The following is a 110,000-nucleotide window of genomic DNA, read 5'->3' on the forward strand; positions in this document are numbered from 1 at the left end:
TTACAACTGTTAGCAGTTGGCTTTACAGCACATTTTTCTCTGCTAATGTCAATCTGCCTTCTCTGCCATAATTTGCTTTTGCTGAGGTCATCCCATTGTTTGAAATCAGTGCGAATTGGGCGTGAACCGTTTCCTGGAGCTGCTGACCGACGTCAAGGAGCTCAAGCCGTGTAGGAAGTTACCTCTCTCTCTTGGTGAGACACGAACTCTGACCTTGTCATCTCTTTTGCTCTCTCTCTCCTCAGAACAAAGAGAAGGAGCGCATGAAGGAGCGTGAGAAGGAGGCGCGCGAGAGGGAGGCGCGCTACAGCAATGGCCACCTCTTCACCTCCCTCACCGTGTCGGCCACCACGCTCTGCTCCGCCTGCAACAAGAGCATCACCGCCAAGGAGGCGCTCAGCTGTCCCAGTGAGTACATGTGACCACGCGCGTGTTGCGCACACACACACACACACACACAAGCACCTACACATGCACACACACACACACACACACGCACACACCTACACACACTCACACACACACACACACACACACACACACACACACACACACACACATGCACCTACACGCACACACACACACACACACACACACACACACACACACACACACACACACAGCGAAAGTGTGAGATCTCTCTCAAACATCTCTGCACATTTTGTGGTGTGACAGTACAGTTTATGGACACCTTTTTTTAGCCTACGCTAAGGCGTATACCACCAGACTAGATATAAACATACTGAACATTGCAAAAAGGCAAATAAAAATGGCTTCATGCGCGTATGGATCCTTTTCCATATTCACAGTTAGTGTCATTAACACCAAAGCTCCCAGTCAGCACACATCTCAATCCATTTAAAATGTCCGCTCTCCTGTTTGTCCTCTGTAGTCCTCCACTGCAGCGTTGCGAGTGTTTTCCTGAACTGCAAGCCTCCAAGCAAGTCTTTCAGGAACAGCTGTAGTTCATAGCCAGCAGCTGCGGCGTAGGAGCCCCAGAAGAGTGCATGCCACACCTCACGGTGCTCTTTCATTGCCGTTCTAAAAACGTCTGTGTAGAACGCCCAACACACACACACACGACTAGTCTAGCACGCTTTACACTGCTGTCACGGCGACGTCCTGTCGTCTCATTGTAGTATTTTCAGAGTCGATACAAGACGGGTGTGCGTCGGCATCCATCTTGGTGAATTGCTCTTTCATTGCGCACCCTTTTTAAAGAAGTGAAGTGAATGATTGCTCACTCAGCGTTCTGCTTTGTCCTCAAAAGACAAAAATCCGCAGAAACGGGCTGCGCTGGAGCAGAGCACTCGCCCCACTCAGATGTAGCGCGGCAGGGCTTGTGGCTTAATGTCTGGCAACGCGTGGGGCGGGTGGCTTAATATCTGGCAACGTGTGGCTGCTGGCGGCACTGGGGGAATTTACGGCGCATATGGGAACTCGCCACGCCAGCAAGCTAGAGCAATTTGTCATCGTCCAACTCTACCCAGCAAAGCAGCTTTGGCTCCCTGAGGAAGTGCTCGATCAATGTGTGAAGGAAAGAGGGGGGGGGGGGCCTGGTATGAAAGAATGAGGGAAAGACTAAGAGAGTGCATGAAAGAGAGAGAGAGAGAGAGAGAGAGAGAGAGAGAGAGAGAGAGCGGGATGGTGGGTATGTGTTGAGGATTCAACCTTAGAAGATTAGGTAGGTTTGATGTTAGGGGAAACGAGGGAGTGTAAAGAAAGAGAGGGCCGGAGAGAGGTAGTGAGAGAGAGAGAGAGAGAAAGAGAGATAGAAGGAGAATCAAAAGAGATATGAGGGGAGGGGAGCGCGCAGGAGAGGGGAGCGAACAGGAGGGAAGGATTTCTCCCGCAGCCGCTCACTGCAGTCCTAACCCCCCCATGACCCCCCTCCACCTTTGAAAATCAATCAGCTGCTGACTCTCAGCTCCACCCCCACCCTCCGCCCAGACAATAGTGGCAGTGTGTGGGGAGGACAGATCTGAGGGCCTGCCTCTCTCTCTCTCTGTGCATCTCTCTCTCTCTATGCCCCTCTCTCTCTCTCTCTCTCTCTCTCTCTCTCTCTCTCAGTGCCTCTCTCTCTCTCTCTCTTTCTCTCTCTCTCTATGGGGCAGCAGGCAGAACAGCTGAGGGGAGGGGATAGAGAGGGAGGGCAGAGGTAGGAGAAGGAGGGAGAAAAATAAATAACAGGCGCAGAGATGGATGGACAGAAAAGAGATGGAACGAGTTTGGAAGATAAGAATGCTGGTGTGGTGGAGGTGTGAACGATAGCAGAGGGATGAGTGTGTAAACAGAGGGAGAAGAAGAGAAAGGAAAGAAAGATATTAAAAAAAAACGGTTAAAAGGTTACACAGGATTCGTGTTCCACTGTACAGGAAATCTGTGGACATTTACTGGTGGAAAAGCAAGGGCAGCAAAATAGTACAAAGGTTGAGATAGGAGTATTATAATTAAATATGTATAAAGAGTGTGAATAGTACAGGGTGATAACTGGAATTAATATGCAATCAGGAGAATGTGGAGGAGGAGTATGAGAGGGTGATGATGGAGTGAAGAGGATATGTGGGTGATACAGACAGAGAGAGAGAGAACAAGAATAGAGATAAAGATGTATGAGATATTGGAAGAACAGAGGGAAAGATGAGAAAGTAATGAAAGAGGGAGAGATGGATGGATCTTTGCCCTCACTGTCCTCCCCCTCTACTCCAAGGCTAGAGGAGGGCTTCCTCCCACCACACTCAACACCTCCGCATTGTCAAGCACATGCCACTTCAGCTAATGAGAGGAAGATACAGGGCGAGGGAGAGAGAGAAAGAATACAGTGAGGGAGGAGGCAAACAGATTGAGAGAGTGGGAAACAAGAGATTGAATTAGCGATGTGGAACACTAGGCGCCACCAGCTATGCATCGCAGACAGGGAGCCCTTTATCCCTTAAACAAATGAGCTAATTTGACACAAAGTAGGGGGAAAATAACAGATAAGCCCTTGGATTTTTTTTTTCTTTATTGTGGCATCACATACAATGGATTGGAACGATTCGTGGATTTGTACTAGCGGCCAAGCCGTAAGGCTTTCACCTTGACCCGACGACCTTGACCTGCAGTGCTTTTGATGTGCAGCGTTCAAACGGGCGAGCCAGCCAGGAGCGCCAGCATAGAGAGAGAGGGAGAGGAGGTGGAGGGGAGTGATGAGAGGAGAGGAAAAGAGAATAGAGGAGAGAGAGGGGATAAGAGAGTAGAGGGATGGGGGAGGGATTCGGCATTGGCCTCTAAATCGCACATGTCTGTTGCCAGAGGGTTTGGGGGGGGGGGGGGGGGGGTTTCCCATCCAACCATGAGCTGATCGGGGGTACCCCACAATTCGGAACAGAGAGAGAGAAAGAGAGAGCGAGAGTAAGTGGGCACTGACTCTGCTGCGGTGGGACTGTGTGGAAGAACAGCTGTAGCCTGAGGCGCGGGCGAGAGGGTATTGATTCAGAATGGAGGGGGTAATTAAATAGCAACAGAGGCATTGAGACCGACATGGGGCATGAATACATTATCATTGATGATGGCACTGGAGGTGAGAGGGAGAGGTAGAGAGGGAGGGCTGGATAGTGCTGGTGGAATGGAGAGGATGATAGAGAGGGGGAAAGCGAGGGGGTTTTCAGGACGGTGAAAAAGAAATCCTGTCTTTTATTCTCTACTGTACTGGACAAAGGTTGAACGCATTCTTTGTTCCCTGCTCTACGAACACGCCAGCCTTTTGCTCTTTGGTGTTCCATGGACCATACGATTGGCCTGTGCCCATTTTTTTTTCTTCCCCTGCATGCGTCTCCATTTGGAAATATCCTTTCCAGTAGTAGATTGATATAAATTGAGGATGCAATCCCTTGAAAACTGCTTACTGAGCACAGGCTGCTAACACACAGGGATTAAGCTAGAGTCTGGGCTAAAGGCTGCAGTCTTAGGTTGGCATGTGGCCCCTTTGTTTGCACTATCCATGAAGACCTCCCGTGCCCACCCCACAGCTGCTGTCTGTCCCCCAACCCCACATGCCCCCCATCCACTCAGCCATCCATTCTGCAGTCCCCCCCCCTCCCAACACACACACATACACACTACCTCCACTAACCCCTCCCAACTGTAATCTGGAATTAGTGCATCTGGGGATAGAGATGCGAGTGTGAGAGATTAACAAGCAGTCTGTCTCTCACACACATGCTCCAGGCAAATATACTGACCATGTGTGCGCGTGCACGCACACACACACACAAACACACACACACACACACACACACACACACACACACACACACACAGAATATAGTGCAGAGTGCAGACTCTAACTACATACACAAACCCACTTATATCCTGGGGCCCCATCCTAAATTCGCATGTACAGTGCACACACACACACACACACACACACACACACACACACACACACACTCAGGGGAAACACACAAATACACATGCACATATGTACACACACACACACACACACACACACACACACACACACACACACACATACATACATACACACACACCCACACAGGGCAGCTCTGAAAAATGTGAATAATAGATGAGTTATGCTTAACATTTTAACCTTCTCACGCTTGAATGGTTAAAAGCAAAGGGCCGTCTGTGTGGGCAGCTGACACTGAGGTGTTTTAATGGAAGTTCAGGACCCTGTGCTGAACCTGGGTGGATTCCCATGGAATACGATCCATGGATAATGCATAATGGATGATGGATAATGACTTAAGATAGGCCGGTTTAATGCTACACTGCGTATGTGGTAGAACACGAGATTGACTTATTTGAATTGCATTTCTCAGCTGTTTTGTTTTGTGATCATATCTATGGCATAATTTCTTCAAAACCTCAAAACATCAGTCCAGCGTGTGTAATTGTTGGAAGGCTATTGTTATTCTCATATGATTAAATGATTTCAGAACTTGACCTCAAGATACGCTCAGACAATCAATCTATCTAACATTAGTGTTATGGTGAGCAGCAGGTTATTTAATCCCATCGAGTCTGCTCTTCGTTAGACTGACAGCTCTCCGAGGTGAATAATAAACATGCATTAGCCCTGGCGAGACCTCATGTAGGGAGTGACACTGATTGGCCTTAATGTGATACGACACCTTCATCCATCAACTGAGCCTAGATCTGAGGATTAGCGTCTCCAACACCAGCTAGCGGCTGTGTGATCTGTAGATGGGAGATGTTGCGTATGTTCTTGCTCAAGATCAATCAGATCATAGCAGGCCCTGGAGGACCAAGGGCCCATGTGACTGAGAGCAAGTAAGTGTTTGACACCAGCAGCACATGGCCCCTGGGCAAGCGGTGCTAGAATATGAGAAAGATGTATTGATTCAGAGGTGTTAAGACCTCTCTCCATCTTTCCATCTCTCTCTTTGTGCATGTGTGTGTGTGTATGTGTGTGTGTGTGTGTGTGTGTGTGTGTGTCTGTGTGTCTGTGTGTGTCTGTGTGTGTCTGTGTGAGGGTGTGAATGTATGTGAAGGTGTATGTGTGTGTTGCACATGACTGTATGTATGCCTTAAGTTGTTTTTTGTGATTAACTTTTTATTGAAAGTTTCACAACAAAACAGTTGTACACACACAAACATTGACCGTCAACACAGTAAAAACAAAAGTCAAAACCAAGGAAAACAGTTGTACACTACTTAAGTAAAAAGTAAAATAAAAAGACAAAAGAGAAGATGAGCCCATAAAAATAGAAATGTACACAAATAAACAATCTTTTACAGACACATGTGTTATCTGCCCCTGAGGAGCAATGTATGCCTTAAGTTACAGATGTTGAGGCTAACATGGATGTGGTGGACATGAGCATTTTAACATTCACATATAGTGCTAATCATACAAGATGGTGCATATGCACAAGTAGTGCACTGCACATGTGAGAATGCATATATATATGTATGTGTGTGTGTGTGTGTATATGCATATATGCGCGTGTGCATACATATATGTGCGTGTACATCTACTGTATGTGTGTGAAGCACGGCAGGATCCACTGTGCTGTGTCAGTACATGTGAGATTATCTCCCAGACTGTGATTAACACTCAGATTATTTCCACTGTTTACCCCCCCTCTGACCTAATCTGAGGTTTTAGCTTCATATTAACATGCCGATTATACAGGTTATCCTATGCAATTCCACCATAACCTCATATAGCAGTGACGTGTTAATAAGGACAGAGCCATAGATGAGCTGCTGTTGAGTTTGGACACTGTTAAGTGAATGAGATTTATATTGTACTGACAGGTGTTTTTTTTCGTTTAAGACATTTTAGTGATGTTTGCCAATAAAAAACACAATTCTTAGCAACAAGTTCAAATCTTGGATGTACAAAAGTGTAGAATAAGTAATATAACATAGTAGTATACTGACAGGTGTTTTGCTGTCACATACTTTTAAGTGTTTATTTTCAGTTGGACACATACTGGTCTACTGAAGTATATATTGTAACAGCAATGACCCATGAATGTGCACTCATGATTAAAATGCTGTTGATGCATTCGCATGAAAACCTCTTGCTGATAGCAATAGCAGAATCACCCAAGTCTAGGCAGTGTTATTGGCCATTTGATTGATTGCATGCAGAACATCACCAATAAGCAAAGCATGTAACCAGCATGTAGTGACAGAAGAGCAAAGTTATAAAACACAAACAGGTATGGTGGTGCCGTATTATGTGCCATGAAGAGCAAGTGCAAGTCAATTTCCTGGCCGGCTCTTGAGGGAGAGATTGACGAGAGTGGCTTTTTGAGGAGTCCCCTGGGCTTTGGTGATGGCAGCGGCTCTGAATGGCCCGTCTTAATTCTGTCTCATTAACCATATGAGCCACTCTGGCTCCGTACATGGCAATAGGGCTCTAAGGCAGGGCTGCTCCAGCCTTTCCCCGCGCTGTGGAGTGGACTGCCCGAGCCACCTGCGTCATCACAACACCCCCGACGTGATTCAGCGAAGCTGAAGTGATGCCTAATGATGAATTAAGAAGCCCCGTCTTTCATCCAAGTGAACAGTGTCGATGCGCCTTGAAGTGGCGGCGTTAGGAGATCTGGTCCTGGTTTTGGAGAGCAGAGAGTCCTTATCTGAGATGAGCTGGGGGGGTTAATGAGGCCCAGAAGAAAGGGGGTGTTAGTGGCGTCTGGTTTCTGTGTTGTGTCCGAGTGGACAGCGGGCTCACAGTGAAGGCAGTACAGGGATTGTTTGAACGCTGGCTCAGTTGTGTTGATTTAGTGATTCAGGGCAAGGCCTCTGTTTGTTTAGTGCTGGAGGTGTTTTCAGTGTTTTCCACCACTCTCTCTCCCTCTCTCTGTGTCTCTGCATTGGAAAGACTCTCTCTATACTGTATATATATACATGTATATATGTATCTATGTGTGTGTGTGTATGTGTGTGTGTGTGAGTGTGTGTGTGTGTGTGTGCGCGCGTGTGCTTCTGTTCCTTCCTTTACTTCTCTCCCTCTCTCTCCAGCTGTCTTTTTCTCTTTGTCTCACTTTCTCTCTCTCTGTATGTGTTTGTTTGTTTGTTTGTGTTCCATCTTTGCAGTTCTCTCACTGACACTGTCTCTGTCCGTATTTGTGTCTTTGTGTGTGTGTTTGTGTTATATCTTTGAATTTCTCTCTCTCTCTCTCTCTCCCTCTCTCCCTACTTGTTTGTGAGTTCGGGGCCAAGAATAGGTCCCCAGTGTGTCTCTCATTATGTGTTCTTGAGAGAGCGCTGCTGAAGCCTCTTTTGTTCCTGATGTGGACGGAGTTCTCTGAGGTTTTGATGAAAGCTGGCCTAAGAGCACACATGCGTTCATTTCGGCTGGGTGTTCCCTCTTAAGTGCAGTGGAAATTCTATCTTTAGGAGGAAAATAAGCACCGCCAATGGTGTACTGCAGGCTTGTTTGTCCACTTATAGCTTGCGTTGGAAGCATGCGTGTAATTTAGCTCAAATAGCTGTGGTGTTGGACTTTTAAAACAGCAAAAATGTCTGAGTCTCTCCCTCTGTGTGTGTGTGTGTGTGTGTGTGTGTGTGTGTGTGTGTGTGTGTGTGTGTGTGTGTGTGTGTGTGTGTGTGTGTGTGTGTGTGTGTGTGTGTGTGTGTGTGTGTGTGTGTGTGTGTGTGTGTGTGTGTGTGTGTGTCTGTGTGTCGGCATGCACATGAGCTCACAAGTGCTGGCCCGGGGCTGCTGTGGAGGGAAACAAAGACACCCCTGTGTTGAGCAAAGTTGTGGACTGGTTCGCACTCACATTCAAACACACACACACACACACACACATGCACACAGACTCTGCACACAGCTTCTCATCACAACATCCACGTGAGCATTGACTAGGTTTGACATGGTCTCTGCTGTCAAATCACAGCTTTTGTGAATTGAACTGAAGCAGTCAGACAGAAACACAACAGACTCCCCATGGCCTGTAGCAATACTGAGATTAAAGCCATGGTTATGGCAAAGGGACTGAGTTGTATCAGCCCAGGCCTTGAGTCATTGTTGTTACTCAAATTGAGGCAAGTTGAAAGTTGTTTATGTGCTTCCTGTCATTTGACGTCATTGTGTTATCATTGCATCGCCCTGTTTTGCAGAAACTGAGCTCATGACAAATAGATAATGTTTATTTTCTCAGACGTGACTCTGCTCACAACCAGTCCTGGTGGTGATGGTCCGCTGGTATTGAAAGTCTGGTATTGAGAAATCATTGTGAGACATCCAAGGAGCGTCGTCTGGCACGGCCAACCCTATACACAAGCCAGTCCAGACTATTTTCATTTGTAGTTTTGTCGTTGGTTAAAAAACCTACCAAGTGCTACCAGAGCAGGGATGTCCCGCTCTAACTTTAAGACGTGCTCGAAGTCCGAACTCGAGAGTACCTCCTCTCCGAACACATTTAAATTCCACTACACCTAACATGCACTTACCATACACTTGCCTACCTCAACCTCCTCCTTCCACCACCATCTCCTTCGATACACTTGACTAGTACTTCCGCACTCCTATCCTCATATAGTATTTATTATTGTAGTATTTGTTACCTACAGTCTCCCCTCCAGTAGTATTCATTGTTGTACTGCAATTTCCCAACTATTAGCCGCAGCTTATACATTGATTTTGCAAAATGTCTTCAGCTATGAGGTTAATACACAGGGGTAGTTAATATGGTATTAATGTGGTTTTGTTTCTTTTTAACCTGCATAAAACAGTGTCCCGTGGCTTATACACAATGCTGCTAATAGACAAGAAATTACTGTAATTATTGCCACCATATTATTAGTCTTTACAACCCACAAATAGAAAAACAATATCCTGAGCGATATGCTGTTATTGTATATATAGCCGCGATGAAAGGCAAGGTCCATTCCCTCCACACACCCATCCCCATCTCCTACAGATCGCCTACCCTGACCCCCATCCCTCAGTTCCAGCAGGCATCAAACGCAGCCTCCCTACCCACCTCTCCCCCACCACCCTGCATATACACATATACTCACCTCCTGCCTACCCTTTGCCCTGTTTAAAGAGGACTTCCTGCCTCCCAAACAGTTCTCAGGAAGTGGGAGCCCGTCTAACAATGAGCAGAAATGAGAGTGGGGGGTCTGAGAGGATGGGGGTGGGGGGGAGGTGTTGGGGGGGTTATGACAGCCGAGAGGAGCGGGTTGGGGAGGGGGGGCGGGGATATGGAGAGAGAGAGCTAGACAGACGGAAAAAGAAGGCTGTCTCTGAAAGAGGAATGACAACGGCACCATGGGGGGTGGGGGGGGCGGGGGATCAGGGTACGCTCATGCCTGGGGTGTGTTTATGAAGTGTGTGTATGTGTGTGTGCAGGGGGGGGACTCGTTAGTGCAGATTGTTGGGAGGATACTGGCACAGCCACTTACAGGGGAATTAGCCCAGCTAGCAACTCATAAGGAACTCGTATAGGCAGGAAATTACCACAGGCCCCCACTCAACCCACTAGCACCAGTGTGGGGCATCTGCAGTCATTCATTCCATGCAGTTCATGCTAATTGCCTGTATTTGAGACCATACTGCTGAGGATTGGGGATTTTGAATGGGGAATTGTGGGACGGTGGAGGAGTGCATTTGCCTTTTTCTTCAATGCAATTCTGGTGTAATGTATCGCTCTGGATAAGATGCAGCTGTCTGTATGCACATGGGTCATATCATTTGCACAGAAGATTAGGAACCAGAGTAGAACAGAGCAGTATACGCATGTATTTATCAGCATGTATTTTCCCTGTCCTGCTTGTTCTGTTAGGATAACCCTGGACTGAGATGACTATCCTATTAGTCCAAGGAATGTCCCTTTTTGTATGTCTAAGGTCTCAAATAAACATGTTTTTGTGCTCAACATTTAATCCAACAGGGAGGATGTTGAATTAATTTCCTCTTTGAATGAAAAGTGCATAGGGCTTAAATTTGCATGGTTCCCTTCCCTTTTAACCAGTGTGACTGCATTTGCATACATTTGTGTGTGTGTTTGGGCTGGGCAGCTTTTGGGAACCGAAGTCTGCTAACTGACTGGCCCTGTCCTGTGCTTTTGTCTCTCTGCAGCCTGCAATGTCACCATCCATAACCGCTGCCGAGACACACTGCCCAACTGTGCCAAAATGAAACAAAAGGTAAGCCAAGTGTCATGGCAACGTGCTATACAAGGGCTCGAGTCCAGCACCTCTTAATATCAATAAAGCTGAAATATCTTTACAATGAAATATGGATGTGTTTGATTGAATATATGTTCGACACTATTTAAAACGAAGTCTAAATGTTTTTGAGATGAAGATGGAAGGATTTGGATTTTACTATTGTGAACAGGTTAACGTTTTGGTAACGGATAGATAGATAGATAGATAGATAGATAGATAGACAGACAGATAGATAGATAGATAGATAGATAGATAGATAGATAGATAGATACTTTATTGACCTCAAAGGGGAAATTCAAGAAAAGTGATGTATACGTTTTGTGATTGAAACTGACAATCGCTGCTGTCTCTCCTCCTGTGACTTACAGCAACAGAAGTTGGCCCTGGTGCGCAACAGCTCAGCCCTCCAGAACGTCGCCATGCGCTCTAAAAGTGAGTGTTCCTCCTTCGCTCCCTCGCTTGCTCGGAAGTGGACACTTATCTTGTCCAGTCCCTCCACTCGTATTTCTCTCTCTCCCAAGAGGTTTACGGAGTTCAGTAGTACAGTCTCTACACTGCCACCTGTGGGTTAGAAAAGTCCACTGCAGTCGGCTGGAGTCGGTCACTTTTACAGAATTCATGAGTAAATGTTACTACTTGTGATTTCACGTGATTGCATGTGGTTGTCATTGTTCTGTGCAACTGCTGGGAGTAGCTCGTGTGGTGACAGACAGAGGAGGGGTTTGTCCCCCAGCTCCACTGCATCAGTGAACAGGAAAAGCCGGTGTTGGCTATACTACCTGCTAAACAAATCAGCCAGTGTTTATTGCCAGTCGGCCTTTCCATGCTTATCTGCATGTGTCATCAGCAAACACTACTGGAGCCCTGTCTGGAGACTCCAGACAGTCACAATTATCCACTAGTACGCTGAGAATACCACCCGAGGCTGTCCAAAACGAAACGCTTGAAATGTGCGCGGCCTGATTGATCTATGTTGGTTGTAAGTTTGTTTGTTCTGTTTGTCCCTCTGCAGCACCCATGATGAAGGAGAGGCCCAACTCGGCCATCTACCCCTCAGACAGCCTGAGGCAGTCGCTGCTGGGAGCGCGGCGGGTCCGCTCCGGACTCTCCGGCCTCTCCAAGAGCGTCTCCACCACTAATATTGCAGGGTGAGTGCGTCCGTCAGCCACACTGCAGATGTGAATTAAGTAGTTATGAATCAGTAATGAGCAACACCGTGTCCTAACCAGATCCAAGCGAGCGACTGCGAATGTTGTTTACAATGAATCCATTAAATATGCCCTCTGTTGCGTCACGGGCTCCCATATTTCTCGTTCAAAATAGCAGAGCAAAGATAGCGACAAAAAGACAATAGTAGCTGCTCGCGTCGCTTCAGTCAGGACACTCCAATTGAAAACAATGTAATTAGACGGATTTTATCGCTGTAGTTCGCCCGCATCGCGTCCGGTTAGGACAAGGTGTAAGGTAGAATGAGGTAAGGAGTGGAGTGTTGCTATGACTACATGTGTGTCAGCATACTCTGATCATGTTGGATTTAATGTTTGTGTGTGTGTGTGTGTGTGTGTGTGTGTGTGTTTGTGTGTGTGTGTGTGTGTGTGTGTGTGTGTGTGTGTGTGTGTAGGAACTTGAACGATGACTCCCCTCTGGGTTTGCGGCGGATCCTGTCTCAGTCCACAGACTCTCTGAACTTCAGGAACAGAGCCATGTCCATGGAGTCTTTGAATGATGAGGGTAAGACACACACAGACAGAGAGAGGCAAGGATGAATTGGCATTAAAATCATGCCCATATAACACATAATTAATTATAGTAGAACGGATAGAGTATTTACTTTTATAGCGTAGCTTTTTATCCTGATTATCTCAATGTATATGTCATCTCTCTTGTATGTAAATCACTTTGAACTGCCCTGGTATGAATAGATAAATGTTGCCTTGCCTTGTTGCTTAGTGAAAGAGAAATGTAAAGTTTGCGACGTAGTGAAATGTGAAGAGGGAGATAGAATTGGAAATTAGAACAACATAATGAAAAAGATAATGATGTAGGCAGTGATCCATGCTACCCTTGCACCTTCTGACCCTCTCTTTCTCTCTCTGTCTCTCTTTCTCTCTCTCTGTCCTCTTCCAGGTGAGACGTACTACGCCTCTGTGCTGGAGGAGTTGGAGAAGGACGGGAAGGACTTTGAGGCCGACTCCTGGAGCATGGCCGTCGACTCCTCCTACCTGCAGACGCACCGCAAGGACATCATCAAGCGGCAAGACGTCATCTACGGTTAGTCCTGCCTGCGAGCTCTGCTTTCCCTGTGTCTATCCATCTTAAGTATAAGCATATACTCTTTTGATCCCGTGAGGGAAATTCGGTCTCTGCATTTATCCCAATCTGTGAATTAGTGAACACACATAACACACAGTGAGGTGAAGCACACACTAACCCTGAGCAGTGAGCTGCCTGCTCAACAGTGGCGCTTGAGGAGGTGCCTTGCTCAAGGGTTCTTCAGCCAACGTCATGTGGACGTGGGAGAGCAGTGCTCAACCACTCCCCCCGCCCACATTTTTCCTACTGGTCGGGGATTGAACCGGCAACCCTCCGGTTACAAGCTTGCCCTAACCAGTAGGCCACAGCTGCCCCAATCTTAATCTTATCCATGTGTTTTTATACACATGATCCTGGTCATTTTTGGCAACAGGGGATAGTTATGGGATGTGGAGCTATATTTATCTCTTTATCACTCTCTCTCTCTCTCTCTCTCTCTTCCTTTCTCTCTCTCTCCTCTCAGAGCTGATCCAGACGGAGCTGCACCACGTGCGGACGTTGCGGATCATGGAGGTGTTCCGGCGCGGCATGCTGGAGGAGCTGATGGTGGAGCCGGGCGTGGCGCACGCCATCTTCCCCTGCCTGGACCGGCTGCTGGAGCTGCACGCGCGCTTCCTGGGCCAGCTGCTCATGAGGAAGAACCACAGCCTGGCGCCCGGCAGCAGCACCAACTTCACCATCCACCAGCTGGGCGACGTGCTGGTGGAACAGGTACAGAGGGGGGAGAGTCAACACACACACACACACACACACACACACACACACACACACGCACACATGGAGACTCACACACATACATGGAGACTCACACACACACACACACATGGAGACACACACACATACATGGAGACACACACACTCACACACACATACATGGAGACACACACACACACACACATACATGGAGACACTCACACATGGGGACACACACATATACACACACATACGCATACATGCACACACAAAAATTCATACAAAGAAACAAAAACATCAGCAATTAGATTTGGGATGGGTGGAGATATTTTGGTGGATGGGCACGGCTGTGTGGGTGTGCACTCGAGGTGTGTAGTCATTTCTGGGATGGCATCTCTGTACCCACACACACACACACACACACACACACACACACCTAGGAATGCTACTAAATAGTTTTCAAACAGGGAGGAGCTGGCACATATGAAAAGAATAATAATGCTTACAAAGACAATTTATGATACTAACTGTCACAAACACACACACACACACACACACACACACACACACACACACACACACACACACACACACTCTTTCACACACTAATTTACACTGTTGTTTCTGTCTTCCTGTGTGCCACAGTTCTCAGGCCAGTATGCTGATGAAATGAGGAAGTGCTACGCAGAGTTCTGCAGCCGCCACCTAAAGGCCGTCAAGCTCTACAAGGAGCTCCTGGCCAGAGACAAGAGGTTCCAGCAGTTCATACGGGTGAGAAGAACAGCAGAGAGAGAGAGAGAGAGAGAAAGAGAGAGCAAGAGAGAGCAAGAGAGAGACCGTGAGAGAGATGAAGTAGTGAAACAGCAGTGTCAACTGGTCAAGAGGACAAAAAAAGCAGGTCCAAAGCACTCAATTAAAAAAGGAAGGAACGAATTAAAAAGCCTTTTTTTGTTCCTTCCTCTTTTGATTGAGTGCCTTGGACCTGCTTTTTGCTTCATTGGAATTTTCCCTACTCCAAGAGCACCGTTCATGAACTTTATATCCACCTGAGCAGCGGGCTGAATCTTTGCAGTTTAAGGTCAAGAGGACAGTAGGGTAGAGGCCAGAGCCAAACCATCCACTCGTGGCCAGAGATGGTATCTGATGTGTGCTTACTTCAGCAAGCATTGACGCAATCAGTAGTGACATTTATGGAATTCACACCATTCTAACACTGTTGCGTATGTTGTATCTACATGACAAACATGGAAACTTTATGATTTTCGCTTGAAGCTACAGAGGTCAGTGAATGTGTGTCTGGGTGAACCCTATGACATCATTGCTCATGGCTGGTCCACTGTGTTCCCTTTTCCTCCACAGCGGGTAAGCAGGGGACCCCTGCTGCGTCGCCATGGCGTCCAAGAATGTACCCTGCTGGTCACACAGCGCATCACCAAGTACCCAGTCCTCATTCAGCGTATCCTAGACAACACAAAAGGTAAATAAAGGTCTCGCTGAGCTCTTAGCAATTTAAGAAGCATGACGGATTGTGCATTTCAACGCCTCAAGTGCTTCTTGAGTTGATATAAATGTTTGCATGATCAAATGCCTTCTGTACCTCCCGCAGGCTGGGTGATTTGTCCTTTTCACTTTGTGTTTGTGTTAGTACACCCAAGGCATTTTCCGTACCTCCACACCTACAGCATCTATCTCTGTGTAGTGAAGTAAAGGTTACTCCTAATGGAAAAAATCTGGAAAACGCATCACCGTAATAATAAACAGAAAAAAGCAGTTGTGCTCAGTAAACCGTAAGAGACTCATGTGCTGTCCCTTGTCCTTAGACTGGTTTCCTGAAAAGAAGGTCATGTAGCATCCATAACCAGCAATAAACGACATATATTAGTAAACAGTAACCAACCCCTAAGTTGTCTCTTGTCTGCTAGAGGCCCCATTCCTCTAAGTATAGTATATATATGTTCTTCTGATCCTGTGAGGGAAATTCGGTCTTTGGAATCCGTGAATTAGTGAACACACAGCACACCGTGAACACATAGTGAGGTGAAGCACACTAACCCGGAGCAGTGAGCTGCCTGCTCAACAGCGACGCTCGGGGAGAAGTGAGGGGTTAGGTGCCTTGCTCAAGTGTGTGTGTGTGTGTGTGTGTGTGTGTGTGTGTGTGTGTGAGTGTGAGAGAGGAGTTAGGTGCCTTGCTCAAGGGCACTTCAGCCGTGGATGTGGACGCGTGAGAGAAGTGTTCAACCACTCCCCCCGCCCACATTTTTCCTACTAGTCGGGGACCTTTAGGTTACAAGCTCAAAGCCCTAACCAGTTGGCCACGGCTGCCCCAAGGTAGTGCTCTACAAGGTAGTGAAGAGAAGACTGAATCACGTGAAAGTCAAATCAATAAACTCTCTGCTAGAGTAAAGAGGAAGTAACTCCCGTGTTGTCCGTCTCCAGGCAGCGAGGAGGAGGCCGAGTCCATGGCCCAGGCGCTGACGCTGCTGCGGGAGCTGCTGAGCTCGGTGGACCACCAGGTGCAGGAGCTGGAGCACACGCAGCGGCTGCAGGAGATCCGCGCCCGGCTGGACCCGCGCTCCGAGGCCGAGGTGCGCGGCGGCGGCGTGTTCCGCGGCGGCGAGCTGCTCCGACGCAGGCTCGTGCACGAGGGGACGTTGCTGTGGAAGACGGCCAACTCGCGCCTCAAAGGTATCGCTTGCTTCCCCTGACTTAACCTCACTAGAACGCCTCAAAGGTATCGCCTGCTTCCCCTGACTTAACTTCAAGAGAACGCCCATTCGGTTCTACGCACTAACTTATCGGGTGCCTCTCAACATCTCTCCTCGATCCTCGATGCTCGATCCTCGAGGGGCGTTCCCACTGATCTATAACTAACACTGGATAGACTCTCCCATTGTTGCCGCCCAATCATTCTTTATGTAGATCAGTGAGGATCGAGGTCCGAGGAGCGAGGGAGGATGTATAAAAGCCCAAACGAGAGGCGAATTGTACCTTGATTGCTCCCTTTTTTGTCGCCTTGGATAAAAGTGTCAGCTGAATGACTAAATGTAATTGTAAATGTAGATAACGTAACATGCCTCAAAGAAACAGACTCGTGTAGAGACACTATTACAGAGATTTCAATAATACAACCGAAGTCTAAAAGAAAACACTGTCGGATATGTGCTCAGGGGATGAAGAGATGGTAGCATTGACAGAGTAAGTGTTATCAGTAAGGAGAGGGCACAGGAATGTATTGATATGTGCTGAACCATGCAGAACACAGGTACAGAAGGTAGTAACGTATATTCACACTTAGAATAGCTTGTGTTATCTGATACGAAGTGGTTAAGGGTGTCAGCCCACGATGAAAAGGCTTTAGCAAATGCGATCAGGAAGGGGAAGTGTGTGTTGTTGGCCATGTGTGTGTGTGTCTCCTGGCTTGAGCATTTTGGCAAACATCATATTTGGAGAAGAAAAGCATGAGTGCCTTCACTATATATCTTGACATTAATAACAGGAGTGTATTAATAAACCTGTTGTTGTTGACGTGTGTAACAGGAGTGTATTAATAAACCTGTTGTTGTTGCGTTGGTAGACGTTCAGGTCCTGTTGATGACGGACATCCTGGTGTTCATGCAAGAAAAAGACCAGAAGTACTTCTTCCCCTGTCTGGTGAGCCACATCCCCCCCTCCTCCACCTCTCTCTCTCTCTCTCTCTCTCTCTTTCTCTCTCTCTCCATCCATTTTGTTACAGTAGATAACTATGATAATAGTAACACGGATTACGACTAAAACAAATTAAACCTGTGTGTTCTCAGGATAAGCCTGCTGTGCTGTCACTGCAAAATCTGATCGTGAGGGACATAGCCAATCAGGAGCGAGGCATGTTTCTCATCAGCGACTCCACGCCGCCAGACATGTACGAGCTGCACGCTGCCTCCAAAGACGACAGGAAAAACTGGATGCGTATCATCCAGCAGACCGTCAGCTGGTGAGTCAGTGTTCTCTCTCTCTCTCTCTCTCTCTCTCTCTCTCTCTTTCACACACCCACATGCACAGACGGATGCTTGCATATCTGTGCATGTTGACAGACAAACGGAAACAGCTTCTGGATGTATCTCATATGACAGGCATGAGTTCTATCTCCCAACATCACCACCCACACAGTCTACACCTAAGATCATACACAATCAAACCCATATTTAAGCCCAGACTGTCCCAGTGTAACTCATGGTATTTTCTCTCTCTCTTTCTCTCTTTCTCAGCTGTCCATCCAGAGAGGACTTCCCCCTCATTGAGACGGAGGACAAGGCCTTACTCCGCCGGCTTAGAGGTTAGTGCCCTGGGGAATTCTTGTACCGTGTGCAGCTCATGTCAACTTTATTTTCTCTTTCTGTCTCTCTCAGTTCCTCCCCCCCCCCCCCCCCCCCCCCCCCATTTTGAGTTTATAATTCTCAGGCTCACACTCAAACACCATAACTGTATTGTTGATAGATGCAACACACACTGTATAGATGCAACACACACTAATTTATTCCTTGATAATGGAAACAGAATGCTGACAAAAGCTCATTCACTGGGGGTTAGTAGTATTATACTCAGACGAGGCATGATTTCCACCCAAAGCTAAACACATGATGATGTGTGACATGATGATCTGAATGATACTGAATGGGGAACAGTTAAAATAGATTAACTTTTAAAAGAGCTTGTGTTCCTCTTACTTTTTATACTCATGCTGAATTCCCCTTCTCTCTCTCTCTCTCTCCCTCTCTTCACACTCTATCCCTCTCTTTCTCTCTCTCCCCCCACTCTATCCCTCTCTCTCTCTATCTCTGTTACAGCCGACATCCAGCAGAAGGACCGCGAGGTCCTGGAGCTGCTGCAGGAGCGGGTGACCCTGTTTTCTGACCTGGCCGAGGTCACCAGCAGCCAAGAGGTCACGCTCCCCAACAACAGCAGGAATCTCTTCAGGGCGGACACGCCCCACGCGCCGCAGGCTGAGAAGATCCTCACCGAAGCCATCTCCGAAGGTGAGAGAGTGGAAAAGAGAGTGATAGAAAGGGATGAGAGACTGGAAAAGAGAGTGATAGAAAGGGGTGAGAGACTGGAAAGAGAGAGATAGAAAGGGGCGAGACATGAGAGATGGAGTGAGAGAGAGGGGGAGATAGAGAAGAGAACAGGGTTGAAAAGGGTTGAGATCACCTATCAAATGCCAGCGTGACAATATCCCTGTGCATCTGAAGGTACCTTGGTTACGTAGATATTAACGGCTTCTATTTAATATCCTGGTTAAAGTAAATATTTGACACCTTTTCAATACAGATGTCTATTGGTCTGAGCAAACTGTGGTCGTTTTATTTTCTATTTGTTTTAGGCTCACATCAAACTTAACATGGGCGAGCCCGTTTGTGTGCAAAGAACACACTGATCCACAATATCCACAAACGTAGTTGTCCTTTGAGTCTAAGATTAATGTTAAGGTCAATTCATGTTCAGGTAAAGATTAAAGCTGTTTTAGGAAGTGAAAAAAAATCCAACATGTTTGCTCTCTCATTGAATGCTGGTGTAGTAATATGAGATTATGTATTAAGTGGCATTTTCTTGACACCCCCTTTCTTTCCTCCCCTGTCGCTGTTTCCCCATCAGTGGATAGATTGAGTGAGTTGCTGCTAGGCTCTACCATTGAGCTCCCTCATTCAAGCAGTTCCAATGGTGACCAGAACCACACGGGGGCGCCAGTGAGCAGTAAGTCTCTGTCCTTGTCTCTGTATGAATATAGCCGAGTAAAGTGGATGCTCATATAACTAAATTAAAAAATGTGGTATTTTATTAACACGACTGTCCTTTGTTGTATTATTCAGATGGAGACACAATTTCAGTCAATGGCACACATGATGTGAACAGCGCACCATTGAAGGTATGACCATGTCATAGAGTTTACACTTCATTCAGAGACTCTTTCTGCACTGAGTAAACAGTACCTGGATAAACATTGCCTACGGGGTTTTAACATTGCCTTTGTCTGTTGATAGCAGCAGGACAGAAATGGCAACCAACTGCACAACAGGACAACCAATGAGGTAAGCCTAATCTGATGTCAAGCATATGGAGCCACCTTTGTATCACTGCATGACTACTTGAATCACCTGGAGCTACTGTACCATATAAATATCATAAATAAATGAACTTATTATTATTATAATAAAATTGCAGTGAAATGTCTAGTAATTGAACAGCAGCGTTCAGATAATCTGTGACTTAATCTGTGACTAATTTCAGAAGTATCAGCACCTTTTTGCATTAAAAAGCAGAGAGATTTCAGCTCACTTATCTGTGTCTGGGTTTCAGGAGGTTTGCCAAAGACTGGTCAACTTAAGCACTCAGCTTCATGCACTACAGGTAAGAGACTGACATTTGACCACTTCTCATACATCTGCCTGTAAATAGCAACAATATCCTATGTACAGTAATAGTAATCCTTAACACAAGTTTAGATAAGCCTATTTATTATCCAACCATTACAACTCAAAACTAATATATTATTGATATCTTTCTATAAGTGCTTTAAAAGTAAACAGTAGGCTACTATTCATCTCCAAATAATTTATTTCACCTTCCTTGTCCTTCTCACACCCCTTTCCTCCCTTCCCATCCCCGTCCCCTCCTCAGGCCGCAGTCGTCCGACAGGACTCCGTCTTGGAGCTCTGCTCTCGCGAAGGCTCCATGCCCGGCTCCACTCCGACCACGCCGGTGCCCCTGCCCGGTGGCCCGCCGTCGCGGCTCAGCCGCTCCATGTCTCGCGACACGGGCATGGACGCGGGCAGCCCCGGGTCCGTGTCGGGCTCCAGCAGCGGCGGTGGATCGGGCACCGACTTCACCCTGCTCCAGCGGCAGAACAGCCTGCTGCAGGAGGAGGTGTCCAGGCTGCGCTCGACCGAGGCCAGGCTGAAGGACAGCGAGAAGGCCCGCGCCGAGCTGGAGCTGAAGCTGCGCGACTCGCAGGGGGGGAGCGGGGACGCCGCCGCCGTCGTCACGCGACAGCAGGAGACGGAGGCCGCTACGCCACAGCTGGTGAGGCATGGGGGATACAGGAGTGCCACTGTGTGTGTGTTTGTGTGTGTGTGGAAAGATGTGTGGTGGATTTCTTTTTGTGTCTTTTTTCACCATTCACTTACAAAAGACTGAGTTTGTTAGTATCAGTGTTCTTGGGGGACTTGAAAGGTGCTTATAAATAAATTTAAATAGTAGTAGTAGTAGTAGTGTGTGTGAGAGAGTGTGTGTGAGTGTATGTGTGTGTGTGTGTGTGTGTGTGTGTGTGTTTGCCAGTATGTGATTGTGAGTGTCATTTAGGTCAATTTCCAATGGCATGGTTATAATCCATTTAATTAATTCCTAAAGATAGCTTAATCAAGCATAATTAACCAATAATCACCACCTTTAGGCATATCTGTGTGCAGTGGTTTAGATAACCGCATCAATCATCATTAGTAACCTTTGACCTTTTGACCTCGTGTCCTTCAAGGTTCCTGCCCAGAGGAGAGGCAGCAGTGAAGACGCCGCCCCCCTTGCTCCGCTTGCCTCCCAGGAACCTATTGATCAGCTAGACGGCGTTCAGGAGGGCAGTGAGGAAGACGAGAACTCCGACGACGAGGAAGAGGAGATACAGATCACGTCCCGGTCCGACAGTCCCAGAGGTCAGCAAAAAATGTCGACGTCTCTTCTCGCTGTGCTTAACGCTACGCTGTAACTCTTCCTCAGTTGAACCCAAACTATATCCACTATATTCTGTCCAAGAAGGAAAGGGCTTATGCTTCGTAATTATGGCCACACCACACATCATGAGGCAATATGTGGTACTTTGACTTAAGTGAAACAATACAATTCCCAGAAAACCCACCTCCACATTCCTTTCTTGGTTTGCATTCTGAATGTTCTTCTGCACCACCCACACAGCCAGTTTCTGTAAGCACAGTTGCCTACTATTCTTTTGACCTTTCTACCTTTCTACCACATATCACTGATTGTAGCTTAGGTGTGTCAGAGCACTGTCACTGTCCCCTGTGATAAGGTGGTGGGCTGGGCAACATCACTCGCCAATGTTTAACCCTGTTTCCGTTTCTTTTTCGTTAGATAGTCCATAGAAAACAAAGAAATCATCACGAGACACACTACAGCTAGTTGTGCATAGTGTAGACAGCCCCACATCTTGAAATACTAAAGCACCAGTGAAATACAATAGCAAGGGTGGGGTGGGCCTGACTGACTAATGTGTTAACACGTGTTTGATTAGAGAATTCTCTTATGTCACTTCACAGATCTTCAAGATATTCCCGAGGAGAGCGAATGCGGTCTAGAGGCACGGGAATCAGAAGAAAATCCTGAGGACTCTCAGAGTTAACGTTTGCCCCAGAGAGCCTCAAAAGCCATGGAGGAGATGCAAGGGCTGGACCTAGTCTCAACCGCCATACGAAATATCTAAAGGACTCTGTCAGTGTACCAATGGCTTTATGCATTCTGGAACTATGTATGTTATGTATCTTTCTATGATATTGAATAATTTAGTCAACATGTGTGTTGGTTTGTAATTAATTAACACCTTATTTCTAGTTGTCTAAAAGCAGATTGTTGTATCGTTGTATTCCATGACGTTATCTTTTTCTCCCTTAGTAAAGAAGGGCTAAATTTTACTTTGGGGAAAAGTTTGGGAAAAATGGCCCATCCACCTCTATCTGATGTAAATGTATACCTTACATATCAAAAAGAAAACATCATGCCTTTAAGGTCCTCCTTATGTCCGCATTTGAGTGTTTTCATGTGAACAGGCAACACCTCTTCCAGGGTGGGCTTTGACCTGTAAGTGGTGGACATAACAAGCATCATGGATGCAGGAATGAAGTGTAATGCTACAGCGGTCTGTATTTAAATGCCGAAGTCATGTGTGGGCCTCTTCTGGCACCAGCTTCTCTTAACCACAAACACTTGAAAACAATTCCTGTACTTTTTCAATGACCAAAATATTTCAGTTATTTTTTATCTGAAGAGAGGGTCATCGAAGGGACAATGACTTTTGGTTTTCACTGAAGGAAAGACTTGCTAAAGACAAACCAAAGTCGATTGCCATGTTTTCAACAGCGGAAAAAAAAACAATGGAGGAAAACTTGATATGACCAACTTGACTGAACCCAGTGTGTACAGTAGAACTGAAGCACTGTTATCAAACCTCTACATAGTGGAAAATAGTGTTGAATCAATGTAGCAAGTTGGCATTTTTTTAAACCGTATTTTTATCTGTTCATTTTTGATGTGAGAATCTGGTCTCTTCTACTAGAGAAACCAGCCTGCTGTCCTCCGTCTTAAAACCAGACCAAATTTGTTAGAGGATAAACAGACTGTCCCTAATTAAATGTTCTGTCAATTGTTGACATTGTTATACTGGAAATTTCTAGCTTAGAAATTATACAAAAGTAGTTTATTTGTGAGTTCCTTCCTATTACGGCACAAACACACAAAAAAAATGAGAAACTACAGTAGTGTTTCCCACTCTATATTATATTATATATACGTCTTTGTCTGTATAAACATTTGAATTGTCATGGGGGAAAAAAAGATTTTGTGGACTTTTTAAACTGTGATGTAATTTTGTTGTTTTTATTTTTGTTTTTATCTGACTTAAATAACTTTGCTCTTATGTCTTGTTCATAAATATTGCTTAAATTATTTGTCTTGTCTGGCATCTCCCTTGCATGCACCACTGCACCAAGTCAGTCTTAAAGTACTTTTATGTTGGAATATCAAAACTTTTATTTTAAGGGGTATATGTCAAAAGAACAAGACTACCTAAACGATGACTCACTCTTCGATTAAAAAAAACAATAAAGAAAATAGAATTCAACTCTTCAATGTGGCCATGCATGGAATTTCGTTTGTCCTTCTTTGGTCTTTGATCTAGATGAAGGTATTGAGCAAGCAGGGAAGTCGATGAGGGGAGGGGTGTGTAAGTGTGTGTTCAGTCCATCCTGTGGTTGAGATAAGTCCACAGGAATTGCCTGTTGGAATATTTAACTACAGGAATCCATAACACGCCCTTATGTCTGGGAGAAAACTGTTGTAACTGTTCAGAGTGACGGAGGTCTTGTCGCCTATAGGTACCTGCGTGTTTGATAGGAGCTGAAAACCGAGGTGAGTCGAGGGAAATAATATACAAGGGGGGAAAAATCGTTTTGGAAACCATGTTTGAAGTTTTTAGTTAGGACATCTTTCCCACAGAGGTGTAGGCTATGTCGAAATATGTGTGTTCATGCGATTCTTTTAATTCACTGTTGATCAGCCGGCCTACTCCTTAATGTACAAATACATTTTGCATTTGTATGATTGACACTAAAAAGTCGGCCTACCGCCAAACGCTTTGAAATTATATTATATATTTTTTAAATATATGTAGGCTACGCTATTTTGAGAGGAATAGACTTCAGATGATCTTGAGGAGTAGGCAGACGTCATACTTCTGACACCAGATATTTCAGGAATGAATATAAACTTCACAAGACTCGGTTCCACAAAACTCTGAGACAGTTTAAGATACAATATGTCAAGTGTTTTCAAGGCCGAGAGGAATTTGTTTGCTTTAGGCTAGTATTGACAAGTTATGTTGTAAGTCATGGTAGACGGTAGGGGGCAGCAACATGAAACATTCGGTTATTTCTTCATTCTGTGTTTACTGATGATGAAAATATGTTCCAAGTACTTTTCACATTTTTGGATTCAATAGCCTTGTTAACTCTCAAAGAAGATCATCTCTTTAAGAACACTCTTCAGTTTTTTAACTTTTACTTTTTAAGTATATATTGGTGGTGATCTTGCTTTCCTCCTTTATAACCCAGAAGAACACAAAGCTATCTGAAAATAATGGACATTGAAAGCATCAAAGGGAATGTAAGTAATACCATCATGTACACCTACTTTATTCATTAGAATTCATCCGTTCACTGCATCACTGTCATCTCCTGCTCAGCATTCGTCTATTCGAACAGCATACTTCATGTTTCTTCTGTGATGGCAGAAAATGTGGTGGGGGACTCTGGGTACAATCCGGCCTTTCCCTGGCTTTAACCCTGAGGTTGATGCCCGTGACATTCAAGCAGCCTTGGATAAAAAAGGTGCTTTTACACAACACACTATCCTCATATTATGCCGCAAATGTTTCCAGTGGGAATACAGGGTTTTGGCCATTGAATCTGTCTTTTTATTTATGTATTTTGTTTCAAGTTAAACAAATGCCTTTCCAACAGATGTGGGCACTTTGGTGAGAATCCTGACCAATCGAAATAATGCCCAGAGACAAAAAGTTGCAGAGGCCTTCCAGCAAGTCTCCCAGAAGGTACTAAAAGTGTATTTAGTGCACAAAAGTGTGTTCTACTTCTACCTTTTTCTGTTCGATCAAAAATCAAACCAGGGGATCCGCAAAGGCCATCCTTTAGCTTCCTCTCAAAGAGAGCAGTTCCTCCACAAACCCCCCATTTTGGTATGCTGGAGTGTAATTTCAATTTTTAAATTTAAATTAACAGCATGTTAAATCAATATTGCAATCACACCCTGCATGGAGTAAACCAGTTGTGCCCCTCTCTTGCCAGGACCTGAGCCCAGCTCTGAAAAAGATTCTTTCAGGACCCCTGGAAGACCTGATGCTGGCTCTGATGATGACCCCAGCTCAGTTTGATGCCCACCGCCTGCGTCAGGCAATGGAGGTAGGGAGGGACACACCAGGGGTGTGAGGGGAAAGCAGAGAAGTCAACTGAACTTATGCAGAATACTCCTCAACTTCGTTGGCTATGCCCCTGTGTTTCAGTGATGGATGGATGGATGTTATTTCATTTTCAAAAAGTGCCCTATAGCACTTATCAATGTTTTGGTAAAAACAACCTTCTTTGGAGGCAAAACATTCACCGATCTGTCAATATACTAGTTTAACTTCTAACTTAAGCTTAAGTAAAGAAGATTACAGAAAATGATATACTGTACTTCTCCTTGTCACTAAGAGCCTTTGCATTATTCATTCATAGCCATCTTTGTAATATCTAGATTAGCACAGATCCCTGCATCTTTTGCTTGAGCAGAGCATATCACAGCTGTAATGCATTCATTTGGGAAAAGTAACCGCTCTGAAACAGTTCGTTAGTTAAGTTAGTTAATCTTTCTCTAACCACAACAACTAATAATAGAAGCTAAAGACCTATGTATGAATAAATGTATCATTTACAGGATATAATAATAGAAATTGATTTGTGTTGATCTTGTGTACTTTATGATGCATGGATGTGGTCAGGAGGATCGAATGTAATTCTCCCTCCTTTGAGATCAATACTTTACTCAACGGTGCATCACACAAACAGAGATTCTGCAACCAAAATGATGACATGATTTACATTAAAACATTTTTTTTTTTTAAATGATGATTTACTTGCGTGTTGTTCATTTTGTTCCTCTGATGGCGTGCAGGGTATGGGCACTGACGAGGAGGGGTTATTGGCGGTCCTATGCACCCGGACAGGGCCACAGTTAAAGGACACCATGGTGGCTTACAAGAAAGGTGAGAGAAGGGAGATGGGGATGGATGACTGGGTGAGCAGCACACCATTTAGGAAATACACATTCAAATGTATAAGATAAAATGTATAGATATACTTTGGTGAATCTACAGTATAAGTGAATTAGAAAAGCACTCCGAGAGCGCAGACCTCCGCCAAAGGCCTCCTGGATCCAGATGGTGATCCGGATCACTCCCAAAATGTATACTAGTTTCATCCTTGGGTTATTGTCGACCTTTCCTGAAAATGTCATCGAAATCCATCCATAACTTTTTGAGTTATCTGGCTAACAAACTGACAGACAGACAGACAGACAAACAAACAAATCCCGATAAAAACATTAACCTCCTTGGCGGAGGTAATAATAATATTGTAGTAGGAGACAGAAATGGGGTGACAAGATAAGTTTACTTCAAAACATCACAATGACAGAGTTTAGACTCATCCCTGTAGAGTAAACTGAGCAGAAACATTTGAGAGATAATGATTTGTTCATTGCTTGTAACTGATTTGTTTAGCCTTTGGACGCTATCTGGAGAAAGACTTGGAGAGTGAGACCAGCAAAGATTTCACCAAGCTTGTCCTGGGCCTTGTGATGGTACTGTACTGCTTTATGTTTGCCAACATTTCATAGGTCAGTGCACTTTCTTTTGTTTTAGATTGTACCTTACAGGTGTTTGCTATTTTCTCTCATGCAGAAAGAGGAAAGAAACCCAACAGGACTAATCGACTATCACCTGATGGGTGAGGACGTAAAGGTATGCCTGACTTCTGACTTCCTCAAACCTATTATTCTTCTTTGCTGACAAAAAAGCCAGACAAATTGTATTTGTGTGTGTGTGTGTGTGTGTGTGTGTGTGTGTGTGTGTGTGTGTGTGTGTGTTTTTGTGTGTGTGTGTGTGTGTGTGTGTGTGTGTGTGTGTGTGTGTGTGTGTGTGTCTGGGTGCGTTTCTGTGTGTGTGTGTGTGTGTGTGTGTGTGTGTGTGTGTGTGTGTGTGTGTGTGTGTGTGTGTGTGTGTGTGTGTGTGTGTGTGTGTGTTTCTGTGTGTGTTGTTGTTGAAGGCTCTCGCTGCAGCAATAACTGGTAAGAAAACTGACACGGCCCCATGGATACAGATATTAACATCACGAGACCAAGATCATCTCAATAGAGGTACGCTATACTTGGCCAACCTTAAAGGGATATTCCGCCATTTTTGGAAATAAGCTCATTTTCCACCTCCCCTCGAGCAAAACAATCGATATTTACCTTGTTCCCGTTCATCCAGCCATTCTGTGAGTCTGGCGATACAACTTTTAGCTTCAGCCTAGCATAGATCATTGAATCGGATTAGACCGTTAGCTTCTCGCCTGCTAGCGTCATGCTTACAAGTGAATAAGATTTCTGGTAATTTTCCCATTAAAAACGTGTCTCTTCTCAAGTTAGAAAGTGCAATAAGACCAACTGAAAATGAAACCTGGCGTTTTTCTAGGCTGATTTGACATGGAACTACACTATCATCTGGCGTAATAATCAAGGCAAGTTGCAACCGTTACATGGGCGCAGTGATATCTGAAAACAGTCCCCATAGGCAACAAGCAGGAAGTAGTGCTTGATATCACTGCGCCCATGTTACGGTTGCAACTTGCCTTGATTATTACGCCAGATGAGAGTGTAGTTCCATGTCAAATCAGCCTAGAAAAACGCCAGGTTTCATTTTCAGTTGGTCTTATTGCACTTTCTAACTTGAGACGAGACACGTTTTAAATGGGAAAATTACCAGAAATCTTAGTCACTTGTAAGCATGATGCTAGCAGGCGAGAAGCTAACGGTCTAATCCGATTCAATGATCTATGCTAGGCTGAAGCTAAAAGTTGTATCGCCAGACTCACAGAATGGCTGGATGAACGGGAACAAGGTAAATATTGATTGTTTTGCTCGAGGGGAGGTGGAAAATTAGCTTATTTCCAAAAATGGTGGAATATCCCTTTAATGCATAAGCTTTTTTCCCTTTTGTGTTTACATATCTAGAACTGTCCATATGTGTGCTTTTCCTCAGACTCTCTCTATAATTGCTCTGCTTGTGTAATTTCACTCAGTGTTTGAAAGACTACAAATGTTAAAAGGAGAGACAATGGAGAAAATGGTCCAGAATCACTTCTCAGGAGATTTCAAACTTGGTCTGCGCATATTAGGTATGTCTATCAAACAGTGTGTGTGTGTGTGTGTGTGTGTGTGTGTGTGTGTGTGTGTGTGTGTGTGTGTGTGCAAGTGTGTCTGTGTGTGTGTGTGTGTGTGTGTGTGTGTGTTTGTGTGTGTGTGTGTGTGTTTGATTTAATTTAATCCCTCCTCATTCTGTTGTGTTTCGCCAGTGCAATGCATCCAGAACACTCCGCTGTATCTGGCTCAGCGCCTGCATGGTTCCATGAAGGTCAGTTAGTCTTGATAAAGGACACGCTGATCGATCTAATCTTGTTAACTGGCAAAAATCGGAGTGGTCTGAACCTGGTGTGGGTTTGTTTGGCTTTGTTTTTACAGAAAAGCAACATAGTTCGTGGAATAATGGTGGGCCGCAGTGAAGATGACTTACTTTGTGTGAGGAGAGAGTTCAAAAAACTTGCCAACACTTCTCTGTACTCCACAATTGAGGTGTGTGGGTCTCTCCATCTGTTTCTCTTGATCATCCATTTGCAGTGGTGCTCAAGTAAAAAATACTTACAGTGTAAACTGTCATACTGACAACACAATTTGATTATCTTGACATAAACAGTGGCATCATAACTTTGGCATAAATGTTTGCCTTTGAGGCAAAAACGCAGCATTTTGAGCAAGATACATTCTTTTTTATGTTATCACCTATGTGGTGCAGCATGCACTAACTGTTTTGAGAAATGTTGTGCAAATATGCATTATGATTTGAGACATGCACCAAAGCAACTGAGGAAAAACAGTTTTTAAGAGTGTATGGGTCACTCTCTGAAACCCACTTCAGAATATGTCAATAGAGACATTCACTGAAATGTTTTTGTTACACTGACTAGTATTGACTTGATTTCTGCTTTGCTTTGCAGAAAGAGTTTAAAGGGGATCTGCAAAAAGCTCTGTTGGCACTGTGTCGATCAGAGGACCTGTAGAGGAGGAAGGAGGAATATGAGAATCCTGTTTACAGCATATTTATTTTGTACATGTATTCTCCATAAATAAATGTACAGTTTGAGTCTGTGTCTGCATGGTGTGTCTTTTTGGTTCAGAGCAGTGAGCAGTTCAAATTGTTTGACAAGTGAAGGGAAAAGTAGCTGACGTTGTGATAGTGATGAGTTAAATAAAGATGTTTCTCTATCATTTTAATATCCAATACTAGGGGTGTATTGGTACAAATCGGTGTGTACCTCCGTTTAGAAGTCACAGTTTGGTTACAGTTTTTTACGATTGTTTACACACTAAAATCATTTTTTTCACACAATTAGCAAACTTTTACTCAAAGGAGCAAAACACCTCCACAGATTTGCACAATATTACACACAATGTCTGCTTCACCCTTTTTGCAAAACATTACACACAGTGATTTGTAAAACTCTACACACATTTCCACACCTTAGACACAGATAAGGATTGTGAGGTTACGTCCTTGTCATTACAAAGCCCCGGATTGCCAATGACTACACTAATGAACGAATTGGATAATCACATCCACCAGGTGTGTAAGCACAAATGTGCAAAATTGAAAACGCAGCACTCAGGTGTGCTATACAGTCTTGTTGCTTTTGCAGTAGTTGCTCTTCAGAGTCAAAGTGTGTGTACTTTATGCAGTAGTTTTTGTTTGTCTACAGATTTTATTTGTTCAATTGATTTCATTGTTGGTTGATGACTGTAACTGATTACGGTTAGAAATACTGTAAGTATTGAAAGAAATACTTAAAATATTCAGTCTACAGCAGTCTTCAGTGTTGTACAGTGCAAGTGCAAGTTTCTAGACCTATTTATGTACACTTTCCCTAAGTCGAACTAATCATGAAGAATGTTGTGGGTTTGTCACTATTTTTTGGACATCTAAATGATCCCTTACATAACAATGTCTGGGCAAAAATCTAGCACATGCTATTTCCTAATTTTTCTTTTTACAAATGCGTTTTGCATTTATCACTGCAGTATGAAACTGGCTGCAATAGTGTCTGATCATTGAGGACTGTGTTTGTTAAATGACAACTAATAGCATTTTTACAAATATGTGTATGTTTTGACTGAAGTGTGTTTGTTTTGACTGAAGTGTTTCATTTTGCAAAGAATCTAGGAATTATGCAAACTGAGTGTGGCGTTTGGATAGCTGTGCTTAAATTTTGTTAAAAAGAACTCGGTTTGAAAAATTGTGTGTAAGCAATTGAAAAAAAATGTAATCTCCAGTAGGATACAGTAAGCCTGTAGATACTGCTGACTGCTACTTCTTCTGTTCATTAGTTGTTGGTTTGGTGATTTATATTTAATGCATTACTGCCACCAACAGTTTGAGGTATGGAGTGCAAAAATCAACCAACCAACCATGCAACCATGACGCAAGCATCATGATGGGCGTGTCGCTAATGTTTTCTACAGCCCCTGTCTACTGTAAACTTCTGAACCAGCGTGAAAACAATACATTAGATCAATTGAACACACGGGAGAGTCTATCAAGCTTCTGTCATGTATGCTCTTGGTACATTGAAAGCGAAGATGAGAGATTTAGAGGAGAAGTTGGCCGAAGCCGAGAAGCAAGCTAATATCTGGAAGGGGAAGTTCGAAGAAGAAAAACGATTGCGTGAAAGGGTGAGAGGAAACATCAGCTAGGTCTCCATGTCTTCACATAATGCATGTCAAACATTATAGCCTATGGTTGACCACGGTGATGTGGATAGGGTGACCAGATGAGAATGGGTGAAACTCGGTAGGTGGAGTGATACGAACAAGATAGGCCTACAAGAATTTTCAAAACTGCACCAGAAATATTTTCAATTGGAAATCCAACTGTCTGTCATTTAGACAGGTCATTTGCTCAACTTTTTGGGCCTAGTTTTCTGTCAAAGTTTTCTCAATGGATTCCTGGTCAGAACCCCTATTGAAACAGATTAAGACTTGGGGCATGTTAAATTTTGTCCAAAAATTCAAGATGGCCGCCGTATGGGCAATTCCATATCAGTTGGAACAGGTCCGACACCATGGTCCTCAGTTTTTCCTGATTTTTGGTCAAAATGTTCCTCCATGTCTCATTAGAGGAAAACCAACATTTTAGCTTGGCATCTTGTTTAGTTTCTGAGATATGGCTCTTCAAATGTGGATAGACGTGTCCTAAAAAAAGGCTGAAAATGCTTGTATTTAATGAGCACCACTTTTTTTTTTAAAACCCCTCTCCTGTCTTAAGCCTACCATATTATTTTCTAAAAATTTGAACACTGGGGCAGTACCCTGTTTAGTTGTCCAATATCACAAAGGAATTATAGTCCTTCCCACCATTGAAGACTTATTCATCGAAACAAACCCATATTTCTTTTAAAGCAATGAAAAACAAAAAACCTGTTTTTGTTCTCTTATGGTCATGAATGGATAGCACTCACATTTTTAAAACTTTACATATATATAGTCCATGAGTATGAGAACATGTTGAAAAAAAATTGAGATGGTAAGTTTTCGTATCCATTCAATCCAGCGGTGATGACAAAGTCCCAGCTTGTGTCAGGTAGCATTACCCCACCCACAGTCTCTGGCCCCTGTGATGCCCTTCAGGGTGACAAGCTCTGAAGGGGGCAGCCGTGGCCTACTGGTTAGGGCTTCGGGCTTGTAACCTGAGGGTTGCCGGTTCAATCCCTGACCAGTCCCTTGAGCAATACTCCCCGAGCGCCGCTGGTTGGGCAGGCAGCTCACTGCTCTGGGTTGTGTGATTCACCTCACTGTGTATTCACTAATTCGGTTAAATTGGTTTAAATGCAGAGAACTGAATTTCCCTCACTGGATCAAAAAAGTATATATTCTATTCTATTCTAAGCCTCTCTGACCTCAACAGCACCTTGCTTGCATGCCATTCATTGCTTCTGCAGTTTTCCACCAGCATTGCACCCTTTTTCTCTCATTGGCCTCCTCGATGTGGTCATCCAATGGAACAGTGTGTTCTAAGAGGATAATCAGCTTCGAGGCTTCCTGCAGTGATCGAAGTGTTGTTATAGCAGAAGTTTCTGGGGACTTCAGTTGCTTCCCCAGGTCAGCCTGTACCTCTGTATCATCTGTTTCCAGGGTGAGGCACACCTGGAGCAGGTAGAGAAAGAGCTGAACGTGACCAAAGCAAAGCTGTCCTCTGCACTGCCGATGCTTCCAGAGATGGAGAGGAGACGAATAGAGGGAGAGGTGAGCGCCTCGGTATTCAATTCAAGTCAAGGTTATTTATATAGCGCATTTCATACACAGAGGCCATTTAGTGTAGTCTGGTTTTCACCATACTAAGCTCAATCTTTTAAGATTGCACATTAGTCTGGGGAGGCTGCGCTTTCTTTCTACGGCACTTCGCGTCGCTTAAGTTTCGTTATCGTCACGTCACCGGCCAATAGCGTGCCAGGATTAGAGTATGGCCATTTCTGATTGGAGCCAAAGGTTCTGGTAGTAAACAGAGGAAATAGATCTGCTGGTTTCCAGCCTGAGCTGCTGGGCGAAATTCAAATTCCCCGGAAGTTCAGGCAGGGTTCACCCAGCCTACATTCAGTGTGCTTTACGCAAAAACCAAACAGTAATAGCAGATAAGAGCATAGATGGGCAAAGAGTAATAACAATAATGAAAAAAAGATCATAATGAAACATAAAAAGAAAGCATAAATCAAGGTAAAACCGTTAACAATAAAGGATAATTAACAAGAAAGCATAAAAGACTTAAGGTGGAATAATTAAAAGACAGCTACAGGTCTGTTCTTAACAGACTTTGCTAGCAGCTAGAGTTTAATTTAGAAAACCAGCGATAGTGATCCTTCTCAAAACACCCAGAGCTGTTGCCACTCTTTGTAGATTCGGAGATTTGAATGTAGTGATGGTCTTTTACCTTTTTTGAAGGAGACTGCAGTTACATACTAGCCTGACTACGTCATCCTCAAATATTTCCTCCAGTTTTGACTCAGTGTTGGCAGTTATTTTTTGTTAGGATTGTGGTAACTGGATTGTGGACTGTGGATTGTGGCCACTGTTTTTTTTTTTAATGTCTATTGGGCATATCTGTTTGGCTGTCAATAAGCTGAACTTAAACACATCTAAGAGGCATTGTAGAATGTAGATAATAAGATACTGACTTAAGTTTAGTTGATCTCTCTTCTCCCAGCCAACAACATGTGTCAGTAGTCTGCAATACCCATTATAGAGGTGGACGAAGTACACCATTCCTTTACTTAAGTGACAGTATACACATTGCCAAATGTTACTCCAATACAAGTGTGTTAAGTCTGATTTTAGGCTGAAGTATATAAGTACTTGCTTTTAAAATACTACTACTAATAGTAGAACTGATAATAAAAAAATATTTCAATATAAAAATATTTTTCCTTTTTAATATATTATAATGTAATAATGAATGTAATAAATAATGAATAAAGTATACATCCTTTTCAAATGGATGCAGTTATATAATTTAAATCATTATTGGTAACACTTTACTTGACGGGTTCATTCATAACACATTCATAACAGCTGTCATGAACTGCATATGAAGCATTCATGACTGATTCATGAAACATGACTCAACATTCATACCAACACTTTCATGAATGTGGAAAACAAAACAAAGAAAACTTGTCAAACTTGTCAGTAATCCATATACAGGGTATTATGAATCCTCTCCAGCGTTTGTAAACATCTCATGAATATTTTATGAAGTCTACTTAAAATGTCACTTTACTATACGAGTTGTGAAGCATGTGACATGATCAGGTTGGCTAAAACAAAAAAGACAGCAATGCTGCTTTGCGATTGTTGGACTTTTATTTTGACAAATTTTTGATGCTTTGTCTTCCACATTCATGAAAGGGTTGGTATGAATGTTGAGTCATGTTTCATAAAACAGTCACGAATGCTTCATGTGCAGTTCATGACTGCTGTTATGAATGTGTTATGAACGAACCCGTCAAGTAAAGTGTTACCTCATTATTTATCCTCTGCTCACAAATCTAAAACATTTTCACCACCGAATACAAAACCAGATAACTCAATTATGAGTAGCTTATTTATCATAAATTTAATTAAATTAAATTAAATTTAAACTTAATTTCATTCCAACTTTATAATGGCCATGGAGGATAGCCTGGTTATGCCCAGACGCAGACCACTTCTCAAATCTCAGTTGTTAATAGGTTAGTCTGGGCTCTTCCAGGCTACATGGAGAATGTTCTGATGAATCTGCTCTCAGCATCATTACCACAGCCGGGTTGAAATTGAACTATGGAAAAAATAAACTTCATAATGGTCTATTGAAAGAATCTTAATTCTCATATTTCAAATGTAGTGGAGTAAAACCCACAAGTTTCCAAAAATATTTACGGCACTGAAGCACAGTAATCAAGTACATGTACTTAATTACTGTCCATCCCTGCTGGAGACCCAGCTAGGGAGACAATAGAATTACAGTCAGTCAAACAGGTCAAAGAACTCTAAAATCATATCAAGAGGGAACTTCCAGCCATAACCTGGAAGAGAGTGGCCTCTGACTTTTTTTGTTACCAGTATTTATGCCAATAGCTACCACTCAATTAAAATATATTAATGTAAGCATTGTAAATTACACTAATTATGTTTTATCTATGTGTTCCCTTTTCACAGCCATTCTAACTCTGGGATCAGAGAAAGTACCCGTCGGCCACTGCTGATGACGTGAGGTCCCTGCTCCAGTGTCCATTGTCAATTCTCACATTCTGAATTCTCACGTTCTCAATTCTCAATTGTCATGTTCAATCACTACACTTATTTACTATGTTCACTATGTTTACATTTGTTATGTTCTATCCTGTACCAGTCAAGCCAAGACACACACACACACACACACACACACACACACACAATAGCTGCTCCTCTTATTCCCAGGACAATGTCAGCCAAGAGACAAGTATTAATACCCCCAGGTGGCATTCAGGGGGTCCATCCCCCCCACCTCCCACCTGCTACCCACTCTTCTCCCCACCACCCAGCCAGTCAGACATGCCAGTTGTTTGGCCTTGACGATGCCAAGCCCAAAAAATGACATTACTCTCATACTCAGTATGAAGGTTATATAAAGATAGCCGCTCATGGACAATGGCCCAAAGATGGCTCACCTCCAGGTGCACCATGGGAGCTTGTGTAGTAGTCCACTGGTTAATGCTTTTTGTTTAACATATTATTTACTTTTCAATATTGGGCTGTGACATAATGTTACAGTAGGTTGTTACTGTTAGTAGGTTGTTGTCTGTAAAATCTACCTATATGTTGAATGTTTTAAGCTTTTTAATGACTGGGATTATTTTTTTTGTTTTACTTAACACATGGCTTCCTGCTTATACATACATTCATGTGTCACATTTATGTGTCATTCTCTGTGTTAGTCACTCTTTGATGGTATATGAAATTGTACATCCAATTGCAACTGACATTCTGGATACTATTTTTTAATGAGCTGTTGATGAGCTGTTGATGAACTGTTTACAATTTTTAATGAGCATTATTCATCAGTGATTCAATTACATCAACATTAAGATACATACTTCATTTACTCTTAAATGTCTAATATATCATAATGAAGTATTTGTTTACTTTACATTAAACATTTATAACAAATTGTTCTGTTCATGGGTTTTGTCTTATCAAATATGACGAATAATGTAGAACTTATTTCTGAGATTCTTCAGTAGCATCTTGCTTAAGTTTTTTGAGATGAAACATAATTTAATTCTTTAAATGTTTCTCTCTACAAAATAAACTACAGTGATAAAGATTTGTTTTCTGATCATGTTTGAAGTTGAAGTTAAAGTTGAAGTTATAAGCTATTCAAGAGCTCACCTCTTGTGAAATTGCCCTCCTTTTAAGTATAATGTTTGATGGCTCGGTCCGACCCACTATTGTCTGTTTCCCATTTGCAGAGCCAGGATTGTTGACAAACACCACGCACACAAAACGAACACACACACACACACACAGAGAACAAACAGCTCCCAGGTGGCGAGGAACAATTTGTCGGATTAGACAAGAGGCATATTGGATTAGAATTGCTGACGGCATCCCTGAACAGCATAACTAAGTATAATGCTCATAACCATTAGGAGATGATTGACACGACATACTGTAGGAAACAGACCAGTGGAGAATGAGATCAGGCACCAAAGAGGCTCTGGGAGTGGCCAAGCGCCCCTGTCAGATATAAAAACTTCTGTGGCATGCCAGTCTGAGTTTGGACTCTCTCCCTGTCCATTCGTCTCTGCCCTCTCCCTCTCGTTCCTCTCTCTCTCTCTGTGGGACCAGTGTACTGGCTTGTGTAGTGGTGTCCTTTCTTCTTTTCTCCGCTCCAGAAAGACCAACCCTAAGACGCCAAGATGGAGGCCATCAAGAAGAAGATGTTGATGCTCAAGCTTGACAAGGAGAATGCCTTAGTACAAGCTGACCAGGCAGATGTGGAGAAGAAAGAACACGAGGGGAGAACGAAGCAGGTGAGTCAGTGTACCAGGGCACCTGGAGGTGTATGGTAAAGGGGGTTCTGTTGTATGGCTATTCACATATATTTTGTTATCAGAAAAAAGTGTATTTTGCTGTAGTAGATGTTCCATGTTAATTTTATGGCAACTTGACAGGTGTGAATTTCATCAATGACGAGGCAAGCTGATAGGACTAATGTCCAGTGCCAGTTATTTTGTTTTCAGGATGACGGGCAGCTTAAAGGCGAATTAAAACACAATTATAGACTTAGTGAACATTAATCTAGGGCATGCGGGTTCTTACATTCATAGCCGAACTGATGCATTTCCAATACCAAATTATTTTCTCTTTAAAGGCTGTCTAAATATTTGTTTTATTTACACCCGATAGAAGAGGAGCTTGGTGAACCTGAGGCTGTATTTCACAGTGGCATGGAGCTCTCCTAGAGTGTGCCCTGTAAATCTATTATAAGCCCAAGCGCAGGCCTTATACAAAGGCAGCTGTCCGCAGGTTGTGGTCGTATCAGTGGTAAAACCGTCAGACACAAAGGCTATGAATTATTTTACACAGCAGGGCCTTGAGCTGCGCTAGGTTAGCAGAGTATTTATACCCTGGTCATCTGGTGATGACACAGAGTACTGTCATGGCTCTTCTGTGCAGGTGCTCTGTGTTGCCAAAATTGGTCTTACGGTCTTATATCAGACCATGTGTGCTTAATTGGCCACTTGCACAGGGGCACAGACTAATTGGTTTATGAGTATATGTGGTGTAGTTTCATAAAATTAAACTATGTATCTAAAAGTTAGATAGACGACTATGTAACTTTTCTTCCAGTGCCATTCTTTATTCCTCGTCCCTAATTTCATCGTTCTCTCTCATTCTTCCACTCTTTCCCTTTTTTTCCTCTGTGAATGTTTGCTGTGTCCCGTCCTTTGCTTTTGTTGTCCGCAGCATGACGATGAGATCATTCAGCATCAGAAGAAGCTGAAAGGCACAGAGGACGAGCTAGACAAGTACTCTGAGGCCCTGAAGGATGCAACTGAGAAGCTGGAGCTGGCAGAGAAGAAGGCTGCAGATGTGAGTAGCTTACTGTCATCAACTTTACCCTCTCTGTCTCACTCTCTCTCTCTCTCTCGCTCTCTCTGTCTGTCATACAAGAACACATACATAGGCCCACAGATTCCACTCTCTGACAAGTAATGCAATTATCAAGAAAACTGAAATATCACTCACATGTAATAGCTGCACTAAATGCACTTGTTGCACTTGTTGATTTGCCAACATAAACCTTTCACATAAACCAACTTGAACCAGCTTCCACCGTTGTGCCCTTGAGCAAGGCACCTTACCCCAAGTTGTCCTGGGGAGAATGGCCCTGGTAAAATAACTGACATATGTAAGTCGCTTTGAATAAAGTCGTCTGGTAAATTAATAAATGTAAAGTAAATATAAAAAAACTTTTAATAACAAATGACCCATTGTGGAGTGGAAAGCTTTTTCCATTAGGTATTATGTATAAGACTTTCAAGGTCGAAGAACAATGAAATGCCATTTCTATGATCACTAATATTATTACACAGACACACCAACTTCTCCACATGGAGAAGTCATTTTTACATTATTTGCAAATTAGGTTTCACAAACAAAGCCGCTCAACTACTTTAATCATTAATTGACAACTTCCCAGAGAGACTTTGTACCGAGTCTTCCTTTGTGGAATGTGGAGCCCAGGGCCTCCTTTTGAGGATGACAAGCCTGATAAATCAGACCGAGACAATACTGTTTCATGGGCTGTGACTCCCTACGACCCCCTTCTCATGTCTTTCTATGACAATGATTAAATGATTTTTGCCTCAACTGTGCTGGCTGGATATAGCAGCCACACCTGTTGCCGTAATAGTTTGCCTTGTTATGGAGAAGTCATGCAGAGTTTCCCCATGCCAAAATGCCTGGGACGTTTTGACCAAGAGAGTGAAACAGTGGCGTCAGAGACTGTAATGTGATGTTCACAGATGAGCAATGGGAATGAGGGCAGTTTAAAGCTCTGCTCCATATCTGTCCCAGGGCTGGGGTTAGCTCCTCTCCATTTGGAGACTTTAGAGCCCCAACATAGGCAGGAAATGTTTAGCTCAGTGGTTAGTTCAGAAAATCATAAAACTTTGCAGGGATTAAGCAAACGGTATGCTCCTCCGTGTACATTTGCGTGCGTCGAAGACGTGCGCCATTGACGCTTAGTGAATTGTTGGGAAGCACACGAAACCCCCGACATTTGCATTGAGGCCGGAATTCTCGTCACATGACGCGTGCCTGGAAACAAAGATGTGGGAGCATGTCACGGCCTTTAGGCTCGCCTTGGTTAAAATGTCAGAAGTGACAACTTTAGCACCAGTTTTATGCCCACGGTATGCAGAGGTGGAAGGGCAAAGTATAGAAAGTAAAAGTCCTGCTGCTGGGGTATTTATAACGGGTTACTTTGTGAGCATCACCCACCCAATAGAAACCCCTGTTGCTTTTCCCCCCAACACAACAGCAACTTCTTTTTTGTTTATTGTGGGGCGAGGTTATCTTTTAGAATGCAATTATGGGGGACACACACCACCATACAGATAGTTAGCGTGAATTCCATCTTGTAACACCTCAATCAGGACATTTGGATACTGTCCATCTGACATTAACAATATCTCCCTTAATTACTTAAAAGGTAAACATTTTCTCACTTTAACTTATTCATCAGTTGACACTCCTGACGACTTTTGTTCTATGGAGTGTCCACCCTTACACCACCAAGCATGATCCGGGCAGTCTAGTGACACACCAGAGACAGAAAGAGTTCTGCTCTGATGTGAACAGCAAGCCAGTCTGCCCAGCCATCTGCAACTTGATGCCTATGGGTTGTACAGAATCTGGATGCCTATGCGCTGTACTTGACAATGATGGCTATTAGTGGATCTGTCATGACATTGTCATGACATGCTATTGTCGCTGTTGTCACAGAAGTGTGACTTCTGTCCTGCCATTTTTGTAATGTACTCAATTGCCAACTACAGTGGTGAGAAGCAATGAATAAAAAACAATATTCTCCCAAAATATTGTTTTTACATTGCAGTGAAGTTACTAGCCTCACTAATGCCCATTGCAACTCCCAAATGTGAACAGTAGATGTCACTAGTGTTTTATTTTGTCTATACAAAATATTTTACCATTTCAATAATTTCCTACAAAATGTACCTATTTCATATTTTCTTCTTTTCTGTCAATGTGTTGGCTAATAATTGGTGAACCAATTCTTCTGACACCAGTATTAGCACAGGACCTGTGATCGATGTGTAATTGTATTGTGCCCTACTTTTCCAACTATCAAAACATGATACCTCCGTGTTACAATAGATATGGATAGATGGATAGATATATATATTCTTTATTGATCCCCAATAGCCTACAAGCCAGGCCAATTATCAATTGAAATGCCATTATATGATGTAGGCATAGCCTATAGACCTAGTTTAGTAGGCATATGCTACATCATAGGATCCCATTTTAGGCCTACAATGTACGTTACGATGGCGATGTGGGTGACGCACCAAATTAAAAGATTAATTTTGTGCTTTCAGAATCAAGTCAAAATCCATCTACCTAGTTAGTAGACTAATAGTTGTTTATAAATCATACAATACAATTTAAAAACATAGAATTTTAATCAAAATGTTTATTCTATAATTGAGCTGCTCTTGTGTGCTCTAGACTTAATCTGCATTCGCTTGAATTAAGTTGGCCTTGTGCGCAACGGTGGCCTCACTGTTTAAGATAAGCGGGACAGATGGCACAGTGAGGATCTGATCAATGTGAAGCTGTGAACGCACAAAGTGTAGCTAATCTAGCTAGTGTGCAGGGTAGGCTACATACCATAGGTACATACACTATATTGGCAAAAGTATTGGGTCACTTGCCTTGACTGGCATATGAATTTAAGTGACATCCCATTCCTAATCTATAGGGTTTAATATGATGTTGGTCCATCCTTCGCAGCTGCAACAGCTTCAACTCTTCTAGGAAGGCTTTCCACAAGGTTTATGAGTGTCTTTATGGGATTTTTCGACCATTCTGCCAGAAATGCATTTGTCAAGCCACACACTGATGTTGGACGAGGAGACTGGCTCTCAGTTTCCGCTCTCATTCATCCCTAAGGTGTTCTGTTGGGTTGAGTTCAGGACTCTGTGTAGGCCAGTCAAGTTCATCCACACCAAACTCTGTCATCAGACTCTGTCATCTGCCCAGCTCAGGGATGGCCCCTTCCTGTTCTAACATGACTGTGCACCAGTGCACAAAGCAAGGTCCATAAAGACATGGATGACAGGGTTTGGTGTGATGAACTTGACTGGCCTGCACAGAGTCCTGACCTCAACCAACAGACCACCTTTGGGATGAATAAGTGTGGATACTGAGAGCCAGTCTTCTCATCCAACATCATTGTGTGGCCTCACAAATGCGCTCCTGGATGAATGGTTGAAAAATCCCATAAAGACACTCCTAAACCTTGTAAGCAGAACAGTTTAAGCTGTTAGAGCTGCAAAGAGTGGACCGGCGTCATATTAAACCATATGGATTAACAATGGGATGTCACTTAAGTTTGTATGCAAGTCGAGGCAGGTGACCAATACTTAATATAGTGTACGTCTGACAAAAACCCAGCAAGCCCTTGCTCACTTGCTCATTTTATGCTACAAAGATGCAACAGGTTAACTGTAGGCCTACAGCTCCGCCTATCTTCAATCTTTGGTTAACATGCTGAATCAACATGACTGGAAACTCAGCAGGGGATGAGACGATCCGAGAAAATGTCCGCAAATATGGGTAGATCAAATGAATGAAGGTTTTTTTTAAGTATCATGGGGAACAAAAACACAAATTACATTTTTGACATAATCTTCGTGTGGCGGGAGTATACGTCCTTTCCTGTTTGAAACGGGGCGGAGTAGACCGGAAGTGGGTTGAATGAGGAAGACAAGAGGGCAAGGCGAGGGAGAAGCGAGAGGGAAAGAGAGAGAGACAGGGGGACAGAAACGCCGTTCTCATACCGGTTGCCTTCAGTTTGCTCTCATTCCAGCCTAAGGATTTTGACGAAGTTTGCCAGCATCATTTTTACAGGAGAATCATCGGATACTCGAGCCTGCAACATAGCAAGTAGTAAGGTTTATAGTTTCAACTCTGTTTGCATACTAGCTACCATTAGCATAGCCAGAAAGCTAAGTCATCGCCCGCTAGCCATAGATACCTGAACAAGTTCAGAAGGAATGCTAGTTTGCTTAACCGTTAGCTGATTGTTTCGCTGGGCGTTCATGAATGTGTGGTCTTAATTTGCGGCACATAGTTGACTGGAATATAATTATCCGCCTCTCCAGATGATGGTAGTTCGTAGTTTTGTAGTCGTATACTCGTAACATTAGTACTCAGCAGGTTAGCTAGCTAATGCAGAGATTGAAGACTCAAGAGACACAGCCTGATTTCTAGTTTGAGTTTAGTAAGCCTGAAGAATTATATTAGCTGTCTATTTTAACGACCTTATTAATCTGCCTGAATTTTACCGGTGTAGATCCGCACTGAAGAGCGCCAAGAAAGATACACCATCGCCCATTCCTTGGAATTGTTGAATTAAAAAAAAAAAAGTAAAATGGCCGGAATGAACAGCGTCGAGGCGGTGAAGCGCAAGATTAAAGTTTTGCAGCAACAGGCGGATGAGGCCGAAGAGAGAGCTGAGGTCTTGCAAAGACAAGTCGAAGAAGAGAAACGATCAAGAGAACAGGTAATAAAACGATATGGTGACGTAACCCAATTATCTAACTATCGCCCTTGAAAACGCAGTTATAAATGGGCGTCTTTTTGCCAAATGTGTCAGCTGGCTTGTTAATTTTACCCATCCAGATCATTGTTTTAGCGCTCGTCTTGAACCTTCTTTTCACACTGTTTAATAGGAAATGTGGCCTTTTTTGATGAACTGGTTACGTTAGATGGTAGTAAGGAACAAACGCGCACATAGTGAACAGTTTTGATTGTGCTAGCTTTGCTAATTACATCATCTTTTCACATCGGGCTTAGCGGTATACCGGTAATGTTGGTTTTGTAGGATGTGTGGTTGAGGGGCAATGATGTATTGCAAGCGAACGGCTCACCCATGATGTTACCGTTCAAAGTGATGAATGGTTTAACAGCTCTGCATAACTTTGCTGTGGCCCCATAAGTTCCATTCAGAAATGTCTGTTTTCCCCTAGCACAACTAGTCGAACTACTAGCAGTAAATTGCAGGTGTCCACTTGTACCAAGTTGGCCTTGAATGGTTACAGCCTTGTTTGTGGAGATGGCTTCAATGGAAAGGAGGGTCCTTGCATTTTTAAGACCATGTACGCCAAAAATCTAAGATTTGGTTAGAAAACTATTCCTGAAATATGTGGAAAAACTGAAACTGAATGGTGTAGGTCTTCCGTTAAGCAAAACAGGGCTGCAACTCATGATTATTTTAACTGGTTATTTTCTGGATTAATCGATTAGTTATTTAGTTGAGTCCCAAGAGCCGATTACTAAAGTTGTTAACGATTCATGTAATAGTTGACAATTTATTGATCTATTTTTGCAGTCCTATGGGGACACAATTTGTGTGCTCTGTTTCTTGGGGCAGAGAGTATGGATGAGTAAAGAGTATGGATGATGTGATGGACTGGGCTCCTCACTTACCCGTGCGCGTAACCCCTCCCCTTAAGGGTTCAGTGAGGGGATGGACAATCCCCAGGAAGTAAGTCCTGCTGCCATGTATTCCTTCTGTCTGTGCGCTTGGCACTGGTGATATCCACATTAGCTGATGTACTGGCCGAAGACGTGAGCTAATGAGCTTCAGCTGGTTTAGAGAATGGCTGGGACTGTGTGGCTGGACAGTTGAGAGAGGGGCAGCAGCACCTTTGTCTCAGTTGGGACATGACTTCAGCACAGTCAGCCAACCTGCCCATAGCACTTGAAAAGCAGAGTATTAGCTGTCACTTTCTTCATGGTTTTAAAGCCGAAAATAGCATGGTTTTCCTTTTCTTTGTGGTGTGACACATTCAGAGCTTTGGTTTACATGGTCAGAAACCCTGAAAAGAGTAGCTTATGGGGTGCCATCTGTGAGCACACGATTGTCTTTTGTCCCAAGGATGTTAAAAAGATCTGTTTCGCAGTGACTAAGGGGGCTGTTGCCATAGGCTATTGTTTTTGGAGTGATGGTCATTGAAGCTCCTGAGTCAACCCATGGACTTGTATACAAAAGGGTGGACTGGGACTGTTTGGAGAGACGCATGTGTCCCCTTGTCCCTTCAGTCGTGTTCTGCGAAAGTGTGCTTGTCAACTGATTGTGAGCACTTTGTGCATCCTGGAGAGAGTTTAAGAAAGGGACACGAAGCTGGTAATATATTGCAGATATTCTTAGTGGGATAGCGGAATATTTGAGCTCCATTGTGTTTCATAGGATAATGGATTCTCTTATGTCGTAATTGTCTTGTGGTACTCAGAATATGTGATGCAACTTGTCCTTGGAGCAATTAAATTCAGTTTAGCAGGCGAAGCTGATTAAGATGTTAGAAGGAAGGAATGCATTGTCTATACATCTTAAACCTTTGCACCTTCTACTGAAATGGTTGTACCACAATGGTTGCATCTACTGAACCATTGATGGGAGTCTCCTTCTTTAAGCAGATGCTTAAAGAAGTGTCAAAATGTCTGATCAACTGATGGATCACTTTACATTTTTTGGCGGGTTAGGGGAAGCGGTTGTCCAACACTGCGTTTGTGAAAGGCTGAAGAGAGAACAGGAAATGTGGAAATGACTGTTAGTCATGCTATGTGTGAGATTTCAAGAGCGCCAGCGATCTGGTGCTGCCTCACTGTGGGGGTGAGCATTTGCATATCTCTATGGTGATGGGAGCCCACCATTGCGCTGCTCGCTTTGTGGCTTCCCGTCCAGAGGATGGGTGACTCTTCCTCTCAGGTCACTGGCGCTGCAGCAATGGTGTCTCACCGACATCTCTGTAGCCTCAGGATTCTGCTTAGCCTCGTACAAGACCTGTTACACTTCGCTGTGCTTTTGGCGATATCCCCTGATTACCACACCGACACTTGTTCGTACGTGCCCTCGACCATTTTTCTGTTGTTGACCTACTTTCTGAGCACACTGAGCGACTTGGTCCATCTGCCTCTTGCACCAGTACTCTTTCCAAACTAACTCTCCCACATCCATCTGGCCGTAACTGCCAGGGCATTGTCAAAGCCTAGTGTTAGTGCAGTGCTCAGGCTCCCTCAGTCACCCACACTCTGTCTTTCATTCTCTCGTCCTTCCTCTCTTCCGTCCTCTCTCTTCCTTCCTCTCTCTTCCTCCCCCCCCCCCCCCCCCGCTGACACACTTTCCCCCCTCGTCCGGAGGCCTGTGGGAAAAGCGGAGATTCCATAACGCAAAAAAAACAAAAAACGTTTGTAGATGATTAGGCCCCGCCCTCTGCTCCCCTCCCCTGGTTATCCATGCACTGAGGAATCCGATTTGCTCTCGGAGATGTCAGCGCAGAGAAACACACATGCATAGCTGAAGTGTCCCCAATTAGTGCCAATCAGGCTGCGAGAGGGCGCAGGCATGTCTGGCGGCCCCCCTCTCTGATCGGTCTGGGGGGATTCACCAGTGCTAAGCCCTCGGTGAAGCCGGCTATGACATGGATGAGTTGTGACTGGTGTTGGTTACACCAGGACTTTGCGGTGCTTTCTTTGCACTCAATTTAGCCCTCTCGCGCACACACACAATCTCCTTTCTTCCTTTCTCTCTCTCGCTCACTCATTTATTCTCTCTTCCTCTCTCCCCAACCCCCCCCGCCCTCCCAATACTGTCCTGGTTCACACTGTCTCACTTCACTTCATTTTTGCTCTCTCTCTTTCTCTCTTGCTCTCTCTCCCTCTGGCCTGGCTCATGCTTTCTCTACTTCTCCTGCTGTTTCACCCTGTCTTTCCTTCCTGTACTATCTTTGTGCCTCTCCCCCCCCCCCACACACACTGCCTCCTGTTCACTCCCTCCCTCTCCCTCTTTCCCCTGCGCAGGCTGAGGCGGAGGTGGCCTCTCTGAACAGGCGTATCCAGCTGGTTGAGGAGGAGCTGGACAGAGCCCAGGAGAGGCTGGCCACTGCTCTGCAAAAGCTCGAGGAGGCAGAGAAGGCTGCAGATGAGAGCGAGAGGTGGGCTCACACACACACACACACACGCACACACACACACCTGCCTAGACATGCTGGCTTACAGCCAAACCTACTCCTGTATTCTTCCGAGCAAGGCTGTCCCCCACCCACTTCCTGAGATTCAACCACAACCAAATGCTGTTCTCCGCCATTCACTCTTGAAACACAGGGGCTGGTTCATGAATGTAGTAGATGTGTATCTAGACCAGATCTGTGACAAATGAGTGCCCTCAGGTTTGCTGTGTGTGCTTTTTTCAGCACTGTGGGAGCATGTCCTGCCCTTGAAATCTGTGCAGCCTTCCTCGTGGTGTGTATTTGCTCTAGTTAGGGTGATCTTGCAAGACTCCGCACTAGTATCTTGCCCCGGACTGGGACTATGATTGAGAAGTAGAGCCCCCCCCCCCAAACACACACACACAAAATCTGGTTCTCATTATACTCTGACGTAAGCAGTGATTCGGTTACAGAAAAAGCAGAGCTTGGAAGTGCTAGAGTTCTAAAGGCCCAATCTTTGCCAGTTGCTAAATCTGCTGGTAGAATCACATGAAATGCAGAGAAATGCCAAAAATGTGGCCTAATGACTTGTTTTCCTCACTGATTCAGATACTGTCAGCAAGAATTTACCTGTTTTTTATGTTTTTGGTTAAGCTTAGCTGTGCTCTAGTTACAGATTCCTAAATCAAGAATTCCATAGCTATGAAAGGGAGAAATAAAAACATAGAACCGTGTGTTTTGAGGGACAGAAAATGTCTATTTGTCACTTGCTGTGCCATGCCTCTCTCCACTTCCCCTGTGACCCAGGAGCCGGCGTGAGTTCACTTGGCTGTCAATGTGCCATGGTTTGATGGGTTGATCTCGGGGCTTTAGGCAGATTAGCTTTTGCGTAAGCACAGCGGAGCTTCATCAGACCGCAGGGGTACTGGACAGTCCTGGCAGGTGTGTGTCTGGTCGGGATCCTCTGTTGGGTCAACAGGGAGGGAGAGAGCACTAACTGCTTACAAAGAGGAAAATATGTTGTCAGATTCCTCTGGCGACCGTAGGGGTCACATCACTTGTCACATCAGATGACTTGCTTCCAAGTGCCGTCTGTAGGTTGGCCTCCTTTTTGCAAAAGAGGAAGTTCCTTTTTGCAGTCTACCGCCTGACCATCAAGTCAACAATTATAATGACTGTTCAGGCATGTCAGAAGATTTCATTTTACATTTCACTAAGGTTTTATTTACAGTGATGCATATCAAAAGATAGACCGCATGACTTCAAGATCCACCAGCTGGCTAACTAGAAATAGTCAGGGTTTAAAGGGACACTTCAACGGTTAGCATTAAGCTTTGTATCTTTAGAAAACCAGTCATGTTTCTGAATGGTCTTGCATCATTCCCTCAGTTTGCCTTGAAATGGGAGAAATACGGATTTCAATGAAACACATGAATAGGACTTCCTGCTTTCAATGATGTAAAATGATGATTTTCACATAATTGAAAGCAGGAAGTCCAACATTGAAATCCGTATTTCTCCCATCTCAAGGCAAACTGAGGGAATTATGCACGACCATTCATAAACATGACTGGTATCCTAAAGATACAAAGCTTAATGCTAATCGGTGAAGTGTCCCTTTAAGCATCAATCCACGCTGACGGGAGGGTGGCGTTGGGTATCCCATCTTACGTGGCCCACACTGGATCACTCTGATTAGTTCCAAACTGGCAATGCGGAGCAGCCATGCAGGACAGCGAAATGCTGCTGAGTCATGGTGTTCCCGCTTCTCTCTAAACAAGTCACGCACAGATACGCACACAGGGACGGTAGAGGAACGGAATGAAATGACAAGTCATCTCATGTGGAGGAACACTTAATAGAAACATCAGCACATAAACAGCTTATTAATATAAAAATCAAAAGTTCCAATTCCAGTACTCCTGGGTTTAATGATGTGGTGGTGGCCTGGTGTATACATACAGTACACTTTACACTGGCACAAGGGTTCTGCATAGGCTCTGAAAAGTAAGTCAAGGGCTCTTTATTCAACCTCTGTACTTACACCAAACTTCATTAGAATAAAGCGCCCAGCAGAGTTGCCGTTGGTGATGTCACTCTTAAGCCCTCAGTGTTCTGTTGACCGAGTTGTTGTGACTTTTGCTCAAACTGTGCTCTTCTCCTCCTCTTCCTCCTCTTCCTCTTCCTCCTCCAGAGGCATGAAGGTGATTGAGAACAGAGCCCTGAAGGATGAGGAGAAGATGGAGCTGCAGGAGATCCAGCTGAAGGAGGCCAAGCACATTGCTGAGGAGGCCGACCGCAAGTACGAGGAGGTGAGTTCCTTCCTCCCCACCCCCACCCCCACCCGGTGCTGCTGATCTGTCCCTGTCCCTGGCTGCCAGCCCTGGGGCAGATGGGAGATGGGCTGTTTTGGCCACAGCTAAGCTTGTACCTCAGCTGGCTCACTCAACTGCCCCCCTCTCTCTCCCTCTCTCTCTCTCTCTCTCTCTCTCTTACTCCCTCTGCCTCTCCTTCTGTTTCGTGTACTCCCACCCCCACCCCATACACACACAATACTCGCCACTTTCCTGTACACTCATACAGACAACACTATCTTTCATACACATGCGCACACACACACACACACACGTGCGCAAAAAACACACGCACAAAATGCTTACACACAGACACTGCTGTTTATCTCCTTGATCAAAGCTCTCAAGCCAACACGCATTGGTCCTTTCTCACCTTCTCACTGTGTGTTTATGTGCAGATGGCTCGTAAGCAGGTGATCATTGAGGGTGACCTGGAGCGTACAGAGGAGAGAGCAGAGCTGGCGGAGGCGTGAGTCAGCTTCCATGTCACACACACATGCACACACCCTCACTCAAGCACACAAAAGCACCAAAGTCACCTTTATGAAAACGACTATGTAAAAGGAATTTACCCTTTGAAATGTATGCTTTATTTTTTGGAATCGGGTTCTTCACACACAAGTCTATTCTTTCCGCCCTCAAGCATGTACATATCTGCTAGGGACTTCTACCTTGTAATTAAGTTTGCAGCACCACCACCATCATTTTTAACCGCACTTCAAAAAGCAAAGCACAGTGAAGCTCTTATGTGCAGCTCTCGGTCTGCAGTGGCTGTTGTAAGTGCATGTCTTGATACCTCACCCCTGACCTTCGCTCCCATCCCTCTATCTGCATGCGCTTCTGTCACATGATCTACTTCCTTCCTCCGACAACCCCTGCTCCTCCTCCTTCGCCGCTAACAGCACGAGACGGAGGCTGGATGAACAGCTGAGGAGTTACGACCAGGCGCTCAAGAGTCTACAGGCCGCAGAGGACAAGGTACCCTCCTCCAGACAGGGCCCAGGGCTGTAGCAAAGCCCCGCAGGGTCTGTTGAATCCGGCTCCACCCCGAGCCCACAGCACTGTGTTCCTCACGGCTCAAGCCTTGTATTGCCTTTGTTGGCCATCCCAGCATGCCTGATTCAGCTCCTCAACCAGGGGCTTCTTCTCAACCCCTCTCTGCTCGGTCCACAGGGCCCTCCGGCTGATTCCCACTGATCTATAAACAACGATGGGGCGGCAACAATGGAACAGTCTATCCGATGTCCTTTATAGATCAGTGGGAATGAGCCGGAGGACCGAGGAAGAGCCCAAGGAGTTTGTGTTCAGGTGATGTTGGAGCCGGTAGAGTCGTGAGTCACGCAGTGCTGTGGCTTCCACGGAGCTGGACTGAAAAAAAACGTTTGGCTAGAGAAAGCTGGTGCTGGATGGCGCACCATAAGGAGAGGCCCTCTCTTATCCCAGAGCTGGAAGAGCTGTGTTGCTGACGCGGGCAGATTCACTGATGGACAAGTCTGGGCCCTGTGTTTCCAAAGCCTTGTGGGCAGTGCTGTGGTCAGTCTGACTTGGCCTTTCTCTGTTGCAATGAATCAACCTGGACCTGCTCCAGATGTCTTTGAGAATTGCTCTTTTCTCTTGCTTTGTGAGGGGGTCGGAGGGTTCTAGGCATGTAGACCCTCCCCCTCTGCTCTTGCGATGCATGTGACGCAGGTTTTGCACTAAGAAACTGAAAGCTTCGATACGATTAGGGGAGGCTGTGTCAGTTCCACCACCACTCAGGGCTATCTGGCTGTTTGGCTGTTTGACCACCACTTGGGACTATCTGGCTGTTTGGCTGGCTGCCTGTACATTCTGCTTTTGCTTCGGCCCTCCTTTCCCTGTCCCCCAACCCACTCTCTTGCTCCATAACTTGAATCTCACTCTGACTTCCTAACCATCCATGTAGCATGTTTTTACATTTTTCATTTGGCTTTAAGAGCGTGCGTATCGCTAATTTAACTGTCTCATCACGTTCATACAGTCTACCATTCCAAACAACCCATTTTGTTTTGAATCATATATTATTTATTTGAGTCGATGTGTGTTTTGTTGATGTTCATGTCCGATGTGGATGGTTTTCTAGCATTTTCCAACAATGCACAGGGTCAAAGGTTATGCCTTTCTCTCCTGGTTTTTCTCATTGTAAATTTCTGTCTCTCTTTTTGTCTCCCTCCCTGACCCCAACCCCACCACGCCTTCCTCACTCTCCCCACCCCTCAATTCAATCATATATCTCCTGTCCCTTTTCTACCCTGCTCCTCTGTGTTTCTGTAACCCCCCCCCCCCCCCACACGCACACTCACACCCCAATATCTTACTCACCCCTCTCTTCTTTCACTTCTCCTCTCCCTTTCTTTTCTTTTCTTTCCATTGCTTTCTTAATTCCCTTTTGTCATTTCACTACTACCACCTCCATGATCAATCCCCTTCCCACCCACCCTGCTGAAATAACAACAAAAAATATATAAAAAAAAACAAATGCAAACAACAAACAAAATCAAATGCAGCAAATGTGCAGAGTTGGAGGAGGAGCTGAGAAATGTCACCAATAACTTAAAGTCTCTGGAGGCCCAGGCTGAGAAGGTAACTTGGGCCGGGGGGTGTGAACTGCATGCCGCCTTTGGTAGAGGGGTTGGTTCGGGACTGCCTCAGCCAGTTCTAAGGAGTCACAGGTGGATGTCTGCTAGATACGGGGCTTGTTCAACCGCACGTGGTGTCGCTGTGGATTTTGAGTCATTTGGTGACAGCGGGTGGCGTTTCGCTGTCGGAGTTTGTCATATGACCGATGACCCCAGACCTGTGTCTCCCTAGAACTGGCCATTCTTGATTACCAGAATCTCTCTGAATTCTGTATGACCGTTTAGTATATCCTGTTAGTTAATGCATGCTTTCTTGAATGGTAAGTTCTGAATTTTAAGTTTTATCTTCATATGCATGCGAGTTGTCATTGAAGTGTTGATGGTGCCCTTTCTGTAGAAATGTTTACCCGTGGTTGCTCCAGGCCCCAGACTGGCTCAGGGGAAGTTGGTCTCTGTGGCTCTGTGTGATTGTTTCCATAGGAGCTGTTGAATGACTGACTGCCTCTAGCCCTCTAAATTGGCGACAGCACAGTCTGCAGCGGTGGAAACCGTTTTTGTTTTTTCCATGAAATAATTAACAATGACGATCCAACAAACGACTAATCTGATTGATGAATGAAGCTGTGAAATATTTCTGTAAGCCACCTTGGGAATGCATTCCCGTGGTGTCACAATATTCAGATGCCATTCGCTCGAGCCAGTGGTATTCTGATGCTTTGTGAAAGGCTCCCAGCAGTTTCTCTGTGACTGCCTTTTAAGGAGCTAAACGTCCAAACATGCACCAGAACCTGTTTGCACCTGATGCCGGAACATTCCTTCATCAGCTTGTAGTTTGCTAGGACTGGCAAAGGAGGAAAAAAAAAAGAAAATAAAACATCTGTTTTTAGAGAAGGTGCTGATAAGGGTCAGATTAAAGGTCAACTGTTAAACAGAAGTCGACCTTCCATATGTTTGGGGGTAGTGGGGGAGATTAAGCAGACGAATTAGCGGAAATGGAATCGTGGGTTTTTTTAGGTTTATAGTCAAGTTCGGGGCATGGAAAACATGCTCGGACGAGCTCTGCTCTGAGCCCCACCCTCTTCCCCAAAAAGGCCCTGCCTTATCTCCTGTCCCACTTGGGTGTGGTAGCATGGCCTGCTGAGCGTGTGTGTGTGTGTGTGTGTGTACGTATACTAGAATGTTATACGCCTATTAGCTTTTTAGCATGAGTTGGGGAACGAGTGTCAATTCTTTGTGTCTGTCTGTGTGTGTGTGTGTGTGTGTGTGTGTGTGTGTGTCAGGGGGATTTTGTCCACAGCTGTAGGGGAGCGTAGGCCCCGGGTGACGTCAGCGCCAGTGTGCACCTCGGCTCCCCTCCGCTCTGCTGGCGGAGAGAAAGAGGCCCGTTCAGGCCTGCCGACTGATGTCACCCTGGCCCTCCAGCACCAGCCTCTTGCATTCTGAAGCTCCCCCCTCCCCCCTGCTGTTCACTTCCCCCCCACCCGCCCACCACCACTGCTGTAGAACAGGCAGCATCTCTGACAGCTGGGCGATCACGATTTACTGCCTTGTTTACTGGTGCATACCCCTCTGGTCGCAGCAAGTGTAGGGAGCGTCGGCTTTTGCATTACCGAAGATCACTTGCGCACATTCCTTTTACGTGTGGAAAGACTAGCCAAGTGGAGGCAGGCTGTGTGTTGGTCGGAGCCTGCAGAACGGTTAGATTTTTTGCTAGAATCACATTCATCCTTATTGGAATCAGCTGGAGCTGGTCGTTGGGTCATAGTACTGTTTATTTGAACAGCTCTAGTCCTTCCTCAATTTCTTTTTTTTTTCTCTCTTTTTGCTGCCTCCCTCTCTTCCCCATGTCCGCTCTGTTGTTGTGACTGGGTTTCTGTTCCTCATTTTGGGCACACATGTGCTGTTAATCATGGCGTGCGTGGCAGGGCCCACGGTTATTGAATAAAGAGGGAAATGTTCTGGCTGTTTGGGGGCCTTGCAAACAGCTGTGGGCGCGAGCCAGAAACTTTGCCGTATGACCAGCTTTCTCTAATCTCCTGCAGGTTTCTGCTACCGCAGTATTGCGCCACTTTACACCAATATTTTAGTCGTGTAGTGTACGTGTTTTTGTGCCGTCATTGCTGCTGTTTGCATTGAAACATGCCATTCTCTGATTGCCTGCATCTTGCTAATACCACCAACAGTACTCCCAGAAAGAGGACAAGTATGAGGAGGAGATCAAGATCCTGACGGACAAACTTAAGGAGGTGAGGATACTCGTCCCCGTCCCCCCCCCCCCCTTTTTTTTTGCCCATATCATCACCTGTGTCCAATTGCTCCACTAACACCCCCTCTGCCCTTAATGCACAGGCTGAGACTCGTGCTGAGTTTGCTGAGAGATCAGTGGCCAAGCTGGAGAAGACCATTGATGATCTGGAAGGTAGGTTCCTCCGTCTCCATTTCCTGCTCTCGCTCTCTCACTCATTGTGATGTCACAGCAGATCAGATCAGCTGTTGTCGATGACCTCTTCCCTCCATCCATCTCTTGTTCTACCCCACCCCACCCCACCCCAGCGAACATTCCTTCCTGATCTTAATGCTTTGTACACCCGCAGACGAGCTCTATGCCCAGAAACTGAAGTACAAGGCTGTTAGCGAGGAGCTGGACCATGCTCTGAATGACATGACCTCCATGTAAATACCCCAGTGGAGTGTGATCTCTTGTGTGTAGTGCAGTGCTGACCGTTGCAGTGTCTTGAATCTTGTGGTTTGAGAGGGCCTAATTCATTTTGACCCATGACTTGAGTGTGCTCATAGGTTGAATGAAGGTCAAAACCATCCCAGATCCTCTGCATGGTGTAGCATCATTGTTCTAATTCACCACGAGTTGTGGGTTTGTTTGCATGTGTGTGACCTAATTTTCCTATTCCCAAATTACTGTATACCTTTTGAATTGAAAATTCAGTTAAATTAAGGAACATGCTTGATAGGAACGTATTAAGAGTTCTCCATATCTAGTGGTTTATGTTCAAGCACACTTCTGCAAAAAAAAAAAAGTTGGCAGGCTGTTGGCATGACAACCCCATAACATGTGCAACAACACGAGCGCACTGGCCCCAGATATGATCGCTGAGAGCCAACCAAACGTGTAACACGGGTCCTCGTCCAGCGTACACACTCCCACTCGGCCTCTCACGACAACTCACGAGGAGCCACTCTGCTGCCTCCCTTTGTCACGAGTGTGAAAATAGTGTTCACGGCACACACCCACACACCATTTATTTATTTTTCCATCCTGGAGTGTGCTCCTGGTGATTTGTATGGTTGTTATGATGTCCTAGTTTTCTATCTCCTGTACGTGCTGTTAACCCACGTTACCTTTTTTAGGCAGAAATTACGCAGGTTGATTTGCGGGGGGGGGGGGGGGGGGCGTTTCTTTGAAGGCGAAGAGTTCCCAGTTTGCCTTATTGGCAGCATCAACTGTCTGGCAGCTTGTGCTGCGTTTTTATGTGCATCTGAAATGTGTCCCCGTAGGCATATTAATACGCACAGCAGTATGGGACTGTACATGATGTTTTCATTTAGCAAGGATGCCAATGTCCAAGTCACTTATGTTTCTATGTAACGTTAGGTCAATAGGTTAGAACCCATACCCCCATAGTGGAAGTTATGGCAGTGTTTTACTGAAAGCAGGAATTGATGAGCTAGATTTTATACATTCTGATGTCATTAGCCCAAAAACTTTTAACTGCATGGTTTTGGTTTTGCATGGATGTGCAAGGTTTGCTATGTGTTTTTTGGTCTGCTGATTCTAGTTGATCCTATTATTATTTTCAATAGGATGTTAATGTTGATGCTAAGAGTTCTGCATCTCTATTTCTCTATTTCAGATAAATTCGCACTTAAGTGTTTGGAACCCTGTATGCGCTCTGGCTATAAGACTTCAGTTTTGATCGGCCTGCACTTCTGCTGCAGTTTCTGTCCCTCTCTCGCTCTCTCTTTCCCTCTCTCGCTCTCTCGTCCCTCTCTTGCTCATTGTCTTGCCCTCAATTTCTCTCTTCCTCTCCGTTCTTGCCCTGGCTTTTTTTTTTTTCATTGTATCTTTTTCGTTAGCGACTGAACAAAATGTCTAGAGAGGAAGAGTAATTCTCCACTGCCCCCCCTCATCACCATTGCTTATCACCTCACCTTCATGGAATCTGTTCAAACCACTTTCTCTTCACCTCTCTCTCTCTCTCTCTCTCTCTCTCTCTCTCTCTCTCTCTCTCTCTCTCTCTCTCTCTCTCTCTCTCTCTCTCTCTCTCTCTCTCTCTCTCTCTCTCTCTCTCTCTCTCTCTCTCCCCATTGTCGATCAGCTTCCACAGAGGTAGCCGGTTGGCAGAGTTTCTGGGTCACCGTCTTGTCATTGTCCCATTTTTAGTCTGTACTGCCTGTGTCTCTGTGTTGTTGCTCTGCACTGCTCCATCCTCCCCTCCCCTCCCCTACACTCCATACGCTGTGTAACCACGACTGCCTCTCTGGATCATCTAATGAAGGGCACGGGAAAGAAGGCTTGGGCTGTGTCATTGTGTTCACTGTCTCATTTGTCTTCCTTTTCTTCTTCACAAAACATCTCATTCCACTCCACCATTGTGTCAATTATTCACTCGCACAGTTCACTCTCCATTGCTACATCCTGTTCACGAGTTCATTCACCTGGGTAGGCTGCACAAGTCCTAATCCAGCGAGTTTATCTGACTTAACCTTACAGTTCACATGAACCTTCTGGAAACAATCGGGGAAAAACCGTTCATGTTTCATTTGGTATGGTGTCCCTAGGCTGCCTAATAATGCATTTGTGAGCACCATTTTTTACTATATTTAAAAGTATGAGGCCGAGCAATATAACCACTCATGTGCATGGCCCTGGAATCTCCGGAGAGATTGCGGAGTCGTTCAAACTGCAGGTGCTCCTCCACCTCATTTACATGTTGCATGAAGAAGTTGATCTCTTCTGCAATATTAAGGCTAGTCCTAACATAGACCGTACCTGATCCAAAACCTGTATGGGTATCAATGAGGAGATTGTGGTATGCATCCTGCCGTTAGTGCTCATATATACCTATGCAAATTGACTGGTCATCCTGAACTTGACCAGAATGTGTTCGGAGGTGTTCGGAAGCGTGGGGCTCTTTCAGTTGACATGTCTTGAGTGATAAGCATTCCAAGCACATAACATACATTCCTGGTTTTTGGGCCTACATGTGCTGTGTTCTTTCAGAGGCAGGGGTGTGCCTTACAGTTGGGCGTCATAAGCTGTGGACACTACTTTGACAGCAAGATGCATATATGCCATATACAGTGTTGCCATGGAGACAGCAGTCTGATTTCACATAATAGGATGGAAGATAAGAATGTATATAGGAACTATAGATAACCATCTGAAGTGCATCCTGATTTTTATCTCCACAGAAGATTACTTGCGTTTAGAAAGTGAAGAAAGTGTAAAATCCTACACAAAAATACATTACATTTGGCTAATATAGCAAGATATTATTGGAAGTTCTTATAATTCCTATATAACCCTTGTCAGATTTTGGCATATGCATACCTGCATTTTCGCTCCTGCAATACCTTTACCTGCTGGACAGAATTTGAATGAATTTTTAAGATTATTTTAGATCGGTGTCCCTGCTTTGACAATCATCTGCTGACAGGTGTAAAAGCCTTCACGCAAGTCCTTGCAAAGTGAGTTATTTGCGTATTGAAGCATTTCAGTGGTTCATCAACTTGTAACAGGGTGAACGACACTTCTGCATTCATTTCGCGGCCCTCTGTTGGCTATAACCGCACTATGCAAGTTCACCAGATCGGCTAGCGGATCTGTATTTCGATGGAATGAGACATTAGAAACTACAAATTTGACTTGCTTCGATGTCGCAATGCAACATACTTTCATAAACTCATGCAACATACTCTACCTTGTCTGTGGACAACGTTATTTGCTGGATAAACAAATGGCGTGTGTGCGACAGAGGAGAAGTGCTTTAGTGTTGTTTTTAGGGGCCGATGTTTTACAATTCTCTCAGATGTAGACAACTGCAGATAGGGGGCCTCGTTTACCAACACTCATAACAAGGAAATTGTTATGAAAACTTGCAAAGACTCAGACATGCAACCAAATGACATTTTTGGGATGTGTACTTGGGTAAGAACCAAATCGATACACGTGGAAAATAAGTCCCGACTGGGCGAACAGGACCCCAAAGCAAAATGGGGAGTCTTGTTTCATCCTGAAGGGACTTATTTTCTGATAATGACAGGCAGACAATACATGCCCCTACTCCTGCTTTTTATACAGCTACTTGCCAAAAGGCAATTTTGTGGCTTCTATTGTAGTTCGCTACACGTATAACTGTAATGTTTCAGGTGTTACATGACCACTACTGGCAGAATGAGGTGAGGCGTGAATCAGAAGCACAAACCTGTTGACATTGATAGTGGTCATCTTATATTTTGCTGCGGTCATTATACGGATTTGACAGACCTTTAAACGTTGGGAATGTCCGTTTATGTAGATGGAATTTTCTGCAGCACTCTGAAGCTGTTTAAGTGCATTTGAGTGCTGGTCTGTTGTATGTTATGTAAGTTACAACAGTATTGTGGATGGTATTAAATTGAACACAACACCAACGTTTGGTCACACTTCAAAATAACATTGTTTCCTCACTCCCTGTATCACTCCCTGCATCAGTGCCTCCCCTTGATGTGTATGAGCAACATGCCGTGGCAATGGACTGTAGCCAAAGTTGTGAACGATTTGTCATGATTTTAGTTTTTTTTATTATTATCATTATTATTATTATTATTATTAGACAAAACTATGACTATATGGGTTAAATGAGGCCCATCAGAGATAGCCTGGAGCTGTTTGTAGTAATGACTTGGGATCGACTCATGAATAGTCCATGGCTTGAGTGGTGTGTGTGATTGGCTGTTTCTTGCGTTATATTTGGTGTCCTGATATTTTGTATGGCACCAAGCCTGTTCACGGTTGTCCGTCTATTTTCAGACAAGAATTTTGATTGGAGGTTGTTTACTGCCAGAAACCACTAGCAAAGATTCGGCAAGGGAAGTCGGTCATTGGAATCTTATTATGTAAATTAGATTGACCACGTTAAGGTTGCCGTGACTCTCTCTCCCTTCATTGAATTCCTCCTCGGAAGCATATAAGGCCAGCATAAAGTCTGGTTGCGTTGCACAGATCAACACAACGTTGTCAAACAGCAGAGATTCATTTCTACTTAAGTATGTGCTTCATGATTTATCAAAGTACATCAATGGACACACATCCATCCATGCCTTCTAAAGATCCATGGATTTGTTGAAGCCGCTGTCAGAATGATAGAGGCCCTTGTACAACTCGAGGCAGCCTTGACAATGTGGCAGAGTTTGTTCATAAATTCCTTTGTCCTAAATGCCATTGTGGCTTGCAGGCCTGAATGAATGCACAACCCTCCCTCTGGAGGATCCACCCCCATGCCGACTGTAGTGGCAGCTTTCATGTCATTGTTATTTGTTACAGTAAAACTCAAACAACAGTCTGGGGTGTATTTTGGGATAACGAGGGACCAAAACTATGTTAATCAGTGCAATTTTCAGTAAGACTGAATAGAAGAATATATTTTACATCTAACTAATTTTACAACTAAATGGCATATCAACATTTGCAACAGCAGTAACTCTTTTAAGTGATTTGCTCGGTCTGAATTGGTGTACTTCAGTTAGAACACTTTAATGCAGTGCACTGTGTGTACTGGCATAGTATGTATTTCCCTACACTTGACGGAAATGACTATTGCAACATGTAAATATAATGCTTCTAGTTTTCTCTATTCGACAGCGATATGGTTGTACTGTCTACTATCCTCACCATTAGAGATGCAGTGATGAATTAGACTCAAAAGATCATTACTCTTCTGTGATACTGTGGGAAGGACTCCAATGGACCTCTGAAGTTAGCCTACAATAAAGGACCCAAAGCTGGCGTCCATATAATTGGACCCCGAGTGTGCAAAAATGGTACACAAATCTACTTGTATGGCAGTTTTTTTGTGTGTAAAGTGTAAAGAAATGGTATTAAGACTGTTTATGCAGTCAGTGCATTACCCTATTGAGCCTAATTAACGGCTGAAGAGTGATTTGCTTTGACCTAGCGATAGGGATGCATGGTGGTATCAGTATGACATTGGTCATCAGGCAGATAAGCACATACAAATTGTCATCTGCAAATGGAATATCCCTGCCTGGCAGATAATCAGCAAGACTATATCGGCACAAACTACAGTATTAGGGTATCAGGGGAAACGTCTAGAGATGCACCGATATGGAATTTTAGGGCCGATAACGATATTAATCAGTTTGTCGTGGTTTGTCGTTGTCGTGGTTTAAATGGCTAGAAGCTGTGAAAAAGCTAGCAACCAAATCAGAGTTTTGTGGAAAACTGATGCATCGTCCCGTATAGTTTTAGCAAGATCGTTCACGAGAGGATTTTGGGCTGCATAGATTCAACACAGATCTTGTTAGAATGGTGAAATACATCCACATTATTTTGAGGAGTGTAAGTATAGTATGTATATATCCTTTTTTGATCCCGTGAGGGAAATTCGTTCTCTGCATTTAACCCAATTAAAGGAAGGATGAAGTAGCCAACCAAGCTCAAGTAGCATGCAGCCAGATGGGCCTTATGTAGTTGGGAAATTAGGGCTTTAAAAAATAACGCCGCAAGTTATCGGCCGAAGTTCTACTATCAGAACGATAATATTTTAAATGTTTCACTTATCGGCCGCCGATATATCGTGCATCTCTAGAAGCATCATGTAGATCTCTTCAGTTAGAGTCAAGTTCTATATTTTATATCAACATTAAAGAGGAACTATGCAGGATTGGCGATTTCATCTCTGGTTTCGGTTTCGTTTTTCGTTTTCGCTCGTTTTATGCTTGCATATTTCTCTGCAGAGCTTCCCCGACAGCTTTAGCGTGTATATTTATGTAGGCTATATATAAATATATAAGTTGCAAGCGTGGTTCTTCTTGTTCATTAAGCGTCTCAGACTTCCAGATGTAAACAAGGAGCGGTCGTCTCCTGCAGAAACTGCAAGGTTGCAATAGTGGATAGGGACACTGGGGGCGGGAGGAAATATTACTGTTTTCGATGAAACTGGTCAGCCAAGCAAAACAACGATTTCTGAGCGATTTTATGACCATGAAAAAGTTGCATAGGGTCTCTAAGTTGAAAGGATTTCCTTATCCATCACAAGTAAATGTCTAGATTTTTTTAAAGTCTATATTTAGGGTATAATGAAAGGAAATGTCTCTGCAGATCTGCAATAAATTGGTCATCACAGTGAGAGTAAATGGTTCATTCTAGTACAGGAGAGGAGAGACCCTTAAAGCGTTTTTTGAGAACGCCACTTCTAGAGCGTTTGAGCTATTGGTTGCTTGTTAATGTCTGATGGCTGCCGGTTGTCGTTTTTCCGGTATTCCCGTTTTTCGGTCCCATTGAAATGAATAGGGGAATTTTTTTTTTTTGGGTAGTTTTCCCAGCCTGTTTTTTTTCTAAGCATTGTTGACATAATAGAAGTCATTAGCTAAGTTAGGTAAGCAACCTGGTTAGCATAATTAGCATAATTAGCATTAGCATAGTTAGCATAATTAGCATTTTTAACAAATGCAAGAAATCATCAGCTAAGTTATCTAATCAACCTGGTTAGCATTGTTAGCTTAGTAAGCATTTTTTGCAAGCCCACTCTTGCAGGTCCTCGGACATGCACATTTCTAGTAGAGATGCACCGATTGCAATTTTTTGGCCGAATCCGATTTCCGATTTTTCATAGAATTTGACCTGCCTATACCGATTTTAGCCGATTCCGATTTGCATCTTCTAACCACTTTACAGCACACAAAAAGAGTTATTTTCTATCCTTTCTTTAATACAACATGTTAATATAGAAATGTAATCAACTTATCAATGGCTGGTAAAAAAAATGTGAATAGACAGATTCTTCTTCAAGTCTTCTTCAGCTGCAGTATTCCCAGTGTGGGACATTCATTTCACACACTACTAATAGAAATGCACTGTAGGACTACTATTTTTTTCTTCTCACATACAATATCCAACTGTAAATATCTTCAGAATACCGATAAGTGTATAACTGGAAAGTTTGGTGTATAGGTGCTACATAGGCTGAGATGTTGGAAAATTACAAAAAACGAATTTTGAGATAACAGCCTTGAAACACAGCCAATGGCATGCATACTCAGTCTACTACACTCTTCTTTGAACGTTCGCGATTGCTTGCGGATACAAAAGAAGTGTCCATATTTGGATGGCATAACGTCATGCAGGAGAAACACAGCTTTCCAACGACACCACACATGATATGTTTTGTATCACGGTCGCGGTAGTGTATGACATGTTAGAATGCTTACTTTTGGCGAATTTAGAAGAAACATACAGGCGTGAGTAGACAAAAGGTAATGAAATAAACCTCTAAATGTGTAAATCGGACTTTGTTGTTGTATTAGTGTGAAAGAATACATGCTAAGGTGGCAAACCGAAGCAAAACGATGTTTATTCCTGCCGTGGCTATGTTGCTGCTTGTTGACAGCGCTTGTGGTTCAGCTGTGAGCACGCAATTAGCGGCAAGGGCGGGCGGTGATGTGCGCTGTTTACGTAACCTGAAGTGACAGCTTAGTAAATTCCACGCAATATGGCAAAGCACAGCGTTCGCTGCATAGAAAAACTCAGCATTAGCGCTTTATCCAGCCCTGAGTGTTAGCCTTTGCTAGCTTCATCAAACTTTGCTAACTCAGCTGTGTGATGTTGTTCCAAGTAGGTGCGAGTGCATTTGACCGGCATAAAATCGGCATGTCTCAGACTGACCGGCCGGTCGCCGGTCGTGGCCGATCACGTGAAAATCGGCCGATTCTGATCGGCGGCCGATCGATCGGTGCATCTCTAATTTCTAGTTGATATTTATGCTTGGTGTTAATGTTTCAAGTGTGGTACCGACCTAAAAAGGTCATGATCTTACCTGACCTGTTGGAGACTTTGATAGTAATTGTGCAGTCTAAATGAGTTTGAAGTCTATATTTTTAAGGAGACAGAATTGTTGTTGTTTTAATGGAAATAATAATTAAATGTGTTTGTATTAGCACCGGCAATGGGCCAAAATTAGTGTAAAAATGTCAGCACATTGAATCTAATTTTGGAATAATGCAATATTGTGCGTCTATGTTGCCTTGTGTGTTCTATTTAGTTGTAAATATTGGTATGTTATCTTGGCAACATAATACAAAGACTCATTTCAAGATGTCAATTTCAATCTCTCAACTTCTCCTAAGCTTAAATCTTTGATTTGTTAGACTGTGGCCCAGTTGTTTTTTTTTTTTTTTTTTTTTTTACTGGGATACATTGATATTCAGCATTGCATTATGGAATGGTGCACTGCACTCCAACAGGTTATTCGAGGCAGACTGCCGAGAGGCATACTGTAAATTCCCAACTATTAGCCGTGGCGTATACATTGATTTTGAAGAAAAAAAAAATCGTCAGCTATGAGGTTAATTCACTGGGGCAGTTAATGGTATTAATATGGTTTTGTTTCTCTTAACTTGCATAAAACACTGTCCTGCGGCTTATACACAATGGGGCTAATACACAGCAATTACTGTACTACTTACTCAGCAGCTTCCATCAGGACTCCGCAATAGTGATGCAGCGGTGCTCTATTCTGACCTTGACTTATATCTTGGGTTCTTGTCCCTTCTATTTTGTGTTCCTTTTAAATGGAAAACATCTCATCTTTGGTGTTCTGTCTTTTTTTTAATTATTATTTTTTTTCACTTTTTAGAGCGGCTGGCCTCTGCCAAAGAGGAGAACGTCAAGATCCATGCCACCCTGGATCAGACCCTGCAGGACCTCAACAGCTTCTAAGCCCCTCTGTGCCGCCACTGGAGCCTCGGACCCTTGGTGCCGCCACTGGAGCTTATGACCTTTGCCCTCTACTCTACAACTCCCCTCTCCCCTTCCTCTATCTCTATCTGTCCTGGGTGACTTGTGTTAGAGTTTGTAAGAACCGGCTGGTATCGCATTTTGGTGACAGTAGCACTTGCTCTGGCCCTCTCACCTGGGCCCACATGTTTTTGTGTTCGAAGATCTCGATACAGTCCTCAGGCATGTGAAGTTTTCTTTTGCTTTGTGTTGCCTCCAGCTTTATTTGTATGTGTGTGCTTGAATCTAAATACATCTTATTTTTCCCCTTCCAAAAAGGGCAATATATTCATATATCCTGAAGCACCAGTGTCTTAAACATGTCTCACAACAGTGAGGCTTCTGAGTGTGATACATTCCAGCCGAAGCGTGCAATTTGCAGTCCATCAGGATTATGGCGTTACACAGTGGATCATCTCTCATATTGCCAGAGCATGGCTTCATTTTTTTTTCTAGTCTTAGATTGAGTTTGGAGGGTTTTTCTGCGTCTGAGCCTAAAATTGGAACGGCGAGCGAGTCCTTTGGGAAGGGAGACTTGCAGAGCAGTCAGCGTGGAGTCAACCGAAAGGGAGCGACCCACTTCTCTTATCTGTCCTCCACACCGGCTTTTCTGCGGGACCATTCGGGATCTTGGAACACAACCCTTATTGTCCCCCACCCCTTTCACTTTATCATCTCATTACGCAACTGTCGTTGAATTTCCTTTTGCTTTAAGTTCCTGTACCTGTTGTCCTTTAAAAAAAAAAAAAAAAAAAAAAAAAAGAAACATTTAATGCACCCCTACTTAAAGAAGCACCATTTTATTACCAATATTTTCTTAACTGTGCCAATTACAATGGGACCATAATTGTATTACTTTAGTTAAATGTTGTGTTAAAATAGAACATTAAGGGGTGGTATATATCATTTCTTGTATAAGGGAGAAGTCTCGTTTGGGTTTAAACTTTTATTAAGTATTGGGCAATGTCCCACCAAGGGTCACTTATGCAGCGTCAAAGCAGCATCGAACGGTTTCATCATATTCCCAGAACTGCTCAGAAGATCAGGAGAATATGCATGGTTCCATTGTAGTCTTAATATTTGGAAAATATATATCATTCTATCGGGGGAGTTCAAGGAGTGGTAAAGTGTTTCGTTTACCAGCCTTCAGCATCCGCTGTATTGGTTCAGTTGTTCGATTTTTTTTTTTTTATTATTATTTTTTTTATGTTTCTCTTTATTTTGGTGAAATCACTTGAGGGTGGGAGATAAGAAGGGGGTGATCAGCAAATCACATTCCACTGCCAAAATGGAAGCCGTGAGGCCACCTTGGAGGGAACGGGGAGATGAACAAACTTGGAGGGCGACTCAAACATCTCATGATGCCACTCTTGTTTTTTGTGTGTGTGTATTTGCAAGTCAACAGAACTGCAAACCTTTAAGATGAATTAAATGAGAAATAAATAAAGTTTATCAGTAATGTTTTAACTGGAACTTATCCTGGGGTTTCAAGATGTAAACATTTTGTTATCAAGTATTGATAATAAGTGTTATCAGTATTTCATTGTAACAATCATGATGCAAAACATGGATGGACATAAGATTTTTTTTTTTTTTTTTTTTTTAAAATAAAGGACCATGATTGAATTTGACTTTCCACTGTAGTCTTGTTCTATTGTGTTAAGTTGTCTTAAGGCTTCATGTTTGGACTTTTGACGTCATAGAAACCTCAACCTAACCTCAACAAACTGACATGACAAAGCCAGTCTGATGTCACCTTAACCCATTTTGCTCAAAGTTAACTGCAGCTCCTGTTCCGTAGAATAGTATAACTGGCTCCTTGTCCTTGTAATGGATTCCACAAGGTCCCTCTGTGTAATAGCAGGTTTTAAGGTTATCGCAAATAGATCCCACAGAAAGAGCCCGGATCTGGTGGCTGAGTGGACACCTAGTGGACTCTTCTGTAATTACAGGTTCTCTGGCTCAAAGGTGGACTGAAGTTGTCAAGAGAGACTTTGAAGCGCTTTGAAGAGGGACTTTGAAGCCCTGGTTGTCATTTTATTTGGACCACATATTCCTCATCCCTCCCTCCAACTGTAGTTCCATCAGTCACTTGTAAATTAGCAACATGGAATGCCGTAACGTCATTGTTCTAGTATTCTTGGTCCAACAGCTGCTTTCTTGTATTGTACATGCTCTTTGAAGCATTGAAACCGAGTTGTACTACTAATTTACAGCAAAAACAGTTTTAAGACACAAAGGCAATTCACTGTCTCCATGACCATCTGGCTGCGATAAATGGGGGCAATATAAGGAAGCTGAAATTACAAAGTTTTGTGTGCATAATACAACTTGAGTAAATCAATTATCAAAATAAATTTTACTGCATTTTCTGTTAGTAAAAATACATGTTTTAGGGTATTTACAATGATTAACCACACATTCTTGAGCTTTACCATTTTGTTAACATTAATGATTGTTAACTGTTAATACTTCTTTGCTGTCCATTATTGTGTGCAGATTTTTCCTTCGCTAGCACAAATAGTTCTTTCAGCTGTTCTTCCAAAAGTTCAGCTTCTCCATTGTTGTTAATTATCCAGTCAAACTTAACTCCCTGATCGAGACCACACTCTGACTCGGCATCGTCAATACCTGTGTAAAGAAAATGGATCAGTGCTGTTGCAATACCCATTTCATTCATACATGAGTATAATCAAAACATTGATGTGGTAAATTCATGACAATATTCACATTTACATCCACATTCCTTTAGCTGTCACTTTTATCCATAGGGCCCCCTTCTCTTCGGTCCTCTGGCTCGTTCCCACTGATCTAGAAAGAACACTGGATAGACTATCCCATTGTTGCCGCCCCATCATTCTTTATCTAGAGATCAACCTTCCAATTACTGAACGACTCTACCTCCTGAGCCCCCCCCCCCCTTTAGATACATGACAAGAAACAATACTCATTGACAACACAAATGCACTTGGTTGGGATTAGATCACCTGGAGTGAACTTCCATCCCCTCTGCAATCTGATCTGCTCCGAAGCCTCCACACGCACACAGCGACACTGCTGAGGAAACTCCCTCCAGAACCACTGCAGGTCCGACATGCGCCGCGCATCACTGATGATCTGGAGAACAGGGCAGACAGGTATAACTAAGGTACACTCTCTTTTTTCCCCCCAAAGCATTGACTTCACACAAGAACATGAAGAGGTTCAACACTATTCTTACTCCCACGTTACAAGTTTCACAGCAACTTTCAGATACAATAAAACCAACCTCAAAGCCCCCTTTGATAACAAAACAAGCTCTCATTGCCTATTATTGATGTTTTATCAGTACTGTTTTGGTTCACAAACACGGAACATACTGTAGCCTAGGGCTCTTACCCACACAGGCTGTTTTGCCTGTCTGATGGCCAGCCGGCAGAAGAATCCGGGATCCTGCTCCCTCATCCTCTCTCCCCACTGGATCATGTCGGCTCTGTATCGCTCCTTATACTGGCCCGCTCCCAGCAACTCGCCGAAGTCCAGCCCATGCTCCTAAAACACGAACAATCAAAGGAGTGGCTCTGAAATAGCTAGAATTTAATGGACCAGGAATGTGCAGGAACCAGCCTAATGCTTTCCACTACCTTAATGCACTGCTAGGTCTAATGCCAACATTGCACACTTCTCATAAACATAAACATACTCTGACTGACAATCTGTATAGCTATATGCCAACTGATATTATCCACATTCATTTTGGGTTGTTTTCATTCCACACTGAAAGGATCAGTTATGAAAACAATTCAAACATAAAGTAAGACTACAATATTTTAAATCAACTGCAAAATCACAGTTAATTCACACAAACACTGTTCAATAATAAAACTGCTTTGGCCTGTATTAGGTGATCTTTTAACTCACTTTTGCATACTGTTCTTTCAGGGGCCCAGACAGACGCAGGATGCAGCATGTATCATCACCCAACCTGTTGTAAAGGAAATTAAGGTAAACGTAGCTTTGAAAGAAGAAGTGTCATTTTCAAAATGCTTAAGTTAGCAAACGTTGATTTACATTATCTTAGCCTACTGTTCTAGCAGAATGCTATGGTTAGTCCAGAAAAGTGTCACATAAGCTGACAGGTTTATAAGATCAATATGCTAACAGTAGATCATACAGGGGAAAAACAGAGGAAGACTCACCCTTTATGAATCAAGTCGGTTACATAATCCTTGCCTGATTTGCGTTTACCACTAAATATCAGTATTAGTGGGGAGTTTGTAGTGGACATTACTACTGGCAGTCAGTGCTCGTTGCACTATTTTTCCGCATGTTCACTGGCCATTCTCATACAATGAATGACACCACTGTGAAATGTACCTTAATGTACGAAAACACGGCGCAAAACAAAATATGTAAAACTGAGCACTTTTTAAAGTAAGGGATTCATTAACATCACTGTCTGTTCTAAAAATGACCAAATATTTAATTTGGCATAACATTTTCCCAGCAGGTGATTACGTAAAGGTATGAAACTCCCGGATAATCTTTTAATATTATCTTGAGTTCCTTGTGTACATGTTTTACGGTATCATCGGCTGAGCGTCGGACCACAGCGTGAGTGAGCATATATTGATGAAACGGGGGTGGTTGATAGTGTGCTAAAAAACAAATGTGCTGAAATCACATATACTTCAGGATAAAGTAATTATGTTGAATGGTATGTTAATAACTGGTGGCAAAAGAAATGTAGAGGTTGATCAAACTAAAATAAATATGTTGGACAATGAATCCTACGAGCTATATATCCCCCGGACCTGTCTTGTAATAGTTGCGGCGTTTTAAAGCTGCAGTAGCACAATAGGCTTATTTGACTTCGTACAGCGCTGCGCAGACATGAATGAACTTGAGTCATGCGCAACGACATGAACTAGTCTGTTTGTAACGTTCAGCCAGGTCCGCGCAGGGTTGCATGAAATCGAATGAGCCTAATGTTGGGGAAACTTTTGCTATCGCACTAGCTGTTGCAAGTGCCTTGTGACACATGTTCTTTTAGTCTCTAATGTTTTGTATTAACAGCTATTAGGTCCAGTTGTTCCACACGTCTGCCTTGTCTAACGTTACTTAATTTACTGGGTGAAAGGTCACTCAGTTCAGCTTTGAAAATGGCAAGTTCATTGTTGGGGCGCGTAGCTGCATTCAAACGTGATATAACTCTACCAGTCAAAACATTCACACTTTTACGGGTAAGATTGCTTTGCGTCTGAAAGTGTAGTACTCGTGTCTAAGTAAGAACAAGTTGAACCAATCACTGGTAGTGTTCACCTTAAGATCATGTGTTGGTGGGTCCTTTGACATGTGAGAAGCTTGTTAGCCACTTGAAATTATTTTGAGGTCATGGGAAACACCAGCTAGTTATTAGCATCATTTGCAAAACACACCGTTTTGTTTGTGGATAAACTATTTCTAGGCTACTATTTTGTGTGAGGATTTCAATAAACATTATCGCAGCAATTATGAAGAAGACGAATGTGTTGTAGCCTACTGGTGGGGTAGGGGCGTCCATCCAGGAAGCTGTCCTAACCTTTCACCTACTCGCCTTATCATAACACACCTTGAGGCACTCTTAAAGTTCTACCCTGTTAGTGTAGGCCTACTGTATATTATGGAAAATATTTATCGGCTAAAATATTTCTAAAAACATGTTAGAAACAGTTATTTAAGTTTTGTTCATCTGTAGTGTGTGTGTAGTCAAAGTCTTTTTGTGTAGTCTACTAGCTGAATGTAGGGTAATCAGAGAGCTAGAGCTAACTTAACCAAAAATCCGTTTGTTATATTCAGCCCCTGAGCTTGGCCAACATGCATTTCTCACATAAGCATGGCACTGTTCTGACAAAATGTTAAAAATATAAAATACAACAACTTTAATTTTCTGAAAATTGCAAGCCCAAAAAATCCATCCAAAACAGTTATCACCCATATTCTGTATTTTGCACTCCAGTTTCTCATTGCACTGCTTAACTCTGTAAACTGACAGGAGAATACTATTTATCAATCGCAAGAGTTTTAACTTCTGTTTGTTCTTTCAGGCCTTCAGTAATGGGACTCATGCACTGCGCAAGGACTCTCCACCTCCTCAAGCTGTGTTCTTCCCCCCTACCGAAGTGCCAATGTTGGCCCCGGGGACGTTCAAAAATAAAGTGGCGTTCATCACAGGAGGGGGGACAGGTTTAGGTCGAGGAATGACAACTACCCTGTCAAGCTTAGGTGCTGAGTGCGTCATTGCAAGCAGGTCAGCATCAGTGCTTTCATCTCTTATGATTTCGTGGCTTCATTGGGGTAGTGATTGTGATTCACATACATATAGTCTCTTAGTTGCTTGATTGTGGTACAGTCACAACGGATAAGAGAGAAGCCACGTTGTTTGCTCAGTTGAATCTCATGCTGAAATATCACAGACATTGTCTTTGGGTTTAGATTTGCAATGTTCTCATGCAATTCTGGAGATATTCATTGTAGGAGAAGAGCATATTGTGGCAAATGCTAAGGTGTCTTATTTTGTTTTTTAGAAAGCTTGATGTTCTGGAAAAGACTGCTGCTGAAATTTCAGCACAGACTGGAAACAAGGTAATAATGGTCTATATGCATCTGATACTGTTCACGGGATGTGATTGTGTGATTGCTTGTCAACTCAGAAAGTAATATTGAATATATGCAATACATGATTTATGATGTGTAAGTGATCCTAATTTTAATACTTTGTTTACGGTGCTTACTTTACTGGATCACAATTTCTCCTGCTGTCGAGATTTATCTGTACCGTATATCTCCCAAGGTGTCGGAATGGTGTCCTGGAATCTGTATTTGGTGTGCTTTGAGACAGAGTGAATCACTCTGGCAGTATTCCTCCAACAGGTCCATGCTTTGAAGTGTGATGTGCGGGACCCGGCATCCATAGAGGCTGCTGTGACGAAGCTGATCAGTGACGTGGGTCTTCCTGATGTAGGTACAAACGCTGCACTACACTCCCAGCACTGTGAAGGCCTCATCACAGATATGTCACTTCACCTTATTTTCCGAGGTATCAAACCAAAGAGATTCATTTTGTGCCTGCCATGTTGTCTGGCAGACATTTCTTTCTGTAAAGAGAGTGACAACTGCATTTGTGCAAAATAACCTTTGCTATATGCTGTATTTTGTAGTGAGAAAATGAGCATTGCTTTGAGTTGGCACATCAATGTTGAACTACTTTACTCAAGCACTTGGAAAGAATAGAATTCAGAAATATATGAACTTCAGCTAATTTTTTTGCACCCCCACGTGTGTTCATGCTGGGAGAACTGCATAATTATTCCTCCTAAGGCCAGAACAAGCTGTCTGTCTGATGGTTTTTCCATTCCACAGGTGGTAATCAACAATGCTGCGGGTAATTTCGTCTCCCCCTCAGAGAAGCTGTCTGCGAATGCCTGGAGGACCATCACAGACATTGTGCTGAACGGCACGGCCTTTGTAACGCTGGAAATTGGAAAGCGCCTTATCAAAGCTGAAAAAGGTTTGGACGTTTTGCATGCATTGTCTCTATCCCACATTTAAAGAATAGACTTGATGTTTCCACCTACACCATGTTTACTTGGCAATTCTAAAGTGTTTTACATTCAGCTGACAGCTTTTCTGTGGGCATCATATAGGTTCATTCTAAAAAGAAATGGTGTGCGAGTTTGACAGCATATTTTGCCGACAGTGCATGCCCACTGTGGCCAGAGCGAAGTCAGAAGGCACAAAGTTGGCAAAGTCAGGCCAAAGTCGATTAATAAAAGAGAGGTAGATTAGAATTTAACACTGGTGGCATGTGATTGGTTTATTCAACTTCACTTCAGAACTCGGGCCCATGGTGTTACATTGGCACATGTAAAGTGCATATTTTGTAGTCAGCGAAAAAGAGATAGTGATGAATCATGGAGATGTCACAGTGCATAGCATAAGCAGCTACTTAGTAATATATGTATGTTTCACATGCCCATATGCCATAAAAAAAAATAATTTTATGGTGATTCAATCACTAGTTGCATATAAACAGGGTTAAAAATATCAAACTGTCCTTTACCACCATAATTACCACCACTGGCCCACTAAGTGTTTTCTTGCTTTTTTAAATCCAATGAGCACAGAGAGTAATTTCAGATTCCCAAATGGAAGCTCAGTTGTGCTGCTCTTCTAAGTCCACAAGGTGGCAGACACACCCCTTAATTGCCGAGAGTAAAACATATCGGTCAGTCCCACTGATACTGCTCCCCAAAGCATGCTGCTGCACCAGATGATAACCTTGTGATCTTTTCATTCGTTTTAACATTTTAGTTAAAGTTCAATGATATATAACAGACACTTTTATCCAAAGCGACATGGTCTTGGAAAGGTGGGTTCAGAATCAAGCCTGGGTTGAGCAGTTGTCATGCGGGGATGTTGCCTATGATACATTCTCTGTTGTAGCCAGTAATTACCAATTAAGTAAATATTTGTTTTCATCTGTATTATTCAATGCATTTGATGGATGGAACATTAGCAGTAGACTAATAACAATGATGTGTTGGACTGAGATTTTGGTTGGTTGGAATAACATAATAAAACTAGAAAAGCACTCCAAGAGCGCAGACCATAACATAATCGCCTCCTGGATCCAGACGGTGATACGGGTCACTCCCAAAATTTATCCGTGTCCTCCTTTTGTCATTTCAGGCCGTTCCTGAAAATTGAATCGAAATCCATCCATAACTTTTTAAGTTATCTTGCGAACAGACAGACAAACAAGCATGCACACAGACAGACAAACAAACAAACCCCGATGAAAACATAACCTCCTTGGCGGATGTAATTAAATTGCTGTTAAAGCAAGGGGGCCGTATCCCTACGGTCGCTGCCTGATGATTGGCTGGCCTGGATTTGATTCCTGAAACCAGCATTGTGAGTCTGCGTCGCTTTGGATAAGATTGTCCATTAAATACCAGTCACTAAACTTACTTGGTGCAGCCGTGGTGTACTGGTTAGGGCTTCGGGCCGGTTCGATCCCCGACCAGTCCACCACGGCTGAAGTGCCCTTGAGCAAGGCACCTAACCCCTCATTGCTCCCCGAGCGCCGCTGGTTGGGCAGGCAGCTCACTGCTCTGGGTTAATGTGTGATTCACCTCACTGTATGTGTGCTGTGTGTGTTCACTAATTCGCTTAAATTGGGTTAAATGCAGAAAATCGAATTTCCCTCACGGGATCAAAAAAGTATATATTCTACTCTATTCTACTTTTTACTTCAAGTCCACCCGGCCTTATAGAAATCTTCACATTTTGTTTATCCTTTCAGCTATTCATCCTTCATCTATCCCTTCGACCGTGAGGCAGAGCAGACACTGCATGTGGTTATTCAGTCCTTACTGTCCAGTGCCCTGAGGTCCTCTTTGGGTTGCGTGCTGCATCTAGCCATGCATAGTCAAAGGAGAGGGCCATACACACCAACCTTAGAGCTGGCTGCCTAAAGACTGTGGCTATCACCAGACCAAGTTCAATCTTTTGAGATTGAACATTAGTCTGGGGAGTCTGTGCTATATTTGTGCCGCACAAAAGGCATGATCAGTGGGCATAGTTCAAATGACGCTGTACATTTGAACCAACGATCAGACCAACGATCCCGGTGCGCCAGGTTGACAGACAAGTTTGTGATTGGCCCCTGCAAATTTGTAATGGAAGCAAGAGAGATAATGGGCAGGTTTTCAGCCTGAGCGGCAGGGCGAAATCCAAGCGCCGGCAGAGTGGGCTGGGTTTGCCCAATCTATAGACCACCCGCCACATGATTTCACTATACGCCCCAACACTGACGTTGCCCTCCTCTGTCTGTGTTGATGTTGCGGAGGGCCTGCCCATCCTTTGATTGTACTGACCTTTACCCACCTCCCCCAAGAACCGTTATTACGGAAATTGCAATCAGGCCATTGTGAGGGAACGTCGCAGACTTATAGAGACGTTGTCTCTCATTGGCCATTTCCACTGTTGAGCAATTAAGAGGCTTCCATAGAGTCTCAGTCTACCCTTTCTTTTATGTTTGTTTCATTGATTGTGCTGCGTCGCTAGCCATTACTGGCAGCACTTTGTGAAGCTCGCTGCGTTTAAATTAATGATGTCCTTTAATTCCCGTGCTCACAGGTGGATCGGTGCAGTCCTAATTGCGAGTGTTTTTTGTCATTCATTCATTCGCTTGGGTTTTGGACTGAGACTGATTTTTGAGTGGCTGAAGGAGTTGTCTCTTTTCTCAGGTCAAGTGAAGCCAGGAGCTGGGGCCACATTTTGCTTTGATTAGTTATTGATTGATTTCTCCGCTTGTTTGTTTTTCTTAGGGGCAGCGTTCTTGGCCATCACCACCATCTATGCGGAGAGCGGCTCTGGCTTTGTGGTCCCCAGTGCCGCGGCCAAGGCTGGCGTGGAAGCGATGTGCAAGTACGTCCGGCATGCCACTTCATTCAAACGTGCAAATGGTAGTTGCTTCTGTGCAGCCCCCCCCCCCCCCCCCCCCCCATTTGTAAACGTTTGGAGAGAAAAGTTCCACCCATCGGCTCGCGCCACCTCAATGTATTTTTAAAGGGCTGCATTTATTAGCATTAATGAGTGTGACAGCACTTTTAATTTATATCCTAAATGTCTGATCTCCCCGGGAAAGTTGCCCGTAATGAAGACGGATCGAAACTGCAGGAATACATCAGTGAACAGGACAGTTTTCCCTTTGCCTTGATGTAGACAGGCCACTCATTAGAAAACATGTATTCCCACTGAAAGCAAATCAAATGTACCTCAACGAGATGTCTGTATGTCTGGACGTGAGATGTTTGAGCAAATCTACTCTCGTTGGGGACTTTAGCTCACCAGATAAATCAGATTAATATCTAATGTACAGTATATCAGTCTCAGGCCTCCAATGTTCTGGCTTTGCCCTGAAACACATGAATGGGATGGCAGTGGCCAGTTCAGTCTGGTCGTGTGTGGCATGAGATGCGCTAAAACAGTAGCGTGAACACGGCCCTGTGTGCTGGGGTGGCTCTATCCCTCTCCCCTTGTAAGACACATCTCCCCATTTCCCTTTTTACAGGCCCACGGAAAAGGGCATTACTGTGATGAATGGGTCATTGTGCTCCTACCTCTTCCCTCAGACAGATGGTTAACGAGGGGAAAGAACCGGGCTAGCAAAACGTGTACACACAGACACACACACACACTGAGACACACACACACACACACACACACACACACACACACACACACACACACACACAAGCATAAACCACACTGCGACCACCTTTAAACTGCATGTGGGTCATGGGGTTTCGTGACGTTGTCGCCTCATGAAAATGAGACCAGTTATGTATAAAGAAAGGGCTACGTGCAGGCACAGTACTGTGTGCTTTAAGAATAGTAGATATTTGCCAAGGTAAAACTGACTGGTCCATTTGTATTCTATGTGCAAGACACCTTTTTGTCAGGGGGTCACTATGTGTCTCTATTCATTTTCGACTAATGGAACTCTTGGCTTTTCTGTGCGTTGGTTCACCTGAAACATTGACCTCACTGTTCTCTCTGTTAATGCTACATCTAAATCAGGGCTAGGCAGCGAAACCCCCCTACTTCTTTTTTGTGTTTTATTATTTTATTTCACAGCCATTCTCTGGGCACGGTCTATTTTTAGACCTGTGTTTTGCTCATTTGGAATGCATTAGATCCTTGATGCTGACTAGGAACAAATCAATCTGCAGTCCCCCCCCTCCTTACCCAAGCCTTTCCACTGCTCTTTTTCTTTGAGTGATTTGGATTGACCCTAAGAAGCGCGCACACGCACACACACACACACACACACACACACACACACACACACACACACACACACACACACACACACACACACACACACACACACACACACACACATACTCAGCTATTCCCTCCTTTCCTGTCTGGGTCCAGCTTTTGGTTTTTTATTTGTGTTGTTGGAATAAACAGCATGAAAACAAGTGGCCAAACACTGGCACTCTCCTGGAGATAATTGTTCCCACAGCCTGAGCGTTAACCCCATCAGGAGAGTTTAATGAGAAAGAGGCCGAGCGCGGGGGCTCGCCGCAGGACTGCCCGTCCGTCCGCCCGCCTCGCTCGCCCGCTTGCCCGCGCGCTCGCTCGCTCGCTATCCCAGTCTGAGGAAGGATGCGTGTGTTTGTGCCGCAGGTCCCTGGCCGCCGAGTGGGGCCGCTACGGCATGAGGTTCAACGTGATTCAGCCCGGACCAATCAGGACCAAGGTAGCGCATCACACCAAAGCTTCCTGCTTCCTGCTGTTCCTTCCCCCCTCTGTGGCGAATCAGGACTGATGCAGTGGGGTGTGGAGGGGAGGGGGTTGCGAGTGGTTTTGGTGATACAAAAAAAAATCTGCCTCTTGTCATGTAACATTATGTCCTAAATCATGGGCTTTATATAGCTCATTTATTAGTTGTTATACACACTTATTATTTATATTTATTGACCCATATCTCAGCATTGGTGCTCAGAAGTGTGTAGAATGCAGAGGAAGTATATGCATCGAGGACTTAAGTATTCATTCCATCTATGAAGTGCAGTGAGATGACTCACTCCATGGCAGGAGCTAAAATATGGGAGTGTTTTTGTACTGGGTAGGGCCCTGGCATGAAACAGTTAGTCTATATGGATCAGTTTCAGTCTGGTTTTCCATTCACAATGTGCTGTTTTTCCTCCTCGGTCCTATGCTATGCCAGGATATAACATTAGGTCCCCTGCCTCTGCTAAACCTTTTTTACAATAGAAGATCTAATTTTGAAAGTCATATTATCAAGACTCTGGGCTTAATTAATGATTATAAGGATTTAAGATTTAATTCAGTTGCTGGCAGTCATTTGCTGCATGTTTCTTTTTGGACGTTAGTGTTTTTGGTTTTATTGACAAACTGGACTGGAGAAATTGTGTCAAAGGTTGATGTTGGCAGATACAATCCTTACATTTTGTTTTTGGGTGTACAACAGTGTTCTGTCATTGACACGTAACTGTGGACTGTCCTCCTGAAGGGTGCGTTCAGTCGTTTGGATCCCACCGGGATGTTCGAGAAGTCAATGATTGACAGGATTCCGACTGGCCGTCTGGGAACGCCAGGAGAGATTGCAAACCTCGCCGCCTACCTCTGCAGTGACTATGCCAGCTGGGTTTCAGGAGCGGTGAGTCTCTCTCTCTCTCTCTCTCTCTCTCTCTCTCTCTCTCTCTCTCTCTCTCTCTTTCTTTCTTTCTTTCTTTCTCTCTCTCTCTCTCTCTCTCTCTCTCTCTCTCTCTCTGTGTGTGTGTGTGTTGACCTTGGGAGCGGCGGGGCTCTCCTCTGCTCCTGAGCAGGGAGAATAGGCACAGAGACCGGGGCCCTGTGGCCGCCCCAGAGGAGCGCTCCGGTTTCAGCCAGAGGGAGGGGAGTGCAAGGACGCTGCTGCTTCCTCTCTCCTCTCTTCTCCCCTCTCCTCTCCTCTCCTCCTCCCCTCTTCTCCTCTTTTCTCTTCTCCTCCTCTCCTCCCCCCCTCTGCTCTGCTCCCCTCTCCTCTCCTCTCCTTTTCTCTTCTCCTCTCCCCTCCCCTCCCCTCTGCTCCGCTCTGCTCTCCTCTCCTCGTCAGCTGAACATTCTTGCCCTCTGATGATTTAATATTAGCGCATAGGTCATAGTCATTCCATGTCAAATCAGACAGAATCCAGAAAGATGGTTGCTACAGCATCTCAGATGAAGGTTTGTCTACAGAAGGTGCATATTTATGCCCATTATTTGTGAATGCCTTAGATATTGGCACACCATTATAGGCCAGTCAATCTAGCTCAAAAAAGGGCCAAAACTTAAACTAATTGCAATAGTAATGGTTCATACTTTTTATTGATCCTTAAACCCTCCTGCATCACATATTAAAAATCTACCCATTTATATTTAGTGGAACATACTTTTATTCAAGGTCAAAGGTAGCAATTTCCAATGCATTTTGCCATTGAGATTTACTACAGGTGAAATGGGTAAAATTTTAAACTCTATATATCAAATTGAAACTTTCACAGTTGTTTACTCACATTAAGGCAAAGATTTTTTGTATTGCAAGTTTTCTGAAATGTGATGTTTAGATATGCAAATGAGACCAGTTTTACTTAAATATGCAATAATTTGCATATATTTCTAGAAAACTAAATCTGAACAATAGGTACAGTCAACTTCAAAATAATTGCTGAATTTTGCTTCTATATTGGATACCAAAAGCCTATGCAAAGGGAATATTTGATATCACTTCATATCACCTCAGAAATGAGGAAATCAAGTCAAGTCAAAATCAATGCGTTTCAATGGAAGTACATTATAGAACAAATGATTGTCAATGATATGGTATGATGGAAGTATCTCAGTGCATGCCAACTCACTTGATATGTTGTCTAAAGGTCAATATCTTCCTTATGTGACTTGGCATGTGACTTGAGATACTTCCATCATACCATATCATTGAAAATGGTCTCATTTACATATCTAAACATCACATTTCAGAAAACTTGCAATACAAAAAATCTTTTCCTTAATGTGAGTAAACAACTGTGAAAGTTTCAATTTGATATCTATAGTTTAAAATTTTACCCATTTCACCAGTAGTAAATCCCAATGGCAAAATGCATTGGAAATTGCTACCTTTGACATTGAAAAAAAGTATGTTCCACTAAATATAAACGGGTAGATTTTTGATATGTTAATTAGATATACCTAGGGATCACAAAAAACTTGGAATGATTACTATTGCAATTAGTTATGGGTCAAACGCTAGAACCAAATTTGTACAAAAAAAGTTCTGAAATGCCCTCAAATCGAGGGCCTCAAAGAAAGTCATTGAGCATGCATTGAGCATGAGCATTCATTCGTTGGTTCATTCATTAATTCATTCATTCATTGCACAGGTCATTCGGATGGATGGAGGAGAATATGTGTCCATGGCAGGAGAGTTCAATGAACTCAGAAAGGTACGAACTAGAAATGCTTATTTTTTTGTTTTTCAACCAGCTCTTTTGCTGTAAAATTGGATGGTTTGGCACGACATACAACTCTGCTTCCTGTCTTGCAGGTCACCCAGGAGCAGTGGTCTATGCTCGAGACCATGATTCGAGGCACAAAAGGCTCCTAAGGACTTTGACTGTTAATGGCAGTGTTGTCCCTTTGTGATCACAGCCTTTAATTGAAGTTTTTATTCTGTTCTTTTTTCCCCCATGAATCCCCTAATTGATAACCAGTATAGATATGCTACCTCAGTCTATAAGATTTGCATGCATTTCTGAGATTGCCTTGCTAAGTGCCTGTGGCCTTTAGATCATTCCCAATGCCATAACATACTGTAATATTAGTCACCTTTCTTTGTTAAGGATTGTGCCTGTGTTTATTAATGTTTTTTTGGTAACATTTTGTACAAAAATGATAAATAATGTAAATAAAAGCATTATTTACAGTGAGGAGCACATGTATTTGATACCCTGCTAAAACAGGAATATAAAATCATCATTTGACAATTGATCTTAATGCCTTAACTCAAAAAATTAGTACAAATCAAACCGCCAAGGACACCAATTTTCTTTGTGATTGAAGCATGTATCGTAAATAGATAAATGTTTTCCTTAAATGCTAGGGGAAGGAAGTATTTGACCCCCTATGTAACCCTATGGGAATTTAACACATAGGGTTAACATAGGGGCAGGCAGATTTTTATTTTTAAAGGCCAGCTATTTCATGGATCTAGGATATTATGCATCCCGATAAATTTCCCTTGGCCTTTGAAATTAAAATAGCCCCACATCATCACATACCCTTCACCATAGCTAGAGATTGGCATGGTGCTTTTTCCAGTAGGCCTATTAGCCTGTTTGATTTGCATTGAGCTCAATGAGCATCAAACAGGCTAATAGGCCTACTGGAAAAAGCACCATGCCAATCTCTAGCTATGGTAAAGGGTATGTAATGATGTGGGGCTATCTTAATTCCAACGGCCAAGGGAACTTTATCAGGATGCATAATATCCTGAATCCATAAAATAGCTGGCCTTAAAAAATAAAAATCTGCCCGCCCCTATGTTAACCCTATGTGTTGAATTCCCATAGGGTTACATTGGGGGTCAAATACTTACTTCCCCCTAGCATTTAGGAAGAACATTTATTTATTTACGAAACATTCTTCCATCACAAAGAAAATTGGCGTACTTAGCGGTTTTATTTTTACTCAATTTTTGAATTAAGACATTAAGATCAATTGTCAAATGACGATTTTATATTCCTCTTTTTAGGCAACTTTAGCATGGTATCAAATACATTTTCTCCTCACTGTACCTCCTATCTTGAAACAGAATAAACCTTTTCTGTGGCAATATAGCATTCTAGTCCCTTTTTTTAATTCAGGAATAAGTTTTAAAAATTATTATTATATAAATTAAAATATTTCTCTAATGTATTTTGTGATGATCAAGGCATGCCTCAGACACTGATTTCTAGTTTTCTAGTGACGGGCCAGAATCCATTCTTACAGAAATATGTAAAGTGTTCTGTGCATGACCCGTTACAGTACCTCAGTGTGTGACCTCACTCCTGCATTTTAACCCTCTTCCTTCCAGATCCATAAGTAGTCTTTTCTTCATCCTCGTCCTCTTTGTCCTTTCGGCCCACTGCTCTCTCATCACCCCCCCCCCCCCCCCCCCTCAGGCTGTTCCACCGCATCGCCTTGCTCCACTTCAGCCTGTCTGTTTTCATTTCCATCCATCACCTTTGAGCAGGGCCCACTTGATGGTGCGTGATCACTTGTCCCACTGACGTGCTGCCTCTTGTCGAGGGTGGAGGAGGAAGAAGATGGGGACGTATGCTTTTGACCTCTACACAAAGCCGCCTGACTTATATTGGTATTGGTTCAGTGACCTATCTGTATTGCACTCACTGGGCCAGTTGTGCTGCGTCTTTGTGTGTTGAATATGGCACACCCCCTTCACAAGTGCTGTTTGCATCAGTGCAGTAACAACCACACAGAGAGCTGTAGACTAACTGGCAGGCCAATGCAGCCGCCTTGACTGGTGCTGCCTCTTTGTGTGTTGAATACGGCGTGCCCCCTGGCCTTCACAAGTGCTGTGTGCGTGTGCGTGATAACCACACAGAGAGCTGTAGGCTGACAGGATAATGCAGCCGCCTTGACTTTAATGCTGTCATTTTTCTTTTTTTGTGTGTGTTTTAGGTGAGATTTCTTGCACAGGTTGTCAGGATTAGTGTTCATCCTCCACAATCATTTAGAGGGTGATGTCTGTAAGACTTGTGTTCTCTTGTCTGATGCAGCATTCACACCCATTCTCTCTCTCTCGCTCTCTCTCATACATACACACATACTCCTTGCTCGCTCTCTCTCTCATACACACACACACACACACACACTGAGAGAGCTAATTCCATGCAGCACACACCGCCCTGGAGAGTCCCAGATAAGGCAGGGCTGTTGCCTTAAAACTTTAGGGTCCACAGCTGCTCAATTATATGATAAAGATCGTGGGGCTCTCTCCGCCCGCACTGCATTGACAGCACTTCGTCTGGCAAGAGACCAGCTCCATTCTCAACCTCAGGACAAGATCTGTTTGTCTGCCACTGGCAAAGTAGCAGTAAACCGACATCCACAGTTTCGAAATTGGTTTATTTGAACTCGAGTGGTGTTTTCGTAATGCCTTGTTTTGTGCCATCAATCAAAGCCGTGTGAGATCTGTGGTGATCCTCTGTAGATATGGTGAGGAATGTGACAAGTCACCCCAAAACAAGTAACACAAGCCAGGGTGTTCAGAGAAGGCATTTAATTTAGTTGTGGACTTGTAAGGTCGAACGGAGACAGAAACACACAACTATACACCACTGTTTGTTTTTTTTTTTTTCTCTAGGTAGTGTGTCCTTTTCGTTTAATGACCTCTTACACAGTGTGTCAGGTGTTTAGCATAGAGGAGCATGTCATTCTTTACAGTGCAAAAGAGTTTGATCTGACATGGTTTAGCCAACAGGGCAAAGGGGACGGAGGGGATAAATGCGTGTCATAGACGTGTGCTTATACTGTAGTTTTCACCAGTACCTTAATCGACTTTTTAAACAGCAGCAACCAATACGCACTGCAAAAGAAACATAATTATCTTCTCTTAAAGAATTCCAGCTGATTTAGTTCTTGACAGGTTCGTTCAACAGAGCTCATTCCCTAAAATACGCGTTATTGCTTTGGCTACAGTAGGAACGTTATCATTGTTATACTGTAATCGTTATCGTTGTTCTGCTTGGTAGTTGGTTTGTTGCAGGCAAGTTCAGCAGGGTGCCCTGATCCCATGTTGTGGAGTTTACAGGGTGGTAAATGCAGGGTGTAGGTCCTTGATTAATGTATCAATCTTATCATTACAAAAGCTGTACAAACAGTATAGAAACGACAGGTTGAAAAGTTTTGCTACCGGTCTTTGATCAGATGCCTCTCTACGTACAGTACACTTTGCGTCAGTAAAATTTACATCAGTTTTCCTGAAAAATAAAAGACAACAAAAATAAATAAACACCTTAGAGCTGTAGCTACCGTCACACACGTCACGAGTGAACGGAGAGGGGGGGGCGGGGCAGCGGGGGGCCTGGAACGGAGAGGGTAGGATGGGGGGTCTGCAGATGAGAGGGGGGGCTTGCTCCGGACAGGTATGGTTGGGGGTAGGGGGGGCAGGGGACTCTGCCTCAGACCTCTTCAGCGCACAGGACAAGTGCCAGCTCCTCTCTGTACAGCTTGCCGCCGTCGGATAGGGCCATGATGGCTGTCTTGTACGTGGGGATTTTGCTAACTTCCAGCACCTGTCAGACAGAGAAGACATTTTTTTTTCTTGTTGTTATTCCCTGTGCCGCCACAGCTGTTATATTGCTTTTTCAAATGGACACTTGGGGTGAGGTGAGAATGTTTTGGATCTTCAGTTACAACTATATGCAGCATGATAACATCAACATCCATGCATTTGTCAACAATGCATGGATGTTTGAATGAATCTGTGTTTGTAACTGACATCCACTGTTCTGTAATTGGTTTGCTTCTTCCCTTTACATACATTTAACATACTCTTTTTGTTTCGTTGTAGTGTTGTGTTGTAAAGATGGCCTTCACAAGCATGTAGAATTTGGTACTCAAAAGGCTTACGTAAAACCTGTCCTGAGATCTGATCTGAGGCCAGATATACTGTGTCTGAGTGTGTTTGAGTGAGTGATGGGGGTGGGGTGGGGGAGAGATTAAATGACTGACTGATGTTCACATGTCTCTTCCAGAGATTTTCTACCCACTCAACTCGGACTGCACGGCATCTTTGGGATGATTCAGTGCCATTTGTTTGCTCAGGAGTTGATATGGATTAAAAGAAGGCAAGTTATTTCCCTGTTTAGGGGGTAGGGGTCCACACTTACCCTTTTATTTTTTTCACACAGGTCTTTTAGCAAGGCATCAAGCTCATTTTCATCCATGTAGCCATTTCTGTCCTGGAAACAGCAGAATTCAAAGGGTAAGGAGTTAGTACTGACAGACAATCTGATGTTCTCCTCTAATTTGCTCTCAACTGATCTCTAACGCTTGAGCACAGCCGTTTGGCAAAACTCAACTGGACATTGATGTTTGTTTACTCACAGTAACTTTATACTCGGCCCCTTGTAGTCTTACTTTGGTTGCCTCAGTCAGACCCTTGGGGTATCACACGCTGTGTGCTAGCCTTTTCTGAGTCTCCATTTCTGAAGCCAATTTAGATTATTGCCACTCACTGCTCAGTGAGTGCATCTGTGAAAACATTTGCTAGTGCATCTGAAGAAAATTGGAAACGCCTACCAGCCTGAGGATTTTGTTTACTTGCTAAGTTTTTCCTCAAGTCTTTTTTGCTTGTGATATCTTTTGTAAGCTTTGCATAAACAACCTAGTCAGTGCAGAGAACAACATACTTTACTCAGTGATGCAAAACCCAAAAGCTTGAGAGATGGAGGGACGATTGTGACTGAGCCACCAGTATGCTAACAGCACAGATGTGTGCCACACAAACAGGAAACCAGATGATATTCTATTTCATAATGGTTTCCCCTTGATCTCCTGTTGGAAATGGGAAATTCTATATGGGTTTTGACAAGGCAGAGAGGCCATGACGATTAGCTCTGCACGCAGAGTCAAAGCAATGACATGCTGAATTTCAGGGCTCTCATGTGTAACGCAAGTAGCCAATCAAACCACAGATGCATCCTGCCAGCGTTATATATGTCGGCAGATCACAATGCAAAATGATCACAAAATGTCCAGATGAGCTCTACAGTTCATTGGGGACTTAGACTATGAGGTCTATAGATCATCACACAAACAGCACACAGTCAGAGGAGATCAAAGTCATTTGCAGCTATCTCAGCCTGGAACCATTCAAACAAATTAGGAACTCACAAGATGCATGAAATCAGAATGTGACAAAGGCAACTCAGTACACTCAGTGGAAGCCAAAACAAAAACAATGGCCATAAAAAAATTAAAAAACAACACCGGAAAAAAAAAACCCCAACCACAAAAGAAAACCAGATGCATGTTAAACGAGGCACTGGGCAGTCGCCCATTTCCATCCCTCCCTGCGCTGCACTCTAGCTGAGCTAATGAGCATATCGCCCCATCTCTCGCCAAATTGCCTCTCTGCATATCCGGCCAGAGACACCCTGGACTATGTGGGACTGCTCACGCCAGGGTCACGTTCGTGTGACCCAAACCCTTGTCTGTTTGCACGCATCAGAGGCCGTTGTCATTAAGAGGCGAAAGAAATTGCCCTCAGTCAGAGACACGCCGATATATTACAGCCAAGCCGCAACCCCACAAGCTCCAGTACAGCCGCAGTAATATCTCGATTGATGGTCGATCTCCCCTCTGCATACCAATGAGGGTCTCCTGAGCGTTTGGTAAATAGAGGCGCTGAGGGGACAATCACCTCACATATCTCTTAAGGTTCACTGCCTGGTCTATGGCTTTTGAGAGAGGCTACAATCGATAGGGATTCAAAATGTATTGGTAGGTGCCGGTCTGTGGCTTCTGAGAGAGGCTACAATCGATAGGGATTCAAAATGTATTGGTAGGTGCTGCGAAAGGCAAGAGAGCTGTTTCTTCGTGTCTTAATAGGTCTGGAAAAGAAGAATGGGCATTACCTTGTCGTATAACTCGAAAATCTTGTTGAACTCTTTTCTGTCCATCTTCACATTCTGTGGGGACGAAAGAGAAATCAAAATCTTCAGCAGGCTGAACAGTCAAGGTCATTTCTTGTTGGTGTATTGACAAAAGTGTTTATTTCGGCCACTTCAATTACCTGAAACTTGAGTAAGAAGTTCTCTTGATCTGGCAGCAGTCTGTTGCACAATGAGAGAAACACCTTGAGGATGTATCTGCATTTAAATACTGGTGGAGCCTAAGCTCTCACATATGGATGCAGTTACTGAAATAGGTCAAAATGACAGACTAACCTTGCCATTTCAGCGAGACATAACTTCCCGTCGTTGTTGGAGTCAAATATTTTCAGCTAAAATAGAAACATAGTAAAAACAGTATCTCTCAAACCTGGTAATGCAAATATGGTCATACAAACAAATGATCAAAATGATCCTTCGTTTTTAAAATATACTCAGCACATATGTCACAGGCCTGTAGTGTGGGTTGTGTGATAAGTCAACTTTTAAGTTATATTTAACCGCTGTAAAATTACGGAGACAGGCACTCTTTTTTTCTTTGTCGTCAAATCCTAATTTTGGAGTATACTGACAAGTCAGCCATAACGGCTTGGCTGAGGACCTTGTTGCTGCACAGCCTGTAACTATATTTTCAATCCTCAGAGCTGTCTGTTGTAATCATTTCACCCCACCACCGTGTCTTGAATGCACAAGGAAAGCACACGCGAGTGAGGGGCCTCTGCCCTGCTTCTGTCCAGCCCCTGCAGGAGCAGTGATGGAAAAGGGCTTTTTGTTGGCCTGCCTGCCTGTCTTGTCTGCCTTTAGGTAGCTCTGATGAGAGACTGGCCGTTAAAGTGATTTCAAAGACCCGTCACGTCGAAGAGTTGTAGCAGCTCTGAGACAGATGGACGGAGGATTGAGGGGAATTGATCGGGCCCTGTCAGTGGATATAAAGAGTGACCTGGGGGAGCTGAGCCGCGTGCCTTACCGTGGTTATTGTGTACTCGTCCAGTTTCTTCTCATCATATGGCTTCTTAGCTCTCTGAAGCAGATCTTTTAAAAAGTTCTGCAGAGAAAAGAACACATACACACAGACACAGACACAGACACACACACACACACAGACACACACACACAGACACACACACACACACACACACACACACACACACACACACACACACACACACACACACACATTGTTACTGAAGAGAAGATGTTGGGATCTGTGATGAGGCTCATGCAGGGGTCATATCACTCATTTGAGTGTAGTAGCAGTCAAAAGGGAAGACTTATCAAAATTGTTTCTGCAATCAAATCAAAACATCATCATTTGCATCTTCATTCATTACCAGCTGCTAACATTCAGTGGTCCTACTGGTAAAAGTGATCCTGAGATTATTCAGAAACTCTTTTAGCAATTTTGAGTGTGACACTGAAGCAACTCTGACCGTGACTACAAACAATTGTGACCATGACCACATTCTTGATAAAGCAACTGCAGCAAATCATGTCTCCTGCCATTTAATGGTTGTTTGGTCGACTCGCTGGTGACCTTTTTAAACCAGCTGCAGGCCCATCAGTGCAATCCCTCATGCAAGGAGACGGAGCCCGGTTGTGACAGATTGCCTTCATTATCAAATCACTGAGTGAAGATCTGACAGCTGTTCAAAAAGCTTCATTTTGGGTCGTTAATTTAAATTGCCGGCGTTATTTTTAGTCTCCTTACTCGGCGTTTCCTTTGGCCCCTGTGAGGCATGCATATGTCTGTCATTGTGCTGGAGCAACTGCTCTGCCTTCCGGGCGACATTAACTACCTGCTGCACTTAGAGTTCGGCGAAAAACGAACAAAATCATAATTTCCAAACCAGCTGTTATACTGAATCCTTTACAGCAGTGAGATGGAGTTGGTCCAGCCCCATGAACATCATCGTTAAGCCGTCTTCCTTGGCTAGCCCCTGAATTACCCATGGGGCTTTGCACTCAAACCTTAATTTCTTTCCTCTGGCTCCAAAGCCAGTTCAGAAAGGTTACAAGTGACACACCTAGCATAGGAGTGTGACAGCAAGAGAAAGGTTTGCGTTTATATTTTGCACTCATAAATGACTATTCAAGCTATTCAACGCTTCAAGAGAAAATGTAAATTTGCTCCACAGTATAATAGACCGGCGGACTCCAAAAGACTCTGAGAACCACTCGCTGGTGATGATGAGTCATCTAAAAGCCACCAGGTTTTTGCTCGTCCAGGCGAGTTGTGGAACAAATCTAGCCCACCTTGAGTTCATCAGCCTCGATATAGCCACTGTGGTCAGCATCGTAATTTCTCCAGGCCTGCGGGTCACACAATGGACATCATGTTACAATTTGTGGTGAGCTGCATCCCCCACATAATATTGTGTGTAATCATCAAGTTTATGTCCAGTCCAACACAATAATATGATTCATTTCCTCAGTTAACTGCCAACACAACAGGCCAAATATCCAACACCTTCACACACACAAAAATAGAGCATTTATAGGTCAAGAAGAAAATACCTGCATAAATTCTGTACAGGATCTCAACTGCTGCCGGAAAAATAGTAAAAAGTTCTCCTCTGTTGGCAATATTTGAACTAGCTGTGACAAAGATGGGGGGAAAAGCAATATAACAATTACATGGGATAGAATAATCATGTTGGATCACAAATTGTCCATGAAATACTTGCAATTTTGTGCCCCCTTTTGCAAATTCCTGCAAAGACATGGGTTATTATTACTTTTTGCTATGTATTTTTTCTCCTGATCCTCTACCGTAAACAAAACAATTTGTCATAACAACGTAGGCTACAGAGTAATTTCCTCTGCTGTTACACTGAAAGAATTTAGAGGCAGCCATCGTGAGACATGCAATTACTGGGAGTTAATGTACCAGCATTCTATTCCCTCCAGTCATCAACATCTTGTAAATAATTTTATTATTTCCCACATGCATGGGCTGGTCTACTGTCCGTCCTCAATGGCCAGTAAATTCGGGACAAATCACTTTTTCAGTTGTCCACTCATTTCTCTTTTGCACAGGAAATCATTTACTAGATTTGAAAAGATTATATGATTTTGCTTAGGTTAATTAAAAGTTCTACTTTAGGTTTGTAGATACATCATACATACACACACGCTAACAAGTACTGTATATTCATCATTACTTAAATCCACTGTATTTGAGATGGATGCACCCTCCTTTTCCAAAATGCAACCATTAATGAATACTTTTATGTCACTTAAAAACTTTTCTCAAACCCATCTCAGCTAAATAATAATAATAATAATAATAATAAAGCATGCTTGTCATTTGACATGTCAGGCAATGTTTTAACCGGATTGGATATAAAAATGTCCTCTCTGAGATGCCAGATCTCTAAGGTTCTGAGATGACTTGCTTGCCCTGCCTCATCCGACAGCTGCAGTAATTGATTTTTCAACCCAAAGGCGTTCAATCAGCAGGCCCGGAGCACCGTCAGAGTGAGATGTAAGCCAGTTTCTCCAGCATCAGGATTAAAAAACCCAGCCAGCTCTGAACAGCTATTATCATATTCATGTTATGGATCGCCTGTGGAGGTAGGTCTAATCTGTGATTATGTGGCGCCTTTTTCTTGCTGATGTTTTTGAATGTGGGAAATGTTAAGAACAGCACCCCAAGTGAGTTGTGGTGATGACTCAGAGAAAGATTACACTTGTTTTCACAGACTGTGGAAAGCCATTTGTCACTTAAGAACCATTTTTTTCATCTGACAGTGTACACATTTTTGTCTTGCTGCAAAATTGTTACTGCACTTCTCGTAACCATTTCCCATAAAACAAATGTCATAAATGCTGTCTCTTACTAATTGTTACAATTTGTTAATGCAATTTAAATGGCGGGAATTTGGGACCATTGGGACCAACTTATAGCCCTCTCTCTCTGTCAGAAAAGTGATGGAAGAGGTTTTGTGGTCCTATTTAAAGGCATGTCATGAAAACAATGCTGTAAAACTCACTCCAAAAGTAAAAAAAAAAAAACGTCCATCTCTATATTGGATTTACCAATCCTGTCATAGGATGCAAAATGGAAGAATCAGTCATCAAAAAAAGTGTGCAGTGAGCAAGAAAGAAAAGTGAAAGTAAAGAAATAGGGATGGGCTAGAGTCTGCTTGGCATGACTGTGAATGGCACGGATGACTATGCCTTTTCAAAGATATTCAGTCCACATCCACAACTGACGTCAGGCTGGCAAGAGTTTGTGTATGAAGCGTAAATGCAAAACACTTACATCAACAATGCCTATCTTCCCATCGGTGTTCTTCTCATACTCCTCCACAAAAGCCTTCATCTGGTCTGTTAGTTCCTGTGTGAGGAGAAGCGCAGAGGAGAGACAAAGCCTCAAAGCAGAGCCATTCTCTGGGCTTATCAGCCAATTGCGGCAGTCTGTTGTGAAAGTTGTCTGAAAGGCATTCTTTGGCTCGTTGGCCACCTGAGAGTTTACTGCTATTTATCGGACGCTTCTCTCTCAATTACAGCCACGGGGAAACTCTGAGATTACAGACGAGTGGACGATGAAGGTGAGAAACTCTTCATCCGCACCACTGAAATAAGCCTTAATTGAAATGCCAGCTGTTTGAATATGAAACTATTATTTGATTCGAATTAAAAACCTGTGTGTTTTCTGTAATCATCTACACAACATTGCTCATTACAAATACAAAGTTGGCAGAGCATGAGAGAGTTGTGCAACTAGCCTTCTATCGTAGAGATAGAGACTGTAATTGTGACACTTTCCTCATGTTATCGTGTCTGCTTTTGGGAAATGCAGCCCTTGCAGAGGTCTGAATGATGACCAATCCGTCCCTATCACCACTAAACATGTAGCCTACAGAAGGCAACCGGTGATTCTGCATGCGTAACAGGGCTGTCAAGTGGCAGGTGATGTAAAGCGGATCTGTGACGCTGCAGTAAAGCGCTGTGACAGTCTGACGGTTCATGCAGTGTCACATGTGGAAATACTACACACTGCACTAATGCTGCCACTCAGCATGTCAGGAGTGCTCGGATACATCACCGTATGACCCAGAGATGGGAACCTATACAGACATGCCATGTGCAGACATGTTGCTGATTAAGAAGTTGTCACTGTTGTCACACAGTACAGAGGAGAAGATTATTGCCACTCCCTGTGTAGTTCTGGACAGGTGTATATCCAGCTTAGAGAAGCTTACTTTGATTTTTTGAGAACCGCAGAATGGACAATATGAACCAAACCTTGACAGTCATGTCAGACTAAATGAGTTGAATTTCTCTCTCAACCCTAAATTTGACAGAAACGTTTTATGGAAACCATTAAGACTTTCACCTTAAGTCCTCTTGCATCAAGCCTAATCATTTTAATGTCTTTCATCTTTTCCATTGTCTGGTAGTACAGTTAGTTACTGTTGTGTGTAATGTACCATATAATGTATATTTAATGTACGGTCCCCATACAGTTGTGTAAAACGAGATCACGTGAGTCTGTGTATGCTGAGTCACTGTGGTGCCGATGCTGAGTCACTGTGGGGCCGACCCAGAGGCTGATTAATGTTCGCATCAGAAGCAGCCTCACAGCTGTTCTGCGCCTCCTGGCCCGTCTTCCAGCGGCTGGGCTGGGGGCTGGCTCATGAAAGACTCCATTATGCCAGACTGCATTTTTCACCCGTTTCCACAATCCAGGAAACAGTTTGCAATGACAAAGTAAAGGTTTTTTTAAATATATAAACACAAGCTGTGACAAGGACACCATCAGTTACTGGTAAAATGTGTATTCCGTGAAACCCAATCCTTCAACTGCAAGGATCCAGAAGCCCTGCCGATGAAGTCGCTTGTTTGCAAAAGTTCAATTCAATTATTTCTTAATTATAACAGTACAGTGCCTTATACGCAGGCTTTGGACCATCCATTCATTCACACCCTTCCATCTAAAATCAGCTCAAGGCTGAACACCTGTTTATTTTGCTTTAGATAAACAAATGCACACATTAACATAATGTACACAGGCAGATTGTGCTTAGGTCATGACATTCCACAATGCAAATGTTTGCGCTGGAGTTTGACACCTGACTGGCTGAGTGAAGAGGACTAAGCTGCATGTGTCCGGCACACACTGAGAGACAAAGACAAGAGCAGTACTGTTTACATTACATCTGAATGCTTTGGGATCAACTGTACTGTACTGTACTGTACATATTCAAGTGGCTATTAAACTGGAAGCATTTCAGGAAGCTGTAGATTTAAGCAATAAGCCCCGAGAGGCCGTGGTTTATAGGTGTGAGGTTATCATGATATTTACAACGGCATCGAACGTGATTCAGCCAATCACAATCAAGGACCGGAACTATCCGTTTTAGAAAAAGCATGTACTTAATGTTGATTTAGAAAAAAAATGTTTTACGATGACGTAACATCTGAGCCTAAGGTTTGGAACAAACCCTCTGTGTGTTAATTCTGCCGGCAACCAAGCCCATCCCTATAAGCTGATGGATAGCCTTGCCTCCAAAACTCTCAAGATCCCCATGTTCAGAGGTAGCATGAACGCAAAGCTTATGAACAAGCTTTGCAGAGCTTGGGTGAACAACTGTGAAATAGCCTGGGGCCTTAGCTATAGAATCCTTTATCCTTTCTTTACCTGAAATCCAATGATCAGTATATCTTAGTTCTACCCTGAATTATCTGTCTAGTTGCCCAGCTTATTTTCTTTGTATGAAATAGATTATTATGTTATTGTGTTAACCTCCAAAGGAAGATTCATTTTTTTTGGTGAACAGATACTAAATATTTTGCCAAAGTCCATACCACTGGTTTAACTGCACTATATGTGCCTATTTTGCCTATTAACTGCTTTTGTGTGACATGTTTTATGAGATGTGGTTATTGTGTTCACGAAGTGCAATGTTCACTGCACTGTTGAATTTAATTTAATTAGTATCTGCTAAAAGGTTTGCTAACCAGACGCCTTTGAACAAATTTACAACCTTTGAAATGAGTTCTTAGAGAATAGCTGAAAGGCATGTGACCAATATCTTGGGGAGGCACTGAATTGTTCGGAGAGGAATGAAATGAGGCTTTTGCCCTAAATGGGGCTCTTGATTGATGAGCAAAACGACACTTCTGTATGAGACACAAAGCTGTTTGAGCTACTGTGACATAGATGTTACATCATCCTAAAACAACATTCTGTATCAACGGCTGTGACTTGCTTACAGTAATAAGTGTTATAGGCCTACTACAGTATACACAGAATGTGAACATCCCTCTTGGAATGTCCAGCAAGTGACCTCGTGATTTTGTGAAAGCTTTGTGAAATGACCAAAGGCCATCTGAACACTGGCTCACCCCACCCGTTACGTGCTCCCAACATCATGTCCATCTTTCCTGAATAGATCAATAAAAGCAATATGAATGGCTAAGAACAGCTGTTGACTCATAAACAACAATGTCTATAGCCTATAGCCTCACAAATGAGATACTGAAATGTCATGAATCTTTTGATTTGCACATAAACATGGGGTATCAAAATGGCCTCGTCTCACTGTGCTGGGACTGAAGGGCCATAAAGGTCCTGGGGTTAAAGGGACACCAGCCCTGAATGTGAAGGTCTGACCTCTACATCTCCTCATTCTGCCTCGTGGGTAGTTATCAACACAGATGTGTGTCATATCACTCACTCTGGGGGCATTAGGTAGTACAGGAGAGTGAGTTTCATTCAGCAAGTTATCTGCATTACATCTTTAAATTGTCAACTTTATTAACTGACATTGATCCCATTTGAGTCTATGGGAACCGCAGGCAAATGTTCGTCCCTGTGATGTTTTAAATAGTTAAGCAGTATTAGGCCTACAATATGTTTGCCTTCCCTTATGTTTATGAAGGATGTGAACACAAGAAGGCTTCCTCCTCGAAGCTGATTGGTATAGCCTACCTGACCACTAAGAGTTAAACTGGCATTCACATCAAGATTGATGTTCATCTGGTTTAGCCCATCATAGGAGTAGTAGGGACATTTGTATTGAATACTAAAGCAGCAGTGGCCATTAATCAGTGGCTACACCCGTTTTCTCCAATTAAATCTCAATATGTTTTCTCCCCATCAGGTTAATTAGGGGGCCTTTTTTCATCTTTGTCTGGCAGATGTGCTATTAGTCTCCATTTGTGCTGTTTATAGATTACAGCGTTACTGCCAAACTTCAGAAAACCTTGTTAATTGCTTTCGCACAAAGCACCCAACGAGTATTTAACCTTTGGCAAATACAAAATGGCAATGGTCTTTTTAGCATCTGTTCTGCGAGACAGACAGCAACGATGTGAACTGGACACCGGCCTCTAGAATGCCAGAGAGATGGAGAGAAATGTGTGCAGCCTCCGAATTATAAAATGGCAAAGGATGAAAGTATCGTCCTCCCTGACCTATCTCCCATTTCTCTATCGATATGCAGGCGGGAGTTTCGATGTGCAGTAGGAGATGAATGATGTTTTAAAGGGCATTGCAAGATTTTTTTGTATGCACGCAGTTTTGTATTAATTATATCATTAATCAATCATGATGTCCACGCAATGCAAATTAATCCTGGCTTGGTTTCAGATGATCGATTTTTAGATGCATTTTCCATTCGCCGTCAATTGTCACATCTGTTATGTAATGATATGAATGAAGATAGAAATTATTGCAAATGACTGTCATTCATACATCAAACAACTGTAAGCTAGAAGACCACAATAATCGTGAAGAGCTGGTCCTTGATGGACCATCATTCATCATTAGCCAAAAAACTAGTAGCCTAAATTCCATCAAATAAATGCGCATATGAAATCACTGACCTGATAATGCGCAATTCTCTCCCCCAGCAGTGACCATATGTTGAAGTGTAAACCTCTTGTAAAGCACGGTTCACAGTCTGCAGGATGCGTTTACTCGCAAGATAATCTGACCTTCAACCACCACTGAGTTGAGATATGAACATATCTATCATATTCCAGGTAATCACATCCTGATCATGCATAAGTAGCTCATAGTCTTTGACAAACTTCCTTAGAAAGTCTGTCGTTTCGTTGTTCAAGTAGCCTACAAACCATACTTTCTGAATGAAATGGTAGCCTACTATACAATTTGCATTTCTCTGCACATACGCACAGAACATGCCATTACGCACGGTCATACAAATAGTTCAGAATTAATCAAAGACGGACAGTCGGGTCATTAAAAGGCATTTACACAGACCACAAGTGACAAAACGGCAGCAGTTTTGCTATATCTACGTAGATTACGCTAAATACAATCAAGGAGAACACTTGAAGCCAACGGGATGCTTTTACTTACCAGCCCCGCTTGTTTCCGGGCTTGCTGAAGTTCTTTAATAAAGTTCTGCAACTCCTTTCCTTCGATATATCCATTACCTGCAAAGACGTAAATCGCCAAATTAATCACAGGAGGCAATAATAATTTCTTTTTAGATTAAATTTAGACAGGTGGGCTGTGGTAAATTCATTTAGCCTGGGTCATTTTCAGGAACATCAATCAATCCATTACTGGTCCGGATGCTCACTACATCGTTTGCCCGCGTCTTTCGCTGCTCACTCTGTGATTTCCTCAAGAGTCACTGTTTGTAGGATTTGACATCTATTGCCGAGTGAATGTTAACAAAAATGATAAATAATTTAGCAGCTGCTTTACAAACTTTAGGATCGGTCTGAATCGGGTGGAATAACATGTTCCCTCATCAGGTGTTAGCCCCACAGCATTTTCACACAGTCATCTCCACTTTTGAGAAACTCCAAAACAACATGGGACAAAAATTACCGTCGTTGTCATAATGATGAAAGATATCCAGGAACTGTGAAGCGGAGATCTCAACTCCCTGCAGGTATGCGTTTGCCATGTTAGCAACGTGCGTACTGACAGGCAAGTAGTCGCTAGAAGCTGCACTTGATGATGTTCTGTTGTGACTGAGCCGCTTTGATCTGTCGGTCTCTGTATTTAACCGTGCACTATCGGTCTGATCTCCCAGCACCGCCCTTCCCTAGTGTAAGGAAGCGGAGCCAAGAGCGCAGCTCACCTCCGTCGCCTTGTGCCGCAGGTAGCGCAGGCTCACGTAAATACGCGCTGGGGTGCACAGGGACGTGACAGGCATTTGAATGAGCTCACTGTCTCAAGGGACCAAATTTAGTCAACATAGACAAGAAAACAAAATTTTACTTGCGACATTTTCTTTCTCTATCCATATTTTTGAAAACCTAAACAGGACCATGTCTTGACATTCAGTGTGACCTAAAGAATGGGGTATTCAGGGTAGGGTTGTACTGAAACTGCCAACTCATCCAGAGACATTTGCTACTGTCAGAGCTAAACTATAAGATATTAATTCAGTGTGAGCCATTCAATCAATCATATCATTCAAGTGTGTTCAAGCACGGTAAAATCTCTCTCACTGTCACACACACACACACACACACACACACACACAGAGGATTCAGTGTGTATCGTTCAATCAATCAATCATATGAAATTCAAGCAGTATAAGAAATCTCTCACTTTCTCTGTCTCACACACACACACACACACACACACACACACTGTGTGTGTGCATGTGTGCGTGCGTGCGTGCATGCGTGCATGTGTGTGCGTGTGTGTGTGTGTGTGTGTGTGTGTGTGTATTTTTCCTTCATGAGAACAACACTGACAGCAAGGTTATTAAGCTATATGTTATGTGATTTTTCTCCAGATTTTTTAAATGTTTTTTTTTTCTTAAATGCCTTTGGTCATCATGCCCAATACAGTACCACAGTAAAGCTCCCATGTAGCACCCCCCCCCCCCCCCCCCCCACTCCCTCTCTCCCCGACTCTCTCTCCACTCACACTCACAGCCTCACCACTGAAGATTTGTGGCCCTCGGGAGCTTCTCAGAGCTAAAACTCATAAGTGGATTAAAAAATCTTGGAATGTAAAAGGGAAACTTTGTCAAACTTTCAAGGGTGGACCAAATGAGAAGGTTAAAAGCTAATCAGTCGAACCCTCTGGTGGTTGTTTTTCAGGTCCCTGAGATGGAAGTGTGTTAGACCTGCACAGAGTCGGTCATATTTAGGGTTTCTGAAACACACACTTGGGTACATTTACCATTATGTGTCCCATTGGATCCCCTTCACTTGAATCTCTGAAAGCTGTGTGATAATGATGGTAATTGTTCCATCCTGTCAACCTGCACATCACAGTCCTTAGAGGATAAAATAAGTGTGCGGATAAATTTAAAAGAATCGGAAGGCTACTCAATAAACTTAATTTTGGTTCCTGTGCAGACACATAAATCAATACTGTAGAGTCACCACTCTCCTTTTCAGGTAAATTTATGCAGAAGATGGTTTATCTCTTTCACATTTATCCCAGAGGAATCTCTGTGACTGGACTCTGGAAGAGAAAAAAAATACAATGAATATATTCTCTGCCAATGAGTTGGAGTCCAAAAGTATTAGGAAAAAGTATGCTGCGCTATAAGTACAAAACCGTGATATTCTGCGGTGACTGTAGGGACAAGACCGTGAGGATCCTCACAACATTGCTGAGAGTACGAAGAATATTCTGTAATTAAGCTGGTGGACATAACCGTTTAGCCACGAGAATGGATCACCTTAGGGATGACAGTAAGGTTGGACTGGGCTCGCTGGCCTCGCAATTCCACAAATCTTTATAATGTAGCCTACTCTTGTGCTGGAGGCACAAGGTTTGGTCAGGGGCATCAATAACAGTCTTCCTCCAGAATTACACTGGAGATGGATTTAGTCAGCTTGTCATATGAGGTCTTGTAGGGAAAACTGAGCTTGCAAGATTTAGGCTGGCAGTGGCAGTGTATAGGCACTTGACATATCACACCCCAGAGGAGACATAAAATCTTTTTCTCCGAGAATAGCATTCAATGCCCCTCCATGTTCCGGTTTCAACAAATGTGTCCTGCTAATGACTATTAAAAACAAATTCATTTTAAACAGCTATGCTAATCTTCTCAGAGTGTGTATAGCAGTTACTTCAGCATCACTTAGCATCACATATTATGTTACTTCCTCTATGTCACCTTGTGAACTCCTGCGCAAAGTCGAAAGCTTTCAGACAAATTTCGGATGTAGATTAGACAGAATAGGTTTTGCTGTGAAAACAGTAGCAATGCCTTGTAAGGGTATATTCCCTTCATCTAACAAATATGGATCATGTTCACAGTGTTTTGTGGTTCCTACATAGCAAGTAGCGCTAATCACACTGGATCCAATACCTGGATCTTACCTTTATTGTAAAATTAGCTTTTCTGCAAAAAGAGTGAAAGAAAGAAAAAGAAAATATATCTGCAAAAAGAGTGAGAGAAAGAAAGAAAGAAAGAAAGAAAATATATCAGAGGTAGAGTGTTTCTCTTGTTGCTGACCCTGCCTAGAGCATAGCTTTTCTCTTTCCTCTGCTGTCTATCAGCTTGAGAAATGAAGATTTGACTCAAGCCTGTCTTGGGAGATGTGTCTTGGCCTAATCACCTCTTCTGTAAGGCTGTCAGGGAGACGAGCCTACTGGCAGTAGAGCCATCAAGCAATCAGACGTTGCACGAAGGGAAGGTTTCATACAAGAGGCTCCACGAATCACTCAATGGGGCCTATCATGGCAGCACGCAGGTAACCCATTACGGATGGGGCTCATGAGTAATAGAGTGACAAGAACTCTGCTTCAGGCTTCAACAAAGAGAAAAGTGCTGAATGTCTAAAGGAAAGACTACTCTAATCAGTCTTGAGTTCAACCAATCCCAGTTTCACTTCCACTGTCCACTGTCATGCGAGACATTAAGATAGGTTCACTGTGTGAATTTAGATGTATGTTGATAAATAAGCTGTTTATGTTAGGCTGTTTATGTCATCTTTGTCTGAGTTCGTTGTCTTTTCATCCACTTATTTTGACTTGCGGGCTCGTGTAGCTGTCTGCCGCTAAGTTGTTGTTTTGTCTGGGTGGTGATGGCGGACCATATGTTTTTAATGATGATCTGTCTACGACAAATGGAGCTTAGCTGTGTCACAGCCTCTCACCCTCTCACCCCACAGGTAAGCTGGCTGGCAGGCAGACGGCCCCCAGTCCGCCAGCTACTGTGATGTCATTAGAGCCTGTCTGCCATGAATCACAGTGCCCAGTCCAGGCTCTTTACACCTGTGCCTTTGCCAAGATTCAAAGCAAGTATTTTGGTTGCTTGTCGTTTTGTTTGTTGGTTGTTTGTTTTACCATTTGAAGTCTAGACAGTTTGTGAATGACATAGCACATCCTGGTGGACACTCTGCAGCATGGGATTAATGATTTGGCTATTGTGTTTTCCGGTTCCAGTTTGTTTGTGCAATTTCAGTTCTGGATTTTTATACACATGCAGATATCTTGATTAATCACAAGTGAAATCATAATGACATGTTCTTTGCAAAAACTTTCATTTTTTTTGTTACAAATATAATTTTCACTTTCTGGACACCTGTGCCAAAGCTTAGTCCTACTATGAGTAATATAACTTGAGCAATTATTCAATAGAAATGCTGATAAAAGATGCATTTCTGAGCAATCTGTGGAACACTGCATACAATTATTTAAAGTATTCTTCTGCTTAATCATTCAGTATGTGCCTTTGAATTTGATCAGGTAAGCCCAAGACAGGTTGATGAATGGACCAACTGAAATTATCACATTTTCTCTGTAGAATGTGGATCCTTATTCACATCGTTTTTGGAGTGGACTTCACTTTTTAAGATGATATTTTTAACACTATTGCCTGGACTACAAAGATTATTGTAGCGGTCAAATATGTGCAAGACAACTCTATTGACAGGAACAACAACAACAACATGGGGGGGTGCAGGGACACACACTTTATGTGTCACACAGATGGGGTTCATATATGACAATGTGTACTATTTACTGTGCATATGTAGCTCTGATACTTTGTGTCCGGCCCCTCTGTAGTGATGATAAACAAACAGGGTTGACACTGAGGGTGTAAACAAGCTCGACAGCCTGTTGTCTCTCCAGACGAGTGGTGGAGTGCACAGGTGGGGTGGGGGGGGGGGGGGGGGGATGGGGGGGGCGTCGGAGAATATGAAACACACCCACGGTGTAAAGTCATCAGCTCACACTGGTCCATCCATTATGCCGGGGGCATTTATGAACAAAACAACTGATGCATCGTGTTTGTAAACAAATGGATTAACAAGTATTATCAACATCTTCGTAGACTCAATTTGCAGCACAAATGGAATTGTGTTTTCCCGATATCTCGGCGCGTATAAGGTCACGCAGAATAACAGAACAAGAAAGCTTTTCCTTGTATGTCTGCTTCTTGAATGTGGATCTGAGCAATGCCTCCGCATTATCTTGATCACCTACTTCGCCATAAGTGAATGATGAGGATCAGTAATGAGTAATCCCATAAAACTATCTGGTTTATTACTGAAGACAGCACTCTGCATGGTGAAGAATCCACATCATCGTTAACAGCATAAAGAGTTAGACAACTTTGTTTCACTGGACTTTCTGGTCTTTCTGCTTAGCTTACAGAAATTTGAAGGAAAAAAAAAAATCTTTGTGCTGATCTGACTCTATTTTCCAGAAACATCAGGCGGTGACACCCCATTAATTCTACACCCTGGCACCAGCAAATACATGGCTTGAATGTGAATGCACAACACAGGCTGATAGACTTCTGGTTTGCTCATCCAATGCAAAACAAAAACAGTGGAATTTGGATACGATTCTTGGACAGTTCTCAGTGTATATTTGTGTTGCAAAAAATTCATGGCATTTAATCGCTGACTAAGTGTGAATGAGTTCACCCTTACTGGTGTATGTGTGTGTGTGTGTGTGTGTGTGTGTGTGTGTGTGTGTTTGTGTGTGTGTGTGTGTGTGTGTGTGTGAGTGAATGAATGAATGCCGTACTTTTTAACACAGCTGTTAAGAACTGTCAGTCTTCAAGAGTCGGGTCAAGCAATGGTGTAATAGTTTCAACCGCTGGTCTACTGTACACTCCATTGTTATTTTAGGCCCAAAAAAGTTGTTTTTAGTTTTGCAAATACTGTATGATTTCTTCTCTGTGATGAAGTAGGCGGAACTAGATGTCATTAAAGCTGTGGAGTATGGGTGATGGTGATGGGCATCTCTCCAATCTCTCATACAATAGCTTTCCATGTCAATAAGTTCTCTTCGCCTTTTGAAGTTGAGGAAGTGAAGTCATAATCAATCTCCTACCTGAGATCCGTGTTTACTTATCTTGTACCATCTTTGAGTACTCCTGTCCACTGCTAGACTGTGCTTATCATATTTTCTTTTGTTGTTGTTGTTGGAGCAGCCGATGTGCAAATACAAAACTTTGACATTTATAAGAAAATGTTTACCAGCCTTTACCAGACATATTGAAGTGTTAACCAGTGATTGGGTACACTGACTCACAGCAGGCCTCTCGGTTGCTGATGATTCCTCTTTTTTATTTCTCCCGGTGGTTCAGAGGCTTGCACCTCAACAAAAGATACAGAGAGCCTTTGAAGGTTCTTTATGGCACATATCCTGGCGGGGCTGTCACAGCTTAAGGGGGTCAAAGTTCAGATGGCATTTCGATGAAGGATTTATTCCAGCCCACGGTAGGTCTTACTGTGAGGATGAGAGAAGGTGCCGGAGGTCCTCGGAACTTCCGAACGTGACAGTTTCTTTCATGCTGACTCTGTGGGGTTGCAAGATGCCACCCACTGCATATTCTATACAGGGACATTCTATGTTTGTATTCTTGTTCTTTGCGTTCTATATTTAAGAAAATCAAAAGGGTTAAATCAGACTGTTTTCTGCTCGCCTAATTGAACCTGTGATTAGCCTCAAATGAATATTTGCATGAACAGCGTTGAAATAGGACAGATCACAAGCGTAATGGTCTGATTGGGGATACAGAAGCACCATTAATGGTAGTAGTCAATGGATATTTCACATGCATAAGTTGTTATTACCGGTATTTGCCAAACTTTGTTTTTCTGCAATATTCCAAATTTTACGGGATTAAATGAAAATGAGAAGAGGATAAGCTTGGGCAGTATCTCCCATTTCAGCATCCTCTCAGCTATGATTTGAGCTGCTTTAAAACCCCATCATGGGTGCCATTTGCAATTTTTTCCTTTAATTATCCTTGTTAATGTTGCCATGAAACAACACAATCTGAAATTATTGCCATCTTGCTTTAATGCACTGAAGAACAATAACAAAGGACAATGAAAAGCTGTTTGCCAACCATTAAATGATTTTGATCAATTGTAATTGACTTATCAGTCTGTGTTGCGATGCTTTTTGAATGTGCTGAAAATGCACTGGGAAATAAATGTCAGAAAAGTACAGAGAGATATGTAATGCTTGGATAACCGTGAATGAATGCAATTAGAAAGTAATCAATCAAGCTGATAGCAAAGTGCTTTGCTTTAGTCACATTTCATAGAAAGTTCCAGATCAGAAGAACTCCGAGCACATACACACACACACACCACCACCGCTGGATAAAAAGAATAGACTGCCTGAAATGGCATATCCCAGACATGTATAGTGAAGATGTAGGCTGGGTGAACCCTGCCTGACCTGAGGCTGGAAACCTGCACATCTATCTCCTCTGTTTGGCTCCAATCACAAACTAGCTTAATCCAAAAGATGCATCGGATCGCTGCCTCTCGTGTAGTAGAAATAAAGCGCAGACTGCCCATACAGTACTAATGTTCAATCTGAAAGACTGAGCTTAGTATGGTGATAGTCAGACTAGTGAAGATGCATAGATCACAGGGATGATATGGTCAGGTAAAACAACAGCATCGACCCCTCTAATTTCCTCGTCCTCACCTTCAGAGGAAAACAATCAGGTTTCAGCCCACATGACTTTGTACTCTATAGGGACACTCCTTGTAGTATGTAATCATCAGATACAATCAGCTCTCAATTATCCACTAATCAAGAGATCATGTCATTACTGTTTCTCATTGGTGCCTGTTCACTCATCTTGATTAACTTGTAAATATATCTCCCTCCTGGGTATGTGTGTTTGGAAAATAGTCGACTCCTCCCTCTCTGAGGGTTTCGTGGATGTTGATATTCCTGTCTGTGCGTATTCTTTACGCCATTGTGTAGATTAAGGTGCAGAGTTACATAGATCCATGGCCATTGTGTTACTTTATCAGAAAATGGCGATGTCCTGACATTGCTCATGTAAGGAAATATCAGTCGAGAATATACTGTACCTCTGGGAATTCTTTTTGAATCAAAGTTTGGAGAAAAACTTTGTGGCTCTATAGTTTGATGAGCAGTTCCCTTCAACAGAACATGAATCAATCAAGCCACTAAAGCAAGGTCATATGCCTCAAAATATGTTTATAAATATATTAGTGGGAAAAGCTCTACCTCTTTTAATGTGTATGTGTGTGTGTGTGTGTGTCCACTGTCCAGTCTAGTCAGACGATGGGTCTAATCGGCAGGCAGCAGGTGAAGCAATGATTGATGCGGTGGTACAAAACAGGTGCAGGTGTGTGTGTGTGTGTGTGTGGTTTGATGGCGAGATGGGTGGCTGCTTTTTCACACCCACATACACACACATCTCTCTCTTTCTCTCTCTAACTCTCTCACAGGCACAGACACACACACACTCTCTCTCTAACTCTCTCACACGGGCACACACACACACACACACACACTCCACCTCCATCACCTCTTCTTTCTCCGCACTGTGTCACAAAGAAAAGCATGCAGGCTTGGCAGGTCAATGACAGTGAAGGAGTGAGCGCCAAAGTCACATGGAGGGTGTGACTGAGGGAAGTGCAGAGAAAGATGGGCAGGCGGCTATGGCTCACAGCCATCACTTGAAACATCCATCACTGGAACAAAAATGAAGAGCAGAATTACATAAAAGCGCGAGCCAACATAAGATTATGATGATGACAAGCTGGAGCTAGACAGATTAATGTGAACACACTGACACTGCAGAGGAAGGAAGAAGTTCGGCCGTGATCCTTGAACATTTCTCGTGTCCCTGAAACCTTGATATTCACATATATTTCAACCCTGAGGACTCATGCAGAGGAACTTGTGGTGGGCTAAAAAGTCTGTGTTTGAGTGAGTGTGAGAGTGTGTGTGTGTGTGTGTGTGTGCCTCTGTCTCCTCTCCCGTGGGGGATCAAAGCTCTGCCTGCCACACCACCACCACCGTGATAAGTGTGCAAAACACTCTGTCACTTTCCCCTGCACACCGGTGTCAAGCACTTCAACTGACAAGCAGTCGATAAACGATGGATTTTATTGTGCAGTGTGCTGACCAAAATAGACCTGTATTGTAATCGACGCGACAGCAGCGCGCGAAAGGCAAGGGCGAAACGAAAGAATGGAATCTAAGCAATCGAACGCCGAATGCGAAGTTTGCCGCTCTCACGCCGGCGCCGGTGCGCGAGGCACTTTAATGGTCAGGGGCATCCACAGAGGTGGGGTCAGAGGTGAGGTGATGAAGCGCGCTCTTCTGAGGCGGCCCTTAATTAGCCATTCGGTCAGCATAAAAATTCCCGGGGAAAACGCGCAGGGAGCCTTCAGACAAGAGTTGGTTTCGGAAGGACGGTGGTCACCTTGGTGGGCCAAGGGGAGGTCATGGTTATCTGGAAGTAAAAAGAGAAGCAAGGCTCTGTACTCGAGGCTTTCATTTGGTACCACGTCCTTTAATCCCCACCCCCCTCCCCCAACACTCACTCTTCTCTCTGTAGGCACGCAGTCACTCACTCACGCACGCACAGACGCGTGCGTGCGCACACACACACACACACAAACACACACACACACACACGCGTACATACACACACGCACACACACGCACGTACGCACACGCTTACATACACACACACACACACACACACACACACACACACTCTCACGAATGCTATGAGTGACTAACTGGATCTGGCTGTGTACACAGACAGAATATCATGTGTTACAGCTGGGCCAGATCCATAATCCTTACATCTTGACTTAATCAAAGCTTTCACAAACAAACAAACAAACAAACAAACAAACAAACCAACCATTATTTGAAGAGTAAGGATTTTATTTCTTATTTACATAAACATGTTTCATGTCGGGTACAAACATGGAGCCCTGTATGAGAACATCTGTGCAAAAGCACCTTTACTGTAATGACTGAGACTTTTTGGCTACTCTATAGGTTGTCAGGTGCATAAAAATAATCTGTTGACATCATTTCACCATTTGCATGATGCAGGAATGAAGTCTACATCCCCCATTATGTGGGATGCAATTCACACTTCTAATACTGTATTAACATTTTACATCCATTGATAGTAATATGGGGAGACTATCTCATTTCACTCAATGGTGCATAGCGCAGTTTGTTGGAAGTCTCTCTGCAGCTGAGGAATAACTCTGCAACACCCTGTAATGCATCGTTTCCAAACCTTGGGGTCGGCTAAGATAATGGGTAAATTGACCAGTACATTACATAAAATGTACGTTGAATGAAACAAATATCAAAAACCTCATCAAACGAGTATACTTCTCTGTGGAAGAATATGAATAAATTGTAGAATAATTCATATTCTATTAATAAATCGTTACATTTCTCATTGCTGGGCCTTTATTACACAGAATCTTGCCAGATTGAGTTTATTATGGGGATTGCGCATCGTGGCTAACAATGCCCCTTAGCGGTTCTAAAATCAGTGGAACCCACGGCCTCTTGGGTAACACAATGATGAAATTGGTCTTTTCTTCAGTTGTCAACATACTGGATACCCATGTAGTACTGAGGGGGTACACACTTTGTGGAGAACGGATGAAAGGGGTCATGTGTCTACATAGCTACAAGCTACATAGTGCAATCCCAGGCATTCTGGACATGCATTGGTACTAACAGTGAACGAGAGTCAGAGTATATCATCAAAATGAGTTTGAAGCCATTATTTTAAAGAGGCGAACAACATTGTGTGGCTTTACTTGAGTCGTTTGCGAGTTTAGGGAGCGAGACTCTCAGGTTCCCCCTAGTGGCCGTTGAGCGTCTCCATCTGGTTGCCGTCGAGCTGGTCGTAGCGGGTGATGAGGTTCCGGATCAGCTTCTGCAGCATCTCGGCCCGCATGCGCCCGATCTCCAGGACCTCCTCGTGGTTGGCCTTCTCCTCGCGGCTGTAGTCCAGCGACACCTTGTTGGTGATGAGCGAGATGCCCAGCGCTCGCAGGCCACAGTGTTTGGCCACCGTCACCTCAGGAACCGTGCTCATGCCTGGGAAGGGGCAGGGGTGTGGTTGGTTGGGGGGGGGGGGGGGGGGGGTGTCGGGAGAAGATGGGTGTCGGAGAGGAGAAAAAGAGAGAGAGGGAAAGAGAGAGAGAGAGTAGGAGTAAAAAAACAGGGGCTCTTAATTAAATGGCAATTAGCTCTGTGGTGAAGAAAGAGCCGGCAGGAGCCCGTGCTGCATCATTAATAAGCGAACGCTGCCGCTGCCACTCTCATTGTTAATACTTAATGAGGAGGACTTGCTCGCCCCCCCACAGGGAGATGGCCGCCACCACAGTCGTGGTGGACGCGCACAAACGAAAACGCCAGAGTCCCTCAGCGACCGGCGATGTTTTGTTCCCCACTTACCACACCCATTGGCTGTAGATGGGCGCAAGTAGTAAAACTGTCAGGTTTTTAACACCGCAGTGACAAAGGCGCTCTACTTTCTGAATAGGATTACCACTGGTTGCGAAAACAATTCAGATGTTCAATTCAGATCTAATGATTTTTTTTGTGTGTAATCTCATCAACAGCAGAATTATTGGTTGTAAAACCAGATTATTTCTCTTCGAGCAATTCTAATGCATCTGTAATTAGCACGGGTCACTTCCATTAAAAGAGCATGCTGTTGGAACGCTGTGATTTATTAATGAGGTATAGCAATGTGCTAAGCTAAGCTAACAGTAGCCGGGGTGCCATTTACCACAGAACAAACATCAGCCAGAGCCCTGAGTCATCCGCCCCTTCATTAGAGAGAACTGTTTGAACTTCTGTCATTACTCAGCTCGTGTTCGCAACACCAAAGGCCATGGGTTCATTTCTCAAAGAGCGCTGTTAAAGCATATGACTCACTGACAGATGTGTAGCTTTGAATGAAAGTGTGTCTGCTTAACACAAACCGTAGTATGTAATGAGGGACAGAGCTTCTTGTTTGTAGCTACTGCTAATCACTTCAGAACAGGAACAGGTGAAGGTGGGATGTCACGCATTGCATTGTCATTGTCATTGTCCGAAATCATAGATATCACCAAGCTAGATACTGCATTGGGCTCCAGAACAATCACTGGAGGCCATGTGACTCTTACTGGACAGGTGTCTCTGACTGCTGTCAAGTGTCGCCCATAGACAGTAAGGTTTCTGCCCCCAGCAATATGGCAGCTGTGTTCACGTACAGTATGGCACCTAAAAGAACTCGACGCACAATGCGGTATCTAGCTTTCTAATATCTGTGTCGTGATCACCTCAGACATTTGCAAATCAAGCTCGGTTAATGGCGGCCATTTTGGGTCTTACCGACTGAGTCACTTCCCAGGACGTGCAGCATGCGAGCCTCTGCGATGGTCTCAAAGTTGGGCCCGCTCACCATGCAGTAGACCCCCTCCCGCATGAAGTTGGAGTAGCCCAGGTCACTGCTCACCGACATGGCCAGCTTCCGCAGCTCTTTGCTGTAGGCGTCCGACATACACGGGAACCGAATCCCAAACCTTAAAGAGGAGGAGGGAGTCAAGAAAAACAAGAAGGCACTTTCACTTTCATTGTCGACTGTGAAAGACATGCATAATATACTTGTCAAACACTGATGAATTCTTGTGACGTATATTCGTATCTATTTCTCTATTTCATTGACCCAGCTTGGGAAATAATTGTCTTTGTTTGTTCAAATATACACACTCATAACTTATGCATTTCTCTCCCTTACTCCCTCTCTCACGCAACGCACAGAAGACTCACACACATGTGCATGCTTGCACACACAGACACAGACACAGACACACACACACACACACACACACACACACACACACACACAGACACACAGACACACAGACACACACACACACACACACACACACACACACACACACAGACACACAGACACACACACACACACACACACACACACACACACACACACACATTCCCTCCATCTGACACTCCTGTTTTCACTCTCACTCTTCCTGCCTGTTTCTCACCATACCGTTCATCATTTGGACCACACAGCGGGTGCTGTCCAGCAAAGCCGGGTAAGTTAATGTGGTCCTTAATGAGCATAATGTCTCCCACTTTGAAGTCTTCACACAGGCCTCCTGAGGCATTTGTCACAATGATGGTCTCCACTCCCATCAGCTTGAAGATCCGTACCGGGAACGTGACCTGCAGTGGAGAGAGAGAGAGAGAGAGAGGGGGTGAGAGAGAGAAAGAGGGTGGAAGAGAGAGAGGAGGACAGGAGAGAGAGAGGAGGATAGGAGAGAGAAAAGGGTAGGAGAGAGCGAGGATCGGAGAAAGAGAGAGAGAGAGAGAGAACATGATAGTGGAACGAGTGGAAGACGAGCAGTAGGTGGGGGACTGGGCTAATGAGCGTGAGCAGGCCCATGGCATGATGGGAAATGGAGGCAGGTGTGCAGTGAGGTGATGAGATGGTAATGTTCTGATGAGAGAGTGACACACACACAGGAATCTTGGGAGGGACAATGTACATACAGTACACAGACTCTCTGCAGTACAGACACACACTCTCTATGGTACACACACACACACACACACACACACACACACACACACACATTCACACATACAACCACAATCAAAATGCACATCTCAGCACTGAGAATGGCCGGGTTTCCCAAAATCGTTAAGAAGCTCTTAAGTCCTAAGAACTTCTTAGGAGCGTTCTTAGAACATTCTTACAACGCTCCTAAGAAGTTCTTAGCACTTAAGAGCTTCTTAACAATTTTGGGAAACCCGGCCAAGGTCTGTCTAGAGACAGTTCTACAGTATACATGTAATATAGAACTGCTACAGTATGTACACACACAGACACCCACACAAGAAACAATGTGCCATGTACATGAACAAGCACCCTAAACACACAGACATACAGTGCTTGCACCTACACCCCTCCCCACACCTACACACATGTCAGATTTCTCTCCTCATCCCTCCAATTGCCACACACACACACACACACACATGCACACACACACACACACACACACACACACACACACACACACACACACACACACACACACACACACACACACACACACACACACACAGGCGCGTGCCGGTCTTTTGGCCGGTGCTGGTGTTGCTGGTGAGCAGCTGTGTCCGTGGGCAGGTGATGGAGTGGTCCGGGGCTCTGTAAATGAGATAAATATAGGATTGCACAGAAGCCCCATTACTGCCCGTGTCACCCTGAAGGGGGAGATGAGTAATGAACTAGCGGGCTCAGTATAGCACAGCTCAATAGGGATGTCACAGTCTGTCAGACGTGCTCGTTCACTCCTTCTCTCTCTCTCTCTCTCTCTCTCTCTCTCTCTCTCTCGCTCGCTTCCTCGCTCCCTTGCCTTCTCTGATGGAGCCGAGAAGAAAGCAGCAAAGCCTCCGTCATGGCCGACGCCACCAGCGAGACCTGCGGTCGCAGCTCCGAACAGGCAAAGCATGACGGGAAGGACAGGTGGTGGAAGATAGAAGAAAAGGCTTGAAAAACAAGAAGTAGAATTCGTTTCGAGGCAAATGCCCACATGACAGTAGACCCTACTGTAGCTAGGAGTAGAGGGGGGAGATCGGAGGGAATCGAGTCCTTGGAGTAGTATGCCTCGCCAGTTGCCATCCCTCCCACTGTTGACCTAATCGATAGCCTCGTTGCCAGCCATGCGTTCATTAAAGACGGCAGCGCTTCGTGTGTCAGTGAGGAGGAGCCCAGCACCCCGCTGGCTATCACAAGGAGGAAAATCAAATCGCTGGATTCATGAACTGGGCCTTTGTTTTACTGGATCCATCGCGTGATCAATTTTTTTCCATATAGGCGGCCGGCGAGGTGACCGCAGGGGCCGAGATTTACGCCTCGGCGCGGCGGCTTTATTGCACACCAAGGGTCATGATTCTGAAAATACACGAGCTGATCCACACTTCAGTGATCGCCCTCATCTCTCCTGCCTCTCTCCTCGCGCTCGCACCTGGCCTCTGTCAGGCAGTTAAGTTTTTATGGCCGGCCCCCCTTCAGCGGCGAGCACACACAAGCAGCCGCTTTTTTACCCTGTGAAGGCGCGGGTGACACGAGCACCTGGAGCGAACTCAAAGTCCTGAGAGAAGTGTGGGTGAGAACCTGGCCAGCCTAAAAATGCAATCAGGCAAGCATGACCTACAGCTCTCTCCATCAGGCACTACTCCGCCCAACAACCCCAACCCCCAACCCCCCCTCCAACCCCCATCCGCCCATACCCTCAACCACTTCTATCCGTGGAGTAGGAGGAGGGGGAGGAGAGAGAGAGAGAGAGAGAGAGAGAGAGAGAGAGAGAGAGAGAGAGAGAGAGAGAGAGAGCGGCCGAGCTGTGATGCAATCCTTTCTTTAGCGCTGTGGTGACTATCAGATTGAACCCAGCAGTCTGATAAAGACCCACCTAGCCAGGACGCCTGGCTTTGCATTCAAAGAGAAGACGAGAGAGAGAGAGAGGGAGAGAACAGAAAAAGATAGAAAATGAGAAATGGAGAAGAGATAAAAAAAGAAGCACAGGTCACATAGGGGCCAGCTAAACAAACTGTCTAATTAACCTCTATATTGCTCCCCATGCTAACAAAACATTCATAACAAATGAGCTACCGCTCAAGCACAAAAGCAGCCGCCGCGGCTAGATATGCTGTGTGTTACAGCGCGACCGCCGAGAGAGGAGATGATGACATTGTGGCCTGAATGGATTCGTTCATGCACATCCGCGCAGCCCTTAGAAATGAGAAGTGAGCCGAATAGTGCTCTACACTGCTCTGCTTCACCGGGTGGGCATTGGAGGAATTATGAAGGGTGAACTTTTGAGGAATGGCAGGTTCGGGGTGCATTTTGTGAATCAAATTATCTGGCGTAACAATACTGTCATGGACTAAAATGTCAGCGATTGTGCGTTAGTAAGAATGTGTGTGTGTGTGAGAGAGAGAGAGAGAGAGAGAGAGAGAGAGAGAGAGTGAGTGAGAGTGTGCATGTGTGTGTGTGATTGAGTCCGAGCAGAATAGGGAAAGAGAAGAGAGAAAAAGACAGAGAGAGGAGAGGCAAGCGAAGGGAGCGGGCCCTAAACTTATATCGACTTACAAGCACACAAGGACATATTTATTGCATATTGATTTTTAGTGTCTCTGAAGTTTGCGCTGGCAAGAAGGTAGCGATGCTTTTGGCCCCGTCAAGGTTATGATCAGTGTGAAAGCATCTGACCTTTTCCTCAGCACTTTTCCTCCATCTCTGGACCCAACCACCGCTATAAGATCCAATCTGGCTCCATGACCTTGCCAAGTAGTGAGAGATCCTATAGTGCTGTTGTATCTTAACAGCCCGAGTGTCTCGTATTACTATACCACATATATTACTCGCATTTCTAGAGTCTCATATTACTAAACGCAA

The 110,000-nt window shown here is 43.8% G+C and overlaps 7 protein-coding genes across 22 annotated transcripts in view; 4 read left to right on the forward strand and 3 right to left on the reverse strand.

The window, feature by feature from the left end:
- Window positions 1-23,367, forward strand: part of arhgef2 (rho/rac guanine nucleotide exchange factor (GEF) 2) — a 56,952-nt gene extending 33,585 nt beyond the window's left edge. For all 4 annotated transcript variants that reach the window (XM_062538456.1, XM_062538457.1, XM_062538454.1 and 1 more), the window contains 21 exons: window positions 246-408; window positions 10,571-10,638; window positions 11,031-11,094; window positions 11,675-11,810; window positions 12,284-12,393; window positions 12,790-12,933; window positions 13,439-13,686; window positions 14,314-14,439; window positions 15,028-15,145; window positions 16,105-16,353; window positions 17,243-17,319; window positions 17,466-17,638; window positions 17,913-17,980; window positions 18,492-18,680; window positions 19,297-19,395; window positions 19,512-19,567; window positions 19,683-19,730; window positions 19,999-20,049; window positions 20,320-20,721; window positions 21,173-21,344; window positions 21,966-23,367. In XM_062538456.1, the coding sequence (XP_062394440.1) occupies window positions 246-408; window positions 10,571-10,638; window positions 11,031-11,094; window positions 11,675-11,810; window positions 12,284-12,393; window positions 12,790-12,933; window positions 13,439-13,686; window positions 14,314-14,439; window positions 15,028-15,145; window positions 16,105-16,353; window positions 17,243-17,319; window positions 17,466-17,638; window positions 17,913-17,980; window positions 18,492-18,680; window positions 19,297-19,395; window positions 19,512-19,567; window positions 19,683-19,730; window positions 19,999-20,049; window positions 20,320-20,721; window positions 21,173-21,344; window positions 21,966-22,048 (2,844 nt within the window). In that variant the 3' untranslated portion in view covers window positions 22,049-23,367. The remainder of the gene's footprint in view (window positions 1-245; window positions 409-10,570; window positions 10,639-11,030; window positions 11,095-11,674; window positions 11,811-12,283; window positions 12,394-12,789; window positions 12,934-13,438; window positions 13,687-14,313; window positions 14,440-15,027; window positions 15,146-16,104; window positions 16,354-17,242; window positions 17,320-17,465; window positions 17,639-17,912; window positions 17,981-18,491; window positions 18,681-19,296; window positions 19,396-19,511; window positions 19,568-19,682; window positions 19,731-19,998; window positions 20,050-20,319; window positions 20,722-21,172; window positions 21,345-21,965) is intronic.
- A 296-nt stretch (window positions 23,368-23,663) lies between these two features.
- On the forward strand, window positions 23,664-29,436 carry LOC134082619 (annexin A2-like). Of its 4 annotated transcripts, none has more exons than XM_062538461.1 (13): window positions 23,664-23,829; window positions 24,531-24,582; window positions 24,662-24,806; window positions 24,939-25,027; window positions 25,281-25,394; window positions 26,146-26,236; window positions 26,753-26,832; window positions 26,933-26,992; window positions 27,297-27,387; window positions 28,314-28,409; window positions 28,587-28,645; window positions 28,753-28,863; window positions 29,286-29,436. In XM_062538461.1, exons 3-13 carry the CDS (start codon window positions 24,713-24,715, stop codon window positions 29,346-29,348), a joined length of 948 nt encoding a protein of 315 aa, XP_062394445.1. In that variant the 5' UTR covers window positions 23,664-23,829; window positions 24,531-24,582; window positions 24,662-24,712; the 3' UTR covers window positions 29,349-29,436. The 4 variants fall into 4 exon arrangements, with proteins under 4 accessions (XP_062394445.1, XP_062394443.1, XP_062394446.1 ...); XM_062538459.1 differs by having other exon boundaries at window positions 24,710-24,806; XM_062538462.1 differs by having other exon boundaries at window positions 24,534-24,582.
- Window positions 29,437-36,618: 7,182 nt separating this feature from the next.
- LOC134082621 (tropomyosin alpha-3 chain-like) lies at window positions 36,619-64,692 on the forward strand. Of its 9 annotated transcripts, none has more exons than XM_062538467.1 (10): window positions 36,622-36,884; window positions 37,822-37,947; window positions 45,970-46,103; window positions 48,292-48,409; window positions 48,850-48,920; window positions 49,354-49,429; window positions 53,232-53,294; window positions 53,398-53,467; window positions 53,643-53,721; window positions 54,918-55,576. In XM_062538467.1, exons 1-10 carry the CDS (start codon window positions 36,771-36,773, stop codon window positions 54,919-54,921), a joined length of 855 nt encoding a protein of 284 aa, XP_062394451.1. In that variant the 5' UTR covers window positions 36,622-36,770; the 3' UTR covers window positions 54,922-55,576. The 9 variants fall into 9 exon arrangements, with proteins under 9 accessions (XP_062394453.1, XP_062394451.1, XP_062394450.1 ...); XM_062538465.1 differs by lacking the exon at window positions 49,354-49,429 and adding an exon at window positions 50,977-51,052 and having other exon boundaries at window positions 36,625-36,884; XM_062538472.1 differs by lacking the exons at window positions 36,622-36,884; window positions 37,822-37,947 and adding exons at window positions 41,893-42,054; window positions 42,461-42,670.
- pmvk (phosphomevalonate kinase) lies at window positions 63,760-67,480 on the reverse strand. Its single transcript, XM_062538477.1, has 5 exons — window positions 67,240-67,480; window positions 66,962-67,025; window positions 66,440-66,592; window positions 66,049-66,178; window positions 63,760-65,692 (listed from the first exon to the last, which is right to left on the reverse strand). The coding sequence occupies exons 1-5, from the start codon at window positions 67,326-67,328 to the stop codon at window positions 65,520-65,522; spliced, it is 609 nt and encodes a 202-aa protein (XP_062394461.1). The 5' UTR covers window positions 67,329-67,480; the 3' UTR covers window positions 63,760-65,519.
- Window positions 67,481-67,969: 489 nt separating this feature from the next.
- decr1 (2,4-dienoyl CoA reductase 1, mitochondrial) lies at window positions 67,970-78,596 on the forward strand. The gene is made up of 10 exons (XM_062538463.1): window positions 67,970-68,283; window positions 69,127-69,329; window positions 69,607-69,664; window positions 69,953-70,039; window positions 70,442-70,589; window positions 73,414-73,513; window positions 75,284-75,356; window positions 76,134-76,280; window positions 78,022-78,084; window positions 78,186-78,596. The coding sequence occupies exons 1-10, from the start codon at window positions 68,203-68,205 to the stop codon at window positions 78,243-78,245; spliced, it is 1,020 nt and encodes a 339-aa protein (XP_062394447.1). The 5' UTR covers window positions 67,970-68,202; the 3' UTR covers window positions 78,246-78,596.
- Window positions 78,597-80,909: 2,313 nt separating this feature from the next.
- calb1 (calbindin 1) lies at window positions 80,910-94,350 on the reverse strand. 2 transcript variants are annotated; one of them, XM_062538476.1, is made up of 11 exons: window positions 94,136-94,350; window positions 93,656-93,732; window positions 88,586-88,660; window positions 86,836-86,916; window positions 86,575-86,631; window positions 85,289-85,366; window positions 84,598-84,653; window positions 84,444-84,483; window positions 84,286-84,339; window positions 82,537-82,608; window positions 80,910-81,939 (listed from the first exon to the last, which is right to left on the reverse strand). In XM_062538476.1, the coding sequence occupies exons 1-11, from the start codon at window positions 94,212-94,214 to the stop codon at window positions 81,826-81,828; spliced, it is 783 nt and encodes a 260-aa protein (XP_062394460.1). In that variant the 5' UTR covers window positions 94,215-94,350; the 3' UTR covers window positions 80,910-81,825. The 2 variants fall into 2 exon arrangements, with proteins under 2 accessions (XP_062394460.1, XP_062394459.1); XM_062538475.1 differs by having other exon boundaries at window positions 84,286-84,366.
- A 9,055-nt stretch (window positions 94,351-103,405) lies between these two features.
- The window catches only part of pnp4b (purine nucleoside phosphorylase 4b), a 13,906-nt gene continuing 7,311 nt past the window's right edge, over window positions 103,406-110,000 (reverse strand). Inside the window, exons 4-6 of the mRNA XM_062538478.1 lie at window positions 106,587-106,762; window positions 105,902-106,092; window positions 103,406-104,614 (exon numbers count right to left, since the gene is read on the reverse strand). Coding sequence (XP_062394462.1) covers window positions 104,376-104,614; window positions 105,902-106,092; window positions 106,587-106,762 — 606 coding nt within the window. The 3' untranslated portion in view covers window positions 103,406-104,375. The remainder of the gene's footprint in view (window positions 104,615-105,901; window positions 106,093-106,586; window positions 106,763-110,000) is intronic.

Source organism: Sardina pilchardus, chromosome 6, assembly GCF_963854185.1.
Source record: "Sardina pilchardus chromosome 6, fSarPil1.1, whole genome shotgun sequence".
In the NCBI taxonomy this organism is placed as follows: Eukaryota; Metazoa; Chordata; class Actinopteri; order Clupeiformes; family Clupeidae; genus Sardina; species Sardina pilchardus.

Bases quoted from the DNA above. Each gene is read 5' to 3' on its own strand.
- LOC134082619 (XM_062538459.1), top strand. From the start codon at position 24,556: ATGGACATTGAAAGCATCAAAGGGAAT. The intron at 26,993-27,296 runs GTATGCCTGACT...TTGTTGTTGAAG, and splicing joins TGATGGGTGAGGACGTAAAG to GCTCTCGCTGCAGCAATAAC. The intron at 28,646-28,752 runs GTCAGTTAGTCT...TTGTTTTTACAG, and splicing joins GCCTGCATGGTTCCATGAAG to AAAAGCAACATAGTTCGTGG.
- calb1 (XM_062538475.1), bottom strand. From the start codon at position 94,214: ATGGCAAACGCATACCTGCAGGGAGTTGAGATCTCCGCTTCACAGTTC. The intron at 86,917-88,585 runs GTAAGTGTTTTG...TCTTTGTCACAG, and splicing joins GGAAGATAGGCATTGTTGAT to CTAGTTCAAATATTGCCAAC. The intron at 82,609-84,285 runs GTAATGCCCATT...TGCTGTTTCCAG, and splicing joins TTTTCGAGTTATACGACAAG to GACAGAAATGGCTACATGGA.
- LOC134082621 (XM_062538469.1), top strand. From the start codon at position 36,771: ATGGAGGCCATCAAGAAGAAGATGTTGATGCTCAAGCTTGACAAGGAG. The intron at 37,948-45,969 runs GTGAGTAGCTTA...TCCCCTGCGCAG, and splicing joins CAGAGAAGAAGGCTGCAGAT to GCTGAGGCGGAGGTGGCCTC. The intron at 48,921-49,353 runs GTGAGTCAGCTT...CGCCGCTAACAG, and splicing joins AGAGCAGAGCTGGCGGAGGC to CACGAGACGGAGGCTGGATG.
- pmvk (XM_062538477.1), bottom strand. From the start codon at position 67,328: ATGTCCACTACAAACTCCCCACTAATACTGATATTTAGTGGTAAACGC. The intron at 67,026-67,239 runs GTGAGTCTTCCT...CCTTTACAACAG, and splicing joins ACCGACTTGATTCATAAAGG to GTTGGGTGATGATACATGCT. The intron at 65,693-66,048 runs GTGATCTAATCC...TTCTTTACACAG, and splicing joins GGGATGGAAGTTCACTCCAG to GTATTGACGATGCCGAGTCA.
- decr1 (XM_062538463.1), top strand. From the start codon at position 68,203: ATGGCAAGTTCATTGTTGGGGCGCGTAGCTGCATTCAAACGTGATATA. The intron at 69,330-69,606 runs GTCAGCATCAGT...TTTGTTTTTTAG, and splicing joins GAGTGCGTCATTGCAAGCAG to AAAGCTTGATGTTCTGGAAA. The intron at 78,085-78,185 runs GTACGAACTAGA...CCTGTCTTGCAG, and splicing joins AGTTCAATGAACTCAGAAAG to GTCACCCAGGAGCAGTGGTC.